General features: G+C 42.2%; 1 protein-coding gene and 2 long non-coding RNA genes across 6 annotated transcripts in view; 1 reads left to right on the forward strand and 2 right to left on the reverse strand.

The window, feature by feature from the left end:
- LOC146438703 (uncharacterized) overlaps window positions 1-1,728 on the forward strand; it is a 3,519-nt gene extending 1,791 nt beyond the window's left edge. Inside the window, exon 3 of the long non-coding RNA XR_014851900.1 lies at window positions 1,595-1,728. This is a non-coding gene — a long non-coding RNA (uncharacterized LOC146438703). The remainder of the gene's footprint in view (window positions 1-1,594) is intronic.
- A 29,010-nt stretch (window positions 1,729-30,738) lies between these two features.
- On the reverse strand, window positions 30,739-101,228 carry FAM53A (family with sequence similarity 53 member A). Of its 4 annotated transcripts, none has more exons than XM_085059597.1 (5): window positions 101,136-101,228; window positions 80,226-80,472; window positions 73,359-73,413; window positions 68,743-69,542; window positions 30,739-31,932 (listed from the first exon to the last, which is right to left on the reverse strand). In XM_085059597.1, exons 2-5 carry the CDS (start codon window positions 80,301-80,303, stop codon window positions 31,609-31,611), a joined length of 1,257 nt encoding a protein of 418 aa, XP_084915723.1. In that variant the 5' UTR covers window positions 80,304-80,472; window positions 101,136-101,228; the 3' UTR covers window positions 30,739-31,608. The 4 variants fall into 4 exon arrangements, with proteins under 4 accessions (XP_084915723.1, XP_084915720.1, XP_084915721.1 ...); XM_085059594.1 differs by having other exon boundaries at window positions 68,743-69,545; XM_085059595.1 differs by lacking the exon at window positions 101,136-101,228 and adding an exon at window positions 101,016-101,116 and having other exon boundaries at window positions 68,743-69,545.
- On the reverse strand, window positions 44,392-52,652 carry LOC146438705 (uncharacterized). Its single transcript, XR_014851901.1, has 2 exons — window positions 49,383-52,652; window positions 44,392-49,340 (listed from the first exon to the last, which is right to left on the reverse strand). It is a non-coding gene; the product is annotated as an uncharacterized LOC146438705 (long non-coding RNA).
- Window positions 101,229-125,848: the final 24,620 nt, after the last annotated feature.

The following is a 125,848-nucleotide window of genomic DNA, read 5'->3' on the forward strand; positions in this document are numbered from 1 at the left end:
CTGCTTTCACTAACTCAGGCCCAGAAGTGGCAGAAACACGAGAGAAAGCAAATACTATTGCAATGTTTGGACACAGTAAAGGAAATGATCAAATAAGTATAAATCTGTCATCCTGGCACTCACTAAGGGTTGCAATAACAGAAAAATTTTACAAGATTTAACTGCTAAAGAATTCAAGGAGGTACTCTAAATATTTTGCAATTTATGGAAAACAGAGCATCTAAAAGTTGCTGATATAATCACTGCCAAAGACAGAGACAGATAAGACCTGTTGCTTTCACTTGTTCTCATCTCCAGAAAAGTTGGCAAATGTTCCTAGTATTCCCCAGGTAAGAAATATTTAGGGTTTATAGAAAAATGTGACACAAAATTCAGATTTACTTTCTTTGAAAAAACATTTGTTATCAAGTTTAGAACCATGAAGGAGGTCCTAATTAGGGCTTGTAAAATTTGACCTAATTTTTAATTTAAAATTACTAGTGTAATCTGTAAAATTTTTATTTAGTTGTGGTGATGAACTAATAGTTTTTTTGTCAGTATTATATTTTAAGAATGGTTTGAAGATTTAAGGCAGTGCAATCCAAAACACCTGTAGACATCCAGCTGATGCAAAATACTCTTTTCCTCTCTATTTTTACATAGCCTTCAGTAATTAACTTCTGATATAAAGAAATAAGGAATTTGTGAAAGAAGTGGAAGAGAAACAGCCAATTCTGTCTCATTTCCACCCAAGTCAGAAACAGGCATGAAGCATGGTCTCCATAAATAACTGAAACACTTCTTCTCCTTTTTTTTTTTTTTTTTTTAATCTGTCATTTCTTTGCTGAAATAAGGCATATCAATTCCTTGAGGTGAAGAGATAAATTCCCTTTTTGTCCTGAACTTTCTGAAATACTCCCCAGTCGCAGATGGAGCGTGCAATGGCAGGTTACCGAGTTCAGGGAATCACTGGAGCTCGTGTTGCTGATAGCTTTCTGCATTTCCCAACAGCCCTTTTACCATATGGAGATGAAACTCACTTTCGATCTCTGAACCATCACACCTGCTTTAAAACTGCCTGTGATTTGAGGGGTGGGGGTGAGATCCAAGATTAGGACACGGGAGCACAGCAAAGTGCCCAAATTCCTGCTGTGGTCAGTGGAAATGGAAGCAACGTGGTCTGAGAGATCTGGGGAACTATTTTCTTGTAGAAGACACTCACTCTTACCAGTAGGTTAAATTCCACACAAGTCCCATTAACATTTAATGTTTTCGGAGAAATTGATCCAATGTTTTGCAGCAGGAAAACAGAGCCCTCTTTTCCAAGGAAATACTTCAGTCTGTGTTTCTCTCTGATAAAATTCCTCACTAGAGCCACAGGGAAGGCATTCTTTGCTGCTTTAAAGCAAATGTTCTTTTAAAGACCACATAGCTCCTCAGCTTCATGTAAACTTCTCTGCTTCACAGCTCTGTCCTCTCAAATCCTGATGTCTGATGGGTGCAGCTACACCAAGAGTTTTGCAAGTGCCATTTGAGAATTAGTAAAACCAAAGTTTTGCATTGATATCTCTCTGCTTTTAGTTCTCTACAATAATTTATTCCTCCTTACTTCTAGATGTGCCTGTTGACTCTTTCGAAGGGAGGCAAAGGACAGCTTTCTGTCTTTCCAAGTGCTGTGTGTGCTCTTCCACCTCCAGCTGGGAAATAACAGCATTCGAGCCAGGCTTGCAGGGGTTGCAAATCCCTTGTACCAAAACTGTCCTCCTCAGACTGACAAACCACAGCCACCTCTGTCCTGCTTGGAAACGACAAGCAGTTTTTGCTCAGGTCACCCTGAGCCATAACCTTGGGTGTGAACTCCCCCACTTTCAGGAACAGGGTGGGAAGTGCACAGCATGAGAATGCCTGAGGGAAGGAGGCACATTTGCACCATATCTCTGATCATCAAGATATGCTGCCAAGAGACTGTTTATGGGTGCTCAGTTATCGCATTATGATTTGCAATACTCCAAAATACAGTATAAAAAAAGACCCCAAACTGAGACAATACCCCGCAGCACCAACTCTGATGGTAGAAACAGGTTTTCCACACCTGTCGACTTCACGCCCAAACCCACAGCTGTTTAATAAACAGTAGCAGGAATAAAAAATACCAACTCTGGAGTTCCATCAACAATTAGAGTAAGCTTGTTATTATGTCAACAATCAGCTATTTCTGCTTGATGACTGTCAGGCACAGTCACAAGAGAATATTTCTGAGTTGTTCTTACTCTGGACAAGGACATGATACAGGTGTATACTAATTTTAAAAGCAATCAGATAACCTGACATAGATTGCTTTGAAAGGACTCTCATGGTGGAACTCAGACACAAAGTTATCTTGTTCATACATGTGGTGTCAGCACATTTTCATCCCTGATTTGGTTTGAATTTTAAAGTTAATTACATTAAGTTAGACAAGATGAGGAGATTTTTAAATGTGCTGACAGTCTTTTTGCTTTGCAAGCCATGCTAAATGCCAGTGATTAGCACCTTACAATCTTCTGATCTTCATCCCTGACATTTTTCTTCAAAGTCTTGTATTTCAGATTCTTTAGGTATTCTACAGAGCCCTACCTAATCTTCCCATTTTAATGTCGTTCACTCACCTTCCACACATGCCAAGCATTACAGTGTTTGTTGTCTTACTTAGCAATACAGTTTTGCAAGATCCCGAGGTTAATAATGAAAATACTCCCTGAAAGAAAAAAGAAAATACTTCTTTTTCTTTTTTTCTTCCACTTCCCTGAAACAATGCATTTTAATTAATTTATTAAAAAATTAATAAACCCAAAATTTTAACAGTTTTTATGGCTCTTACAAGAAGGAAACAAACCCAAACATATTAAAGCGAGACACTGAGCTGGACCGAGAGTGCCACAAATCATTATAGTCCTAATTCCTAAAACCAAGTGAAAATTCAGGATGGTGGCAGAAGTCAAGGTTCCTCCAGCTGACCATTACAGATTTCAGTCATCTGAGAACTTTAATAAACCTGGCCCAAACCCTTCAACTGTTAAATCAGCCTAAAAAAGAGAGCTCTTTTGCTGGAGTCCCCACTGAAGCACCGTCTGCCATCAGCTGAGGCCATGTCCTGCTGGGTCCCAGCACTGCTCCCCTTTCAACGCCAGCCAAATCCATTTGTGTCACACGCACTGCCTGCCCAGGACCATCCCCTTTCTGCCCCTGTGCCCATTTGGCAGCACCCCCAGCCCTTCCTCCAGCCCATGCTCCTGTCACACACACAGATTGCAGCCTGAGCACCGTTTTGGCACCTCAAACGCACAACACCTGTTTTGAAGGTTAACAGATAGTGACAAGTATAATCACAGCTTCTGCTGAAGTTTTAGCCTGCCAGACAGCCAATTATGCTATTATTTTCAATAGTTTTTTCTCCCCACACACATAACCCATCACTTTTGCAAGGAAGCACCACGGGTAGCTGCAACATGCTCTGTTTTTGAAAGGTGGTCACCTTTCCTTACACTCCTTCCTGATGGCCAGAAGCTCTCAATGCCATTCCCCACAATACCCTTGCATTTCTCCGTGATGTTGCTCCTCAAAGGTCATGCTACAAGGATGCTCCAGCAGTTTTTCCCACTTTATGTCCATCAGGAGAGGTTATGTCCGGAGCTCTGTCCTCACATTTCACATTTTGGGGCTCTGGGGTCTGTGGCCAAGAGCACACACGAGCTGCCCCAGCAGTGGTTGTGCTGCAGGGCTGGGATTGGAGCTGGGGTCACTGCCAGGGCAGCAGGGGGAGGCTCATATATCCTTGTCTAAAAGTTCCCACGAGCAGAAAGTTCCTCATAATCTCAGCACAGGGGGCTTTCATTTGTCAGCGAGTGTGCTTTGACAGAGGTCTTCTTCCCAGACAGGCAGCTGGGCTTTTCTCTCGTGCAGGGAGGAAGAGAGGGAAAAGGGACTTAAAAATGGGACTGTAGCAACACCCCTAGCTCCTCCCATCCCCTACAATGCACAGTTTACTGGTGTTCAGTCCTACAGCCTCAGTGGGGACAAAGTTCCTGGCCATGGCAATATGCACAAAAACACTGTCCTAAACCTTCCTATTGGAAGCATTAGGCTTCCAAAAACTTCAGAAGCACTTTTCAATTTTCATTTTTCAGTGTACCATTTTGATTTCACCTTGGCACAGAAAGGAGAGACCGAGCTTTCTCCTCCCATTCCTGGAAGAAGATCTTAAGTTACCTGCAACATATCCAAGGTCCATTTCAAGGTCCATCTGTGTCACAAACCCTGCTGACCTGAGCTGAGCAGTTCAGACACCGAGTGAGGGTTCTTTCTTCAGGGTGCTCAACATACTCTGCAATTTAATCCCAGTGGCAGAAAACAAATATTGGGCCTGGTGGATGTAATCTGGAAGGACAGGGGGAAAAACAGGTTGTTACTTCACAAAACAGGGACACACAACTTTTTGAAAAGACTTTTTATTCCAATTAAACTGAAGAAGAAAGGCAGCTTTAAATACTCATTTGAGGGGTCATTAATTCTGTCACCCAAAATAAAGCAAATATAGCAGCATAGAAAACAACTGTGATGAGATTACAGAGTCTGCAGCACTCCTCTCTGGTGAAATTCACTGCTCTTTTCCCCTGGAGCTGATGTGTTTTCAGTAGGACTACACAAAATACATAGCCCTGTCCCCATCCCATGACTGGGGACAAGTGCCATGTTCAGCAGGTTTGCAGCTGGTGACAGGGACAACACTGGCATTTTTGTTCTGGAAAGTCAGAGCTCAGGATGTAATTACAAAAAAATTACCTTACTAGTGTTTATGATGTGCCAGCATAGGAAAACTCAGAGGACTATTTCTTTTGGGGTGGGAAGGATGGATAAGGAATAAGGTTTTTTCTTTGCTGGCTTTCCAGCTACCTGGGATGCAGATAAGCATGGCATTCTCCAAGTTTTGGAGAAGGTAATATTTCTCCTGTAACATTCTGGCAAAACACCAGTTTGGGGGAATCCACAATTCCCCTGCATACAGGAAGCTGATGGCAGCACAGTTTTCAGTGGCCTCTCTTGCTTGCTCTGAGTTAGGAAAGTTCACAGACCTGCACAGAGGGGGTAATCATGGGGGACCTTAAGTTGTCAGATGCCAAAATCTCATGCCAGCTTTTCCTGACCTAAGGTTGCACTGGGGGTACCTGGAGACACCATATCCCAGAAGAGAGAGGGGCTTGGCATGGCAAGTGGAACTGAGGAGATAAACAGCTGTCAACAACAAGCTCAGATCTCACCTGCCCTGTGCAGTGAGAGGGCTGGAAGAGAGCAAGGAGAACAGGAAGGTGGGATCAGCTCCTGTGCATTCCAGAGTGGCCTCATGGAGCAATTGGCTTCAAGAGATGGGAGATCAGCCTATCCAGATGTATCTCCCACCTGGACCATGGGATAGGAGAGGAGTCACAGGACATACCCAAAAATGCAGATGGTGGTTGCCTGCCAGGGAGGTTCACAGCAGTTTATGGTCCACCTGCTTCTGGTGTGGGACTTGCACCCCTCCACAGGATAAAATGTTGGCCACTGCTGTGGGTGCCAAGAAACCTCAACAGCTCAGCAAAACAGTCTGCAGGAGGAAAGAGGTTATTTAAAGGGTGTTTGCCCAGGCTCTGCACCAGCAATGCTGAGAACCCTACTGGGGGGAGGAGCAGTACGAGGTGAGGAGTTAAGTGCCAAGTTCTCATCAGCCTTTTCCAACCACAACACTGCTGCTAAATTTAAACAAAATCTGTTCCCGTCCATTCTGCCTGCCATGCTCTTCCCTGTCACACACAAGGCGACCTGAACCTGATACATCCCCTCAGGCATTTATTTATTTATTTTCAACCTGTTCACCTGGTGACCACCCAATCCTCCAGAACATCCCGTGACCTCCAGAGCAGATGGTGTGCCAGGGGCACCCAAGCACCACTGCATGGGAAAGGACAGAAAAATGCAATAAATTTGCTGATGAGGTGCACTCACAGTCTCCAGGAATTGTTAAGGTTATCCAGCTCTCAGGTAGGTTAGTCAACCATGGGGGTACCTTCTCCACTAAAAGTAAGTCTTACACTCAAACTGAATCTGTTCCCAAAGAGAGGATAACTTCACAAACTTTTTTTTTTTTTTTTTTTTTTTTTTTGGAGTGCAGATCTCCTTGGCAAATGCTTTTCCTTTTTCTGGGAGAGGAGAGACAGAAGAAATGTCTGTTCATAGCTCCTGTGTCCTCAGCTGCAGGACAGGTCAGTGAAGAGCAATGAAACACCCTATCAGCTGAGCCTGAGATATTAAATTCAAAGCAGCAATGCCACATGAGTTTCCCCCATATCATATAATCAAATAAAACTGAAATTTCCATTCGTGTTCCATCCTACACTAATGCCATTGGAATGACATATAGGATAACACCAGGAAAGTTACTGCTGCACAGTAAGCACCTGGGGTGTCCAGTTTGCACACTGCTTGGGTTGGGGGGTTTTATCCATTTAATGCATTTCTTTTGTCATGTATCAGAAGCAGAGCTTTTGGGACAAAATCTGTTAGCATACTGCCCATAACTAACACTGCCAGTTAAAATACTGTGTGATATATTGCTAATAGAATACCAGAAAAGCCCTAAACAGGAAGAACACCAGTAACAAAAACACAGGGCCTGTCCTCAGCAGAAGGAAGAGACAAAACACACCTATATTCCACAATGGCATCCAAAATTTTCTGGTTTGGCAAAGCCAAAATATTGTCCTGAACACAACATTTTTGAATGAAATCCAAGATGGGTGGTTGGGGAAGGGAAGGGAAGGGAAGGGAAGGGAAGGGAAGGGAAGGGAAGGGAAGGGAAGGGAAGGGAAGGGAAGGGAAGGGAAAGATACTAGATACATATGATCCTGCCACAGCAGTTTTTCTAATTACTAACCAGGGAGAGACCTGGGCTATTAAATTCCCAGTGTTTAATTAATTAAAGTAATACAGAACAACATTAAAGAACTTGTTGGTTTTGTCATGACTTAACATGGGACCTGTGACCAAACTACCAGAACTTTCTTGTGTTTGGTCCTGTTGTGGTGGTATTTGGTTTTTATTAAGTAACTTTACACATTCTGCACGTGATCTCCAAACAAAGCCAAGGCTGTGAGCACCCAATATCCCCCTGACCTGCCCAACAGCTCCCAAACACACAGCTGGCCCAATCCCTTCCCCAAGGATGATGGCATTCCAGGAGTCACCTGTCTTAGCTGGTTATATTTAAAAATAAAGAGGAAATCTCTTTTTCCATAACTTTTCTTTAGAGTCTACCTATCCCCATAAACAAGGTGGGGGGGGGTCTGGCAGGATCTAAAAAATCTCCTCCTGCATGGTATTTAAGATCTGAAAATCAGAAGGTGAGACTCTCTGGCACTACACAGGCAAGTGTGCAGAGAATCACTGTGATAGCTGGGCCAAATGTCTTCTGCACTTCTGCTTAGCTGAAACTAATCAGCTAAATAATTACTGATTAATGCTGGTTAATGCTGAACCACTCTGTGTCAACCTACAAATGATCTACAGGAGCTACACAAGGCACATGACCAAAGCCTTCACCCCAGAATGATCTGGAAGAAGGCTCATATTTCTGATTCAGTATCTGTTTTTGCCACAGAGGACAAATGATTTCTGCAATACAGACTTGGAGACAGCTCTGCTAATGATAACTTGTCAACAGGATAGCAGAAAGGCAAGGGCATTTGCCTTTCAGTCCCTGTGTATGGAAATGTGGATAGATTTCTGGGCTGCTGCTCAAGCCCAAATACCAGCTCTGCACTGTGCTTGCAGCACCAGATAAATAAAGCCACCTGCATCACTTATGAATAACCAAAAATGGTGGACAACAGGGAGCACCTCCTGAGGCCTTCAGGAGAGGGCCATAGGTGAACTGAGAGCAGAGCCTGCTCCCTGGGACACAGCTGAGAGCACTCCCACACCCCTGAGTCATTCCCTATCACCAGCAAAGCTGAATCCATCCCTGGTGACCTCTGAGGACGAGGTGACCCCAGCATGGGAGGTGGCAGAGGGAGAGCATCCACTTTCTTGACTCATCCCTGGGTAGCATTTTGCTCCACAGAGCAACAGTGTGGGAGACACCAGCCTTGTCCTGGAGTGGAGCATCTTCCCCAGTCCCCAGGCATGACTCTGCAGTGCCAGGCCTGCCCACAGCCACTCACCACAAGGACACCACGTAGACATCATTTTAAATATAGAGAGGTGATCCACTCCTCCACCACCGTGCAGCTCAGTGATGCTTAGCCAATTAGATTGATCTGAGCATCCTAAGTGGGATATAGTCAGCATTTAAGTAGATCACTGATAAAAATAGAAAATCAGAAGGACTCAGGAGCTATTTTGGTCTAGCCTTTGACTGTAAATGGTGTGGCTGATAGCTGAGACGACTGGCTCCATTACAAGTAAAAGCCCCATCTAGAGTAAACAGATGAACTGACTCAAATAGACCAGCTTCTGTTTTTACATTTTTAAAAGCCTTTCCCTATGAGAAGTACTCTTAACAAGGTCTGCAATGCCTTGTCCCAATGTCCCTTACAAGTGAAACAATTAACCCCTACTCTCACCAAATACCTTCTCTCTTTCAAGCGTATCCAGTTATTGATGTACACAACTGTTTTCAGATTATGCCTTTTTATTCAGAACAATATCCATATATGAAAATACAGCTCATATCTCCAAGTGAATCAGAAGACTCAGTTTTCAGTAGATAAGATTGCTGCACTAAACCATGTTTGGGAATGCACTATCCAATCTCTGATCTCTGAGTGCCTTAATATTTGCTTCCCACTGTAGCATTTGAGAAATGTTAATGGTCCTTTTTTTGAACAGACAACACCTGTGAGAGGGAGGTATTATCTCTGTTTTACAGAGGATCGCTGTTAACAGAAACAAGCAAAGGTCAAGGTTATCTGCAATGTCTCCAGCCCAGCCAGAAATAGTTCTTCTGGGTTCTTTAAAGGGGTATTAAAAAGGTAAGAAAGCTGGTCAATATATTTCTTGGAAACCAAACTTCCCCTGCCAGTAGAAGAATGCTTAATCCAGAAAAAAAAAATAAAAAAAACCAAAACAAGAACCAGCAAACCAAAACAAACCACCAACACAAATCCCAGAGGGTGGAAGCCAAATTAAAGCACTGAAATAGACAGTATTTTTCCCAGCTGTGAGGATAGCCTTACCATGATCTCCCAAAAACAGGGTCCTTCAGTCCTTCATTCACGAATTTTAGTACAAACTCATTTGGGAACCCTGAGCTTGATACAAAATGTTGTTGCATGGTTGAACCATGTGGGAGGTCAGACTGAAAGAACACCACAATCCCTTCCAGCCTTAAACTCTGTGACAGATCAGTGTCTTTCATATGAATAGTTCTTGCTCCGAGCAGATGCTGAATTATTTCAGCATTTAAGTGTTTGCTGCTGGCTCTGATAGGATTTGCTGCCCCCACCATGATGCTTTCCAGCTTTTTATCTTCAGGAGAATGCCCTGCTGGTAAAAGCTGACATGATCTTTGTCTTCCAGACACCATTTTATTATAAAAAGCACCAGATCCAGTAATGGACTGACAACCCAAGATAAGAGAGTGGCAGAATATCAATTTACAACCTCTTGCTCAAGACAGGCACATCCCAGAAACACTAACAGAACACATGAACAAAATGTTTGTTCACATTGCTCCAAGATGCCAAGGATACTCAAGTCTACCTGCCTGAAAAATTTCCAACAATACCTGGGATGCCAGAATTGTGCTTTAGTAGATGGTACCTCCTAATATGTCACCTTGTGATGACACCTCCTAATATGTCTCTTGTGGAGGAACCTATTAGAGTCCAGCCTAATTGCAAAATCATGGAATAATTTAGGTTGGAAGGCACCTCTGGAGATCCCTACGCCAACCCTTGCCTGAAATAGGGTCACCTTCAGAGCTGTCTGCTCCAATTTTAAGTATCTTCAAGGATGGAGAGCTCCCAAACTGAAACTACTGAAAGAAGAGCCATAAGTAATGGAAACAAACTCTTGTTACTAGTGGTAGAGGGTAGAGAAAGAGGCAGCTATAAAGGGTAGCAGAAGAGGTTCCCAGTTGCAGCTCAGAAGGCTCAGACTGAAAGCTTTGGGATCTGTAACTGGAGAGGGGGTAGAAACTCCACCTTTGGAGGTTTTCAAGAGTAGGTGACACAAAGTCTGTGCTAGCCTCACTTCATATGGCCTGCTTTGAATAGAGGTTGGATTAAAGATTGCCAAAGGTCCCTCTTAAACACTGTGTCTATGATTCTGTAAATAGATTGTTCAATGGATCAATGAATCAATGGAAGCTAACATAGTTTTTATAACGGTAAGTCAGACCTCAAAATCCATCACATACTTTGAAAGGATTGCCAGCCAGGAAGGACAGAGCAGTTGGGTTGACTTCACTACCCTTGGGTTTTGAAAAACATTGACAGCTGGTAAAGCCTCCGAAGAAATTATTGTCATGGACTATCATAAACTCATACCAGAGTATAACATAGGAAGTTAAAAGAAGAATAAATGATTGTATGAATGCACACATACACATATGGCTCCATATTTTCTCATATATATGTACATTCTGACATATGTAACAGAAGAAGAGTTTCTGGCAAGTTCCCCAACAGTGTGTAACTTGGGCTGGAATTTCAGGTATTCGTTTCAATCATAATCATCTAGAAAGGGAAATGACCAATGATCAAAATGAAAAGTTATCCAAGATTTTCAGATCTAAGTCTGAATGTGAGTAATTGTGGGAAGATGACACTGAATAACCAGGCAATGAAGCCACTGTTAAAAGTAAGTATCCAAAAACACAGATTAAGGTATGTGGGAAAAATCATCCTAGCCATACACAGAAAAAGAACGGAGGTCATTGTGAATAATTGTCTGAAAATTCCAGGCCAGTGGCTTTGAAAAAGAGAGTGATAGGATTTATCAGAAAAGGGCAGAGGAGAAAATTGAAAGTCCAATGCACACCCTCAAATTTTGTAGAGGGAAATGCTGATCAGAGACCTTGAGTGGCACTGGTGTGCCAAGTGACTGCATGAACTCTGCAGCTTGCAAAGAGCTGATGGTGGGGTGTGTCCCCACATGCAGTGACACCAGAAACAGGCTGCTCCATCTGTAGGCTAAATTTCTTCTGACCCTGGCAAAGGCTCCTGGCAAAAAGCAGAACTATATACAATTCACACATGTGCACACAGATGCCACCCCTAAAGTGTGCAGGGGACAGGACAATTAGCAGCCTGACACCATATAAATGCATCTTTCTGTGATGACCACACTTCATATATATGACCAGGTCCACCAGAAACCCCCCATTTCAGTCTGCTGAGGGAGAGTGAGAGAAGGGAAGAAAGCAAGAGACAGACCTCTGACTCACAGGTGCTTAAGTGTGATAAGAATAAAAGAGAAATGGCTCAACATAAGCTGCATCTTTCACACCCACAGGCTCCATAATGGGACTGTAACAACCATATAGTCTTCAACTGGCATCAGGAACCGCAGGGATTCCAGTTTAAGGCCACTGCTGTGTACTTATAAATAGTATCAGTGGGTGGAAACTCCTGTTTCCAGTTTTGTAAGAGAAATAATTGCTCTAGAAGTCTCTGCTCTCTGCAGAAATATCAGTGCCGGGGGCTGTGGCAGGTTCAACAGCCTGGAGGACAAGGTCTGGGCACCAAGAGCAGTGGACAGGTCACGATATTGCATGAGCCAAATTTGGGCTGGTGCACAAAAATTGACTCATCTGTAACTGTTTCCAGGTAATGAGTTCAGTGAAAGAAAAGCAGTCTGCCTCTCGGATTAGGAAGAGCTTTCTCCATCTCTGGGCCACATGTTGCCATAACAGGCAGAGACGTGAACTGCCAAGTGTTTTTGTGACAGCTGAACAAATTTGTCTCTGGTGGACAGTCCTTTCTAGAAAGATTTTCATATGAAGTGCTTAAATATACTAGAATATTTACAGTGGAGGTTATTAAGAACCAGAATGTCAAAATGGTCAGGCTTAGACCTCCCACCCAATTCCCAAACCCAGTTTTCCAGACACTACATACAGACCCTTGAGCTCTTGGTATGATAACCATCATCCAAATGGATTTGGGCTTCTACTCCTAGTATAACCAATGTGTTTGTCATGGATTCAGTAGTATTTTTGACAGTAGTAGTTTGAGTTCTACTTCTTACAGAATGTAGTCCTGCTTCTTAGAGAATGTTGTTACAGTGCCCTTCAAAATCAAGCAATGCCACTTTTGCATTTCAGTTGTGCCTGACAGGTTTCAGAAACCAAAACTCAACCCCACAAAGTTTTGCAAGCACAGAGTGTGACAGGAAAGTTGGCCAGCACCCAAGCCCATCCTGACAGGGGAAACTGGCTCAGCTGTTTCTGAAAACACCTACTCAGTTCACCCAAGCACTGAGCAGTTTTACAAGTTAGTCATTAACCACCTCAACCCCACTGAGGCACACAGAGTATAACAACCTCATGATGTGGCTCTCTGCAGCCAAGCGCCTTGCAGATGTGTAATGGATCCAAACCCTCACGCACTCCTTTGGGGTCTTGGGTTGGAGGAAAAGAAAGGAGTCTTGGAAGGAAACTCCCAGAATGGTTTCAATGGGACTCCAGCTGACAAAGAGAAGTCAGGAGTCTCTGTGGGTGCAGACCCAGGTGCTGAAGGTGAGTTACAGAAAGTCGGATGAAGCATCACAGAACCTGAAAACAGCTGCAGAAAGCTGCGGTTTATGACACTGCTTCCTGGCAGGAGCTTACCTAGGGCATGAGGAAAGAGCTCCTCTTCCACCTGGCAAAGATTCAAGGCCCCGTGTTGCTTGGAAGGTGTCTCAAACACGGGATCAGGGCAGGTACCCTCACAGGGAAGAGTTGTGGGGATAGAAGGTGGAGAAAAATGAGAGCTGGTAATTCAGGCATGCAGCAGAGTCCTCACTCCAATTCCTGTTCACAACCTAAGGGTATACAACTTAAGTTGGCTATCCTTTTCTCTATACCATGCCTCCAATCTCCAGGACAAATTCTGTATCAGAGCACTCATTTTCTCATCCATTCATATTTTCAGCGGCCAGTTGAATCTGGAAGGGCTGGGAACTGATCAGAGAGAAGTCCAGCCCTTTTCCAATTCTGAAGAGATCTGCTTTGAGAGAGCTGCTTCCTGCCATGGAGTCCCCAGTTCTTTGTCCTCTCCAAGCAGGACAAGCCTCATTAGCACAGGAGAAGATTTCCTGACCACCTTCTGGCACTCAGGGAGATTACAGTGAAACGCTAGAGAGAATATCTGATAAACAAAAGGCTCCCCTCCCCTTCACAGTAGCGACATCACGGAAGGAAACCAAACAAAAAGTGACAGCGGGCTGAGATAATGCCCTGCACCCAAAACCCCTCACAGGCAGTGGCTGTGGTGACTGTCCTCTCCTCAGTGTGTCACTGTAAGGCCTGGCAGGTGGCATGTCCTCAGCTGGAAATGGGGCCCAGCCATGGCCCTGTGGGGAGCTGAGCCCTCAGGCCTCCCTGCTCGCCTCAAGCCTCACTGAGCCCCGCCAGGCACTCCCAAGGAAAGAGTTCCACTTCCATCTGGCAGCTCCCGGAGCACCAAATCAAGCGACGCCTTGTTAGTTTTAAGACAAAAGGGGAGGGGAAGAACAAAAGGTCAGAGCAGGACTGATTTCTGTCTTGTCGGCCTCCCCGCGGCTCTTTCCTGTTTATTGGAAAGTTTGCTGAGGGCTGTGGATGAGCCTCCAGTGCAACCTCTGCTCCAGACCGCCTCGAGCACTTGGGAGAAGGAAATGACTCCGAACTTGGCAGTGTGAGGTCTTTGCTGGAGTGTCCTGCCACTTTCTGGGGAGCACAAAGCCAAACGCCTCAAGGAGGCTTTCCGAGCAAGGCTTTTTGCCACAGGCCTCTGAGCGAAGTTAAACACACCCTGAAACCGTGGCTCTTAAAAGGATGCTGGCAACCCCCGTGTCCAGCAGAGCCGTGCCTGTCAAGGAATTGAATTTCTGCCTCGAAATGAGGCTGTTTTGCCATGAGATTGCACAGGGTTTCTCATCAAAGTGACTCAAAGGGAATGAAGATCTCACCCCTTGAGGCTGCTGAGTTCGCTTGTCATGGTCACCTGTGAACACTTTTAGCCAACAAACCTCAGGCATGTGGCCAAATAGTTATGGGAAGACTTTGCCCTGCCCAGATTGCATTGGCAAGGAGGCAGCATTTGATGTGGTACTTGCAGAGCCCTTGTTCCTGCAGCAATGCTTATAGGGCTCTGGGTTTAGGTGATTTCTTTTCAAAATAGGAGTTAAACCTCAGTTTGCAAACACAAGAGCCACTTTTCCTTTGAAACAGGCATATTTGTCTGTGAGGCCACAAGTGCAGACTTTGGAGCATGCACGGGAACCTGGTGGTCTGCAAGGACATCCACATGTTAACCAAATCCCTTCCCAGTTCTGTCTTCTCATGTTCATGCCTTCTCTACAGGTGCAGGTCAGGATTTTACCCACCAATGATGCTATAAAGATGATGTACAGACACCTTGAACCTGTCCAGGATGGACCTCAGGGCCGTCAACAAAAGGCCAAATAGCTTGGGTGGGGTGAAAAAAATTTAAAAATTTATTTTACCCAAAGGAAAGAAAAATGGGCCACGGCCCAGATCTTATCTCCCTGCTTACCAGCAAAGCTTTTGCTGCATGACTCTAGAGAGCTGAGACCATTACCAAAGCTTCAGCAACAACCACTGACCACAACAGTAGCAAAGGCTTTTCCCTGGGTGAAGCTGAGGGACCCTCACCCTGCCCACAACCCTTCTGTTCAAAATGAGCAGCTAAAACATGCCCATTGCCATGCCCAGGAAAAGCCCTCCTGAGGCCTCAGGTGTGAAAGGTGAACACACAAACCATCCCTGTGACACAAGACGGAGTGCACAGGTGAGCAAGCACAGCTCAAAGGCACTCTGTCCAGCAGCAAGGCAATGTTTCCCTCCTGCCTGCAGCCCTGAAAATGCAGGCTGTGGTCTGAACTCCCCTGCCAGGTTCAGCATCAGCACATGGTCCCTGTGCAATGTCCCTTGAGCTGTAGCTGTGTCTCAGAAAGGCTGTAGTCCTCCAGCACCCTGCTTCATCTGCTGCCACAGGCATACCCTGGATGCTGGGAAAGAAGGGAGATGGCTCATCTTTCCAATTCCCGGATGAGTGTCCAAGGCAGGCAGTAAACAACCCACAGCAAACAGAGCAAATGGAACTTGAGAGACAAAAAAGCAACCAAGCCGTTTTCAGACGGCTAGAGTATTTTGCAAGCCAGGGATGATTAAAGTGGAGTTGACCCCAGGTTTGCACATAGGCAAGGCACAAACAGATTTGTTAGCCAAGATTCAGTGTATCCTAAAGAGCTGAGAGAAGGGATCAGAGGAGATCCTGCCGGGTGGAAGTGCTGTGTGCCCAAAAGCATCCTGCAAAGGTAGAAGCTCATCCTTTCTGGTATCACTGGTACACAGGTGCCTCTCAAAATGGGACAAAGTTACAGTTGCACTGCATGAAAGATGTCCTTACTCTAATCTGCTTTTCAGGCTGACTAATTCCCCCTTTAATTGAACCTCTACCCCATTCCTGGGCATTCAGGGGCTGTTGCCTTGCAGGGCTCTTCCCTCCCACAGCCTGTCCATGGTCAGGTCCCTCTCTGGCCAGAGGAGCAGCCTCCAGAGCAGCTGTGACCAGGGGACCTCCTGATCCCCCTCAGGGGCAGTGAGGCTCCCCTGGCACAGCCCAACTCATGCCACCAGCCCTGGGGAGGTGACAGCCACAGAAGGGCTGTTGTTCCCCAAGGCAAAGCACAGAAGTGTCCCCCTGAGGGCAGGTCAGTGCCAAGGGACACTCCTGAGCTGGGGTGACATGTCCCACGTGGGCAGTGGCCTCCACCCCTGCCAATGTGCTACAGGTGGCCACAGCAACTGCAAGCTGTCCTGAAACTGGAGCTTTTATAACAAGTTAGATAACAGATATGGTCTATTAGTTTGGCAGGCCGACAGGCCCCCGTGCCAAAAAGCCCATCTCTGCTCAAAAGGGACACTGTTAACAGTAACTCAAGAGGATGCAACAGAAGAAAATAAACAACAGTTGAGGCAGTTGGTGTAATTGGCCAGCAGACGAAAATAAATTTATGCCAGCTTGTGAATACGGCTGCTGAGCATGATTCAGTGAGTAAATCGTGTGGCACAGAGCACAGGGCAGGCAGGAATAAAATTAAGTAAGAGACAAAAGCCAGGCTGCCTCTTGGAGAATATCACCCCTCCAACCACCCAGCTTTTCCCATTTCTGCCCATTTCAGTCTGATGTGTCGCCTCATGTTATTAATGTGTGGGTTTCCCAGCCAGCCATAATGTTTTTCAGGAGGGACATATGCTTGAGCCACTGCTAAAACAAATACCCAAACCCCACAAAACCCAAGCAGAATTAAAAAAAGAAAATGTTCAGCAGAAAATCCCAACCATTTCAAGTGCTCTTTGAGCACCATACATGAATAACAAAGAGTGAGCCTGCCATTTATTCCTTTGCGGATCACTTTTAAGATCAGCTTTTGTTCTGTGCTTTTTAGAGCAGCTCAAATCCAATGGACAAAAATTCCATTCCCAGGAGCACACAAGAAAGAACTGGGAGCCCTGGGCTGCACATTTCACCTTTACTTTTTCATTCTATCCTATAAATGTTCAGCATGGTCTTAACACACTGAGCCAGCGTCTTCCTTTATGCAGTGGGGCCGACTGGAATTGGAAACTGGAATTCTGCAAGCAGGAGAGGAGGATGGAGGCTGTAGATGATGTGAATCACCTAGAGAAAAATAGACCTCAGCCAGAGTGGATGGGACCCTACCAACCATTAACATAACCTTTGCTTTGCAGATGTTGCTTCCTGATCTTACAATCAGCAGAGAAAACAGCTCCCCTTTTCTCATCCTGGCCTGGATACATAGAAGGCATTTTAGACACCTGTTTATCTCCTGGTTTAGCTGCAAACAACTTGCTCTTAGCAGCTCTCTGTGAAACACCAGCCTACCTTTTTTTTTTTTTTTTGCAGAGAAGCTCCAGTGACACAAAGGTGGTTTCAAAACCCCAATGTTCCTGCTGTCTACCACCTTGAAAGGGACGTCCCATCTTGTTGCCAGCTCAAGCCCATCCTTTGCAGAGAGCTGAGTGGTCTTCTTCCTGCAAAAACAAGCTCCTAGCAAGAGTTGGTTTTCTTGCCTTTTTCCTCAAACTGATGGGCTGTTTGTTTCTCCCTGGTTTATTAATTCTTTCTTTTTCAAAACAGTCAGCTAAATCACAGTGCAAAGCAATGAGGTCACTATAAACTCCCCAGAAGATGCTATCACTGCTATCCTATGATTCCCTCAGTCTTTGCTTTGACTGCCTTGTTTTCCTGAGCCATATGGGAAGATAGTGCCTCTCAGCAAAATATAGACGTGAGAAGTCTCAAGGGCTCTGCCTCAGATAACAAAGACACCAGCATTTCCTTGACAATTATAACTGTAAGAAATAGAATTTTCCCTCTTTTTAGTTATAGAAGAAATATTTGGGCCAGATTTTCAAAGTGCATTTCAAGTCCCAGTTTGGCACAGCAAATAAACGGCCTGGATTTTTCCCCAGATCCTAGAGGCTCTTTGAAAAATCAGGTCATAAAAGTGACAGCAGGAGCTGCTGAAGGCAGAGACCTTCTACAAACCTTGGTAAGCTAAACAGCTTCCTCTACCAACAGTCACTTCACTTTTCTGCCTCCCATGGAGCTTGGGAAATAATGTCACACTGGCAGCATCAGGTAGCTGTAGGAAGTTAATGTTGTTAGGTATAGGTGACACATTTAAGCAGATATATTTTCATACTCTGCTAGGATGAAACCAAGGCCAGGAAGATCCACAGCAGGTGCCTAGCCTGGATTTGTATGTCTAGCCTGGGTTTATATGTCCAGTACAAAACCCATTTCCTTCTTTGAATATGGCAAACACATCTGTTGGGTACCCACCACAGATTCCCCGGGCACAAGGCATTGTAGGGTGAGGTTAATTAATTAACAATGGACTGTGTTTCCTGCACGTTTGAAACCACAGCGTTCCTTTGGGGGAGCTGTTGGTGGGCACGTGTGGTTGAGCACAGACACGTGAAGGCACAGGCTGCTGCTCCTTGGTGAGGAGGCTCTAACACCTCTGTGTACCTGAAAAGCCACTCATCCAAAGTCCTCCAACTGCCTTGCAAACATTAATTGTCGACTCATGGGCTGGGGATGCAGGTAAATATCAACTGCCCTGTTTTACGGACAGGTCGACCGTTGCATAATCATCAGCTGATGTCATTCAGAAACTAAAACCAAAAGGTCATTTTCTTTTCTGAGGACTATATCCCTTTCTCTGCATTGGGCAATATCTCTTCATGTTATATAACCATCTTTTCCTGGTATTTTACATGTGTGTCTATCCTAAATTCTGCTGCCTTCCATGATTCTCTGTTCTGCAACCACAGATAAGTGTTCTGTTTATTTATGAGAGATACCACTTATCTGCAGGCTTTCAGCACATGTTGGAGTCCCCAGCAGTTCCCAGCCCTACAGAGCAGCATCAAGCCCCATGTGGAAGTACTCAGGGGGACTGTTTGGACCCAAACCTTGGGCAGATATCACCGAGGCAGGCTGTGAACCAGACACTCATATATCCAATGACTGTCTAGACTCATGTGGAAGCCTGAAATCCTGCATCAAGCCTGGGTGGGAGGCACATCTGCCCAAGTAACAACTGGCAAATCTAAGCTGTCTCTGGAGGCTAATTCTCAGGGTTTGGCACACAAATTCCCCCTTTATTTGGAGAAGTGCCACTGTGATCAGAGGATTTTCAACTCCCCAGGCCTCCCTAGGGTGGTGGGTGTGTTAAACCACACCTCATAAAGGGAAAAGTTGTGATCTCAGGACAGACAACTACTGCAGAGTGACAAAATCATAGGGATGCATATCTCAGTTGGGGGGCAATTTCTGCTCATATTATTGGGACCTTCTGCTGCTGCTTCATTATTGAAGTGTGCAATGACAGCCAGCTTCAGAATAACCTTGTTTGCAGCAGGTGCAGCACCAGATTTCATATCTCTGAGTTCATCTTTTGTTTGCTTTTCCCTTGTTGGCCAAACTTCTGGTAGAGCTCTGCTCAGGGTGACAGCACCAAGTTACAAAAGCTGGGTAGATAAGGAGCAGGAAATGAGTTTCTCTAATGGATATAAAATTCAGAATCGACATATCAAGGTCAAGCAGAAAATGAGACTTTTCCCCTCCATTTTTAAATTTTTTTAAGCAGAGTGAAACAAGAGTGATATTCTTGATGAAATAAGAGTCACAATTGCAATGTAGCTGGTGACAAGAGACATGAGTACTTGACTCTCCAGTGGCCCATGGAGGATGTCTGCTGGAAAAGAACTATCTTAGACAAGACATGCAGCCCAGGATGATCACCATGGGAGCAGCAAGAAGACTGATTTCCCAAGGAAACGCATGGTCTGACATAACTCAACCATTCACCTCCTTCATTGTCTCATTCCCCTTGGACCTGGGGCAGGGCAGACCTTGCATCACCTCTGCCCCCACACTGCACAAGGTGTTACCCTTCAAAATAACTAGGCAAGACTCCATGCAGCCTTTGCATCTTCTCAGTATTCATTGTGGAAGTTCCATGTTAATCACACCACAGTGGTGGATCATGCATTTGGACCCATATCTACCAATTCAGTAGCTAGGCTGGTGCTTGAGGCTGAAACATCATCTCCTTGGCAAGTTCCCTTCAACTTTAAGCTGACTCCTCTTCCATAAGGACAACATGATGCTTCTGCTCCTGATGACAGTGACCTAGGAATGACCACAGGTCAGCTCAGGTTAGAAAGATGAAGAGTTGGTACCACTTAGGAAAGGTGCCCTCCCTGCCCAGCAGCAATTACAGTTATACAACACCTTCCAGGCTTCCCAAAGGGCCATTTTACTCTTAGACAGGCCCTCAAACTTTTTTTTCTTTTTCTTTTACGCAGCACAGAAGGGAAAACACTAGCCTTGGCTGATTGAAAACTGTGTTTCAAGCAGTAAAAGCTGGCAATACTGAGAAGAAACATAAGCTTGAGAAGGAACTGTGCTCCAACGAGTGCCCTATTGTGAGATAAGTTTTTCTTTTAGTGATGAATCAACATAATAATCCATCTGTAACACTAGATGCGTCTGCCTGTACTACAGCAAAGGGCCATCTGCCCATCTGCATATATGTTCAAAATGCTGCTGGGACAACCACGATGGTCTCTTAATGAAATGCACTTGGCAATTAGTACTTCAGTGAAATCGTGCCTGGGTGGCTCTGAACCCTCATTTGTCCTTCCCACTCCAGTGCAACAAGTGTCTGTAACTTTTTCTCTTTGTTTTTGTTCCAGCAATTTCTCTTTAAAGCCCGGTGGGGAGGGGTGGACACGTTCTGGTTCCTGCAACAGCAGGAGCCGAGGCAAGTTGTAATCAACATATGTCCTGCGTGAGCTGCACGGCCGTGAATTAGCGGGACAAACCGCTCCTCGTTTCCAAAATACCCACCTGCTCGGGGGCCAGGCTGCAGCAAAGCCATCCACTACGTGGCTCCATCTGTCTGACAAACAGGCTGCACATTTGCTGAAAGCTGAATCATTTTGCCTCTATTTACTTCCTTTCTTTTCCCCCCTCTTCTCCCCCGCTCTTCTAATTGGGGCTGGTTTGAAAGGTGCAGACACCCACAAAAACAATGCAGCACAATGAGGCCACGGCTGACGTTCGTTAAACTGCTCCAACTGAAATCCGCTGAGGCTGAGCGGGCAGAAAGGAGACAGACCTTGTCACCCTCCAGTCAGAGCGGGAAAATTAAAAAAATTAATTAGTCAGGCTTGCAAAACGGTACAGCAAATCCATTGGGGAAGCTTTGCATTAGAGGAAGTAGCTGCAACCGGGGTGCCAAGGGTGTTGTGGCACATGAGTCCTGCTGGGAAAAGCAGGGCAGAGGAAATGTCAGATGTGAAAAGTCCTCAGGACCACAGCTCTCCAGCTCCACTCAGCAAAGGGGCAGCACAGGGAAGAGTGAATCACTCTTGAGTCCATCCCCACCTCCCTGCACGCTCTCTCATCAGTTTTAATATATAGTCCCAGCAAATAGATCAAGCACAGGACTTGAGCACAGTCCTCAGAGAGTACAAGTATTGAAAACTGTGTGCATTGGCATTGCAGTGTCTAAGCAGCTGTAACCAGGAAAGCACAGCCTCTTGGAGGAGGTCTTCCCTTGGCATCCACAGCCAAGAATCATCCTGACAGTCCTGTTGTGAGTAAAAAAAGGCACATTTCTATCCCTGCTGCAAAAAATTGATGGCCAGGAGGCTGAATTGCTCCCAGTCTGGAAAGCACAGACTGCTGCATGGAGCTTCTAGGCCAGGCCATGCTGTGGTCATGAATTTCCTTCATCTAATCACTTAACCTCATTAGGGATATGACAGATTTCTCCACTAATCAGGCCTTCCATTTCACTTACAAAGGGGAAGCTAAAAGAGGGAACTAATTGTGATTCTAAAAAATATTTTACTAAAAACTTTCAACAATCTACTAGGCAGCAAAGACATTATTTTCCCAGTAGTCTGAACTATCTCCATAGTAATCTGTTGTGTTTTCAGATGGACTAGTCACAAAATGCATTAAAATTAGACTGCAAAAGCTATTTGCAAGGATTATCATTGCTAGAATCACCAATGTTCTGGTGAGAGAGTGAGACATGGAGAATGAGTCAGGTTTCAAACAAGTCAAAAAGGGTCTTTCTGGGGAAAGCACCTCCTCTCTTCAGATGATGGTGAGATTTTTCTTCATTCTTTGCCACCACCTCATTGGGTTTCTCCCCAGCATGGCACAGTGATATCTGAAAGATGCATCAAGTTAATATTTAGGATAGGAAGACTGTGGGAGAACAAGGTTCACTACACATCTGAAAGTGTTGCTACACGCAGCCAATACTGCTGCCAAGTCCTGTAAATTTCTCTGTGGGTTGCACTGCTCAAGCCTGGCTCACTGTCTTTACAGGCAGAACTCTTCCATTCTTTCTGTCTATGATCCACAATTTTCCTTTGCCTTTGGAAACTCATATACTGACCTGCTCATCCAAGACAACCTTCTTTTCCCACAGACATTTCATCACAATGCCCAGCTTCACCCCAGCCCCCCATGGGCTTCCACTGCCTGTCTGTCCCTCCTGACTCCCCCTCTCCAAGCAATGCCCTTCATTGTTCAAGAGCCCAACAATTAACATGCCTAACTGCAGTTCAAAGTTTGCAGGGGTGGATTTCATCACCTGAAACGGTGCTCGGCCTTCAGCCAGATGAATTGCCCATCATATTTTCCCAGTCTTACTCCCAAATGTGGGGTGCTGAATTCCCTGCATCTATGTGTGTGGTGCCCTGGCTACAGAGGGCAGAGCATCCCTGCATCCTCTCCTTGGGCCACCCATTGCACCGTGATGGGGGTTTGATGTCTGTGTGGACACACGGAGTGCTTTCCAGGAACAATTTTACAGGAGTGTGTGTTTTGGAACCACTCACGTGCAATGACAAGGGGAGAGGTGCCAGTGCAGCTCATCCACCCACAGTGGGCAGCTCTAGAGAGTTTTGCTTTTTGGCTTCAGTGGGGAGAGCTCCCAGGCCCTGATGTGTGTTTGTCAAGGGATGAGAAACGTAATGACTGACAGGGAGCCACAAGGCAGGGAGGAAGGAAGTGGCTCAGCCCCTTGTAAAGGACCTTTGTGGCATCTCGACCCTGTTTCAGCCTAGCCCAAGGCCATCACTCCCTGTCCCAGGGATGCTGTAGGGTGTCAGACCACAGCTCCTCACCACGGACACCACAGAGCCATGCAGGCTCATGTCCTACCCTACCCAGCCCTGTGCCTGGGGCTGCACCACTCCCTGGCTGGGGTCACCCAGCCCTTGCTGTCCAACATGCATCTCCCAAGTCTGAGACCCCATTTTATAGCCCAGCAGGGGTGTGCAGCTGCCCCCATGCCAGCATCCCCACATCCTGTGGAAGCTGAGCTCAGCTGGCACAACCCACCCAGCTGTCTCCCAAACCTGGAGCTTTCCACCACGCTGCAGAACAAATCTGACAGCAGGGCAAGGAGGAGAGCTGGGCACAGCACCCCAGGAGCCCCAGCACATAGTCAGAGGGATTAAAACAGGGGTAACAACACAGGACCAGCCAACTCACTGTGGCAGAGCCTGGATGTTTGCTGAAACATCACAATTTTTCATACTCCTGTGCCCAGTTTCAGACAAAACTTTCCTCACTGCACTGAAGAGATGAGGATGGGAGGGAGGAGCAGGGCCACCCTGCCTGCTTTACACAGGCCAGCACACTGACCTTGGGCATCCAGCATTCCTCCCCCACACAACTGGAGTTTTTGGGCATTCCTGGGGCCGAAGGTGAGGTTTCAGCAGGCAAATGGCAAAGCTCATCCCAAAGCACTGCAAGCACACACAACAGCACAGCTAAGGAGCAAGCTCAGGATGCAAAGCCCAGCTTCCAGCTTCAGCCGTGGTCCAGCTGCCTTCCTGTGCCCCTCAATTTGCATAACTATCCATGGGAGGAGAGGGCAGCCCCGCAGCCGAACAGCTGGCCATTGGCAAAATGGATTATATCACCCTTTTGTCCCCATGTCTGGCTCACTCTGTTTGCATATTCAAGCTTTTCTCCCCACCCCAGCATCTCCTGTGCTGGGAACTCGAGGTGCTCCCGGCTCAGCCCCTTGCCAGCAATTCAGTTTGTTTGGGTTTACAAATATTCTGCTGAAGAGAAAGGAACAGATTCACTGGGACAGAGCCCTCAGTGCTGGGAATTTGAGAGAGTGGAAATGAGGTTGGATGTTACTATTTGCAAGTGGATTTAGGAACAGGTATAACTCTCAACGCTGGAGTCACCGAAAATGCAGCACTACACAAATTAGAAAAAAAAATACATTTTGTTCTTTTCCTGTGTGAGAATCACTGCTGCCATTCTGAACACCTCTTGCTGTGCAAGACACACGTGTCTGCAGGAGTTCAAGGTCTAGACAGCTTTGTGTATGCACAAATAAGGCTAACAGTCCCAGTGCTTTCCTGCCTATGGGCTAAATTGACATTCTTTTCCTCAAGGGCAATAGTTTTAGGAAACTTCACTTGGCAAGAACTCAAAGAGATTGGTGCCTAAAGACTATCTCAGCCATTCCCACTATCCCTGAGTGAGACTGACTTATAGAAAGTCCTTCCTTTAGAATGAACGTGTGATTCAGACCAAAAATATACTGGGTAGAACAACTTGCATTTGCCACAGTTCAAACATTGTGCCATACCCCTTTTGGTTTAAATTATGATTGCCTATATTGGACTCTTTTTCCTATTCAAATTTTGCTGTTTCTGTTGATTTCTGCGTGTTCCCCTCTTTGTTTCTGTCACCATTTTCTCATTTGCCTAGACAGACCCCAGTATAATGACATTTGAAATCAGAACATCCACATCAGACAGACAAGTCAGACACACTCACCCTGCCCTTCATGATGGAGAAGAGCTCCAAGATCAGGTCACCCAACATTTTTCATTACAAGATCCTGATTTTAGAGTTGTTTGCAGTGACTTAAAGGTGTTCAGGCTGAAGTTCTCCCATGACAGGTATTTGTTCAGGGTTAGTTCCTTCCATTTGTTAAAAAAAGCCTAAACTGGTTCAACACTAAAATCAAAACAAACCACCAACCATCTAGGCAAGAAGCCTTACCATCTATAGGGACTCACTTTCCTGTGATCATCACAACATTTGTGTCACAAATCAGCATTTGTGATTCCTATAAAGTTTCATCCAATTTTGACCTTTCCTTTAAGGTCTGGAAAAACACACCAGTTTGTAAATTGTTATTTGAGACTGGAAATCTCAGCATCTCCACTCTCTAAACACTTCATATAGGATGAGCACACACCTGCTGTCCCAGTTCTCTCTCACTGCCCAGGTAGCCCACATACCACCCAAATCCTTCCAACCAAACAGCTCTGGACATAATTTTCCAAACTGAGAGAGGATAATGGATGTAACTGAGCAGTATGGAAATAGAATAGAATGATGGGGATGGGAAGACGTTAGGGATGCTTATGAGTCAGAGGGGAAAACCAGAACTAGATCATCTTGTAATAGCCAGACTAAATTCCAGAGTAAATCCTATGCTCCCTAGGCATGGACATTGCTTTCTTGGCAAGTAAAAAGTGATGAAGACATCTGCAAAACATGTATCTTATTTCCTCTCTGGTGGATCCATTCTATCAGACAATAAACAGAGTAAGGCTGTTTGCATAGAGACTGACTCTGCTGTGGGTCACACAGAATGACACAGAGTCATTTGGGTTGGAAAAGACCTCCAAGGTCACTGAATCCAACCTTCTGACCAACCACCACCTTGTCAGCTGGACCATGGCACTGAGTGCCACATTCAGTCATTTCTTGGACACCTCCAGGGACAGTGACTCCACCACCTCCCTGGGCAGTCTGTTCCAAGGCTTAACAACTCTTTTTAGGAAGAAATTCCTCCTGATGTCCAACCTGAACCTCCCCTGGAGCAGCTTGAGGCTCTGTCCTCTCATCCTGTCACTGGGTGTCTGGGAGAAGAGGCTGGGCCCCACCTGGCTCCAACCTCCTTTCAGGGAGTTCTGGAGTGACAAGGTCTCTTTTCAGTCTCTTTTTCTCCAGGCTTCTTCTCTCCACCTCCCCCAGCTACTCCTCAAAGGACTTACGAAGGTCATGACAATGCTGATGACCGAATCTGGACAATTAGCATATTTTCCTCTCTTGTTTCAGCAGAGGATTTATATCATATAATGTTTTTCAAACTGTGCTAGAGGTAGATGAACATTGAAAAGTCCCTCAGAACTAGCAAACAGCAGTGGCAAGGCTTCATGCAGACTCACAGTTTGCTCTTCTGCACTTTTCTGCATTATGCAAGGCTGTCCTTTCTGCTTTATGCAAGGCTGTCCATTCATGTAACAACATGCTCCATTTTCCATAGGAGCACATCTCAGTGCATGGAAAGAGCTTTGAGAGAATAAAGCAGTCATGCAGCTAAATCACAAGCAATGGCTGCAGCACTGACCTTTCCTTTGCTGTACACACAAGGTCATGAGCTCTGACACTTCCAGAAACTTGTTCAGACAGTGTCCCAAACACTCACCTGACACAGAATAGCTGTACGATGAAGCAAGGAAGAGCAAAGAAAATAAATACAGCTGCTGGGGCAGCTGAACATCATCCCAGCCCATACCTGAGTGCTCTGGGAATACATCCTCACTCCACCCTGCTGCAGGGAGGAGTTCAGCCAAGTCTGTTTGGGAAAATAGGACGCAAGTTTGGAGTGCTCTGCAGAATAGCCCTCACTTCCAATTCACATCACTGCTCACATCACACAAGCTCACCTGAATCAGGAGACCACAGCTCTTCATCCAAGCTGAGGCATCATGAAACATTTAAACTTATGGTTTGGGTTTTAAAGAGTTTAAGGAATGAAATGCTGCTCTAAGGAAGTTTTAAACTTGTTTCCATGGAGTTCATGCCATACTTCCCTGGCTCAAAGCACTCATAGCACAGATCTGAAAGGCACTTTGCAATGGCAAAAAACCATAAAAGCAGTACTGCTGATGGGTCCAAGAAGCTGCAGATAGTGAAAGCAGCCTCATTTTTCCTGAGTAAATACCCAGCATTTCAGCATGCCAGTGACTATTGTGATGACCAGATGGTGGTGGGAGCAGTAACTTGGATGATGTTAACTACACACAAACTCCAAAACAACTGATGTCCAAACTCCCTTGGAAAACACACCAGAATGGGCTGCTCAGCATATGGCAGCAACGCTCCACTGAAACTGCATTTTGTCCTTTAAACAACTAACAAGCTCCACCAAGGGGTCCAAGGACAAGCAGACACAGCAAACAGGGCCACAGGTCCTGACTCTTTGATGCTCATCCCTTTAAAATGATGAAAAGGTGCAGAGATGTGGTGGAAGTGTCAGCCTGCAGCTCCTGGACCAGGTCCTTTGTCAGGTGCCACCAGTGCAGCTGTGTCACCTCTTTGAATGACAAGACCTCGAAGGAAACATCCCAGGTGATCTGCTGAGCAGCACTGGATGATTCCTAAGGAAAGGATGAGCCCTGCTGGGAGAGCCCACTGTGCAAGCACACAGATCTAGACCCGGGTACTTTTCACAACAAACAGTGTGGAGTTTGCAAAATAAACACAGTGAACAGATTGAGAAAAATTATTCTGGCATCTGCCAACCTCCACTGAGGGCTTTCCAACAAACCTGTGTGTTTTCAGAGGAACTGCACAGACCATCTTTACACCAACAGGTAAGCAGCAACCTCACCTGTGATTTGAAAGCAAAGATAATTCACTAGGCACCACCCCTCAGAATGGAGCACCAATACATATTTATGTTTTTCTAAAAGGTGATTTAGCCCAAAAGTACACCACAGGGGCCTATATTCTAACAATGCCAGCTCTGAGCAGGATCTACAGGTCCCAGCTGAACCATGCACAGGAGCTCCTTCCTTTCTGCTCCAGAGTGCTCTCCTCAGCACCTTTCACTCAGCTTCTCTTCCTCCAGCAGTTATTTACCTTGAAACATCCAGGCTTGTTTGGAGATGCAAACTGCACAGATCCAAAAGAAAATGGGACAGGAAAGGACTGTGGAAAGTCAGCCAGCCACATCCCTGCCCCAAAGCAAGCTGAAACGCAGCTATTGCTCCTGACAGATGCTTGCTCTTAACAGATCTCCATTTGTGGAACAGCTACTTCAGCTCCCCACACATCTGTTCAGTGACCCCCTTTCCATTCTTTTTTTTATATTTGGCCTTAGAAGAAACAACCAGTCATCTTAGCTAAAATTTAAGCCCCATGTACCATATGATTTCAAGCTCAGTCCTTCCAGCGCATCCTCACAAGTGCCTTTTCCCACATTTTCAAGGTGTCAGTCACACCACTCTCCACTGCACTTTCCTGCCCTACATGCAGTGTCTCGAGTTGCACCTCTAAAGCACTGGATTATCTTCACCAAATGCATCACCATTTGTGAGCCCCAGCCTGAAGCTCTTCTATCACCAGCAGCACCAGCTTTATCTGAAACAGTGCTCACAAGCTGGCACGACTCTGAATTTGTGCAGTTGTTTTACCCTTCCTAAATTTAGTGCCTTGCTAAAAAGGATCTTGTCTTCCCCCACCATCTCCCTGCTGCAACCATTTCTACAAGTTGCCAAGACTATTTTGAATTCTAGCGCTATCTTATCTTTCCCATCTGTCCAGCTTCCTGTTGACTGTAGATTTAACGTGCATACTACTTTGTTATCCAGGTTGCAATAAAAATGAAAGATAAGTGACCTAGAGCAACTCCCTCAGCCCCACACAACACGGCCTTCCGTTCTGACCCTGGGTGCAAGATGGAAGGAAACCACTCCCAGAGCAGAGCTGCCTACAGCCCATCAGCTGCCTCCAAGCACAATTCAGTCTCTGAAACCACATTCCCTTCTTGCAAACCAACCTCTGCCTGCACACTACACCATCCCATATGCAAGTGCAAACGTGCCATGTTCATCATCTGTCAGTTTCTTTTAGAGCGGGACTTCAGATCTCGTGGGGCAGATGCAAAGACCAAGTCAGCCCCATCTGAAGGAAGTTTTAACCAATTCCTTTTGCTGTTGGTTCTCATGGGGGATTACATTGGAATCTGCAGACAAAGTGCAGAGATTCCTTCCAGCAGATTTCTTCATTTGCCAGTGTCACTGCACAGCTGTTCAACTGCTTATTTTCCTGTCACTGACTAATACGAGCCTAAACTAGATAATTACTACTTCCTACTGTCATGAAATTCATTCTTCAGTATCCAAACCCACTCCTTTCTGTTTGTTTCCATGAAAGGGCTATTTAGAGTTTTAACAGCTGGCTTAGCGGGAGACTGAATCCTGTCACCATGAGCAAATGTATCTGTAACTTCCCTGGGGAAACCCCTTCCTTAGGGTAGGAATGCATCTTTGTGTTGATTGAAAACAGCACAACTGAAAGCAATTCATTAACAGCCCAGGTAGGCCATATTTCAGAGCTAGAACAAACATTATCAGTTTGCCTACTCTTGCCTTTGCTTTATCACCATCTTATTAAGAGCTTCAGCTCTTGTTATTTTTTCATTGACAATGCACATCTTAACCTCCTTCTAGTTGTGTCCTCTGAGGCATTTTCTTCTTTTACTTCTTCCAGGAGCTTGTCTTCCTTGGGGGAGGAAGAGCTAAATGGATTGCCACATTAGCTTTCTCATTCCATGCCATTACACTTTTAACTAGCGCTCTCAAATAGGTAAATTAGCTTTTAAGTGATCCCAGTTGTACCATTGGCCTTTGCTGCAATCCTGCATTAAAGCTGATTCACTTTTACTTACCTCTATTGCTCAATTAAGAACACAGAGAGAGGAAATGCAGTTCTGCAGCCAGCAACTGCAGTCCAGGAGGGAGCTGGGTTGTTGCATTACCCACAGCGTCTCACCACCACACTGCAGCACCTTTCCCATCTACCCATCAGGGGAACTCATGAATTCCATGGGTAATACCTCACTATTTCTGGAGGAAGCACCAAGGAAGGTGATCCTCCATCACATGAGATTATTCCAAATGTATGTGCCAGCACCTGCATGCTCTGTGCTGCCTCAGAACAAGCATCTGTGGGGTGAGACACTCAGCAGGAGCTTCTGTAGGAACTCAGGTCTTTGCTCCAACAGCAACTCCTTTATTTACTCATCCAGAAAAAGGAGAATGATTTTTGTTAGCAGGGAGCAGTTTCACTTCTCCCACACAATATGCAGTAACACATCAAGAACCCAGCAAGTCTCTGCAGTGTTCTTGCACCTTACTACGCACACATAGCAGCATCAATAGCACAGATCATTGCCACTTGCAGTGGGAGCTATAAAAATAAGAAAAAAGTTGAAAGCACCTTACTGAATAACACAAACTTTAAAATTTTTAGATTCTGAGTTATGTGCACTTGTTCAGTAATTAAGGGTCAGGTCCCTTTATGATCAAAGGCTGAACCTAACCACATGGCTGGATCCTGTATCATACCTTGCCACAGCCTTTGACACATCCCTCAAGATTTTATTTTTATATTTTAATCATATTCTGTTAGCTGACTTAAAATAGGTTGCTGTATTTTGGTTTTATGGCACAAGTTCCAGTAGGAGTTTGCTCATCTAAGCACACTAACATAATGCACTTAAATGCCATAATCTAAGTTTCCCTTTTCCTGTCCCATTTAACATCATTCTGAGATCAATTTCTCCCTAGTTGAGGAGACTCCTTATTGTAGCTGAATTAAAACAAACTTGTGTTGCAATAGTCTGCAATGAGTACAGTATGACATTTGAGATGATTCCAGGGTATGTAATCATTGAGACACTTTGGGGATCCAGCACGAGTTATTCTGCAGCTCTCCAGACAAACCTGATGTCACTTTTGTTTCAGATAACCAGAAATCTGCCCTTCCCCTCCACCCAATTCTGCACATAAGTACCACATTACAGAATCTGGCACAGACTGCACATTTTTCACCAGTAAAATCCAGAAACAGACACAAGTGCAAAGCAAAATGTCATTTTATTTAATTCAAGGACTATTTTCCTTCTAGTATTGCTGAAGGGATCACCTCCTGGGGAATTGATCATTACAAAGTCCCTGTCTAAAAGTTCAAGTGCTCTTCTTGTACATTCTTTTGAACCACAGAAAACATAATGACCAAGTAGGTGGGCAGCTACTTGCAGTTTTAGCCCACCTAAATTAGCATTGCTTCAGGCTAGAAAACAATTCAAGTAGTAAAATAATGAAAAATGTTAACCTTTAAGGTCTCTACCATATTTTGATCAAAAAGTCCTGAATGTATGAAAAGAACATTTGTACATGTTATGAAGTTGTTTTTTAACCAGAGACTGTCAAAGATGGCAGTTAAGTGTTTTGGACCAGTTGTCAACCAGATATTTAAGAGTTCTATCTGAAGGTTTATTACCAATTTCATTATGCAATTCACTTTTCACATTAAGCTCTTTAACAAAAGCAACATAGACCCGCACCAGAATCACTGTAGACAGATTTAGTTTTATAGAATGCCCTTCTGAAAATTCATTTCAAAATAGAGATGCTTTTTCTCCAGAACTGTAAAAGCCATAAAAATGCAAAATATTTGTTAGGAAATTTTTAATCAAAATTATTCCTTAATGTTCAAAATAACATTTAACCTCCTACTTTTTTTTTGTTGTTGTCATCCACATATTGACGGATAGACTAAACAGGTAACAATGGTTCACGTTTTTCCCCCACCTGAAACATTTCTTCTAACACAGGCCCAAAGATAGGCAATACAGAGATTCAGGGACATGGATTATGCATGGCAAAGGTAATCCTCTATCACTTTAATTTAGAACAATTCTGATTCTAGCACACAACTTGGAGTCTCAGTTGTTTTCGATCTGCTCTAGGTCCAAGTCCCCACAGTCTAGAGGGAAGATTCCTTCTTCAGTGCTCTCACAATCACTCGTGTCCTCGTCGCTTTCACACACTGCGTCTGCTTTCTTATAATCCCTTGTTTTGAAGCTACGCTGGCATGACCCGTGGTGCCTCCCTTCATCCAGCTGCTCTTTCATCGGGCTGGAGCCAGGGGTGATGATGTTCATAAGATCATTTGAGTCACATGGGGATGACACAATTGTCTTCATTTGTGTGTCATCATCGTCATCTTCATAGTCAAGGGAGCAAAGACTTTTGGAATTTTTTAAAGTCTGCAATTAAAAAAAAAGAGAAAACATGACTATATTAACCAGGACTGGACAGGAGAAACAGAATAAATTCCTTAAATTCTTGAATGGTTTGAGTGTATATACTCAAGAGTGCCACGTGTTTAAAGTAATCCTGGAAATGAGAGGCATGAAGAAAGAGGAAGAATGGTATTTACCGGTTTTGCACAGATATTTTGCCTATGTTGATTGCCATTTATGAGAAAAACAGTCCCTCCCCTGTTTTACGCAGGAAGATACAAAAACCTAGCTTTGGTCAACTGCATGAGGAATCAGTGACACCCATCCAGCTCCCTGTATTGGGTTTCTGGCAAATCCAGAGCAGAGCATTTGGTAACACCAGCATTTAGGTCAGACAGCTGCACTGCAGCCTGGTCAACAATTAATTTCCCCTGCAGACAATGAGCCCTCAGGCGTCACCTCAGCGAGATCATCGGGACAACTGGCATTTCTGGGTAATCTCAAACAGAAGAAACCCAAGCCTCTACTGGGAGCATCTTACTCCACAGTCAGCTTAGTTTGTCTTTTAGTAGAACAAGAGCTCAGGATTTGGAGCAATTCTGTTTAAATTCAGAGGATATTAAAAACAGAGGGGCACTTGCCTTTATTTACACAGAGGCAAAAGAAAAGAAACACTCAGTAAATGTGCTACCTCTGTCCCACAGATAAAGGAGAAATGCCTAAGCTTCTCATGGAGCTGTAAGGGATCTTTGGCTAGAATCCAGAGACAGCATTTAAGGGGAAAAAAAAAATATACACAGAGAGCAGAACTTACATTTTAACAAATGAGAAACTTCTAAATTGTGCCTCATGCAAGCATGCAGTGAGAGGAAGGTGAAATAGTCAGAGCTCCTCTCAGAGGTGGTGCAAGACAGAGTTATATCATGCTCATTTTCAGTCTCTCACTGGTTAAGAGACTCCAGTCTCACACAGCAATCATTGTATTACAAGGAGATCCACAGGGAACAAGACCAACTTTCACACCCATTTCCAGCTTCCTCCCCCAATTTGTCATTTCTTAAGTATTTTGTATTTGTTTATTTGAAATGGGAACATTGCAACATTCCTAGTATGCTGTATTCCAGATGCTCTTCCAGAGCACAGGGCAGTGGCTCCTACATCACCAATGCACATCAGCACCCACATAAGGGGCTTACCTGTATCTTTGGGCATTTTCAAACAAAACTTCACACATGTGGAAGAAATTTGAATTAACCTTGTCTGTATACAGCTAGATAGAAGAGGAAATCTCACTAGGGTGAGGGGATTTGCCTGAGCCCTTAGGTTGATGTTACATATGGGCCACCTTGCAGACAATCCCACTGTCCATACAGTTCCTTCAACACATCTACATCAAATCTGCATGGAATGTTCACTGGAGGGAAAGCTCAGGAAAAGGTAAGAAGCAGAGCACTCAGGGTTTGGAGCTCAGTCACAGCACAGTGGGGCTGAGGAGTGAACAGCAGTGATGGGATGGGATGGTGGCCCCATCACTGCTACCCCTCCATAGGGAAGGCACTGCAGCAGCATTTCCTGAGCCTGCACCACATTTAACACATCAATGCAACATGTCTCTGCTGATCTGAAGTTGGTTCTGCTATTCTCCTGCTCAAACAAGCTTTCATATCTTACAACACACGTTAGATGATCAGTTAACAAGTCATACATTTCCGGCCAGAACGATCTATAAGGGATAATCTAGTTTGTTTGAACAGATAAACAAGACCTCATTTAGGAGCTGATTTATGTAACTCCAAGGTCTGCATCCAAAGATCAGCTCTCAGAAAAAATTACCGTTGGTCACAGCTCTGTCAGGAGGAATTCAAAGGCTTTGTTAGCCATGGTTTAAAGCCCATATCCAATTTTGCATGTGACCAACACCAACAGGATAAATAACCCTGCATGATCAAAGAGATTTCTATTTTCAAATTCACTCCCCTATGAAAAGAGCTTTGGTATAACATACATTCCTGTTTTCAAAACACTTCTGCATAGCTCACAACTTATTCAAGTATAAACATCTGAGAACATCTCAGTTTCTTTCTACAACTAATAGGTTGTAGAAATAGGTGAATTTCTCTCGTATTTGCTTAAAAGCAAACCAGTATATTTTTAAAAGGAGAAAAAGTTAAAGTACATTTTAATCCTTAGTCTAACTCACTGCTTTGAAAAACACAACAAGATGTGTTCTACCTCCATATAGGGAACAATATTTTCAGTTCTTTAAACTTATAGTAGGTACTGGGAAGGAAAGGGACCAAATAAAGAAAAGCTTTGAAAGTTCTGCTTTCAGTGTTTTAGAAAGGAATTCCCAAGTCCCCCTTCAAAATATCTTTTATTCAATTTACTGCTAGAAATTAATCCAACCACACAGCTGTCTTTCTAGAAGGTTTGTGTACATAAATGGAAAATTGCCTGTGAGCTGTACTGTGCTGAAACCACTTGAATGGGAACTTTTAGCCGGTTTCAACACAACAGCAAGTGCATTCAACTGGTTCTTTGTTCACCCACTTGTCACAACCTCACCAAACTAAAAATAGGTGGATTTATTATCTCGCAGCACAATCCCGCTCCTTTCACAAAGCAAAAGGTAGAAATTGCAATGCATTCAGGCCCTCTGAACTGCAGCTTTCCCTGTTACACTGGTACAGTACCACACCTTTCAAGCACAATTGTGCACAGTGGGGAGCCTGCGAGTACTTGCTCAATGGTCCTCATTTTATAAAGGATGCTGGACTAGCAAGACAAAAGAGTCCACAGTTGGCAATGGATAGAACTCAATCAGCTAAAAGTATTCTTTTGTGTGATGGAAAAAAAGAAAAAGAACTTTAGAGTTTTAAAAGGAGTGAGGCGATAAAATGTCTGAATATTAAGAAAAAAAAACCCAACTTTTTACCAAAAACAATGGTGGGGAAGGAAATAAAAGAAATCTCTCTAGACCCTTGCCATACAAAGCAAACAAGAAAGGCCCAGAGCAGCTTGAAAGGAAGCTAATGTCTATACTCTTTACTAAACCTTCAGTTCAGAAACCCGTAATACATCACTTTCCAAATATAAGTAGCAATAAAAAGGTTGTTTTTGTTTTACTAACAAAACTAGAGCATTTGCTACAGTAGTCAAGGGAAAAAATAAGACATTTATGTGCATGAAAACCTAGTGTATAATGGGAGCAGCAGTTCTCAAGCTTCTCCCCCAAGCCCCCATCATCCTTCAAGTCCACCCCTCTGCTCTGAGTGGGGGTGAAGATCCAGCTGCTCTGAAAAGGTGCAGATGTAGCAGCTGCACACAGTGAGGAGCAGGGCAAGCCTAAAAGCACCACAAGCCCTGAGCCCATCCTACTGCTTTCCCAGCAGCAGTTACCATCAAGGATTGCTCCCTGAAGTCACAGGTTTAGGAAGAGAGGGAATTCATCACACTAATTAGGCTGGTTATCTGCCTTGTTTCCTGTCCCATCCTGAGACTTTTGCCTCTGATGGCACAAGAGATGCTGCTTTGAGACAAGACTGGCACACAGGATTTCTTGACTGTTAAGGACTCTCTACCAGGGATATGAAAGACGTAATGGTGCAGTGGTCCTCATGATGAGAAGAGTCTGGAATTTCCTGGAGTATCAGCATCTAATCCAAGAGCAAAACACTGAAGTTACAGAGCCCAGCCATGGAGCAACATGTAGCTTTTTCGCTCCTTCCCCGTGTCCAGCCAGTTGATGGAGATGGGGCAAGTTAGATGGGCTGCACTTCTTTCTCCCTCTGAGAGCTTCACAGGTCCTTACTTAACCTCCTTGACTTTTGTTTCCTGTAGGTTAGTGAGACTGCCTCAATAACTAATGCCTTTACTGATGCTAACTCATAGCCAAGCTTCAGATCAGAAGCATCACAAACAATACAATGAGTTTGTGTCTCGGACACCAACCTGTCCCCAAAGAGGTCACAGTTGAGTCTCAGCAACAACAAAATCCAACCGTGGGACAAATTCATCATTTGAAGAGACTCCATGCAGTGAAGCTAACACGGGAGGCTTCAGGAAGGACTTTACAAGAACTGACACCAAAGCCTGGTGCTGAGCAACTCACAATCCCCCTGAGAACTGTCCTTCAACAAACCACCACCTGGCTGGCATCACATCTAACCACACACAGATGTGAAGGGTATCCCTCCATGTAAACTGAATTTTCACTTCATGCACCTCATTACTTGCATTAATACCTTCACCTGTGACAATTCAAGTTGGAGATATGAATAGTATCTACTGTAAATGATTAGAGATGTCAACTGGTTGTACAGATTAAAAAATGTCCCATCGCAGTCCTAATCCCTGCAATCTTCTACTATGCATAAAATGAAAAATAGTGAGAAAAAAATGGTGTGTTTATGTAACAAACTATTAATCTTTCTTCAGAATAAATCTTTTGACATTCGACTCTGGCTTTTCTGTCTTGAATTGTACTGAGAGTTTTGTGAACACTCCACTGTTTGCAGATAACCTTTGCTTTTAAGAAACTTGCAGCTGAGTAGAAATGCTGCTTCGCTGGGACAAAGTGGTGCTGACAGGAGGAAAACAGTATAGTATTCTCCATGATGTTATGTGCTTGAGGCTTGCTAATGCACTAAAAGTTAAAACCCAAAGTTAAGTGGGAAAGAATTCTCAGTGTTCAAACAAGAAATTAAAAGGTGTAGAAATACATTAAATTTTCGAATTCAAGTGCCTAGGAAAATCCTTCAGGTCCAAAACGACTGCAGATTTTTAAGTTATGCATTTGAAGTAAATAAAAAGAGAAGTAATTTTTTTTATTGCACCAAGTTAAAAAACAAGTAGCAAACAAAAACATTTCTACCTATGTATTATGTGTAAACAATCAAATCCCAAGAAAATTCCTGACACCTTTATGGGCAAAATTGGATCTCTGATCAAATTCATTTGGGAATCAAAGATGCTGTTCTCTTATTGTGTCTCTGCAGTTATCCCTCATTTTCCTGGAAATTTGACATGTACTTTTATATATTAAAAAAGGCAATGTTAATGTCATCTATAGCTACGAATCAGAAAATAACCAGAATACTGGTATGAATGAGAGAGAACAAACAACCTCAAACATTCTGCCACGTAATTAGACACTGAACTATAATAACCACTCCTTCCAGCAGAGAAAAAATTACAGCTGCAATTCTTGTAGTCAAATAAGGTAAAACTTGGTAAAGACCCAACTAAAAATCAGTACAAGCTGACACACAGCAATTTAGCTATGACTTGAAATGACAGTTGTTCAGTGCTTTGTCTCTGCTGTATCTTCAAAGTTTACTTCAATTTTTTACATGTAGGTGCCCAGAAAGGGGAGGAAACTGCCAACAACTCATTTCACATCAGATGCTAAACAGCATCATGATGTAACAGGCTTTCATCTCCCACTAGCCAGACTGTTCTAGATTTAAGCATGCAGTTTTCTGGTGTAGTCTACCATGAAAGGTGATCTATTTATTGGCCTAGATATTTATGCTCATATTCTAAATTGTGCCACAGTATCCTTATAAGTTTTGTTTATAAGCTGCAAGAGCCTGTGATTTAATTTGGCCTTTTATTTAGAGCTGTTGAAAAAAAATGACTTAGAGAAATGTTTAAGTGAAATGCTGAATTTGTCTAATTATATTCAGATATGCCAGAATACAAGGCTGCTCATTGTGTGAAGTAACTGAGAGAAACCACTGGAACAGTTAAAGTCTCCAAGTGAGAAAAATAAAATGCCCAAAGACTGGGGGACAGGAAGGGAAATTTGGGTTCAGTTCCCTTGCTGAGCAGCACTGCATCCAGCCAGGGTCTCCAGCACTGGTGAGGGGATTTCAGAACTCAGGCACTGCAGCCTTCAGAGCTGTAAAGAAACCTACTCACCTAGCTAGGAAACTTGCAGGACCCAATTAACTTCACTGCTATCACATTAAAATCCAAACAGCCAAGTTGGAGGCATGGCAGATCCCAAATACATCAGGGATTACAAATACCATGGATTGAGTTCAACCCCAGTGCCTACTCCCCCCCTTGCCCCAAACTCAAGAGTAAAAATTATTCATCATAGGCACTGTGCATTTGGTATTAAATTTCACACCCAAACTAAATATCCCCTCAAAGTTTTTTTTTTCCTTTTAGTGGTTTGCAAAGATCATCTGAGCAAGTGAGAGCATCTCCAGCCCCCTTAAAACTATCAGCTCATCCCTCACATGCTTACAGAGCACATGTGCCCAGTGATATTCCAACATTCAGCAACATAATAAACTAAGGAATTTAGGCAGATTACAGAAAAGTTTGTTAGCCTAGAAGTGTTTAAACTGAATTTAAGCAGCCAAACCACTGCTGTAATTTTGTAGCTATTCCTTCAAAAATTAGATTTTAGTCAGATGGGGCAATTTAGTGCAGGAAACTCAGTGCTGGGGTTTAGCAGCTTCTGCCAAGTTCAAGACCATTTATCTCAGGGGTTAACTTTTGTTTGCTTTTAAAGACATTGAAACCTAAGCAAGTCAATGCAGTACTTAATGTAACACAGTCAAGAAAATGATTCAACACTAGTGCTAACATGAAGAGGGTGAATATACATAGCAATTTTCCCCTTTTATAAAGCCCATGCCAACATTAAACTGCATTTTTGAAAGTTCACAATATGGAATTTTAATCAAGATGTTAGCCTCTTAGATTTTCTAATTCAGTGGATTTGTGAACTGCAACCTTTTACCTTCCCTGCGTAAGTATAAATCATGCCAGCTTTTATTGTAAGACTGTGGAATTACACTCTGCAAACATCAGGCCTACCTATTTCACCTGCATGTAATTAAGCAGAGAAAGTTTCAGCTATTCTTAGGACCAGTCCAGCAAGCACTAATATCTACAGATGCTATGAATTATGCCATTAGCTACACCAGAGAGGGCTCACACAGTGGATTTAACTCTTCTGAATTGGCTGATAATCAATACAGAGTCAAAATGGAACAGAGTGACATTGCTTTGTTCAGCTGCATAATACAGCGCAAGACTTGGGCTAGGGAAAAGGAAGTTTAAGTTAAACAGGACAATTACTAGATACAGCAGCAGTGCTCATCTGAAATGCACTGATACGTTAAAACAGAGGTTTCTTCAAAGGCAAAGAAGCACTACGGAAAAAAAAAATTCAAAAGGGCACTGAAAGAGCAGGGAGAGAGCCTGGATGATGGGATGGGGTTCTTGCTCTGGTCTTGCTTCAGCAACAGCTGCAGTCAGGGGTCTCTGCAGTACCACAGAAACTTTTCTGCCTTAAGGTAAACCACTCTCTTTGCACACCTTCATCTAGAATTGTTTTCCTACTCCCTGCTCGACCCTAAGCACATCTATTACAGATAGGGAGTTTATTCACCTTATGGACACACTGAAGAGCTGGACAATGTGGAATTAGACCTCTGGTGTTGCTTGAGCTGCATAAGCTCGAGAGGCTTCAGTCTGGCAAATCCAATCAGCCAACAGCACTAATGAGCAATGGTGTGATGAACAAACAGCTGCACCACTTGTGTGCACACAGGGATGATAAACACATCTGGTTTTGTAGCAGAAGGACACAGAGGGAAACAATGTAAGCAAATGCTCTCTCCCAGCAGAAGTGATTCATGCTTTGCCAGAGTCATTCCCTCTTTTCCTATTCAAGAACTATTACCTTTCCTTTCAGAAAAGAAACACAGGCTGCGGAAGCAAGAAACTTGAACTGCATATTACCATCTTCATTAGTGATATGACAAAATAATTTGATGAAGACCTTATTGGAATCATACCTAATTAATACAGATGAAAGATGCATGTAGTTTTCCCCATTTTAAACTGGGAAATGAGAAGGCATGCACACATCATTAACATGAGCTACACACACAGCCCTGAACAGAAACACAGGCACAAAAGGAGCAGCACAAGAAGGCTGCTTAACAAGACTATGATTGCTTGCAGTACCATCTCTCAGTGTTCAGCATTCAGGATCCAAAAACAAAGACCACCCTGGGTAGTCAAAGCCTTCTGATGTATTATTCCTCTGACAGAGGAATTAACAGACTACAATCAGCTCTGAAACAACATAAACAAAAGGCACCTCCAACCCCAGGGGTTTTAGTAAGTTTCTCAGTTTCTAACTAGATATATTTAGACAAGATGAAAAAAAGGTGTAGCTGTGCTTCCACAAAACTCTGAACAATCAGTGACATTTCAAATTTTGCTTTTCCATGCCAATCTCTGCTCTCAAGTAACAAGGTTTAAGTGGACTGATTATGCACCAGAGTAACACAGGACAGGATTTGACCCTTGTGGCTTCAAAACATGACCATATTGACTTCATTTCCTGCAATTTATGTGTCATCTATTTTTATAGAGAAGTTCTATCCTGAGCAGTTTAGCCAAAGTCTTATTCCTTCATGACTTTGCTATGAGCTGCAAACAATTACTTTAACAACTGAATCACATATGCACCAATTGCTGCAGCATACATCCATGTACCAGCTTCTCTTAAAACTCCTGCATGTTCTCTTTCCTTTTTTTGTTTTAAATCCTCAAGTCCAATTTAAGTTGATATGATGGGTCAAACTTAGGAGAAATTAGAGAAGTAAACTCCAAATCCTGATTCCAATGCTACCCTCATTAGTTACTGACAGATGTCAGACTCACCTATATTATTGGGTTATGCTGGAACTCCATCATAACTAGCATTTTAAGGGATTCTATAATGGGGCCATAAAGTTCACTTCTGCCAGGGAAGGGAGGGGATGTGAAAAAAAGGGAAAACTACCCCATCAGCTTGGGAACAGTTCCCCCTTCTTCAGACCAATTTTCCACTAGAGAAATACTTGTCCAAAACAAAGCCTTAAGATCTTGCTCTGCAAGTGCACAGACACACACAGACAAAGCACAAGTGAGTGCTGCTAGAAATCTTTTGCTCAGCTCAATGCAAACCCCACCATGTAACAGTAAATTCTTCCAGGAGCACTAATTCAAACTGTAGGTGGACCCTTACCACTAAGTCTTTCCAGGGACAAGTTAAGTTTAACACAATGCATTTGTTTAAAAATAACAGAATTACTACCAGAGACTGAAGGTGAATGGCGCATGGATTGCATTTTTCTAGCTTGGTATCTGATTTTGGACTATTTTGAACAGTTTTGAACAACTGTGGTTCAGGAAGCGTTCCTGACATTAAGTGACAAGATTGCTATATATTTTTGATATCAAGTCAACTCGTACCAAAACTTCTGTTTGATAAATACAGTTCAGACAAGTTTGTTTATTGGTTCAAATACCAAAACTGACAACATGTTAGCAGTTGATGCTCAGAACGTTTTTTTTAAAAAGTCAGGAAACCATATATGTGGTCCTTTATCCCTCAGTTGCACTGAAAATACCTGTTTTAATATACATCATACCAAGTCAGTGGAGAGGCCAAGTATACACAAGTTGTGTAAGGCAGAGTCAACACTCAAATTCCTAAAACATTGAGGTAACACTAAAACTGAGCTCAACCTCTCACTGTACGGCCTCAGTTTTCCTCCATTTGGTAGTAAACCCAGAGTTTGCATGAAAAAGCTGCAACAGTCAAACAACTGAACATTCAAGTATTACATGCTTTGTTTTAAAGGTGAGGACTTGTTTATGCTACCCCAGCTTACAAACTTCCTGGCATACCATAAAGGCCTTTTGAGTTTTAGACACATGGTTACTACTATAATGAAAACTGAAATCAGGAGACTTGTTAGAAGTCTCATTTATTTAAAATTCCTTTTCTGCCAATACTTAAGTTTTATTGCAAAGCACATATCAGCTTAAAAATTAATGAGTACTTTCAAATATAGGAACAGATAAGCTATTTGATTATCTGCAGCTCACCTTAACACTAAACCATCACCTCCCAGATGCAGAAAACATCTTATTAACTACACTCGACTAAAAGTTGCATCTAACAGCAACTTAAGAACAGAACAAACTTATCTTTCATTTGTATGTACTTGAAGAAGCATGTAAACAAGTCAGTATTTCCCATCCTAATGGAAGAACTGATATCACTAAGTGATGCAGACAAATTCCAATCAGTTCATTATCACAGGGTTAAGATGTCTGTCCTGCTTTTATCATACCTATGCATCAGTGCATACCTGCAGCAGGAACTGATCCATGCAATGCAAGACTAACAAAAGACAAAGTCACAGTTACACTTAAGACTTTTCTGAGTGATTTTAATAAACCTCTGTAGAGAAAAGCCTCAGGTTAATCAACCTGGTTTAGGTCTCTTTTAGATGATGATGCATCAAGTCAAAGTGACTGTCAAAAAGCAAGGGAAGTTTCACAACAGATAACAGTATGGAAGAACAAAGCCTAGTTTCAGTGTTAAGTCCTTGCCTTCAGGTACTATAAAAATGCATTAATCTAATTATTTGATTTACATGGTATAACAAAAATACAAAATATTTAAAGATCCCACTCCACAAATTACCCTGAGTTAAATTCAAAGATGCAAAACTTTTTTTCTAATAAATTTTAGAAGATTACACTGGGATTTTATTTTTTGCCAAAAAATCTGGAAAAAGTTCCCATATCAATGATGAAACACTACTCAACACTTCTGCTAGCCATCATCTCTTGCAATTTAGAGCAAGGGAAAAAAATAACTTAATCCCCTGCCACCTGCCAAAACCCAGATGGTAAAACCTGAGAAAAGTGCTCTCACCTCTCTTTAAACCCTCTGGTGCAGCTTAGGCACATTAACTATAAGTACCCTATATTTAACACTGAGCCATAGCTCTTAACTCAGTATTGTATTGTTTTCCAAACAACATCACCAATAATTTTAGCATAATCCAATTTTCTGATGGGATAAGTAATAATTAAAAAAGAAATATCCACAGCTGGCTGAAACCTGGCATGTGAGTCAATAGATGGCCTCTTTCTTTTCTCATAATGTCAAATGCAGCTGGTCTGGTACTCATTAGCTCTTTCAGCAATGAATACTTATTGTACATACAGGAACTTGCCAGAAAGGAAAAGCAACTCTGCAGCAGATATTAAGCTGCCTCCTCTTCTTCTTAGCATGTTGCTTACAAAGACCATAAACATCCACGCAAAGCTGACTGCAGGTATGGCAAAGCAACACAGTGCTGAGCAGCTCAGGGTATCTGCAAGACATTTGTTACAGAATCCATTCACAAAAGAGGGAGAAAACCTCCATCCTTAATGAGATTTCCTTTTCTTCACTCTCCTCAGGGCTTATACTCCCTCACTGTCAGAGCACAGGGAACCTCCAGCACAAGGGCTCACTTCATTAAATGCCATTTCGGGCCTAATTTCACATTGAGACCCACTCTGCCGAGGCAAAGAAAGCAAAACGCCAGATGCTCTCTGTGCCTGCTACCTCAGCAGCGTTTCATTCACTGCTCCAAAAAACTTCCAGGCGTCCATTCAAAACCAAGTACCCCCAGCCTGGTCTGTCCTGTCACAGGACAAAGTGCTGGCTTGTCTTCAGCTCACTTTTGATGCTTGCCTATCATCTCCCAGCCCAGCCTACTCCTATCTCCTTTCCTTCTTCCCAAGCCTGCTGGAATTTGAACTTTAAATGGACGCCCTCCATGGCAACAATAGATAAAAAAGGAGCCTTTGATTGTTCATGCGTTGCAGAAAAGAAAGGAGGAGATTCATCCTGGCTGCGACCTAGCAGGAACTCATCAAGCACGGCTCCCCTTCCATTGCAATGGGATGCCTGAGCCTCTAGCTACTCATTCAAGCTCCCTGCATCTATGTTTCTATTCAAAGAGGATGAATTCTTCAGGTTTCCCCTGTTAAGGAATTAAATGTTGATCCTGTGAATGAGGGGTAACACCAAGCTTGGAAAGCTGCCAAAAGGTTCTGTAACACTCAGCAGTTTGGAGTTAATTCAATACTTATTGATACCTAGCAGGATTTATAGCTTATTGCAGGGCGGGGGAAGAACAAAAAAAAATTAAAAAAAAAATCACAGAGCCATATTTAGAACCTTGGTAATAAACTATTTTTAGCACCATCTGTTTTTCCAGTTTGTTCCCTTGCTTAGGCAAGAGCATACTTTTATCCAGCTCCCTCTTCCTTGCCCATTTAAAAGAATCCACAGAGTCTAAACCGAAGCACAAGTTAGGATCACTAGGATTATTTACTGTGCAGCAATCCTCCTCATCACGTTCTGGAAATCAAACCCATTGACTAAGGACAGTCTTGGGCTGATGTAATGCTACATGTTGTCGTCACAGATATGAGCAAATTTTTTTAATGTAAGGGGCAATGTGTTTCACACAAAGGAGGTTACTATCTGGAAAGAAACAACTGATCATTAACTGCATTAAGCCATCTGAAAAGTGGTTCACAACTCCTGGCAGTGCTTTTCTGGGCCATTTCTGGGCCACAGTTGCCAAGTTTCACCCTCATTAAACTCACAGATTTATTTTTTTTTGTCACAAGTACATTCTGCCAGGCCAGGCTGCTGTTAGAGAGGGAGACACAAATCATAAGCAGCTGCTGCAAGCACCTTGTTTCAGAGATGAGGAGCTGCAAGCTGCAGCTGTTACCCACTCAAAAGCTCCCCTAAACCTCAAATTACCTCTTCAAGTTTACATTGATATTCTGCTTTTTAGTATGTGGCAACACTGGTGGCCTCTGTAGCATGAGAAGAGGGACAGAGTGAAGGGCTTGTGGGTTTCCTTGAACTCAGAGAGAAGCAAGGCTTTGGGTACTTCTGCTGATTAAGTTCTCAGAAATGCACATGATAGCAGCAATATATTCATCTTACCCTCCTGGCCCACATAAGTTTCATTTTCACCCAAACAGTAGCACAAATATTCAAAGGTTTTACTGTTAACTGTGTCAGATGAAGAAATTTTACTGTAGAGCGAGGCAGAAAACTCATGTAAAATATGCTCTCATGGAGTTCTTACTCATTGCAAAGGGCAGCAGAAATAAGGGTTGCAAGCTGATTTCCTTGGCCTTGCAGCACAGGTCAAGCATTCCTGGGAAGCAGACTGCGTGCAGCAGAAAGCCAAAATAACTCCCAGCATGCAGTACATAGGTCAAAATTAAATTCTACAAATGCACAACAGAAACATACAGCCATTATAATGGGTTCCAACAAAGAGTCTTGAGGGTTTTGAAGCTTTAAAGCAATCAATATTATTAATATAACATTCATTTGGCACTGGCGTTATGGAACAATAATTTCAGTGTGAAGGAAATAAAGTGCTGCCCATCCAGCAGCCCTTGGGATGTTTCCTTCCACTTCAGTGGTTTTTTTTCAGTGAGGAAACAGGGCACAGCACTTGTAACAGCAAGTACAGCAAACTGCCAGGTACATGGAAGAGCACTTTGGCAGCACATCACATGGACAGGCCATTCCCAGGACCAGAGCCAGGATGGCTAAGTCTGCTCCTGGTGAGAAGCATCTCTACACGCCCCAGCAGCAACCACTGTGTCCCATCTGCCAAAGCTCCCAACTGATGTGACGAGTGGTCTGTCCCTCTCCAGGGAAAAAAGCTCCAAATCTGTGCTGCTTTGAGAGGACACCTCTCAAAGGACAGCCTGCCTCAACTGGGAGAGCTCAATAAAAGCTGTTCAAAGGACAGAATCAGTCTGCAGTACTTTGAGTGGCCACACAAAGCACATGGACAAAAGCCAGCACATACAGTAACTGTTGCAATAAATTTAAGATTTATTGCCAACTATGTTTAAGAGTAAAAACTAAGATTACAACTTGTAGTTCAATTCCCTAAGGCTGTTGCATAACCTGCAAATATATTACAACATGAGAGCAAACTAATACTGGTGATTAACCAGGAATATAATCAGAGGATCTGGAAATCTTCAAAAATGCAATTTTTTGCAAGCCTTATAGCAAAGCATCCAACTTCCATGGCGTTAAGGATGCTCACTTGTTTGCACACAGTATCAGTCTTGCACACAAACACACTTTTATGAAGATCTGGAAGGTGTAACCTACCTGATTCCTTTTACAAACCTGACACCTTATTAGCTAATGCATATGCATATTTAGTATGATTCTGCATTCAGACAATAGGGACAGAATCAGTCTCAGAAAGCAAATGGAGAAGATGATGGCAAAAAGATCCAGGATCAGGCTTGCTGGGGTCTGCCCATCCACCCTTCCCTTACACACCAGATGGCTGTGGAAAGACAACAGTTATCTGTCCTTAAAAATCAGTGATCACAAAGAAAGGACTTAGTGATTAACTCTCAAGTCCATACCCATTTGAGAGGTGGCTGGGTGCCAGTGAAAGGAACTCTGGCAAGTCAGAGGAGTCTGTACAAACTCCATTTATATCCTAATCCATTCAGGGATCTCTGCCCTCCACCCCACTGACTGTAAGGGGTCTGAGCAATTGTAATTCACAACTCCCAACACTGAACCCCTCTCTCAGTCAATATTCTTACACAGCAAGTCTATGTGAAACTGATCTACAGCTAGTTCTAACTGTACCAAATTACATATTGGCAAAAACCAGGAATCATTAGATTTTGTATTTTATCCTACTTAAGCAGACAATCACAAAGTGAAGTCTGAGCGCATCTTAGTGTATCTATCTTATTTTTTTAAAAAAAATGCTCCAGAAGCATTGAGGTAGTTTGAACAAAATGTGACTCTTCAAAAAAAAGTCATACAATAAATGTATTTTTTAAACCTCAATAAGTTTGTTACCACTACTTAGCATTTTGAACAGTATTACTTCAGTCCTCATGATGATCATTATTCAGCAGCATGTTTCCATGTCAAGGGCTCCAAAAGCAGAGCACAGGGAAAAAGGTATAGAAAAGCCTTTTCATATATAAATATATAAACTGTGTAGGTGCTCTTTAAGCAGACACAAACAAATCCCTGTCTCCTGACACTAGCTAGAATAAACATATCAATACTACAAGGTCGCTAACATTAACTTATTCCTTGTTAACTCCTGCTGCTTTGGAGTGGTATCACCCTTGTTCCTAGCAGAAACATTTTATTGTGACATGTACACCAAATTCCTTGACCACTTCTAGCAGTTCACCATTTTCTACAATTGCTGTATTTTCACAAGCCTATGATGGCTTATGTCCCCTACAAGTATCTGAAGGCCATCTGAACAAGTTTGTATTATACTTGACTCAAGCTAAAGGTGGGAATCCAACTCTTTAAGTTGGATTTAAGTGGATGTATACTTCAGGTATTGCAAGTATGCATTACAAAAGATTCCTCCCAGCCTCATCAAACAGAGAAAAACGCATTTACCAGATTAACCACACCCTAAAGTTTAATTTGTTGTTGAATCAGACTGTATCACTACGAGATCCAACAAAAACATTACACTTGACATGCAGGCATCCCATTGACTTGAGGAAAACATTTCTCTTAAAACTGAATTCTTTCTGATGCCCACACTTCTGGGGAGAGGACACCTGCAGAGCTCAAACACCACAGAACAGAGGTAAGATAAGCTGAATTTAAACCAGGGTTTTTTCCAAGGGATATGAAAACCACCAGACAGGTTGGATCTCAATGAAGAATTTATTAGTGCCTCAAAAGATGGGGATCAATTAAGCTCTTTCCAGTATACTGAAGCCACCTAAGATTATTAATTACTACTGAACTACTCAGGGTCTGTGCTTCCTGCTGTTAAAGGATCTTAGGCTCAGTAACAGAAAGGACAGAAATTCTTATTTCTTCATATGGTTATTCAAACTCTCCAGAAGATGTCCACTCCTGAGAAGATGGGACAGCAGAAAGAATTCAGTTCTTTTAGAACATGAATACCACACAATAGTGTTTTTCAACATGGAGCATATATATTCTTTAGTTCTAAATCTGAGGTGAGTCTGGAAGTTAAACAAACTTCATTGCAAAGTATTTCTGTTCATATTAAATCCCATTACTACATTCCTACTCACCTGACAAAGTACTTATATTTAACAAGTTTAAGGGCCATTTACCAACCCAACTGCACACTTGCATGCCCAGAAAACACACCTTACTGTGCCAACTATGTGAGCTTTGCAGAACTGAAAAAAAGCAAGTTTATTGCTCTGGGACATGCAATTTTAACAAGCCTTGGAAATTCAACTTAAAGTAATTTTTGGTTCTATAGTAACACAGGCTCAAGTTACAAGAGTTACATGACCAAAATAATATTAAACCCTTAACAAAATGGCCTGTGCATTGAGCACTTCATGACCATACAATCACTCAGAAACCTTCAAGTCCATATTTTGATTCAGGAAAATATCCTTAAGCATGTTGAATAACAGTCTCAAAAAAAACCCTGCTAGGCAAGCTATTATGCAAAAGTAAACGCTAATTAAATGCTGGATGAAGGGGAAAAAAAACCCACACAAGTTTATGTTTTTGGGGTTTGGAGCACATCAAGAGCCTCAGCCTCTGGATCAATTTTGGTTTTGTGCACTAATGAAGAATTTCAGTGAGGCTCTATGCTGACTATGCTTCAAGCACATCTGATTTCTGCCACTCTGAGCACACACTATAGCAGTTAACAAGTAACCTTGAAGCTCTACAAAATAGGACATGACAGTTAAGCCACAAGCACCTGTCATATGCGTTTTGAGATCTTATTTAAGATCTTTCATAGTATTTGTACATCATAACACTACTTCATATCACTTATTTGAACCTACTAGTTCAAATCTTAAAACACCCTTATAACATACATCTTTTAAAAGGACAAGTTTTAATACACTAGCTGAAATGGAGCTACCCAGCATTAGTTGAATTTCAGAAAACTTTCAGTCCTGCTAAGTAATTTACATCACAGTGTTCTGCCAAGACCACAAAGTTCTCCTGCTCCTTAATGTAAATGTGAATTACCCTAGAAGACAAAGCACACACTGATCAATGTGAAACAGAACTGAAAACTGAGATAGTTAAAATAAAACTAGACAAAGGAAAAAAGTCTCATACAGGATCAAAACCCACACCTGAAGAGCACTAGGAATATGCAAAACCTTTTCCCAGAAGGACAGTACCTTTGCAGAGCTTAAATTGCTCAGCCTCTGGTCTTAAAGGCTCTTTTAAATGCTGCATTTGGAAAACCTTTAGTGGTCCAAGCAACCATATACAGAATTTTTGAGTTCTGACAAACTAGCCTACCTCTTGCATGAGAAAAAGGACCACATAGGCTACTTGCCTTCTCGTTTTACTACTCAGGCTCGGCTGAGGGAAGGCAGTTTCTTTAGCAGGAAGCTAGAAATGTTAGTAAGTGTGGTATTGCAGCCTCCTGCTACATGCATCCTTCCTGGGTAAGGGCAGGGTGGAAGAATGAGAGACTCTTGACCTACAGCAGGCACAGTGACCCCAGAAGGGAAACACTGAGCCAGGCCTTGGTTCTAATGCACACCTAAAGAGAAACACTGAGCCAGGCCTTGGTTCTAATGCACACCTAAGTATCCCCAAGAGTGAGAGCTACCACTTCTTCCCCTTACACTGACAGGCACAGGATGTTCTTCTCCTATTGCACTAGAACATGATGTCCTTTTGAAAATGAAATAGTTACATTCAAAAAGATTTGCAAGTAGAGTTTCAACACTTTGATATTTCTGATCAAGGCAGGCTGTGCAATGATACCTTGCACACTAGGGTACTGCAAATAGTGAATGCTAAGTATTTTCAATAGCCTCAACTCACTCATACACACATGGGCCTTGCTACAGCTTGTCCCCTCAAAATAATGAGTTGTTCAATTGGTGGTATGATTAGGGAAAAAAAAAAAAAAATTGAAGTCCAGGCTCCCTTTGGTTACACTGCAAAAATAATTCACATTAAAAGTTAGTGCTGCTTTCAAATTAAAACCAGAGGGTGTTTCCCTACTACAGGAATAACATGTTTGACAGACTAAAGATAACCCTTGTCAAATCATCCTGTATACCTTGCAATAAATAACACAATTCAATTAAACACAAGGACAGTTCAGATGAGCTCACTGCATTTCATGCAGCGGGAAGCAATGGTCCTAGGTCAGAGGAAAACAAATCTAAACTTTTTTGCAGATGTTTGAACGAGTTGATCCTCTCTCTCCTTTCCCAGTTTCCAAAGTATTCTTCATTTTTGCTTCCCCTATTATCCTTCTTTATAATGCCCAGAATAAAGGATTTTTGGAGTAAAAAAAAAAAAAATGAACTGCCAAGATTAGCTCCAAAATGTTTCAGTTACACTCGATAAAGTAATTGTTGAAATTGTTTTAGTTTACATCAGTTTATCAGTTTCCATATCCAATTTGAGTACTTGAGTATTTAATAGCTTGGTTTAAGTTTACAGGGTTGCCATGTTAATAAATGAGTTATCAGCACACTGTTGGCTGCTCAGAAGCACTGGGAGCAAGCAGAAACAGTTTCATTTAAGAACTGAGGATGAATTTGCTATTTTCTCAAAAGCATAGGAAGACAGTTAAAATGGAAGTACTGTTAAGCAAACATCCTGATCGATGGAACAGTCATTTCACAGAGCACCGAATGAACCAAGTTATTTTTTAACTACTGCAAGTTCAAGATTCTTAAAAAAGGCTGTTGGGCGGATGAAGTGTGTCATACCAGTATTGCAACAAGAACAACTAATGGAAAACTACCCAGGCTGCTGTTTCACACAGGGTGCTGCAGCTCTGACTCCAAAAGACTTGGGCTAAGACAAGCTCTTCACATTTCTGCCATTTTATTGTCAGAGTACCAGTTTAGCCACTAAAGGTTTATAAAAACCACACTGTCAGCCAGATAGATCTTTTGACAAAGGAAAATTAAGCTTAACACAAAGGGACCTATCTAATACTTATCCTGTTGATGACTTGTACTAGAAGTTGTATTTAATCCCTGATTACCTTCTACTGCACTTCAGAGTTAAGAACTCCTGTTCAGGAGCTGCATTTTGTTCTCTATCACTTCATTATTACAACAGACCTAATCTCCAAGGTACCACCTTATTTCCCAGCTATTGCAAATATTTACTTGAACTATTTAATTGCATTTTTAAACCAGACAGGTGATGCCTGATCAAAGTATTTTCCTGAAAGTCAGATACTCAACACAGCAGATGTGTTCACGTGGCAAAGCAACCTCAAAATCTGCAGTGGGATCTCCAACACTGGGAACAGTGCAGAGAAACTATAACCATGACAACAGCAAATCACCTAGAAAAAAGGGCTGCAACACCTCCTGATATCAAAACAACACGAGTCCTAACTTCATCCTGTGTCACCCAAATACAAGCAGTGCTTCTCACTCCAAACTGACACTTTCGATATTGATCTCAAAAGCAAATTTGAAACAAGCTCCTGATACACATGAGTAATAATGAAACAATTTAGAGAATTATTCAAGAACTAAGAAAACCAAAGACTCCAGGACATGAAGAAAAGCATGTTAAAATAATTCACTTTTTTATCTCTGCTTGCACAGAAAGTTGGACAACTATAAACATCTGGGTATGAAGAAACTACCCAGTTTCTTCATGAATGAAAGAAATTTAGTTTCATTTCCTCCTGATTTTTTACAATAAACTTGCCTGAAAGTAACAATACTAACTTCTGCCATAAATGATTTTTCTTAAATGAAAAAAGTTATTTATGGCAGAATTTAATCCTTGGCCTCAAAATGCACAGTAAAAACCTCATGCATCTGACCACTTGAATCCTGGTAAATCCCCACATCGATTCCAGAAACACTCAAAATCCACACCAGAGGACTGCCCACCAGCATTGGGTGATCTTCCTGTCTCTCTCTCCCTTCAACCATACCAAAAAAGTCCCCAGATTTCAGAGGCTTCTTGGCACTGTCTGTTCCTGGGTAATTCTTCTAAAAGAGAAGACTCCTCTTGCTTTTTGCAAACTTAAACCATTCTCATTTCAAAATGGAAACTCTCCTCTACACATACACACACAAGTCCTCACCCTCATAATTTTCACAACAAAAGCTCATTTCACATCAGGATTGCAGCTGCATTTGTTGTAAGCCAATTTTCCTCCTTCACCCAAACTCCCCAACAGTCATTACACTAAAGTCATCTTACAGATACAAGTCTAAAGCAAGTTATTTTCTTCTAATATGTTTATAGAGCACACTGAATTTAAAAGTCTTTCTGAACATCGAAAGCCCAAACAGAAGATGAGTCTTCTGCACTAATCCAGTTTAAACCTAGTACTTTCTTATCTTCTTGTGTGCATTGATCTCACAGGAAGTTTCTCGGGTGGAGACTTGAGAAAGTTTGCAAAAGCCTCCGAACTGCATCTGAATTACTAGTTTGGTTTTATTGCATATGCCCACTTTCTACCATCCAAACAGACCTAAAGCAGAATATAGTTCCAGAGAAAAACCTCTGCCCTGGCTCACCTTCATCCCCACAGAGCTGAGGAGATCAGACACCCCACTCAGCCCTGCAATTAATGTCATGTTCTATCTACCCTTATTGACATAATTAAAGCAGGTTAAAAGACTTTTCCATAAGTAAGACAAGCAAGGGAGCTAAGTGACTTCAGTCACTCAGACTTCAGTCCAAGGGAGCCCAGAACAGCAGCACGACACAAGTAGTCTTGGAAGTAACACCTTTTCCCAGAAGGAAAAGGGTGAGTTATTCAAAACCATGCTGTGACACAGCACTTGGAATAAAAAGTCAAGTTACAGTCTGTACTAAAAATCCTAACAGAAACAAATTTGCACTGCCTACAAAAAAAAAACAAAACAACAAAACTAAGCATTGAACCTCAATTGCTTACTCCAGGAAAGTATGTAGAAAGACAAACCCAGAAGAGAATAATTGTTTCTCCTTCACCATGATCAGACAGTTTTCTCAGAACTATATCTCTTCTAGTTTCATGTACTTGAGAGCACTGGCATGTTTAACTCAAGTGTGGCAAACCTCCTCCCAACTCTAATGTTGTATCTACCTCCATGACCAGCTAAACCATCATTTATGAGTTCTGCAAGACACAGTGCAGCAATACTGAGACCCTCTATAGAAAAGAAACCTAATCAACACACAAAACAACTGCACAAAGATGAAGGTGGCAATACATCTTTGTGACAATGCACCTGAAGACTGCTTAAAAATGGGGAAAATATGCCCAAAAGAGGACATTGTATTAACACACTTCACAAGTTAAAGCTGAGTGACATCAGCCACATAAGGGAAGGTTGGAATATTCATGAACTTGATTGAAATGATATCATGGGCACATTTATAGAAAAGCACAAGGTCACACTACCAAACTGCATCACGAGGAATTAATCAGTTGGAAGGGTCAGAGCAGGACAAGAAAAACAAGTGACTGCAGTCACCAACACAAAACAGCCGTAAAAGGAGAATAAAAGCAAACAGAAAAAATAGCAGAGGTGGGGATGGTTCACAGTCTGCTTCAGCAGAGCCTGGTTTACTTAGCATGGAGAAAGGAGCAATCAGCAATAACTTTCTCTAAGTTGTGATGAGGATATGTGATATGGTCAGCCATGAGTAAGTTTAAGAAATCACTCACAACCTTTTTCTCCATGGCAGTTTTCTAACATAAACCAACCATGTAGGGAATGAACAATAAAATCCAGTTCCACTTCAAATCCATGCTAGATGGTGCTCACATGCTAATCCTAAAAGAAAAACAAAAAAACCAACAACTTGTGCTATATTCACTTGCTTTCTACAGTATGTTAAAGCCCAGGAACCTGTGCAATCTCTTTCAACAAGAGACTTCAGCTTGGCTATACATCTGACAGTACTTCTTGGAAACTGATGTTTCTACAGTATGTAAGCCTAACCAAGAAGGTTAAGGAAGAGAAACTAGCAGGGTGGGGAGTGTTACACAAGAACAAATTTATCATAAATCTGAGGACATATTTAAATAGATCACACAAAAATATTTTGACCACAAGCTGGCCAGTGAAGGGTGAAAGTAGCCTTACTCTGTGTACACAAGACCTTTTCAGATGGAGAGAAAAAAAGTCAAAGTAGGTATGAGTCACAATAAAGAATTTAAATATGACTGCTCTGGAATTGACATGGTGAAAGGGAAGGAGCTTTAAAGCAGAGTTAACAGCAGCACTCATAGTTCACTAATAGTTCCACCGAGGTTTGTTCTTACAGATTAGAGGTTATTACAAATATGACTGTTCGCTAAAAAACGCATTTCAACATCCTGCCCCTCCTTCATTTCCTCCCTGTAATCCCTTGGTTTACAGTTTCCAAACATGAACTTCAAGGATCAAGTTATTTCTGTTGCAATCCAAAGGTAAAACTACTACTACGCATTACAAACCATATTATCATCACAAAACTGGACTTGACCCTCAGTCTGAATGAATATAGATAAAATGATCCCCCATGGAAGGCACAATAACCTCTTCTTCACAGCAAGGGAAAGACTTCACCACAACAGAAGGGAAAAAACCACCCCAGTATGACAGCAGCTAAAGCAGCCAAGCAGTACTGCTTGCAACATCTCCTGTAAGATATCAAAGCAAAAAAAGGTTGTTTTGTTTTTAGATAAACAGAGGAGAAACTCAAAGTGCCCCAAACCTGTCACTTGTTACACTCTGCAGACAATGTTGTAGCACTGGTTTGAATCTCTTTCCTATTTAGGTCACAGTTCCTGCTACTCCCACAAGTTACTGTAGGACAGTGAAACACCTCACATTGCCACTATTACTTGCAATGAATGTGGCAGTATCTTGATTTTTGCTTTGTATAACTGGCAGTTGGTTTCATTACTACTCAGGAGAACAAGAATCTTAACTGAAGTTATTTCACAGGTGCATGAGGAACTCCCAAAGTAGAAGATCCAGCATGCAACAGTAGACTCTTACCTGAAGAAAAAAAGATAGCATTTATGCTTTAACAGACATTTGAAACCAAAGGCCATCTCAAGAACATCAGCTTTACAAATAGTGGTGCTCAGGGAATTAATAATTGGAAGAGACAGGCATCGAGAGCTATTCATAGACCTAGAGCATACTCTAAAAAGGTTGCAAAGGACATTCCTTCCTTCCCCCTCAAACTCTGGCATCCCTTCCTGAAGTACACTAGCATGCTTTTTTTAACCCATAGCTTTAAGGCACTAACTTCCAGACTATCAAACTACTGACAGTGGCAAAGAAAAAAAAAAAAAGATAACCCAAATTCTGCTTGGGAACAAACCTTTTGTGTAGTTTTTACCCTTTTGCTACCACGCTCCAGCTGCTGACTGCCATACATGCTACTTGTGAGACTCATCTCATGGTTCCCACAAGGTCTTTGTATTTTTCAAAATATGTATTAAGACAGAAAAAGCCAGAACCATGCTAAGTGGATTTCAATTTAATATGGGAATGTTTAAGATTCAAAACCACAGGCATTGACTGCAGAAACCAATTCACTAAAAACACACAAGTACAAGCCATTATCAAATGCTGATCAGTTTGGATAGCAGAAGGATGGTCCTGTGTGTCTGGGAGCAAAGAGTGGACAGGGAGATGTTTGAGTGAGCTCATGTGGCTTCACAGATGCTGGATGCTCTCAGCCCTGGCTCTCACATATGCTATGGCTACAACACCCAGCTAATGGCAGGGTCACTAGATCCCAAGCCTACCTAGTCAGGGAATGTTTTGTGTAAGGCAGCTTCTACAGTAGCCTAAGAATAGCTCAGTGTATTCATGTAGTACTGACTGTGGGTCCTGCCACCACAGAGAAGAGGATCAGAGAACTCAGTTCTACTGGATCTTTCTGGTAGGAGTCATAGAATATTCCTTACTGCCATAATGGAAATGGAGCAGGGCTTAGCAATGCTCAGCACCAGGAAGGACAGCTGGTTTTCTGGCCTGTTATTCTCTACGAGGGAATCCAAACAGGATTTTGACACCAGACCAAAGAACTTGAAAAATCCCTGAACACAAAGCAGCAGAGCTGCAAAGATAACTCAGAGCAAAGCCAAAGAGACTCACAGAACAGCAATATACATGAAGCAGAACCTGAGGAGAGGCAAGCTGTGTAAACTACTTAATTCTGCACATGTCCTGTTCTCACACAGTAATAAAGAATCACTCCTGCTTCCAACATTCAATTCTGCTGTCCTCCCTCCAAAAGAAAGAACTTACAGCAGCAAGTAATAGCCCATAACATCCTAATAAAACATAAGCACATGCAGGAACACACAAATAGAGTAATGGGGAAAGAAGGTGGCAACACTTAGGAGGAAAAAAGTTTTTAGACCATGTGAAATTAGCAAGCAGACATCATGCTGGGTTGCCAATTCCCAGTAAACACAGACATGCATTTTATAAAGATGCTTAAATGCCATCTGACAAAAATGTTGACTCCCAGTAGAACAGTTCCATACTTTAGGGTTTGTACCATGTCAGATTCATCCTCAAGGAAAAAGCCTTAGACAGAAAGGTTTCCTTTCTCAAGGCCTGTTACTAAAGGAGCTTTTCAAGTTCAAGAATCTTTTTTTTTTTTAAAGAACACAGCTGGGCAGAATAGCATCCAAATTCAACAGTATCAGAAGAGGCAGAGACTAGGGGTTCTCCAAACCCTGTGTCAAACCATCAGACTATCCCCTTCAGGCAACAATGTTCAAGGTAAGAAAAACAGTCATTTGTCTTTGAAAAATAACTAGGTCAAGAAAATTCTCTGCTGTGGTTAGAAAAAACCCACAAGGCCGCTTCTTGACAAACTTTATGACCTGTACAACTCTGGTTTGCAATGTAGTTATCAGTTATGTTTTAGCACAGAAAACCTAAATCTGTTCTTGACAGCAAGATCATTAAAGGAGCAAGACTGGGAAAAAATGTTCCTCTCTAACACTGCCCAACCTAAAAAGCTATTTCTAACAAATCAAGGACTCCATTAATTAGCAATTATAGCTATAAGTAGAGGACCTTTTTCATCATAATGAAGGGGGGAATTACACAAGATGTGGATTACCCAAGCTCAGATGCATCTGAAATGGAGCCCTAGATGGACAGCAATTCCCAAGCCCCCTTCCCTCCCCTTTTTTTAAGCTAACTAGACAATTCATCTTGTTCATGGCAGGAAGCAGTAAAACCATCAGATTTAAAATTGGCATTATCTCCAACAACTTGGCAAACTTGCAGATTCATCCTCAGGTACTTACACTGACACCAGAGTAAATCAAGTCTCAGTTAACTGGGCCTGTTTATTAGAACAGGATTGGAAAAATTGAAAGTGTGTGCAAATTCAAGCCTGGTAGAAAAGCTGCAGCTATTGGGACAGGACCTGCTGGTCCTGTCTGACTGACCTGTCATTGATATGAACACTTGCTCCCATAAATCAGACTACACAAGAAGCCTCAGATGTGCACTGGAGCTCTTAGGAAAACTTTCCTGCTCTGAGACACTTTGAAAAGCCTTCCTTCTCAAAGTGGCTGCTCCTTGGACAAGTTATGAAGACTAACAGCTCTGGTCTCAAAAATTCTTCATCAGTAACTGAAGGAATTTCACTGGTTTGATACCAGGCACAGAGCTGTACATGAACACCATCAGATGCACTGAAATAGCAGGGATTTGGAGACCACTCATGTTCAGCAGACACCAAATGCTCTGGGCAGGACTCTCCCACTCAACAGGAAGTGTGAGCTCTGATGATTAAGTGCCCCAGGCTACTCTCACAAGAAGCCAAATACTGGCAACTGGAAACTTCTAGCTCTCTGAGGTAATTATTTGTAGTACTTTGAACTAAGCTAAAGCTACACAGTCTTTGATACATTAAGTATCCTCCTTCTGCTCCTCTAAAGCAGTATGAAGCTGGCACTACATGCACACCAATACAAGCAAAATACATCACTTTTCCCCTTCACTATAACGATAACTACTTTTCGGAGATTACAGTTTAATTTTTAATATATTATAGTTTCATCTGTGATGCCCTAAAATACACTCCCAAGAACTAAGCAAATAAAAAAAGCCCAACAGGTAATCCTGTGAGATCAATTCATACTGTTTTTGTAACACAATTTAAAAAGCTGACATTTAAAGGTTTCATATATTAGACCAAATCATAAACTGGGTAGGGACTGTTTCTCTAAACCACCCCTCTAAGAGTAAAAATACCTGTCAGATGCTAATGCTTAGCAGGACCAGGACACTAATTATCCATGATTCATTAGCCATCCCACAAATCTGTTATTGCTTCCTCATATGGAAAGTTCTTAAGGACTGTCATATTCTGAAGCCTGGCAGTCAGATGACTCACTCGCTTTGAGACAAAACATTATTACCAAAATATAATGCCTGTTTCATACAGACATTGTAATCACCATTGTATTTGAAAGATGAAAACAAGGAAAAGGAATTCAGCTTCCCTTCCTCTGAGTCCTCCTCATACAAAACTCAAACCACAGGGGTGGCAAGGGGAGGGGAGTGAGGAAGGGAAAAACAAATGCTAAAGTGGTTTCTATAACCAAACTCTCCATAATTTCAAAGCGTGTTCAACACTAACATGCTGCAGGGTGACCACAGGAAAGCACAGCTTCAGGGAAGATAAAGCCTTGCACACTGCCATTTGCTTAAGGACATCCTTCAAAAAACAAAAATTCAAGTACTTGCAGAGCCCAAACTTTAAATTACTCAAGAGTGGTTGTGAAAAGAAATATTTCAGTTAGCACATCTTGATCTGTGAAACAAAACAAAACACAAGGAAACTAAAGCAGCAAGTGATGAAGAAGGGCCTGTAATTCAAAACAAAAAAGGATTCAGTTAAACAGTCATTTTCACCTAGAGAACTTACTGGAAAAAATGAATTCAAGTTCCCAATAAACACTTTATTGGATGGGGCAGGGTGAGTCTCAATCTCAATTACATCCCAGATTCCAAAAGAACTGGGAGGAAGTTGACAGGAAACAGTTTCAACATCTCATTTCATCTTTAAGTACAGATGCCCTTTTCTCCAGCTGTATTCAACTGTGGAACTGTACCTAAACTGCAAAGTTCAAGAAATTGATTTAGCAAACATTAATTGTTATCAGAGAGGCTTCTACCTGAGCAAAAAAGATTTTTTTTTTTAAAGGAAAATCAAAAATACTGAAAACCTTGAAATTCAGGCATCTATCTCAGTTTTATTTGTTGGACTTAACATGCACCACCAAGCATGGAGGATCCAAACTCATCAACTCTGCTGCAACAGCATGTCCTGCATCTCCCTCTTGCAGTAACTGCACTCTTCAGCCATCACTGCTCTGCTAGGAAATTCTTACAGCTTACACCATCTCCTGCATGTACTGCAGCCATAAAGGTTCACGCAGACTGTTCAAAGGGAAAGTTAATCCCACAGGGCAGTGTCTCTGACAATTAAATCCATTTTGAGCTGAGTTACATGCTACTTGGATAAAGCCCACAAGTTTTACATGAAAAGCTCAGACAACTCAGTTCAGTAGCTACATACCACTGACACTATCTGGGATCATAAACCCTACAAGATTCATTGCCAAATTAAGTTATGACTTGTCCTGCCTTTCCTATAGGCAGATGTTAGAAGGTTTGAACAACATTTGCCTCCTTCTGAAAAAATGGTATTAGATACCATTCCTTGTTTTAGGCAACTAAACTGTTCTCACTTGCACAAAAATTTGTCACAACACAATAAAGAACTAAAAACCACATTTAAGTCTCTGCACCTCCTTTTCAGCACAGAAAGATAGTAATGTTTGCCCCATAAAGGCTCTTTAAAGTCAGTCACAGCACAACCATCCTTGGGCACTACTAGTACACACATTTTGGTGAAAGACTCAGCCCTCTGTACAAGAGTACTTCTGATTTCACCTGCTACAGTGCCTAAACTTATTTAAAAAATTAAAGCTTCAGTTTGCCATGTCACTTTGCTAGTTATTAAGCATAATACCCAGTTTTAAAAATAAAGATTTTCACACGCTTCACATGAAAAACCATCTGGGAAAGGATGGAAAATGAACATCAGTTTTGCAACACCACAGTGTTAATAGGAACTGTGTAATTATAGATAAGCCTTTTAACTGATGTTAACAAAGTCACTCTTGAAATAGAAAAATTTAGAGACCTCCTACGTTACTTTCACACAACAGATGTGCAGTTCATCTATTTAGGTTTAGAAGGATGAAAGAGCCATACAACTATGCCTGAAATGACAAAATCCAACTCAAAACTGATTGTCAGATAGTAACATAACGCCCAGTGAAAAATACAGATTTCTGACAAGGTTAAAAAGCTGTCTTTAAGCTTAAGTCAACTACTTATGCCACAAATGCATACTCTAAAAATAGTTTCATGCCTCCCTGAAAATACTACAGCTATTTAAGCAAGTTCCTGCTCACACAATGGACAGAGCAAGAGACAAGCACTAGATGCTACACGTGATTAAGATGTTTAGAAGAATGGCATATTGATTTATAATGGCATAAAATAAAGTTGCATAGGGAGGGTTGTTTTGGTCGTTTGGGGTTTTTTAAGATGTTTGGACTTTAGGCCTACTTACAGGCTTTTTTATTCTGATGCAATACATGTTAAAGATATTTTTTTAAGTTTTGAAAACAGCAATTGATTATTTTTAAAATGAAAACTTCAACATAGGAAGTAGCATCTGTATAACACTTTAAAAAGTAGAGTAAATAAAGCTTAACATGACTGAAAAAGGTCCATCACTTTCTACAAAATATTAATTTTATTAACTTATTTTTACCGGAGTACTTTGAAGATGTTTGAATCAAGAGACCTACCTATTAAGAGACCTAAATATCAGAAAGTTATAGTTTGAATGTTTGACTGGAAATGGAGATCTATCTGAACACCTCAGCTGGTCCTACTCAAGTCCTCAAACTCTGTAAGAAGCTCTAAGTCCTTTAATATTTCTTAGAGCAAAAGCTACTGCTCATGCGTAATTCTCTAACACATAAAAAAAATTTCCAGGCCAAAAAAGCACAGTCATTCATAAATTTTTCACAAAACAGGGAGGTGTGGCTGGATAAAGGCTCCCAGCCTTTAGGAACCACATTTAATATCTGCTATTCCCCCTCTCCCTCCTGCAGAAGTTGCTTTCAAATGGAGACTGAGATCTCACATGTTTTTATTAACTAGAGGACCAGGAAGATTAAAGTTCTTATTTCCATGTAATATTATCATGACAGTAGGAGAGAGATACAAAAATATATGACACTATCTTACATGAGTCTGAATGACTTTTATAGCTTAAGCAAAACTGCCTCTGCTTCCCACAAAAGGCTCTTTTATCTGCTAAGGAAACCACATCCCTGGAGGCATTTAAAGACTACAGTGGACCAAATACTAGAAAAATATATATGGTGGGAAACAATCATGCTTTAAGAGAAGAACGAGACAGGATGATTTAAGACATCTTCCCTCAGCCACGATTTCCACAATTGTTTTTTTACAGATTGATAGCCAAACATGAATAACCACTCAGAAAAAAATTGACTCAAACTGCAGCATATTATTTTTAAGAATATGAGGAGGTTAATCACACTACATAGGAGACGCATATTGCTCAACTTCAGAGAGGCAAACTTAGCACACTGTCCAAGTCAAAATACTTGGAAATTAATTAGACTTCTGATCTGCAGAGAGGTGCAGAGCTCAGGAGTACCTGTGCTCTTCCACCAGTGACAGTGCTGCTGGGATTGCCACTGGCCAGCACTGAAGTTTGCTCAAGAAGTAGATGCCACAGGAGGAGGCATCTCAAGAAACTGCTCCAACCTTCCACACACCTGTTCCTCTCCAAAGAGAATTTCTTCCTGATCTTAGCTACTCTCTGGCCTCTTAACTGATTTCCAAAGACAAATACAGCTTGACCAACCACAGCAGATTGAAGCTGACTTGCACTTCATTGTTCAAAATTCTGCAGGCATAGCAGTAGTTTATTTTCAGTGCACTGAAGCTTAGAAAACCTACAACTATCTTACCATATTCATTTTCATTCAGACACTTGTCTTCCAAGACAAGGTTATTCTTAAAGAGAAAACAGTATTTCCAGAGTGTCTTTAGCCTCTTGCACACACAGGCAAAAAGTAGAAAAATTTTCCTTGAGGTCCATTGCTGACAATTTATTTTCAGCTATAAATTATGTTTATGCCTAGAATTACACAAAATGGATTTAAGCCACTGATTTACTTAGCTGGACAATTTGGATACAATCTTTATATTGGAAATACAAATCACATTATCTTTTGCTCTCTTGGTTTATGCTCACTTACAGAAATTACTACCACAGGAAGGGAAAAAAAACCAACCCAACAAGTCCCAGAAGTATTTTTCAAAGCAGAGGTAGGCCAGGACTAGTTCTATTTTTCAAATGTTAAGTTAAAGGCTCCCATGATAATAGCTATTAAATTTTCAAAAAAGAACTAAAATTCTGTTCCTGGCTCAATTGCTTCATTCATAGCTGTACTTTTTGGTCTTATACAAAGGGAAACTACTAGTGTTACATATATATGTTTGCTACCATTTTATTGATCCCAATCAACCCCAGCCCAATCCTTCTCCGCATATTACTCATCTGTATTGTATTTTCCACAAACCATATTCCAAAAGCCAAGGACATCCAGAGTGCCCTGCAGCACAAGATATCCACACACAGTACAAGGACAGCTACCACCTATTTTATCTGAGCACTGCTGCACCATCAATGCACCACTGAACTGCAACACGTCATACACAGGTAGAAAAAAAAAGAAAAAAAAAATCAGACCTATATTCTGACCAAGAGATGCTGTAGTACATTTTGCAAGTGAATCACAACAGCTTAAGTGATTAAGAGCTGCAATGGTATTAAAGACCTTCCCCAAATCACACTGCACTCGTGAGCAGGGCAGAGAACAGCCTTTGCTGACTCCACCTCATCCACAAGCAGGAATTACATCTACCCCAAATAACCTGTTTGTTCCCATTTAGACAGGAGGCTACGAGAGACAGGCTTTACATAAGCATCTCAAGCTATTTAAAGCAACATGTTTACTATTTACAGAACACAATCTGAATGAACTTCGTGAGCCAGTACTTAACCTACTTTAGCCAGCACAGCCCTGACTCACAGGGCAGGCACCCTGTGAGCTTAGTGAGGGACTTGATAGCACTTCTTTATCTTGCACATGCTAAAACAGCAACCTGGGAGACAGCCTAACACAAGGGAGCAGCTACTTCACTACACTACTCACATAGATCATAATACTGTCTTTTTTTTCATGTCCATTCTTGGGTTCTAGTTAGAGCAGTGCAGCTTGGGAACATTAATGCATTTTGCTGTAGCATAATCTAAGTGAACAAGTTCACTGTAACTGTGCCCAACAGGGCATAACTTGAAATCTTCTGGACAACAAGAATTCAAAGAATCAAGAAGAATGCTTCCATGCTTATTTTGCTTTAAGTTAAGGAGGTCACAGTATGGCTAATTCATAAACCTGTCCACGTACTGACCATCACAGTAACCTCAAAGGGCAAAAACTAGCCATTGCCTGGTAGTTCTCAGACTGCAACCACACATTTTGTTACCCTGATTTACATATTTAATAAAATATTTAGTATTACAGCTCACCCTTGTATCTATCCACTCTGGCTTCTACAAAGTGGCTCACACAAAGGGAAACTCAAGTATGTGGATGCAGAGATTGCAGAAGAGAGATCAGGAGCTACCAGGAAAGTCTCTGCAATAAAAGCAGCAGTCACCTGACCCAAGTTCAGTTGCAACACTGCTGATGTGTTCTGCTCTTTATAAAGTATTGCCTCCTCATCCCACCCTTCAGGGACACAAATCCATCCCCAACATTCACCTCTACTTTGTGTATATTTTTAAACTGCCGTGGAAATCACTACCAACTAATCACTCTGCTTATTCTCCCATCTAAGTGATACTAATTTTGCTCTTTTGGTCAAAGGTGACATCTTTGTCTCATATGTTCACACTCACCCTGTGAGAAGCCCTCCTTACTACATAGAGCCACTACATCACTGTGACCTGCAGCATAAAGGCAACAGTCAAACAATTTCAGCTCAATTTACTTCAAGGATCAAAGTTATCCAAGTGTTTTGCCTGTTGAAGAGCTTAAACTTCAAGCAAGACTAGATCAAGCATTCAGGTCTTGCAGGTGATAAAGAACAGTTTACAAAATTTAAACTGTTGTGTAACACTGTGAAGGCCCATGATATGGGGTTAAAAAGGCAGATTATCAACAGAAAACAGCTCTATCAGTAGTTGTCAGGGTTTGAACCACTGATGCACACTCCAAGGCCCCAAGATGCACACTGACAGGAGCCAGGCCGAGCTGCAGGAAGTATCACATTGCACATTCATTGTTCCTGCATCCCTCAAAGCAGCTGTTCTGGTCGGGCATGGTGCCAGCTACAGCTTTGGCCTGACCTGGGGTGGCACTTAGGATCTCTCTCAGTACCAAGAAAATCCACTGGTATAAAATCCAGATGACTTTGAAGTATTTCTAAGAACTAGGAAAGTACAAATTCAGTCCCTGAGGTATTTGGCTGTTCATAGACCCTTAAAACTCATCATTGTGTTGTCTTATCAGTCTAATGTTAATTAATATATGAGATGCCATAGCATTGAATAGCTGAATCTACTGTTTATGTGGATAAAGCCAGGTATTTTACATTAACTACTTAAACAGACCAAGGACCACTTCAGAGACAACACTGAAATAGTTTGATACTTTTAAGTAGGATAGCAGGATTGTTATTTTTCAGAGCCTCATGCCGCCACACTGGGGGAGGAGTAACACAAGAATGCTGAACACCAGAAAGACTTCAAGCTACAGGGTGTTGTTTGATCTGAAACAGAATTAAATCTCACTGTCACAGTTAAACCTGCTTACACACCAAAAAACATGTGCAACCTCTTGGCTGCTCTTTCCTTGTTACACCTCAGGATCGACTGACATAATTCATGAAGCAGAACATTGGAAAAAAAACTCAGCAGTTTCCACTTCAGTAAAGAAACATTTCTCTCCTCATGCTGCAGTTAGCAGTCTAAACACCACCTTGACTCATTCTGTGGCAGCCTCTGAGACAGAGTGGATTTGCTGCAGGAAAGCACAAGCCCAGAGAGGCTCTTTGCCACACTCAGGCATCTCCAAACACCAGGGTGACAGGATGTCTGTGCCACCAAGGAAGGCTGACTCTGCTCCTGGAGCCAGCTTCTGATTTGGGTGGTTGTGAACAAATGCTCAGCAGGCACAGACACCGCATTCAGCTGTTCTACAACTCCTACAGCTCTTCTCGCACACAAAACTGAATGGAGAAAGTAATTCTGAGCCTTCAGGGGTTGAAAACAGCTATCATATTTTGTTGTCTTTTCCTGGTCTTTTCCACTTGTTTTTACAGCTGACTTCATGTCCTAGAAGGCCTGATGTTTCACTAATTTGTATTTTCAGCTTCTAGTCTAGAAACAGATCCTTCCAGAATTTAGCACTGTGCGAGAGCTAAGCAGTGGTGTACAGCAATCTGCCTGAACACTTCAATCTCTTTCCACATACATGAGTCACTCACTTTACTGGATATTAATGCAGCATTTTCCATGAGAATTGAAGATAAGGCATATTCTTTCCCAAGAGGGCATGAAACCCTAAAACAGAGGGGCAGTGCAGTGAAGTGTGAAGGTCTGTGGAAGAACAAAACAAAGTCAAAGTACATAGAAATAAACACTTGATGGTATGAAGAGCTGCCCAATTTCTTTACCTCTTTTAAACAAAGCACAAATCAGAATATTAAAGATGCAACAGTGGAAGGAGCAAGCCATGACCAAGTACAGAAATTAAGAACAGCACGGATAGATTAATCACCTGAATTTTCTCATTGATGAATTCTGAACTTAAAAAGCAATGACAATTGAAACTTCAAGTTCAGAATTAACACTTTTGATTTTCTAGCACCAATGTCTTTTAAGTTATTAGGGACTGGAGCAACAACCAACAAGTATGTTTTCACAACTCAACTAGCAAAAACACCAGTTTAGTAAAGAAAAAAACCTCCAAAACAAACAATAACCAACACCAAAACAAAACCAAAAAAATAAAACACATCAAACTAAAATACTTTTCATCCCCTTCTGCCTCTAAAGCTTCACCCAACCACAGCTATTCAAGATATTCATTCAGATGTAACAGCCCTTGCTTCAAGCTAAAGTAAATAAATCATTTAGTGCTGATAAATATTGATTTTGAGAGAATTCCTTGCTGCAAAGCCTTGAGCAACTTTAGCAGGTGTTTCAGTGTCAGCCTCCCAGGACACCAGAGCATTGGCAGAAATGTCTGCAGCCCCAAAACCTTCATCTTCAGGCAGCTGTGGCTCCAACCTTCAGATCTATCATAAATCATATTTGACCCATGTTAAGTTCTCCACAAGCATTATTATCTAACTGCTGACCTGGTTTCGAGCAGCTACTTGGTAAGTTGAGCTTTTAAGGAAGATTTTAGAACATCAAAATATTTGCAGTAAAGCTTAGAACAAAAATCCTTAAAAGCACTTGTTTTCAACAGAGGTCTTTCATAAACTGACTTGGAAGTGAATTTGAAATCACAGCAAAAGTATTTTTGGAAACAATAAGGAGCCATCAAGGTACATGAAAAGAAGGTCTTACTGAACTTTCCCTAATGGTAGCCCTGATCTTCACTGAGCCATATGCAGATATAGGACACCTTGTGTGACACTTCAAAACAAGCCTTCTCTAGTATTATCTCATGATATTTTGCACAGCAGTAATTTTGTTTAAGACCACAACGTAAGTTTCACAGCATATACATCTGCCAGGTTTTGGGGCATGGAGAAAAGGTAAAATATGAACACTTCTAACAATATAATGGGTAAGTAAGGCATCATTCTAAAAAACACCCAGTATGTCTTGGAAACTTAACTCAATTTTTACTTCTAATGTTTCCAGTACTTGCCTAGTTTTCAAACGGATGTTTTGATTAAAATTTAGCATGTTTGGAAATTGATGTATTTTCAAGCTATACTTTGTGCCTTTAATTAAATACACAGTAGTATCTTAATAGGAAAAATCTACTGAAACAGGTGGAAAAAAACCCCATCAAGCCTTGACACTGCAGAATGAACTTTGTTGCATTAACTACTCAGTTTATCATGAAATCATAATTTCAAAATAGGTCTTACAGGAAGAAGTAGTGAAGATTGGCTGAATATTAATCTCATGCACAATTCTGTGGCAAATCTGAAGAGTCAAAAAACTTCCTACAGACATGGGCTGTAACAGGCTTCCTCCATACACACTGCTGTATGGATTATTTAAAAGGCATGAGATCTGAGCAACTGAAGCTGTTCTGCAGCCTGAAATATTGCATCTCACCTCCAGAGCTTGAAGAATGCAAGCATCAAGTCTAGCCAAAAAAGGGGCAGGTTTTAAATTTTACATAAAGAAACCTGCATTAGACCACACAGGCAGTTGAAAGGCAAATCCAATAATACTTCTGGTCTAGATTAGCAAACTAATCCCAGCAGTGATTAACACAGAGAAACAGGTAAGATCTGATTAGCTAACTAGTAAACTTGCATCTTAGCTAAAACTCAGAACAGTGTCTAGTCATACCTAGAACAGAACTGATTACCAACCCTGTCACTAAGTAAACGGATTGTTTTACCCCCACAGCTTCATCAAAAAAAAAAAGGCCGTATTTTTAAAGAGGAAAATCCTTTAGGATATAGTGAAGTTGTTTCACAAAAGTACAAGAGAAGGGCAGATGGCATCATACAGACTTTCAGCCCAGTGGATATAAATTAGTTAACATCAGAAGTTCAGTTCCAATACCCTACTAGTTTTTTCCCTGTGCATTTCTACATAAAGCCTCCTGATACCAGGGTACCATGAACTGGATGTATTAGCCAACCACCCCACTCTATTCAGCTTTTCTTTTGCACAGTGCATCACACACAGGGACAATGATGCAAACTATCTCCTTTCCTTCCACTTTTATTGCTGCTTTTGCAAACTGCCTCTTCCCCATTACTCATAACAGATCCATCACACAAACCTCCCAAATCTGGTATCTACTAAAGGCAGTAGGGTTGTAAGCACAAGCACAAAGTGTTCTCTGACCATGTTAGATTCAGTTTTACATTTTGAACTGCAGCACTCAACTCTGTGGACACAGAAGCTCTGAAAAATGAGCTGTGTACATGCATTTGTGTTACATGCAAAGTGTAGGCATGAACTGAAGTTTTCTAGTCTTTCAATTAGCACCTCTATGCTCATGAGGAGGGAAGTAGAATTCTGAGTAAAATTCTGGAGTAAAACACCTCTCCATTGAGCTGGAGCACCTGCAGTTGCCATATTAGAATACTATCTCTCTTTCCAACTGCTTATTAGCAGCTTCTTCAGTTAATCCATTAATACAGGGGTTTGCTTGCTCTTATTTAGCTTTATGGAATTACTCAAACTAAGGAGAGGCTTCCTCAAACAGACTTGCACTAAGATTACTGAGAAACCATTGCATTTGGGAACACAGTGGTAGGAATTTTTTCTACCCTGTCTACTCCACTTCCCATGGCTTCCTGGCATTTCAACAAGCAAGCCATTTTTCTGTGGCCTCTGCCTCAAGCATCTTTTCAGAGCTCTCAGCATTCTGTATCAAGTAGAATGGATTTCAAGAACTGGGTTTCACAAGCAAAATGTAAGTTGCTTTAGGGTATAGTACAAGCTGCCTGCTCTCCTGCTGAAGGTGACAGACACAGGGCACAAGGCAAATCTGCAACAACTACAAATTAGCGCAGCTGATCTAGAAACAGCCTTCCTGCAAGAGCTCCCTTCCCACAGCGAGGAAAGTAAAATCTCACCCGTGTCATTTTAAAAAAGTCTAACGATGGCCTGTTCCATCGTACATCCTCCTCCCGTCTGCGCTTCAGCCGGCTTTTCTTTTCGTTCAGCACGCAGGGCTGCGAGCGGCACCTGAGCAGGCCCTGCCGCCGGCTGAGCTCGGGTGTGGAGGTGGGAGTGCTGTTGGCTGAAGGCAAGAGATTTCCCGTCTCGGTGATGTGCTCCTGGGACAGGGAGAGGCGGCGCCTTGGGTTAAAGTCACAAGGGCCTCCGGAATTCCAGCGGGTGCTGGAGCTCGTGCTGCCCTCGCTGCTGTCCACAAACCCGCTGCTGGCAGAGGAAGGTCTGGGTACCGGAGAGGTGTTGAAGCTGGTGATGGTGAAGACGTTGTTTAGGGACAGGATGTTTTGTGGCAGGCTGATGCTTGTGCTTCTCTGCAAGGTGGCACTTCCGTGGCTGTTGCAGCGCTGCAAGGTAGCGCTGCCGCCGCTGTTACAGCGTCTCTTTGACACAGGAGTCCAGACCTTGGAGCTGCCGGGCTTCCAGGGGGAGCGGCAGCGAGCCAGCTCGTCCGGCTCTGACAGGGACCTGCAGTGGCGCTTGGTGGGAGGTGCCAAGGGCTGACCCGAGTTTTCGTTCAGGTTTAACTCGCTGATCCATCCTGACACCATGGACGTGTTGGAAGGTTCCTGCTGCCACTGCAGGCTGCCATTGCTGGCAGCGCTGCTGCTGAACGGGCACACCGGGAAAGGGTAGGCTGAATTCCTGGTTGTGTCAGGCTGGATTGGGTAACCCCCATTTAAAGCTTTCCAAGGACTGTCTTCTGGAAGTTAAAAAAAAAGAAATATATATAGGTGAAAGATGAAGAGGGAAAGAACAATTTGTTTTAAACCTAATTTAATGTAAAGCCATCAAAGTTAAGTACAGAAGGATGAGCCACAAGTACCCAGGTCTCAATCAAAATTTTGCACTATAGTTAAGTGTTCACTTAAAAAAAAAAAAAAGGTAGAAAATTCAAAAAACACAAAGACCAAAGTATTTCAGGAACCAATCCAGGCATTCCAGTGTGTATATACCCTATTAAAACTTTTTCCTTTATACTGAATAATTACAGTATGTCTTTTTCAGCGAGCAACAGGGACAGTTTCCTAGTGCACAGCACACACCACAATTAAAACAAGTAACAGTGAACAACCTCAAGTACAGATTAACAAGTAATGTGAGAAGCCATCAGGGAATTTTAATTTTTTTTTATGCAAGAGCATGATAATCTCTTCAGACTGCTGTTCTTCATCTAGCTTTTATGCTTTTCTATTAAAAACACCTTACTAAAGAAAGCTTGCAAAGGGTGTTCACATTCTCTGGTCTGAAAGGCTTTACTTTAAATTAGAAACAGCATAAAGTTAAATCAGACTGCAGATTGTTGCCTTCCCCCTTAAACTCTGAATATAAGAAAAAAAACCCAAATCTTAATTCAATGCATAAAATAAAGTATCCCTTAAGAACCTCCTGCAAGTTTTACTGTGAATGCAGACATAGTGCAAAACTTCTCATCTGAAGTGGCAACGCTGGGTTAAAAGCAGTCTGCCAGTGCAGCCTCTCACTCTTTTGTGAAGCGTTTCTTTGAGAACATTCTGCACATTTTACAGCTGTTCCTCCACATTATACAATGAAGTGTAAGGAGAACTACAGCAGACTTTGGATTTGCAAACTGAAAAGCAGCAAAACTGTTGGCCAGCTAACAGTGCTTCATGCTTGGTTAGAAAATTTGCTAATTTAAACCAATTAGCCAAATAAGTTTCACTTATCCTGGCTTTAAAGAAAGAATATTTAAAATACCCATTTTTTCCCATACACCTATTTTAAGAACTTAGATACAGCCTAAACACTAAATACTAGTATATTCTTATGTTTGACTTTCTAAACTAAGTTTTACAGTAATCAACAGCTAAAAGATTTGCTGAGTAGCTTTAAAAGTTGCAAACCCAAATAGTTGTACATGTTCCATGCCCAAAGTATGTCATGGATTATCCTGTTTATTTGGATCTTATTTAAAGAACACCCTATTGTCTCAAAATCATTTAACTGTGCAGACAGCTGGCCTATTCAAACATGTTTTATTAGAATTCCTCTGTCCTTCCTCCTCCATTCTTTCAGATGGGTACAACCACATACTGTGCTTTGCCTTAAGCATGCAAGCTCTTCAAGGCAGGGACCATCCATAATTCAATGCAAGTAAAAGAGCCAACACAATGGGATCCAGCTAATGTCTGAAACTCCTAGCATCTACTATAGGACAATTTCCTAGCTTGGACTTGCCTGATTTTTAAAAATCCTTAGGAAGCTTTCTTCCAAGCAGGGAGGCTTATTTAGATGTTTAATGTAGAGAAAAAAAAAAGTCAAGAGTTGAACTTGTATTTGAATTGTTTGCATGGTAGAAGCACCTAATCGTTTAGGCTGGAAAAGAGTCTAAGATTAGAGTCCAACCATAAACTGAACTCTGCCAAGTCCACCACTAAACCATGCCACATCCACATGTCTTTTAAACACATGCAGGGATGGTGACTCCACCACTGCCCTGGGCACCCAGTTTCAATGCTTGACAACCCTTCTGGTGAAGAAAACTTTCCTAACATCCAATCTAAGCCTCTCCTGGCGCAATTTGGAGCCATTTTCTCTACTCCTGTCACTTGCTATTTGGGAGAAGCCTTTCCCTCATGCACTACACAGGTCACCTTGTTAGAGAAGGAGACCTTGCTGGTTAAGCAGGACCCATCTTTTACAAAGCCCAGACTGACAGGCCTGTAGTTCCCCAAATCCTCCTTCAGGCCCTTCCGGTAGATGGGTGACATATGTGCAAGCCTCCAGTCACCTGGGACCTGCCCAGTGAGCCAGGACTGCTGGGAAATGACAAAAAGTAGCTCAGTGAGCCCTTCTGTGAACTCTGTCAACCCTCTTGGGTGGATCCCATCCAGCCCCATAAGACCTGGTACATGTCTAAGTGATGTAGCAGATCTCTGAGCATTTTCCCTTAGATTATGGAGCTTCTTTCTGCTCCCCATCCCTGTTTTCCAGCTCAGGGGGCTGGGTACTCAGAGAACAACTGTCTTACTATTAACAACTGAGGCAAAGAAGGCATTAAGCACCTCAGCTTTTCCTCATCCTCTGTCCCTATATTCCCTTCCCTGCAGCCAGTAAAGGAAGGAGATTCTCCTTAGCCCTGCTTTTGTTGCTGATGCATTTATGTAAACATTTTTATTGTGTTTTATGGCAGTAGCCACACAAAGTTCTTGTGGACTCTGGCCCTTCTAACTTTCTCCCTGCATAACCTCACAACATCCTTGTAGTCCTCCTGAGTTGCCTTCCCATCTCTCCTAAAGGTCAACTCTCCTGCTTTTTTTTTTTTTAGCCTTGAGCTTCAGCCAAAGCTCCCTGCTCAGCCAGGCCAATCTTCTTCCCCACTGGCTCATCTTTCAGCACATGGGACAGCCCACTCCTCCACCTTTAGCATTTCCTTCTTAAAGCACACCCAGCCTTCCCAGACTCCTCTGTCTTTCAGGACTGCCTCCCAGGGGACTCTGTCAACCAGACTCCTACACAGGCTGAAGTCTGCCCTCCAGAAGTTCAAGGTGGCAGTTCTAATCCCTGCCTCCTTATTTCTCCAAAAATCACAAACTCCAGTCACTGTGCCCACCAAGGCCTCTGATCACCACATCACTCACCAGACCTTCCCTGCTCAATCCCAGCAGGGTATCTCCCCTGGTTGAGCTCACTCAGCTGCATCAAGAAGTTTTCTTCCACTCAGTCCAGGAACCTCCTAGACTGTCTCCTCTCTGCTGAACTGTATTTCCAGCAGACATCTGGTAAACTGAAGTCCCCCATGACAAGGACTAGTGATTGAGAGACTTCTCCCAGCTGCTTACAGAATATTTCTCTGCCCCTCCATGCTGGCTGGGTGCTCTAAAACAGACTCCCACCAGGATACCTGCCTGGTTGGTAATGCTATTTAAGATAAAGCACTATTTGCCTTCAAAATACCTCACAAACCAAGATTCACTTTTTATGAGGAAGCCCACTGAGCAAATAAAAATCCTCCATGCTTAGAGAAAACATAACATGCAAAATTTCAAATCCACCCCTTAATAAAGCAGTACAAAGTTTACACATCAGTAAGTGGAATTTTTGTTTTTGCTAGATAAAACTTCCTCTTATTCTAATAGGACTGAGGGGAAATAAAAACATGTAACACTTCTGTGAGGGCACTGGACTTCACCTTATGGTTTGCATCATGCTGGATGTTCTATGTGGCAAAGAATATAATAAAAGTGTACAAAGATTTCTACCAGCTGAGGAATCTGAAGATGTAGAACATGAAAAACAGCATCACTGTGCTTCTGTACACCAAGGCAGATATGGAAGAACAACAAAAAAGTGTTACAAGGGCTTTTTACTATGCAAAGCAGATCACAAGTACAAAACTAACAACCAGCTATTCCCAGTATTGTTCAAAGACCAGCTTAAACCAGCAGGCTCTACAGCAGCATGCTCCATCCCCCTCACCTTATTTACAAAAGAAAGGCTGCTTGCTATACCAATTACCTCAGTAAAACACAGCTAAGGTTTCTGAAGAACTTACCATTGATTTCGAAAGGGAACAAGCTGCCACTTTTGTTCAGCTTCTCAGATGAGTACTGAAATCAATCAGAAAAAAAAAGTTTTAACTGTGGAAAGAGACAGCATTCACTGCAAGGAAACTGCATGCAGTTTTTAGTTTTCCTACATGTGTACTTAACAATGCCTTTAAAAAGATTGGGTTTTCCAATATATCTTGATGAAATTCCTGAACAGCTGATCTTTATAAACAAAGCCTCTGGCATCTGATTATTTGTAATGTTTTCTGACATATTGCTAAGCATCAAACTGTTTCAAGAGTTGCAACATTAGCCCATGTGAATAAACTAGAAAATTAAGAGCGATAATTCATCCTTAATGAAAAAGCTTTGATCCAATTCTCATTTCAGTGGAAAGGAAATTACAATCTGGCAGTCGGGTTTCCATTTTCAATCTTAAGGCTAGAAGGCAAAGCACTTCATCTTCAACTAAGAGACAGGAATAGCTTTATCTAAATTAAATATACAAGCTCTTGAGGTTCACCACCATGAACACTGCTCCAGACTGTATTAGTATTTTACATTTTCTTATAATCAATGCAATGTTTTTTATTTCTTCAAAGTCAAAAAGCCATTGAAAAAATCTTTCCTATCCTCAAAATATATCTTTCAGATTGACTGCTTTTTAAATCTCAGCTTATTGGTGGTGGTTCACCACTCAAAAAAACATAAACAAGGTTTGCATGTAAAGGCCTTCAATTCAAGCCTCATCAGTAGCATCTGCAAAGTAAGACAAGTTCGTAACTAATTTTACCTAAAAAAATATTACTACAAAGGCATTCTTAGTGGTCTAGATTTCTCAGACAAAGCATACAGCTTGCAATCCAGCCTCCTATAAAGGAGCTATAAATAAGTGGCCCATAGCTGCATCAGCCCAAGGGTCATTATTCACTCCCCCACCACCACCTCAGGATGGAGAGGAAGATTGCTTTAAAAAAGAGCAACACACTTTATGTGAACATTGTTCTTTGTGTATAGCCAAAGAAGATAGCATTGTACATACACTTCCTTTCCAGATACAAAGTCAATTTTTAAACAAACATCCTTGGGCTACCATGCTTTTTTCTTTTTTTTTTTCCGTACAGCAGCACATAGTGCTAGTGACAACTTTATATCCTTGAGCCCCACAGAGACAAACACTGAGCTGTGATAATATTCCCTTGGTGTTATTGTTTTAGAGGTAGGAAATAACAGAATAGATGAAAGGATAGGACAGCAATGAGATTTTTAATCTTAGCATCTGCATATGTGACAATCCATTTCATTTTTACTTCGAATTTGCATCAGTAGATGCATTTATAACCTCCTTTTAAAGAAGCTACTTTAGGTAAACAGCAGAACTCCAAGTGTAAAGCTCCACTGGATTTGCTGCTGATAGTCCAATTCAAACCATCTGAAGTCTGCAACTTGCCAGTTACATAGAATTCACATTTAAAAAGCAGGTATCCATCATTTACTCTAATCAGGTACCAGCTTCATGTGAAACACAGGAGCACACTAAGGTAACAGTAGTTACATTTCAACTGTCCCTGAAGGAGAAGTGGACAAATTAGAGACTTAAAGATAAGGTCTTCCAATAAACTCTCCCTTTCCAGCTTTCCCCAAATGAAAGGCAACACCAACCTATTCAGCTATCAGATAGTAACTAAGGAAAACATGTTTTTGGAACTAAGCTCTCTGTCAAAAAGTCTTATAGCTAATTGATCCTGAACCAGATGGAAAAGGGCAGCAAGATGAGTTAATATGAGCATAATGTTTAAAAGACTATTTATTCACACAGGCCAATATATTCAATGCTCAGAAGGAACAGAAGCTCAAGGACAATCCCATGTGGCAGTTGATACTTCATTTTTGCAAACAATTTTCTGCCAAATGCATCTTTAACAAGGTTCTCTTCATGAATGTTCATGTTATTTGATCACCTGCACTTCTACCACTTTAAAAAGCCTTGTCCACCAGGTAGAGACTAAACTACTTTACCTCTGACAGCTGCAGAGCACTGAAAGCATTTTTCAGGGGGAACACAGAAAAAGTGGGATCACATACAGACTATGCCAGAGAACTTTAACGTTCTCTCAGACAGCAACCTCATCCTTACAGATATTTTTGCCCAGCTTCTGGAGAAGTAAGTCAGTGCTCAGTTCTGTGACAAAGCACACATATTTCCTCTGCAACTTGGGATCATTTATACAGAATACTGCTAAGTCACAATAAAAATTTTTTTTAATTCTTTGGAGATTCAGACCAAAAACCTTAAGAACATCACACATGACATCACATGCTGAAAGGGAGAGTAAGCTGCACTATTTCCAGCCAAAGCTGAAGGCAACTGAAATAAGAGCCGAGTGACTAAGAGGACAGTAAGTAACAAATCTCCTTTACAATATATGCTTGGCTTCCTATAACTGAAACTAAAATACTTGGAAGCAGTGTCTGCTGGTACATTTTAACGATGTCTGGAAGTCCAAACTTGAGTAGACTCTGTCAGGCTGTAAATACTTTATAGGAAGGAGGATTTTTTTTTATCTATACAGCACATGGCACAAGTCCCACTAGATATGACTGCAACAGGGCACTGAACCAGTTTATCAGTTTTCCTGGGCTGGCCACACTCTGCCCTCCCCCATTCATTCCCTTTGTGCTATGATCTACCTGAAGCTTCCTCAATGAAGACTTTCTTTTATGATTATGCTTGAAAAGAGATTGCAATTGCTAAGAACCTTGATGGGAAAGTCTGCTACCCCCTGAGTGAAGGAAATCTTCCTTAGAATAAGGACAAATTATTCAACAAGGTCACTTTCCTGAAGAGGAAACACATCCATCTTGCCAACTACTGCTCTTTGAATAGATGTTAAAACATTCACCAAGGTCTCATGCCTCTGGAGAATTCATTAGGGAAATAATGGCATATTTTAAGGGAGACACACAACACAATGAAACTACAAGTTTCACCTGAGGTTAGAATTGTTTGCTTCATGCCAAGAAGTGGATCTACTTTAAAATGCTTGTTCACAAATAGAACCTCTTTTGTGCAGTTGGAGAGACTATGCTCAAAAGGAAAGGAAATGTGGTACAACATTTAGGACAGTGCCACAAGTTTCAGTTGGTTTTCTGAGTCTTAACAGCTCTTCTTTCATTAAAATATTCACTTGAAAAGACACCTAGTCCTGAGTAAAGGGAAGAGCTGTGCAAGTGAAGCTGACAACGAATTATAATTTACATCACTAATTTTAAGTGTTCTTTGCAAGCAGAAGCCAACTGTAACAAAAATAATTCTGGCTATTCTTCTACACTACAATGTACTGCATTAAGAGCTTCACAGCCTGTGCTATCCCTCCTCATTATTCTCAGAATGAAGACTTCATACTTCTAAAATTCATGGCTTTAATTTCAAGGCATTTTTTCCAGTTTCCAAGTATATTTGAGTTCCTCCAATTTATCAGCATCCTTTCCAAACCACAAGGAAGCCACTGTTTATCATTCAAGTACTAATTTAACCACCACCACATAGATGTGACTTGGTTTGAACAGGCCATGCCAGACCTCCCCCTCTCTACCAAATATCCTCCAAATATGACTGGATATGAAACAGTGTGGAGGAACATTTTAACCTTTTCTCAGGATGTAAAAAAGTGATGAAGGCAAGTCTTCAGACCAGTGGCTTTTCCTCTGGGAAATCGGTCTAATTCTAAATCTTTCAACACAAATAAGCCTCAAAAATTAAAAATAATGAAATCCCATATGCCTGTAATGGGTTTTATGGTAAAACTTGTTCCTTTCACAAATCCTTGTCTGGCAGTGCTCATGTCTCCTTTGCAATACCACACCTTGAACTCTTACAGCTCACACACTGTTACTTCACAAACCAACATGAGATTCTATACAGGAATATGAAAAAGGTCCAAGTTTAGTCAGAATACACAAAAAATCCAAGACTTTTGAGCTCTATGAAAGTTCTGAGAGTTCAAGGGAATAGAGACCAAGTGTTGGATTTAATGCTGCTGTCAACCAATGAAAGCCACAATGTGCTCACAGAACTTCTCACCTCTGTTGTGAGGTAGAGTTGAGCAACCAGAGACACTACCCTGTGAGCTACACTAGCCAAAATGAGAAAAAAAAAAAGGCTTTGGACAACCTTCCTGCTTCTACAGCAGGTCACTCAGTCATTTTGCTGAAGGCAGGTGCAGAACAAGGCTGTACAACATAACTGAGCATTCACTGGCTGAATTACACCAGCTTGGAAAATTAGCATGTCATTTAACAGAGCAGTAAAAAGCTGCAGCCAGTATTTTACAACATAAAAGAGAGGTACTTGGTCACCACACAGCTTACACAAATGAAAAAGTGTACTATGTCCTATACATGTTGTCTTTATGCCCAGTTCAGCTGCACAGTAAATAGCTTTGAAAGAGCTATTCTTTTTTTCTTTTATAACCCTCATTCATGAGCTGTATTACAGAATAGCTTTCCCCCAGCTATTTTATTTACCAACTGCCAAGACATTTGTGCAGATGCACTGCAAAAGGTATCACAAAACTGATAAGGTTTAACTACATTAACCCAGGCAAGAAAAGTTGGTCTTAATCCTCAATCAGCTCACGATGTGGTTCACCACATGGTGTCACAGAACTTTGTGCCAGCACAAGTTACAAAAGGTGCAGGCAAGATCACTTCAGAATTGCTCTGAATTGCTGCTGCTATTAGAAGAAATGACAGCATTAACCTGAACTTCTTGCCAAAAAGCCTAAATGTGCTAGCACTGATACCAGACCCCCACCAGCAGTCTTTTTCTCTCTCAGTGAAATTTAGCAATTGTCTTCACCAGTGGAAAAAGCATACTTTTCATCATCTTAGGTTCACATTGTAGCCAGGGATCCATCATTTTATTCCATGAATCCTTTTTAGTAGGGAGCAACCTACTTGCACACTTTGATTCACACTTGCTTCTCTATTTCCACACCTCGCTACGCAATTTCCACACTTTTTCAGGGTGCCATTGTGTACAAACAGAACCTGTTCCTGGCCTCAGAACCCATTTTCTATAAGCACTAAAGCACTTACAAAACCAATTACTTGACAGATAAAAGGAGGAGAGGAACAGGAAAAGGGCGAGGACGAAACAACTGATGAGACATCATATGCCATTTTCCGCTCCACTTGTTCTTTTTCATGCTTTATTGTAAGTCCAGATAAGGACAGGAATAAAAAGAAAAACAACCTACAACACATTACAGCATGCCAGTACACTCCTGTACAGACTCCACACAAAGTACAAGCAGTAATATGTCCTTCTCTGCTATTAGAGGTCTGGGATCTAAAACCTATAGTGACTACCAGGAAAAAGACAGTTCAGTTTCCAAATTCATGCAAACTTTAGGACCTCAAAAACTAGAAATTACAAAGTGCCACTACACATTTAGTTACAAACACTGCTACTGGTTATAGGTCATCATTGCCTCACATGTAGGCCCCAGAGTTTAGTTACAAATGATGATTTTGCCAGTTCAGAGATATAGCAGATTCTCTCCTGCATGCCCCAAGTGCTTCATCAAATCAGACAAAATAAATGCAAGCTAAGTAAGCACTTCTGACAGTTGACATAATTTCAAGACCTTAAATCTGCCTTTCAAGAAAAGCACATATGTAAGGGGAAGGTAAAATGAAAGTTAAAATTATTGGAAGAACTCTAAATGGATCTGCTAGAGTTTTGAAAATAAAACTGCTTGATTAATGTCTACTGTTAGATATCCTCACTGGACAAGGAACTGGATACATGAGAATTGCAGGTGCTTGTGCACAAACTCCAAATTCAAGATATGCTTCACCTGCTTTGGGCTTGTGAAATAAATAAGGAAGCAGTTCAGCTGTTTAAGTTACAACAGAGGCAGAAACTTACAGTAAATTACATACTTCAGGTCCAATATTTACATTATTTTAAAAAGTAACAGAACAAGGAACAGCACCTTGACATTCAGTCAATTTTTCTGTGTCCTACTGGAACCTTAAAGTTTGGTGTACAGAAGAGTGCCAATGTAATTAGAAGTCAGTAAAACAAAATTAGTGCATTCCATACAGAATACGGTCTCAGGGTTCTCAGGTAAGCACCTAAAATTGACAAGAGACTGTTCTGCATTACTCACTCTGCAGTAGACATTTCATTCACAAGTGAGATGGGATGAGACTAGATTCCTTCATGCCTGAATTGCATGCAGTTTGCACTATGGTCCCAGAGATTAAACCAGCAAGAGTAACACCACAAATACTACAAAGTTTTTCAGAGCATCAGGTATGTGAGACACTGAAAAAGCAAGGATCCACTCTACCAGCATCAACAGCAGTCTGGTAGTAACCTGACTTTTAGTTTAATTGTATTTACCTGATGACCTACTCTCCTCCTGCCCAGTACTGATAGTTACCTACATGGCAGCCAGGGATTTTTAAAATTACTCTTGTCAGATATAAAGATATCAAGGGCATGGTTATGTGAAGAAAACTTCAACCCATACAAATACTTGTGGGTTTTGTTAGCAAAAAGAGTTCTGAGAAGCTTTGATAATTCTTTTCAGTCATTAGAACATGATTTCATGAAAGCTTTTTGCTATTTAAAATGAAGTAGCAAGGTTAAAAAAAATTATTAGAGCAAGAAAGCATCACTGCAAAAAGGGACTAAACACTGAGGTTTCACTTTTTCCTCCCCTTATAACTTTCACCCAACCGTGCAGACCAGTCCTAACTTAAACAGCTGAAGTCTGGCTTATCTACATTCTTGAATTTGTTATGCAGTTCTGAGTTACTTGGCATTTCACATTTATGTTTTTTTGGTAGATCCTTACCAGATTAATATTGTACGTTTTACAGGTCAGATCATCCAAGCTCTGGTTCTGCAGCTTTTCTGTTATTAGTGTTACCATGGTAGTTGTTCCTTTTCCACTGCTCACACAGAAGTGTTGGAGGCTTTTCAGTCTCTTCTTTTAATACTCATGAGCCATTTCTGTTTTGGTCTAGAATCTTGAGAGTTATGCTTCCATCTTATTGCCACAGTTAATTTCCAAATGCTGTCAGTGTATCATGTCTGGTTTCCTGTAAAATTGCATTGAAAAAAGAAAAAAAGTCAGAAAAGTTCTTGGGTACAAGATAGTATTGTAATAACACAACTCCTATTTGGATAATTCCTTCATCATGCAGATATATCACTCTGTGACCAATGCTGATGGCCTGGCATTTCAGATTACACATCTCTACTCAAGAAAGAATACTCCTTTTTGAGGTTTCACTGATTAAAACTCCAGGAAGGAGATAACACTCATTAATGAGACTCATTAATGGTAAAGATCAGAGTATTTGGCTATTTCCTACTATTGAACTGATTCTACACAGAAGTTTGATCCAAGGGAGAATGAAAGACTTAAGCTTTCCCTCACTTAAACAACTGGAGTTTATTAGATATAACCAGGTATATTAGAACACAGGCAGATATCCACCCCACTCTTCTGCATGTTTAGCATCATTTGGCATTGTAAGGCATGCTACCATACTGTTTCATCACTTACCCCTTCTATATAAGAAAAGTGGAACAGTGGGTAACTTAAACCCTATACCCACTTCCCAAACCCTCAGGTACTTTTAGTATCTTGCCCTGAGGTTTTTTTAATTTGTTTTTTCTTTAAGGTTACATAATCTTTACCTGTCAGCTAACAGCAGATCTCATAACCAGGACAGATTCTAATACACATGTAAGTATCACAGACAACAGCTTTGATATTTTTATTCTGTGAGCAGTCATCTAAATCAAAAGCACTACATTCATCAGCTACCTCTTTTTATCCTAAACATCCTCCACGTATTTGTTTTTCCCTCCCTCTAATGACCTGCATTAACCATTCTTGATTATTTAAGTTGGTCAAGCATATTCAGGGATCACTCATGGAATACAAAGCGGGAAGAGATCCTCATAGAGGTATTTCCAAATTTAAACATGAGGCTATGGGAAGGAACATTGATGCTGCTAGGACTGTAAGTTTACTTCCATTTCCTTGTTTTAACATCTACAGTTTAAAAAAAAAGCAGAAAATTTTCAAATAATGTTTCCATAAAATATTGCCTCTTCCATGCTACTAATTAGTTGTTTAAATAACCAGCAGAAGCAACGAAAAAAAGCCACTTGAGGCTATGAGTCAAGTTAAACCCACTTAAAACAATGATATTAATAGAAGTAATAGTGATGTTAGACTACATTTTAAACCTGCTGCCTTTAAGTACATCCTCAAATATGATTTTCCTATGCTAACCATGCACTGTTTCACCTTCACAGCAATCTCCCTCAGCCTGAGAGCTGCCCCACAAATACAACTTCTGCCCAACTTTTGGCCTTGTTCTTATATTTACTTTTTTTTTTTCCTCTAAGATAGGATACTTCGAAATGCTCTTCCATCACACATAATGCTACCCAGATAGCTGGAAAATTCAACTGCTCTGTTTTTACTACATGTGTCCTGTCTTTCAGAAAAGCACAAGGTCTTGAAGTATTTACATCTTATTCTTAAATTCCACCAGGTGAAATATTAAAAACCCCTCAAGTTCATACACTCACTGGTAAAAGCTGCACACACACTTCAATGTGAGTAGTGAAAGCAAAGTGTGGTTCATGAAATACTGAAGCCAAGTTTGAGGGCAAGCATGTGAACACAGCAGTATCTAGAGCAGCACAATCAAACACTGCTGTGCTCCTTTTAAACCTGGTGGAGTTAAAGGTAAATCTAGAGATCTGGAATAGAAGTCACAAGAAAGGCTGACTGGAGGTCAGAGTTGTTCCTAGATGTACTGAAAACATACTGAAGGTGAAGGGTTTTGTAACTAGAGCAAAGACTTTTACATCTATGTTAAGGATGAACATTTCCACAAGTGTAAGAGGCTAGTATTCAGAACCAGCTGAAAAGTTCAGCAATGTTTAATTACTTCTATTTGAAAAGGCCATCAAAGAATTTGTGGCGTTTTTTCCTCAAGGGGAAAAAAAAAAAAAAAATCAAAATCTAATAAATCTGCCAAAGATGGGAGAAAAACTGATCTGTAATCAGTTAACTATAATGTAGCTATATTTTTCTTAGTACTTCTAATCTTCAAATGTTTCACTGCACTTTTAAGTCTGCTTAATACAAGCTAAAATAACGAAAGACTAGACAGAATGATATTAAGACTTTAGTTAATGAACCAATTGACTCGAAGGATAAAGAGAAAGCAAATGAAATCACGGAAGCATGGCACTTTCAGAATAGTGCTGAATTGTAGCTGTTCACATTCATAAATCCTACCAGCTACTGAAAGTAACACTTGGGCAGTGCAACCACTCAGGCCTTTTCTGACAGCATGGAGCCCAACCAGCTCTGAAATACAGGCAATGTGGAAATCCCTCCCAAAAAGTTATACTTTATTTTTTAGGAACTCACACCAATGATAATTTTTCAAATGGAGACATGCTGCATTGACAAAGATTCTATTTCAAGTATGGGCAGGGATGAAAACGTGCCCTTAGCCAGAAAAGCCTTCATCTATCTGCTCCTGCTTTCTACTGCTCCCCTCCATGAGTAAATTCCATTTCCCAATATGAAGCACAACCCTAAGAGCAGGGGCTGTAGCTCAGACCAGAAGCATGCTTTGCAAGTGAATTCCCTTCTCATATTAAATGTGCTTTATCAGTACATTGGTATTAAATGTTTTACACTAGAAATCTCTTCTTAGTGCGCAGGCCTTGTTAAGGATGACACAATGAATGTTTCAGTGGTCAAAATGTCACCAACACACTCCTATCACATTTCTAGGTTGCAGTTTGATGTACCTCAGCTGCCATCACAACTGCCAACACATCCTCTTCCCTGGCTATTTGTGGCCCACAGCAGTGTGCCAGCACAAGCGTTTCTGCTCATCACAGAGAACTAGATCAAGGAATTTTTATAGCTGGATAAAACAAAAACACTTCCTTTTGTTTCTGGGAAATGTTTTCCAGCTGGATCAGCACCCAAACCTCGTTTGCCATGAATTGGACACAAATGATTGTGTGGGCGCATTGTGGATGCTGACACTGCTTGTCCAAGTACCTGTCCAACTATAGTGTCAGAAAAAGTAAAAGGAATACACCCCACAAGAAAGCCAATTGACATCAGCATTTCCTACGGTGAGCCAGGCAGATTCTTCTTTAATTAGAAATTAGGCATCTCCTTCTCAAGCATGGTTTGAACATGTTTCTCTCCCATCTTCCTTTTCCAATTTGTACTCCTTTGACTGGTCAAGCTTACCAGCTCAAAGTGACCTGAAACCACCCCTGCAGCCTTAGCACCTTAACTCAGTGACCAACATCCTGGTTCACTCTAGTTGAGCTATTTATACTCTACAAGGAATTGCTTCCCTCCTCTGCTAATTAACACTGGCTGCCAGGATACAAGAGATTCTTCAGAGTGACTCCAGCTTCACTTAGTTGTTGTCATTTTAAAACTTTGTTAATATGTATTTATAAGCTCTTTGTCCCTCAGTACCTCCTAGAGGGAAGCTCCTCACTTTATTTTCCTATTTTTAAGGGTTTAGTTTATTCAAGAGTCTCTGCTATGGTATGTATTTAATGGATCCACAGAGAGTAAGCTGTTTACTTTATGTACTTTTTCCACCATGCTATTTTTCTAGAGCTGGTTAAAGGCAGCCAACTTTATTTTTCAGTCTCTCCTTATCATAGTCTTTATGCTGATCAGGCTGAATCCCTCTCAAACTGCTCAGCACTTCACACTAATTGGATTTTCAGTAATATGAACTATTTGACCATCCTTGTTAGGGCAACGTGGGTGCTGCTGAATTTGCACATTTTCAGCTGCCTCACGGCAGAGATCTTGGCACAATGCAGCCCTGCCCTACTCTCCCCAGAGCCTGGAAGCACAGCCCACAGGTAACACACCTCTGCTGTCACCAAGTCTCCACAGGCAGCAGCAGAGCCAGGCACTGCCAGTTCAAACAGGAATATCTTCCAAGCCTCAAGCTAGTAACAATAGCCCTTGGAGCTCCAAGTTGGATGAAGTCCTACAAGATTATGGCCATCTTTCCCTTAGCACACCATCCTTTGTGGAGCCTGATTAGGTAGGATAGCAAGAAAGCTGAGAGCTCCAAGATAAACACACACAACAAAAGATGTTACTCAGTTTCTGTCCTGGGAGAGACTTAATCTTCCTATGATCTCCTTTGAGCTGGGGGGCAGAGGTGAGGAGGAGAAGAGAAGCTATTTTTATTGTTGAAAGGTAGACTTATCAAAAGAAATAAATGGAATATAAAAAAAATCTAAGTCCAAATACAAGCCAAAGCTAACATTCCTCACAGCTGGAGAATGAGATGTGATGGAATCAGTATCACCATTGTCTCTGATTTAAAGTTCTTTTCTATTCATTCTGAAGGCTAAGAAAAGTAAAGATTCATTATTATATCTCCATAGTACTACTAAACGAGAAAGGGTTTATTTCTTTAAAAGTTTAGCTACAACTAGTAATGACTTGTAGAATCTCTGCCAAAATTAACAGTGCAGATAGAACAGAAGTGCTCATGTCATGAATTCTGTATCTTCTCTGTGACATCACTGGTGTCTTTTTTTGGGAAGACTACTAAAAATACAGATTATCCAACATCCCAGTCAATTAAAGGATGTCAGAGGCTCATTCAATTTGACAAGCTACTTTCAAAGAGATGAAGAGTCCTGATGAAGAACACAAAGCCCATACAGAAAAAAATCTCTCCTTGGCTCTAAGAAAGTAAGGCAGCCAGACTCATTTCCAACCCACTCCTCCTCCTCCTCTGCATCCTGCAGGACAAAATGTTCCAGCAACAGCTCATCTCGATGGGAAAATTTACATTTGTTTGAAACACTTCTAACAATTTCTTCTCTGTTTCTGGAAGTTCTATCTTGGATAAAAAAGAAGAGATCACAAGATTTTTTAATTATTTCCCCATAAGACAAATGTAGGTGTTTCTTGGTGATCACAATTCCATTTTTTTCTGCCTATAGCACTAAAATGACCTGTGAGAACACAGAGGGTTGTTTCCTCTGTTACTTCACATTTTTTCCTACTCTTTGCTCAAAGTGCTGCATGAAACCCTTATTACCAACAATCCCATACATGCACTTAGCCTGCTCCCAGCAGAAGGAAAGGATTAGCTGGAGTCAAAATTCCAATTCGGATAAGCAGGTCCTTTACAATATTATCTCTGCTTCAGCAAGCCAAAGTAGCTAATCATTCCAGCAGTACTAACTCCAGATCTAGATGATTTTGCTACTCAACTCTAGATGAAAGGTGATGTGATTTTTTGCCTCCTGGCACTTTCTGCAGCATCCAAGAAACATTTCAAAATTGAAACATCACACAAAACTGATCAAGTTTTAACAGAGCATTTTCTGACCCATCCCAGTTATGCTTGAAGCAACACTAAGCTGGAAGACCAGCTTTTCAGAAACTGCTAACTTAATACCTTATGCCATCTGACAAAAAGCTACAAAATGTCTAGTTTCTTGCACTGCAAAATTCCAACTTCCAAAAGGGAAGAGAACATTCTATTTCTAAAAATACATATTTACTACAGTGCTAAGAAGTTCACAGGGAGGCTAAGCATTCCTTACAACCGAAGTCTATTATTAATAACTTCTAGCCCAGAAAAGTTCTTGATAGCAGGCACTTAAAAGAGAATTATTTGGACTCTATCCTTTCCAGCGCTAATCTGCAGTGTGGCTACTCTGCAAACCTTTCAAAACACCACATCAATTAAAAAAATTAAATCTGTTTTAATTAGAAAGTTTCCTGCAGCTATAAAGTTATCAATCTATGTTTTGGGGGATTGGTACTAAAATGGGACACCTCCATTTTATTTCCATCTTATTTCCAACATATTGTACTTCAGGACTCCTCTCAACGCCATTAACTAGCTCTCCTCTGTTTCCTGAGGTTCTTTACAAGAAGTTTTTACATAGTGCATTAAAATAAGTTTCTGACCCAAAGGGACAAAGAAGAGTTTACAACCCTAGTTTGTATTCTGTAGAAACTGTTTCACAACCATGTAGAAAATTCTGTTTAAATTGTAGTTGTTCTCCATGAAGAGTTCAGATGGGACAAAATAAAGCCTTAACATCGCACTACACACATTCTAGAACTCTGAACAAACAAACCAAAGAAGCCAGTTCCAACATTTGCAACTCAAAGCTTCTTTAAAAGGACTGAAGAGAGATTTCATATACTACAGAACCTCTTCACTTTCTCCATGCACTGTTGTCATAAGCCAGTTTTTATCAGAAGGAAACATTAATATGTGTTCAAGTTGGGATTCAAGTTGACAAAAGCCCAGCACAAAATTGCAAAAAGGGACAAAAAAAAAAAAAAAAAACAGGCTAGAAGGCATCCTTTACATCAACTGATGGCCACTGGAAACAAGTTTTTCAGATATTCCACAGGCTCTGGAAGCACAAGGAATATCAAGAGCTCAAAACTGTCTGTCGAAGAACATACAACACTTAATATGCAAGGCAGGACTATAGATCGTCATTCTAAGGTTAAAAACTAGGATTTGGGGTTGTTAATGCCTCTAGAGATAGATGAGAATAAATATTAGGTCCACTTACCTCAAATGTGGAATATTACTACTGATTTCTGCCCAGAATTTCACTGCTTTGACCCTAAAAGCATCACCACTAACACCAACTGGTCACTGAGGCAGCTGAAACAAAATACAAACTGCTACTAAAATAAGGCTGCATTCTAACACACTTCTACTCCATCCTCCATGCTTCAGAGCAAGAGCTCCTATGAGAAGGAAGGGAAGCCTCATCCCTCACACACAGTCTTTGGAACTCACTTAGGTGATATGCTGGAAAGAAGTTAATGGTAATACTTTGGTATTACCTTTAACTGTATGGTTTCTCATACTTGAGATGCAGAATTCCCCCAGCTTGGCAGAGAAACACGTGCAAAACAAAGACCTAAAATAATTTAACACATTTTGAATTAGAAACAAAATATTTTACAGGATGAACTGCTGTCTGTAATAAATATATCACCCTTTACTTCTCAAGATACTGTCACTGGTTTTTGGTTTGGTTTTAAACCCAGATGAAAGTCTCCTTCCAGAAAGGAGAAAGAAGGGTGGAGATCAGCAATGTTAAACCTTTGTCACAGTTTATAAAGTGCATTTCTCAAAGCAACAGAAGTGGTGAAGTAAGCTCAAGAGACTTTTTCCAGGTCATACCTAATTAAAGCAGGGAATATATCACTACAGAAAACTAGGGCTAAGAGCTCAACTCAGCCAAAGGTTAAAGCATTTTTATTGCCAATTCGTATCAGTAAGCAGTCAGTCTCTCCGGTTTAAACCTGTCTTTCAGACCTGAAGACCACCTAATACATCATAGACAAGTCCTCCTGCATCTTTTAAAGTATCTTTGTCAGGACAGCAGATTGAGCTGTGCCTTGTGTCTGATGTTGTATAAAGATGCTGTTCCAAGATGCTCATGTTACTTACACACTTTCCTAAAATAATCCACCACAATGACAGGGAAGGATTTATTAATTTTGCTGAAAAATATTTACATCAACTCTGTTTGGAGTTCCATTTGAATGAGCCATCAGTGCTGGCCCATAACCAGTCATCTCCCTGCAATGTGAGACTTGGACTCTTTCTCTTCCTCAGCACTACTGCAGAAAGCCCAAGGCTATGATGAGAAGTTGAGGAACAGAAGTCTGATCTACTGAGGCTTGAAAACATGAACACCAAGCCTTGGCTTTAGCTCATTTAGTTAATAATCATGGCAAACAGCCATTATTGCAAGACTACACTACTCAAACCAAGAGTTATTGACTCTTTAAGCAATTCAGAACAAAACCTAGTGGGCAATCACCATTTTTTTACTGTAACCTTCAGTCTGTATTACTAAAAGCTCAAAGCTCAGGTCCTACACAAACTACTTTCACCTCCACATACTACTCTTATAAATATGCTACTTAAAACCAGGGGAAGTATTTACTTAGTATACAAAGCCTCCAGTAAGATACAACTCAGACTCAAATAGTAATTTATACTGATAATATTAGTGTTTGGAGAAATCTACCTACCTAGCACACTTTCACTAAAGCAAGTGATCCAGACTGCACAAGACCCAGGAGAATTTTTCTTTAAGGCGTGAATAAAAAAAAAATTAAAATAGAACACGATTAACTGGCCCTACTACTGAGATATTTGCTTCATTCAACCTGTGAGAAGAGCCAGAGGAAAAGAATAAAAATAATGTGTAGTATCACCTACTTTCTCTTTGTGTTTGCCCTGAAAACAGAGAAATAAAACAGGCACACATGTATGCATGCTGTAAAAATACCCATGGCTGAAAAAAAATTAGCACTGACCCTTAACTCATATGGCAGCAACAACGACTACCCCACGCACATCCTGCTTGCCTGTGATAGAATAGAACAATATCAGCACTGAAGTACTGTTCTATTACCAAAGCCTATGTGCTTGGAGCTGAGGGATTATACAAATCTCTTCCATACATCCTGCTCCCAAAACACACACAGCTAATAAACCTCCTCCTGTTTGCCTTCAGGTTCATTCTGAGGAGTTTCAGACATCTGGTTGGCTTGTTTAAAATTAAAAGCCCAACTAGTAGGTTTGTTTTTATGATCCCAAGTGTGAAATGTTCTTGCTGGAGGCCTCAGGCCAGGTGAAAAACACTTATGTTAAGATGCTACTTCATGGTATTTCAGGGATCTAATGAGCTGTATAATCTTCACACAGGGAAGTCTCCCTTCATTAGCTTGCATACAACTATGGAAATTAAAAATGAGGAACCTATGGTAGTCCAAATAATTTTCAGTAAATAGTACAGCTGGTGAACAGCAGATAGAACTAAATTTAGGACTCAAGTTCTAAGCAATATTCTGTAAACATCCATACATCTCAATGCTTACAATAACATGAAGCACACTTCTCCAAGTTTTACTGTCCTAATTTTTCATACCATGAGTAATATTTCCTTCTCATGACAAAGTCTTATGCCCAATTTAGCAGTTAAAGAAAACTGTGTCTTTGTCTCAAAACTGTATCTCTCCAGAAGAACACTGTGCAACTATACAGAATGAGCTTATGTATGTGTGTATCCTTATTTTAGCAGTTCACAAGTACACTGTTTATATCTTTTCATATAAAACCCTGCAGTATAAAGACAGCAAATTAGAGGAAGAGTTTACACAACAGCAAAATTCTATGCAGGCTTACATGAAGTAGTTAAAGCTCACTGCTGCATTATCTGTGTTGAAAGAGCATGGAAATGCATTGAACAGATATGAAATATGGTGTGTAGCTGACAACCAAGTTCCATCTCATGGCCCAAACTTGTTCTCTATCATGGCTCACCACCCGTAATTTGCTCCTGAAGAAACCTGAATTCATCTGGCAGGAGATACCACCTCAAGAGGTGGCACACTAAGATTTCAAGTTCTACAACACCCATCTAGTTACCAGATCCATTAGAATTCAGAAAATAAAACTCAAGTACCACACAGCTTTCAAATAGCAAAAATTTTCTTTGAAATACAGAGGTCTTGGTATTATACTACAAATACCAAAACTGAATGGTAGTTTGAAGAATTTCTTGTTGCTCTTTACTTTGCTAAACTACAGTTCCTATCAACTTATTCGCTGGTTACCAACTTCTCTTTTGCACATACCATGAGCTTTTGAATGGTCAAGTTTCTGAAGGGATCTACACATAATCTGCTCTTAATGTGAGCTCTCAGATGACAAATGCTCCAAGTAAGAGCAGACCACGAATTGAAGTCCATTAAAATAATAGAATGAAATACAAAGACAAAAGCAGTACACATCAATACTGTGTGTGCTTTCAGCATTCAAGTCAGACATTACTTCAAGTGTCACCAGGGACATCCCTCTTGCCAGACCTATTAAAGGTACTTCAATAAGAATTAGTTCAGTTGAGCAATGCAGCTCTTACTAGTTCACTGGACTATTTCAAAAGCAAGATAACTACTTTGTCTCTATGCATTCAGCCCACAGCAGCACACTGAACAGCTGGATTCAGGAAACCCTGTGTTAGAGGTCAAGACACAAACCAAGGGGTACACATTGCAGTAGGTATTTAGAAAAAGCATTTGTAACGATTTCATCAACTGAAAGAAATCTCATGAGACAAAGTTAAACCATGTAAGAGAAGGAAAATAAAAAGTGAATTATTTTAGCTACGTTAGTATGATTGTTTTTTCTTTAACTACTGGAAGATCACCTTTGCTTGATGGAAAAGCTCAGTATTTTCTGTGTACTACTTCAACACTACCTGATGTTCAACAAACAACTCATTACTTGTACAAGCAACTTCTGTGAAAAGATTTATTTGCCAAAGGGGATTCATGGAAGTCGCAAGAACTCCAAGTCACAAACTTTACTCACAGAGGACAGGCTATGAAGCCTTAATGCAAAACCATGCCCCTGTATGGGAAGCAAACAGGCACAAAGTGCCAATTATTACACAAGAACTATGGACCATACTTCAGTCAGTATAAGCCAAAACAACTACTTTACTTGAACACAAAAATGCCAGGTGAAAAATGAGCACTGAGGAAAGCCTTCACTTTTAATCTTCCCTGACCGGGATGGAAATTTAGCATCTTTGAATGGCAGCAGGTAGATCTCTTGGCAAGTTCAGCACATAACATCCCCAGACAGCAACTGTGCAAGGGAGGACAGAACCAATAGTGTTTGGAAGGGCAATGGGACCTGCCACTTGGGCAGTTACCTTTACACATGACAGCACTCTGACAAGATCAACTTCGGTAACCAAGCTGATGGACAAGACAGCAAAGATTTATCTGATGAAGTCAACAGTAAAAGAGATATAACTGTGTCCTTTTAGCTCTTCACCTGAAAACTCAGTCTTTCAATGCTGACAAACTGTACTTCATTTAAACTTCCTCTAAAATAAGCCTCTGAAATGACATCTTGGTTCCTGGAATCTTCACACATGTAAAGGTTAAGCACACTGTAGTCTGCATAAAGCAGTAACATTTTCTGCTGAAGATCTGAAACAAACCACTGCATTAGGGGAAGTCGCTGGCTGAGCACCTGGACCCAAGTAGTACTCAAGTGATAAACAAGCATTTGACAGCTGCAGCCTTTTCTGCAGGTGCAACAGGCATTTACTTCATTGCAGTTTGGCTCAGTTCAACAGCTAGTTTAGAACTCAGAAATAGGGTTGGTTTTATTTGATCAGCTTGTGCTCCAGTTAGAAAAGGGCAAAGGGAAGGTCCCTCCAAACTAGTTCCAAAGTTTAAGACTATATATAAACAGTCTATATAAAGTTTAATCTCAAGGATACATGGCATTTTGCAATCAACTATGTTACTAAAATTTGACTATCACAGTTAATACAGAAAAACCTGCCACGACTATGAACACATCTCAAAGGGGCTTTTCTGAACACAGCTTCCCCCGTAATCCTGTTTAATGTTTATAATACTTACAAACAACTATTAATATCCTAAATGTTTCACCATCCACATTAACTTCCCAACACCAGGTGATGCTATCTTACTGTTCTGGTAACATTTTGTGGGTTCAGACTGGTCACTGAAGTAATCCCAGCTAACAAACATTCAGTATCTTTAGCAAAGGATTATCAGACTTTCTAAACTTCTGCTCAATTTAACATTTCAGCATGATTTCAAAGGATATCTGTCCATCTCCTTAGAGCATCCAGTGAAAAGAATGGTCAGAAGATTAATTATTCCAGCTTGTAGCCAGGCACAATAAGACTTTTAACTACACTCAAATACGTCTGTGTGATGAGAATAAACTGCTACACATGCAGGGACTGTAAATAAGGCAATGATAAGAGTAAGTCTAAGGGAATTACTGAATGGTAGAGATGTAAAGAAAGTTTACAGGGAGAGGTGCTAGAGAAGCAATAACAAATAGCACTTACAGAACCATGTCAAACAGCCCCAACAGAGACAAGGCTCAGAGAAATCCATTTCTATGCAGCACAAGATTCATTATGTGCATTGAGTTCAACAGGGGAGATGATATGAGAACTAAGATTTCAAAGAGAGAAAATTGCACCTATGGAGATGTCAACAAATACATACAAATCCAAAAAATACTCTGAAGAAAAGAGCTTTTCCAAGTAGTGGAGCTTATCCTTCAACACACTGCTTGCAATGCAAGAGCAATTTCATGTCAAGAATGGACAGCTTCAAAGAACCCTAACCACATAACTACAGTCACTCTGCAACACCTGGAATTATTTGCAAGGTACTAGATTTAGGCTGTTATGTGATATATTTAAATATAGACAGAAACAGGACATGGGTTTGTTTTTTGGTTTTTTGGTTTTTTTTAATGGTTTGGACATCAGTTTGAGGTTAGGGCTGTCTTCATTCCATGCCTGCCTCCATAAAAAAGTCACAATTCATGCAACTGATCTCCAATTCCCTCAAATTCAAGAAGCACCTCTGGGGAAGAGTGGGTGAGCACTAAACAGCTCCAAGGAGGTGTGCAGCACCCACCTGGTTCACTGCAGCATCTGTGTAACAGGGTTAAGGACAGAAATGATCCTGTGAGGTCACACAACTAAATTTTACAGACTTGTGCTGCTGGGAGGTAAGCAAAGGCTCTGCAGCAAGTGCAATCCTTGGGGAACAACCACAGCCTGAGAGCAGTTTCCAGTGGTGCGTGGGAGAACACAGAGCAGGAACCCAGCTCAGCTCCATTTCTGTGCTTCCCGTGATCTGCTGCTGGCAGAGGAGGCTGGTTACAAGTAGAACAGCAGGAAGGACGGCAAGACAGCCTTAAAATTCTGCATGACTTTGACAAGTTGGAAAACTGTTCTGCAAGTAACAGGATACAACTGAGTTCTGAAAGGCATGCTCAGGCAGGATTAAATGGACACTCAAGAAGGCAAGTTCTTCAGAAGAAAGCTGTGAGCTAGATGGGATCAACAGGCTGACCTTGAAATGAGTGTTAAGCTGGTGTAAAAAAGTCAAATGTATGGGGATGCATAAACAGGAATATCAGCTCCAGGGCACATGAAGCCATTTTTTCACTCCACTCAGCACAGAAAAGTCTCAGCTGCAGTACAGACTTGGGCTTTGAGCACCAAACTTGAAACCCAATGTGAACTAACTTGAGAGACCAACAAGAATGATAAGAGCTGAAAAAAACATGACTCCTCAGGAAGACCTGAATACACTAGTTTTATTTAGGACAAAAGTATCACAAGGGTGGAAGGCAAGACACAGGGAAACAGGAACATGGCAAAGAACAGTTCAAATAGTTTTAAAAGATTACTTACTACAGGGGAAGGAATAGCTGTCCCTTATGTCCAGGGAATTAGGCAGTAAGCTTGACCTGTAGTAAGGAAGATGTCTGGTTCCATATTCAGAGCAAGTTTTAATGCTGAGGACAGCAAAGCTCTGGACTAAGTAGAAAGAAGAGCTGCTCAGGCTTCTGTTGTGAATCACATTGGATGTGCAATACCAGTATGGGGCAGGAGACTCACAACCAGCCTACACCTTTCACAGCCCTACTTTTGTTTTTTTAAGTGACAAACTCAGTTTCAAGCCCATGCAACGTTTTTGCTTATCCTCCCACAGTGCATTTAGTTTCAATGAACTAAAAGTTACTTTCCTCATTTTTCAAATTAAAACTTCAGGATTTGCATAATCAGGTTGTTTTATTATTACAAAAAAAGTCACACCTACCCCATACTTTCTTCACACAGAAATAAATCCCCTCCCGTGGCAGTATGCAAGTTTCAGCAATATTGCAGTATCCTGCTGCATCTTTCTTCTGACCAAGAGAAGCCAGAAGCCTATTACTTCAGAAAGCCAAGCGTGCCTTGCCTTCTAACAACCCAGCAGGGTGATGTAATGGCTTTCACTGATGTGGTGTCAAGGCACTGTCACACAAACATGTGCGTGCACCTTTTACACCCACTGCCTCAGGCTGGGTTAGGACTTCCTGAGGATGGAAAATGCTGCACACAGGCCAAATGCTCCAAAATAAAAACTAAGATACGCAGGATTTTACAGATGGGGATTGAAGCAAAGAGCATTAGTTACAGCCAGTCAGAGTTCATATTCAAACTCCAAAATCTAAAGTCACAAAAGCACAGAAAAATTAACTCCTAAGAGCTCAAGCATTAATAGGCCACCTAAAAAGCATAAAACAAAGTACTATCCTTTTTCATCCTCTGTAATAGTTTGGTACCACAAGTATTTATCCAGGTAATTTTCTGCTTTATTAAATGACATTCTTATGATTTGTGAAGCATGAAAACAGCAGAGCAGCGGCAGTCCCCCTCCAGCAGTTCAGCAATTTCTTATCCAAATATTGAACCTGAAAGGTCTGGTCAGGATGGGGTGCTAATGGAAGGAAAGGATGAAGTCAGCAGGCACAAATGTAGCCAAGCTCGAGGGGACTACTAGGCATAATGAGAAGGGAACAGGCCAAGTACCAGGCTGGCACTGGAACACACTGGGTCATGTTCCCATGCCAGCAGAATCTCCAAACCAGCAACACCACTGTTGTGTCTTAACCTCTGGTAGCCCCTTCCAACAGGCAGCAGCACTTCAGTTCAGCCTCCAAGTTACTCACACTTCTCAAATTCATCAAAGTTCAACTTTGCTGCTTCATTTCATCACTTTTAAGAAATGAAAAGATGAAGTGCTGGGTACTTGTTCCTTCCCCCTTCCCACTATAAGAAACACATGCTGTATTTTAGCCAATTCATGTGAGTAGTTCTTGAATACTGTTTTCATTACCCCTCTCTCCTCTCATTTACTAAGTACTGCATCAAATTACACTCTGAAGCACAGCAGTAGTCTTAAGGCATGCTCACACACCAGTACCCTCCATTCCAACAGATAATAATGAATTATTATTTGCCATTACTATCACACTGGGATAACTGGACAGATTTTTTTACTTGGATTGTAATTTTAACTATCAGTTCATCAAAAACACTATACAGACATACAAATAGATCCTAGGTATCTAAACAGAGGCCAGCACTTAAAATCAATAAATCACACCCTCAAGCAGTCCACAGAAATTTCCTACATTATGAAAACATAACATGATACAAAAACCACCTGCAACTTCAATGGCCATTTACATATTGACTAAGAAATGCTGAGCTGCAAAAGGCAGAATCCCACAGATCCAGACCCATCCAGCCTCAACTGTGTTCCCACAATTCTGCTTCATAATCTACATCACACCTGAGACTCCAAACTTTAACCTCTTCCATATCCTGCATACTACTTTTGGACAGGGGAAGTTTGACAGATCCAAATGACACACAGCTTTTGTCACCTGCACCATTCTTTAAAGACAATAAACTTTCACCCCTCTAAAACCAAAGGAGGGCAGATCAACAGAAACCCTGAAGAAGACAGAAAAGTGCATTTTTCATTGGGCAAGTACAGGGTGTTAAAAGAAAAAGAACCTGTAAAACAAGAGTTTTCATTCTAAACAAACTTTTGAGGGTAGAATAAAGAAAAAAATACCATACAGTATCCAGTAGAAACTGTATGAGATGGACAAATACCTTACCAAGACAAAATCTAAAGCCACAATTAAAAAGGTGAGACATAACACATGTGCACAGCACTGAAGGAATGATTTAAGGCCACTCACATCAACACAAGCTGTGCAGAGCAAAAATTAAACATGCTGCAATAATAATGTGAACTGCCCAATTAGGTTAAAAAATACATTTACCCTACAAATTAAAAAACCTCCCAAACCCCTCGAAGGCATTAATGCTGTTCGCAGTGTTATTTGAGATGCAAATTAGGGACCTAAAGTTAATATAACACCAACAGAAGTTTCTATTATTCCCATTCATGGCTCAAGGGGAGGTGACAGTAGTAGAGAAGCCATAGCCCTGTTGTATAAAGTCTTACTAGGACAGCAAGAGTTTTCCTTCATTTTTAATACCTTCACTTTAATGTAGAAATGGGCCAAGTTAAAATGTGATAACACAAGAAAACTGAAGTGAATTAACAAATAAACAGCAAGTTAGTTGTCAAGGCTGGCTGAGGGGAATCCTGAAGAGAAACATTCCTTTAAAAAAAAGAAATTCAAATCCTGTCTTCCAGCATCACATATCTCAGGCTAAAGCACAGAATTAAAGGTATAGGCAGCAGTGGTGCAGTTCTTTCTTCAACTATTTCCTGTACCAGCTGGGTTCCAATTCTGAAGCTCAGCAAATGCAGAAACAGCTTTCTTCCATGTCAAATGCTCTCTCCACAATGACGTGAATGAGGTCTTAGTACACACAGTCAGTTTTGCAAATGACACTTCTAATGACAGCTCTAGGCAAAATACTGCTTGATTTCACACCCTTGGCTCTATCTACACAGCCAGACCCACACACACTGAAGAGCAGCTGCCATCACTGGCACTGGATGTCCTAAGCTCCAGGCCTGATACATCACTGACAGAATTCTCCCCAGTGCTTTCCTACAGTTGAATTTTCACAGGAACTTCAAGCAATGTTGTCATATCAGGTTCAGAGCAATGATGCGAACATCAGGTGATCAGAACCCTTGATCTTACTGTTCACACCCAACATGCAAAACGTGGGCAGCTGCACTTCACCAAAATACACTCAAGTTCAAACAGCAGAAAGCCAATTATACTAGTTTTGTTTTAATAACTCAGAAAATATCCTAACTGAAGCACTCTGTATTACCTTAAAGCATGATATTCAGCTACTTGCTTGAAAAAACAGTGCTGTCAGTAAACTGAGAGCCATAACCCAGATAATGTATTTAGTAACAACCCTGCCTACTTCCTCCCCTCAACCTAAAAATTAGCAGAAACATGGCCTTCAGAAGTTATTTACGCCCACTGCAAAGCATTAGCAGTTAGCTGAGCAGCTCCTTGCCAGCTTGCTAATGATATTATTCCCCAAAACTACAAAAAAAGCACCAAATGTAGAAAAGCACGTTAAGAGTTGACAGTTACCTTGATTTCAGGTTTCTCTGTACTCAGCAGTACCAAAATATCTAGTTGGATCATCAGAAAAAAAATTGTAGAGCAGCCTAGAAAGGAGTTAAAAATATGCCACTCCCCCCTTTTTTATAACCGGCCTCCTCTTGAGTGAGAAGAAAATCCTTAAAGAAAACCATGTTCTGAAAATATGACTGTCTCAATCCCCCTGTCAGAGTGTTTACAGTTAAGAGAAACCAACAAAGTGAAGGTTCTGGTGATTTTTTGTTGTTTTTTTTTTAAACAGACTCATCACTGAATTGCAGTACTTCAGTGCTAAGGTCTCATTAAGGACACAAACTTTATGACAATCAAAAAGCACATTGTCAATGTAAATGACTCCCTCACAGCTGCAGAGTCAAGAGATTAAAACTTATCAAGAAAGTATCAGACACTGCTGACTTCAAGTACCTGTATTTCTAGCCATGAATGTCTTCTCCAGCATTGAACAGGGCTTTCTTCTGCTGATTAACCCTTCCTGCAGAAATGCTCAGAAAGCCCTCCACAGGTTTTTGTGTGTAGTTTCACCCCCGCAGGAAGATTATGTTACTTACAATATCCAAAGTAAAAGCTGCAGCTACTCCCACAATGGACAGAAATATCTTGCATTTTGAAATAGAGTAGGCCATGTAATTTATATGTGAATTGTGGGAGACTACAGACAAAATCCTGTGAGCATTTACCTGCAAGCTCATTCTTACATGAGTGTCAGATCTCAAGAATGTAGTAATCTAAAAACAGTCCAAGAAGTTTATTTCATAAAATGAAAGTTTAAAGCAAGCAAAGTTTTGTCTAAAAAGAAAGCACAAAACTTGAGAGCTTGCAGGGGAGAAAGAAACCCCCTGCTGCCAAAATACAAAATTTCTGTTTATATTACGACCATCAACATACACAAAAAGAAATTTAAATCATAACACAAATACTAATATTTTCCACTAAAGGCTTAATGAGACTTGTTACTACTATTTAAGACAACTCAAAGCAGAACCAGAAAGGACAAATTCTTAGAAAAAAAACCTCAAAGCCAGCATCAAAAAAGTGGAGGAGTAAGGAAAGAATTGTGTTTGGAAAGTTTTAAGTACACCATGATTCTAAAGGGAATAATCTATCAAACCACAGGAGGTGACTAGAACTGCCATCATCACTGCTAACACAAAGGAATGTAGATTGGGGGGAGGCAACAGAGGAAGGGGGAGAAAGCACGGAGAAGGGAAAAGGAGAAGGAACTAAAAAAGGGAGCCACAGTAATGGCTACCAGACTCTCAAGGAATTCCTATAGGAAAGAATAAATCCTTCAAGGTTTTGTTTTAAATAAAGCAATCCACACAATAAATTGCAGTCTTCTCAGTACAGTCAGGCGTTCAGTTTATCTGCCCAACACATTTTCATAAACGTAGTTTTATACCGCTAGTAAACTTCCAAAGCTTAACAAAGTGATTGCAAATATAACTATTTCTTCTTTCAGCCTCCTTATTCTTCTGAATCATAGTACCCTGCAGAAAAACAGCTTTTCAAAAGGAAGTAGGAAAGTTTAACCATCCTGAACTTAAAATACCCCTTCACAATTATTTAACCAACTTTTAATTCCCCAGTTAAAGAGACAATAACTACGACTTATGCACTGGCAGGTAAAGGCCGCTAGAGGACTGCCAGATAACCACAAGAACATCCCAAAAGGGCATCATATTAGAGGACTGATCTTGCAGATCAGTATTTTGATCAGATCTTTGTGTCTCATAGGCAGCACTTACTACCAAATGACAAAGAGCAGCATCTTGCTAGTGATGAAAAAAACAGCGCTTAGTAAAAATAGCAGACGTTAATATGAACAATATTTCACAGAAATTCAAAATGAGTGAGTAGTAAACCCATATTGTACTTAGGAATTCCACCAGCTTATGCAGAACTACTTGAAATGTATGTTTTAGTCTCCTGCCTCTGAGTGCAATTGTTCCAGGCATTTTTGGAAGCTCAATAACTGTAAGAATACAAGCTCTCTGGGCCTGAACAAGTACACTGCACCTCCAGTAAAACCAGATCAAGTAACATGCTTCATCAGGAAACTTTTTGCTATTCAGCAAACATTGTGCTCCACATTTCATAAGCCCGACTCGAAGCAAGCAGACCATTCACAATTAAAACACACCCAGAAACATTTCACCTTGCCACAAGCGATACAAACTTACTGATTCTTGCCAAAAATGGCAAATTTTTCTGACTAAAATATTTTCTATCAGTCAGGCAAATGAACGGGAGGCAACGCAACAGTAAAGGCTGTAATAACTTCTCAGGAGCCAATTTTAATGTAACCACAGCGAAGCAGAAAATGGATTTGACCAGCTGGCTCAACTCACACCCAGGCCTAGGACTTAGCACTTATGGGGAGTGACTTAATGGGTCAGAAGCACCCAGCCCCTCTCAACTCTGCAACCCCAAAGCTGAGATGCTGCTGGGATGGGGATGTCATTCCCTAAAGGGACACACCGCTGAACTTTCCCAAGCCAACCCCCGGAGTTCAGATCCCTGAACGCCAATCCCAAGGAGCCTCCACAGCGGGTGGCTGCTCTGCCACACAGCACCTAAGGCGACCTCCTGGAAGAGCACCCAGAATTTCAGCCACACATTTCTATCCAGCCTTCCAGCAGGCCAGAAGACATTTGATAAGCCAAATAACCAGAACAAAGCCACGTTACTGCCCCTAGAAAAGCTGGGATAACACAAAGAGCCCATTCACTCGCCCACCGAGCCCAACTGGTCCTTACACTTCGGGGCCATAAACTCAACTTTCCTATTGCTGAGAGGAGGGAAGAAAATCACTACCATTTCCACCCAGGAATCACTATGGAAGGCAGCTATTGTGCAAAAACACGCAGCTCCTCAGAGGTAACTTTATCCCTGAGCCAGAGAGAGGGGGAATCGCCTCAAAATCGGCGGGGTACGTGCCTGCAGACATGTGTTAGCCGGGCAGCGGCACAAAGGAATGTCCGAGTCCCGCCGGGCCGGGCACCTTCCCTTCCCTTCCTTCCCCGCACGGCCGGGCCAGGCCAGGGCCCTGGGAGACACGGCAGCGCCGCGCCGCCGGCCCGGATCCCGCCCGAGCAGCGCCTGTTAGCGCTGATAACTCCATTCCGGGGGTGACGGGCGCTCTGCCTGCCGGCGGGGCCGCCAGCTCCCAGCGGGCGCACGGCAGCAGCCCGGCTGTGCGGGGGGAGTGCGGCCCGGCCGAGCACCGACACTAACAGCGAAACGCACAATATCCACGCCGCTCTACCTATCTGCCGGGGTAACGGGAGGGATGAGCAGCCCGCGGCCCTGCGGCAGCAGGAGGTGCCGCTGCGGGGAAGCGCACCCTCGGGGTGACACCCCCGCCCCGCAGGGTCCCCCGGGCCGCGCTCGCTGCCCCGCCCGCCCGGAGCTGCGCCGTGCCCGCGGCCTCCTGGGCTCCGCCAAGGGCTCCGAGGATGGCCGGGCCGCCTCCCCTCTGCCCCGCACTGCCTGCGGGCCGCCTGCGGGGCTGTTGCCTGTCCGGCTGCTGCCTGCAGGGCTGCTATTACCTGCCCGGCTGTTATCTACACGGCTGTTACTTGTTACCCGCCCGACTGTTGTTACCTGCCGGCCGCGCTCGTCGACCCCCCCCACCCCCGCCCCGTGCCCCCCAGAGCAGCCGCCGGTACCTGCGCGGCCGCGCCGCCTCCCCCGCGCGTATGGACCGGGCTGCTCAATGGCAACCGAACAAAACACCGCCGGCCACGCCCCCTCCACCGCCCGCCCGCGCCCATTGGCCGCGCCGCCCGCCCGCCGAACCTTGACCCGCTCTGCCATTGGCCAGCAAGGCTCCCGGCCCCGCCCACAAAGGGGCGGGGGGCGGGCGCTATCCCGGTCGCGTCAGGGACGCGCAGCTGTGGTGCCGGGTGGGGCGGGCAGCGCGCGCCGGACTACAGCCCCCAGGAGGCTTTGCGGCGGCGCGCCGCTCTCATTGGCTGGGCAGCGCGCGTGCGGAGGGGCGCGGGGCGCGCGGCGGGGAAGATGCGCTTCGCGCGCGGGGGTGATGACGTCATCGCGTGCCCGGATAGAAGCGCGCGGGGGATGCGCACCCTCATCCTCCTCCTCCTCTTCCTCTTCTTCCTCTCTTCTTCCTCCTCCTCCTCCTGCTGGCTGTTGGAACCCCTTCTGCCTGTGCTCATTCTGCCCCCGGCCTCCCTGTGCATTCTGGCGCATGGGAAGTCGCAGTTCATCTGCTTCCACGCTCCTTGCCGCTATCCTTGGCAGGGCTTTGCCTGCATCCTTGTCATCAGCTCTCATTCAGCACAACTCCCCATTGAAAACAAGCTATCCCCGGAGCATTTCATTGCCGAATCCTACCCCAGCTTACAATTCACACTTTATTTGTTTATTTTGAAGAATGCAGCCAGGATACAGTTTGCGTTTCCCAAGCAGGCCGAGGTGTGAGGGACACGGGGTGACAGCAGGCTGCCCTCAGAGCCCCCCAGCCCGAGCCGCTGCCGCTCCTTCCCAGCGCCGTGTCCGTGTGCTCACACTGCCCTCTGCTTGCCCGCTCCCATCACACCCGCCGGCAGCTCCTATCGCCCCCAAAACCGAGGGCACAGAGCCACCCAGCATGTGCTGCTCGGCGAACAGGAATCGTTCCGATGGGAGTTTCTCCGAGGCGGCCGTGAGTCAGCCGCGGTGAGGAAGTGGGATGTGTTTGGACAGCAATTACACCGTGCACTTGTCGGGGCAGAGGCTGCTTTATGTGGGTGCATAATCCTTCACGTCATGAGAAACCAAGCCCTGATTTACTGTTGCCCACGGGCCTAACATTACTGCGGTGCAGGTATTTCTTATGCATGGTAACTGTTAGCGAGCTCTTCTTGTCCCTGTGACAACCATCTGTTGTTCCAGCCTCCTGCAACCTGTTCTTCTGTGTTTGCGCATGGAGTTGTATTTCACTCACCTTTCCTCCGAACCACGAGCTTTTCAGCTGAATTTACCTTATTGCCCTGTGAGATTCTGCTGATTTACAGGACAACGCTGCAATAGATAACCTGAGTTAACATTGCAATGCAGAGTCCAAACCAGAATTGCCTTCCTGGGAAATGCTTAGTTTGGCTAGGTTACTTTCAAATTTTAACCTTAGGAGACCAATAAATTAAACCGAATTTTATTTTAAACAACATTACCAGGTTTTGCTGCTGGTCTTCATCACTGTCCTCCCATCTTTTGCACTCTGTACAACCCCACAGTACTTTTTTCACATAGTTTTCCAAGATTCCTTCCCCTGATTATACAATTAATATTTAAATCAGTGTTCTAGTTCTCTGTAAGATCTACACATACCTCTCTTCAGAAAGATCTTGCAAGTGATTACAGGTACACAGAAGAAAGCACACAGCTTTCTCCCATCCCTCAGTCCTGGCTCTTGAAATGCTTTGTGATTGTGCTCATTTTGCTCCTGGCCTTTTTGTGGATTCTGGTGCATGGGAAATTGTAGTTCATCTGCTTCCATGATCCTCTCTGTATCCTTGGCAGGGATTTGGCTCCATCCTGCAATCAGTTTTTGTTCGCAGAATTCCCTATTGAAAACAAGTTATCCCTGAAGCATTTTGTTGCTAAATCCTTGTCCAAATTTAGAATTAATAATTTTTTTTAAATGAAGTCATGATATAATTTGCCTTTCACAACCATTGTAAGTATTCCACTGGAGTAGGGCAGCTCAGGTGTGAGATTTTGACGTAAAACTGGTTTTCCTTTACCTATGACTTCAACCATTTCCTCAGTTTTCAAACAGTGGTGTTTCCATGACACGTTCCTCCAGCCTCCTGTACTATTTCTGTTCCAAGCTGGGTAAAACGAGCAGGAACTTTGTTTATCTGAATTTGAAGTTTCTTGATTGCAACTGTTCAGTGACAGCCGTGGCTGCAGCATGGATGAGGCACATGAAAGGGGTGCAGCTGCAGCTCCCCAGCAGCCAGCACTGCTGCTCTCAGCTTCCTCAGGCTGGGTAGTTCCATCTAGGGCAAAACTTTGCAGGAATTAAACCATCTTATGTATTAAATAACTCTCTGAACTTCTTTATCTTCTTCTGTAATGCTTCCCTGTAATTTCTCCCATGATTTATCACTTTCCATTCTCCTCTCCAACTTTATCTGCTTTTTTCCCGATGTGACAATGGCTCTATACTGGCTTATTTTGGGGTGGAACTGCTTTTACCTCTCTATAGTTGAAAACCAGGCGGGAAGATGAGACTTTAACTAGAGATTTTACAGAGGTGGTACCTCCTATGATCCCAAAACTTACCACACGGGCAAATCACAAGCAATGGTCAACAAAACTACAGGACAGGGTAGGAGACAGGAGTGAGTGATCATGTCTGAGATAGGGCAGGTGGTAGCTCTAATCAATGTCACTCACTATTCAACCAGAGTCTTTTTTCATTTTATTCCCAAGAGTAAAGCCCTGGAAGGGATCCAGTTTATAATTCAGATCTTGGTAAACACAGACCTAAGTTTCCCTCACGACAAGGTTCGATAGTAATTGTCTAGCACTTTAAATATCTAATTACAAACATTCTACCACATGGTAAAGTGGTCTGTGTCTGTTCACTCAACTGTGTGTCTTCAGGAAGGGCCATCTGTTTCCAACAAAACAGTGAGACATGAATGTAGGCAGGTTTCTAAATTAAAAAGAAAAAAAAAAGAGAGAGGAAGAAAACAAACTCAAAAGAGACACAAAGCTGTCTTTACAGTAAAACACAGGCTGAAATAGGTGCAATCAGAATGAGCCTCAGGAGACAGTTTTCACCCAGGGAACCAATGGCTTGGCATTGGGGAACAGGCATGGCTTCTCTAAGATGTCCTTCTGAGCATTATTTTATGCACCTAAACTACTGCATTAAGAATAGAGAAATCTTTGCTACAGGATGAGTTTGGTCCATCTTCACCCCTATGTTCCATAAAGAAATAGCAGCTCCTCTAACCTCCTGTCTCCACACCTATCCAGCTATTCCAGAAAGGGAATGTTTTCCCCTCCTTAGAACATGGCAGATAGACATGAGTGACATTCTGACATTGCCTCTCAGGCAAAAACAACAGACAGACCTTAATGCTATGGGTGTGTGTTACAACTAAGCTGCTGCCTATCTAGGCAAATTACCACCTAAGATCAAGAAGGGAAGCACAGGAGACTATGCAACTCAGTACTTTTTTTGTTATTATTTTCATACTGTTTGTAGATAAGGAGCCCAGCAGCTATTTGATGTAAGGTCATGAAGTGCAAAAATAGTTCAGACACCCTGCAACGTGCACAACTGCTCGTAAGGGTCAGATGAGCATTGCCAACACCATTTCAAACTGATTGCAAAGCGTTTTGCTGTGTACACTGATTAGGTCAACATTATAGAGGCAAAAGTTTGTGTGTTTACTGCATGCAGTGTTCTTCTTACAATCAGTTGTAGAAGAAAGACAAGCAGGTAGGGATAGCAGGTCTCAGTTGGGATAGCAAGTCTCGGGTAAATTTACCCCAAATCATGGTATTTCCTTTCTTGTAGCAATCACTGTTGGCCATTCATCTGCTTCCCCATGAAATATGTATAGTGGGAAAGGGGCCTCTGTTTTAAAAGACAAATTTATGAAGGCTTGTCAGAAAGAGTCCAGATCCAATAAAATCCTTCACTGATCCTGTTTCCCGCATTGTCACTTTGCATCTCCCAGCCCACGGAGTCCCCACGCAAGGGAGTGAAGAAAAACTCTGGACTGACTCTGGAGTCTGACATAGAGCAGATACAGGAGACTCTGCTTGGGTATTGAGGGGTGCTGTGATGTTCTTCCTGTTTTGAGGGGATGTTTGAGCATGGCTGAGCCTCATCAAAGCTGTTTTTCACACTTCTCCATTCTCTCTGTAGAGCAGTTTCACAGGTTCTGGGCACAAGAGGAAGTTCTGCCTCTAATTATATGTATCAGTTGGTGGGTTTGATGTAAACCTTGCTCAGACTGCTCAAACAGATGAATTTGTTGTATGATGTGCTTTTCCTTACTTACATTCACAAGCTTGCTATAAATGAGATAAAGCAACAAGAATGCTAAATAAATAAGCTGGAACTGAGAAGTAGAGCAGTGTTCAGCATCAAAATCTGAAACAAGCAGAGGGCTGACATCTCGGGATTTTAGAGTCAGGGGTCTCTCACATACCACTGCAAGCTGGCTAGACATTATGTTCCTTGTGAACTCTTAAAACGATTTTGAAACTGTTGAGTTAATCATGACCAGATCAGTTTTTATTGGATTTCATGGAAGGGTGACTCCATCCCGTGCCCCCTGCACACAGCTGAGTTTCCCTACACCAAGCCTTTCACCTCCATTACCTGCTATTCCAGCTACACAGTTGCCTGTTTCTTCTTAAATTGAGCCAACTGGCCAGGATATACTTCCTTTTTCAGGGTATGAATTAGCCACCGGCTTTCACATAGGGCAAATCAAGCTCCATGTGCTGAGCCAATTCAGCATTGTTCAGCTTTTCACTGCAGTCCCTGAGGAACAGCCCCACTCCTGAGAACTCTAAACCACTAAGAGTTCAGCCAAAGCATCTTCTGCCTACTCAAGTTTCTAGTCCTTCCTACATACGTTTCCAAGCGCCTTGTTCTTTTTGCAGTATGCAGCACTTCCTTCCTAGATCTTTCCAACACTTCTCTGCTTTTCCAAATGGCTTGTTCATCTCCTGACTGAGCTTTTTCTCAGCTGAGAAATCTCCCCAGTTTGTGTCTCCTTGAAAAAGCCAGGGGCAGCACAGGTGCTTCAGGTACTTGCATCCTGCTGCTGGAGTTCTCAGATTTGCAGATTTTCTGCCAGGACAGGGCTTGCAGGTCTCCTGCAAACTCCTCTTGTGATTTCCAATACAAGGCATAGGAAAGGCACATTATTAACAAATAAATTTGATTGATAAGTCCTGTTACTTAAAGCACACTCTGCATAACATATCACTATCCTTAATATAGAAATGTTATGGTTCACCGTCCTTAATATAGCATCTCTGTATGAGCCATTCCATGTGCTTCTCATTTTTTATGTGTTGAGGTTTTTTTTGTTTCGGTTGGTTTTGCTTCATTTTCATTTTTGTTGTTGTGCAGTTTTTTGTTTGTTTTGTTTCACTTTGGTTTTTATTTCAAGGAGATAGTAGTTAGCACTGTTCTGGTACTTTTCTGCTTTTACTTAACCAGGGATCTGAGACAGCGATCAGCAAATTAAATTTTCCTGTGGAAACACACTGAATAAATACTTTGTTAGTGTTAGAATTGTTTATACCTGCAGAGGTATTATTTTCTTTTATTCTGCCTTTAAACTCTGCTGTGAAGTGGTGGAAGATGTGTAGTGGCAGTGTCATGGTGTCAGGCCTTAGTAACTTTTACCATTCCTCAGGAAACAAAGATCTTTCAAACATGACATTTTCCTGGAAAACAAAGTGATTGCAAGCCAATAATATCTTTATGTCACTTCATCTCATTCCTAAATTGACTGTGGTTAGATAAAGCAGGAATTATTTTAATCCTCAAATCAAAACAGGGATTTAGAGATGAATTTTCCTTATTTCAGCCAAGTAGAGTGATATGTACCCAAGATTTTATCCATTAATTCTTCACATATATTTGTGCATACTAATCATTGGGGATATTAAGGTATTGAAGGGTTTTCTCTCACATCTTAGATTTCTGGATAATTTCCCCTGCAGAAGGCAGTTGAAATGCCACATTTCTACTCATGCTCATAGATCTGCCTACTCTGCTCCAACTGAAATCACAGCCTGTCAGAATTCCTGTCCCAGACATGGAAGTTCAGGTTGAGCCCACTGTGAATCAAACAGAACTTTTCATTTTCTCTGTTTTCCCCTCAACTAACCCAATCTCATCCCATCCAGACCCCCTCACTGCTGCTGCAGTGGCTGTCTAGCCATGTCCTTTAGCCACACAAGCCTCCTTCTCCTAAATCTGCTGGCTCTATTTTTGTGTTCTATTTTTGTTGTATCAACCACACACTCCCCATCTTTCCATTCAAAGCTCTTCACAGCCTGTTCTGCCTCCATCTACCTTTCACTAAAGCAAAGGCTGTTCTGCCTCTTGAGCCCCCCAGACACTCTGAACTCCACCATAAGATCATCCAGTGTGACCTCTACTTTCCTCAGGCCTTTACATTTAACAAAGGTACTCATATATTAAGCCCAAAGGTTTCAATTAAACTAAAGCATTTTAATTCTCAGGAGAGTAACCTGTGTTTCACAAGCAGAAAACAAGAGTGATCACCATGGCCTGAGGCTTTTTTTATGATGACCTGAATGATTCAGGAGGTCAGCCAGGCTGCTGGCTGTAGAGGAAGAGGATAAAAAAAAGACAAATGAATCTTCATGTCCATGCTTCCCTGACTGGGAGGGAAATGTCTTCCTGACCCCCAATCAACCCTGTGCAAGGGAGCAAGAGACATCCATCAGTCCTGTAGAAAGAGGGGTTTCCTCATGAATTCAAAGCACCAACATAAAATGTTCTGCATTTTGAACTACAAGACATCGAGGATGTTTCTGAAGAAGGGAGGAGATAATATTGGAGCTACTACATTTTAAAATCTGTTTTAATGGAACTTGGTGTCTTTTGAATGTGTTTCAAGGCTGACTGACTAAGATGCAAGTCCTGGCTGAAACTTTCTCTGCGACTGGGGTCGGAGAAAGCCTCACAAGTTTGGTTTGGTTTTTTGGTTTTTTTTTTCTATGTTCTCTGTTGTCTGAGACCACAGGAGCTGATTAAGAGGCCTGGTCTTTTATGGAAACACTTGTGGGGTGTTTTCTTTTCAGTTGGCTACTTCCATGAATTGTGTGCAATCTCCAAAAGGTCTCTAAACCTCTACCAAATTCAACTGAAGTTGCCCAACTGGTTTCAGATCTGTTACATCGTGTACAGATATGCACAGACAGGCACAGATGACATGCAACAGTGGCTGTGTGTTATCACAGAAGCACCAAATGGCTTGGGTTGGAAGGAACCTCCAAAGGTCATCTAGTTCAACTCCCCTGAAAAGATCATCTTCAGCTTCATCAGGTTGAGCCCCATCCCACTTGGCCTTGAATGTGTCCAGGGATGGGGCATCCACCCTGTGAAAACACTGTGCCAGTGCTTTACCAGCCTCATCATAAATTTTTTTTCCTTACATCTAGTCTAAATCTGTGCTTTTCTCCTCCCTCATCTCTGATACTGTTGGTTAAAGGCAGAAGATTTAATTATAGCTGTTATTTGAATGCTGAACTGGGGTTGTCACAAGTCCATCAAAGCTGTCCAGTCCACAAAGCCTTATTCCCAGAAAGAAGGAACTGAGCAGGAAGAGTGTGATTTGGGTACTGGGCTCAGAAAGCAGCCCTGAAACCCTTCAGCTCCAAACGTGTTACCCACAGGGTGAGGCTCCATGGTTTCCTCTTGGAGCTAATGAAGCATCTCATGGCTTATTTTAAATCAAAGGCAAGTGCAGTGCATTGCTGTGTAAGCAGCAATGCTTATTTAAAATCACAAAAAAATGTCTGATTTCAAATTGCAATAGATCAACACAATGAAGACCACCAGAATCATAATAAAGATCAGCCATGGAACTTCTGCCTTCTTTTTAAACTACAGAAAGATACCTCTTGACTTTTGTGTGCCTCTTGGCAAGGATTGTACACTTATTCTGTATTGGTGCACTGCCCAACACAACAGGGACCTGGACCATCACAGGAGTTCCTATGTACTTTGGGTAGATAAATAATAATGGCATTCTGCAAGCAAGAAATTGTTTTGAGAGTTCAAGGCAGTGGAGTGTTTTCTATGAAGCAAAAAATGTCGCTTGTCCTCCCAGAAAAATCACTTAAAATACTCTGCATACAGATCTGTAGATCCCAAATGCAGGGAGGCCACTGTAAACAGCTAAAAGAATTCCTCTCTCCCCACCCCAAGAGCTGTGATCAAATATGTGTTTTGAGGAACAAGTGCAATCTTTGAGTGTATTCTGTTTCAGCTATTTTTTCATGTTCTAAAGACAGCGGGTACTTATTTAAAACAAGCATCTCAAACTTTGTCATTAAAATAGCTGTTCTAATTTTTTTACATTTTTAAACTCATTATGTATGTCTGTATGCTGAGGCCTTCTGTGAAAAAAATTAAAGGCAAGCTTCATGAGAGCAATGTATTTTTTTCCTGGTTACCAACCTTGTACAAATTAAAAGCACATTAGCCACTTTGAAAATAAATCCAACTGCAGTTCAACCTCTTTGGAGTTTCAGTTTGAAGATAGCAGTGGCATTCCACTGACTAAGCCACTTGAGTGAATTTCCTGATTTTGCTTAGTTGCTTAATTTCCTGTTGGGCTCACATTTTGCCTAATTCAAGACCAAAAGACCCCTATAAATGGGATAAATGATTGAAATTGCAGAGCTGGACATAATAATTTGATTGCAGTTCAGCATGTGCCTCTCTGAACAGAGGTAGAATTTCTGAGACATGCATGTAAGTGACTCTAAAAATGTCTTTAATTCAGCATTTTCTCCCCTTATTGAATTACCCATCCATGTATCTGAATATCTGTTATCAAAGGTCTTCTCCTTGTGTCCAGGGTTTAATGTGTGTCCATGACAAGTTTCCCCCTGTTATGACATCACTCCTGAGACTCTAAAACAGGACAAAATGTAAAACAATAGGAAGTGCTCTGGTCTGTTATTCATAAAAGCTCTCTAGCAGTAATTAGGAGCACATTCAAAGCAGATCTCCTTCTCTGCCTCATTTTTGCAGTGATAGGCTTAAACTTTTAAATACTCAGGATGGTGAATGGGACTAAATAATGCTGTAGCCATAGCTTATAAATCATGGCTATATAATACATAGAATTTAAGTCCCTAACCTGATGGTTTCCACACATCTTTCCTTTATGTGTTGCCTACCACACTGTACAAAATTACTGGGCTATAAAAACTTAAACTGTTTCCTTCCTTCCTTCCTTCCTTCCTTCCTTCCTTCCTTCCTTCCTTCCTTCCTTCCTTCCTTCCTTCCTTCCTTCCTTCCTTCCTTCCTTCCTTCCTTCCTTCCTTCCTTCCTCAGTGAAGAGCACTGCCAGTGTGGGTTTATGTATCACTTAGATCAGGGGAAGACTTCATGACTTTAAAAATGGTCTTTGCAGCTTTCTCTGAACACCATCAGCCTGGGCTAAGCTGGATTTTTTCTGGGAAGGTTTTCCAGGCAGCTCTGCCTGAGAACACAGACTTTCCACAGCACTAGCCATGGTCCAGGAACTCCCAGCATGTCACCTGTATGGGGCTGCAAGCTTTAGGGATTTGAACTCTGTGTAGACCAAGGCTCAACTAAAATCATTGCAACACCCTTTTTTACAAGGTCAGTTTCTGTAATATCTGTTCTTCAAGTATCTTTTCTGTCAAGAACTGGGTGGTGGACTGAGTACCAAATTAATAATATTGTGAAACTGAACTCCCATATTTGTTAAACTAAAATGTTAACTTGGCTTTGGATGCTTGAGCGTGAGCATTCTGAAAGGGCTCTTGTGAACCAGATTTCCAGCAGCCTGATTTGCTTCAAATGTGACAGATGGATCCTTCAGGAAATGAAAATACTGTGTCTGCTTTCCTGAAGAATATTATTATTATTATTATTAAGCATTGCTCTTGTACGTGTCTTATTTATCAGATGGTCTGTTAGTGGCAGGGATCTTCTCACTGTGCTGTACATCTGCTTTATGGCCTAGGACTTCATCACTGTTTGCAAATATTTCCAACAGGTACTGAGATCAAAGATCACATTAATGGAAGAAAGAACAAGGAAAGATGAGAGCCAGTCCTCTTTTAGGAGGAACCAGATTCTGTCCTAGTAGAGCTTTGTCTGAGAGGTATTTTTCCATCTTTGATGACTGTAAGCCAGATCCTGTGATCTTTATGTTGACCATCTTTGTATTTAAAACTACATCAATAAGACTGCATTTAATTTGGGCACATTTTTGATGCACCTTTTGCTTCTTGAAAAATCCATTTTACCTAGGAAGAGCTAAGTTATACTGCCTCTGAAAACACTGTGCCTGGGCACCTTTATGGTCATGAACTAAGGACACTGGCTTTTTCATGGTTGTGGAATTGGTCTGAAAGTTGCACCACCTTCTGAGTTCTTGCAAATAGAAGAATGTAGGCTGAGACAGGGAAAGTAATTTTTCAGAAGAGCCAACTACACATGGATCCAACAGCCTCTTGAAACTTTACAAACTAGGTAGCTCTGGGAGTGGGATTCAGGTTTCCATCTATATGGCAGCAAACTTAACAATATATATGTAACATAAACATGACCAAGATACTATGAATGATTTGGGTGGTTCCATTTTTAAGTTATTTTATTTTTAAGCTAGGTGGGAACAGCGATGGTTTAAATCAAACCCAACACTTCCACATAATCAAAGAGGGATTTACAGAAGATGCAGACACTTTTCATGCCAAATGTTGTGCATGTACAGAATGAGAACCAACAGTTACAGTTAATTTCTGAGCCCATATTTTGTACCCAAGATGCAGCAATGTGCTTCCTTAGCACAAGAAACGCATGGGGGAAGGGGTTTTATAGGGGGGTTTTGCATTTTTCTCAATGCTGTCAGAACCTGGAAGTTGTGAAATGCCTCAGATTTCTTTTGCATGCGTTTGTCCAGGCTGGCAAGAAGGTGCTCTGTCTGGCAAGGGGTGCAGGCTGGGACAGCAAAGGGCCCGGCAGCATCTGAGAGCTTTAATACAAGTTATGGCAGACAAAAGCAGCGCCTGTTGCATTCCACCTGTTATCTCTGGGAGTCAGCAGCGCTGCCTTCCCCCTGCAGCTGCCTGCAAGTCCTGGCAGAGCCGAGATAACATTTGGTTCAAGATCTGCTCCTGCCAGGTTATCGATAAAGTGAGGAAAACGAATACCTGGAGGGAGCAAGGCTGGATTTTCCGTTTGCTTAATTTATGGGGCCAAGTCTCGCCTGGTACAGTGTAAGTCCAGCTGTCAGTGCTTTCACCCAGCTTTTACAGGAAGTCATTTTGGGACATGAAAAGAGGTTTGAAGAACACCTTGCAGTGATGGTAACTGACCTACTGCATTTCTGGCTACAATCAACAGCACATTCTCACCCACTCTCTCTGATTCTGCTTGTTCACAGGCCCGGGGGCAACCGGAATATCTTTCTTTTGTCCCACAGTCCTTCATCACCATGGCAACAAATGGGTAAATATTATAGTGTTTTCGGTTTTTTTAATTTGCAAGTAGACTGGTGAGTTTTCAAGACCACACACACAGACACGCAGTACATGTAGTTCAAACTCGGGGATTAGCACATTAAAACCATGGGTTTAACCAGTAACTTGGGCTGTGGTCTGGCTCCAGGCCAATGCCCACTGGAAAATGTCCTCACAAAGTCACACAGCACAGTGGTGACAACACAAGAATGTGGGCCATGTCCAATGCTGGCCTGTGGTTGCTGTCACCAGCAATTAAAGGGAGGTTGAGGTCCTCCCCAGGACCACCCTGAGTCCATCCTAATTGTGCCACTGGTGGAAACAAAGGTCAGCTCCTGTGCAGGGGTTTAAAATTTGAACTTGCACCCCCAAGGGGACACTGCAGCCCAGAGCCCGCTGGGACACAACAGTCACTAATCACTGTGGCCTAGCAATCAAAGACACCATCTGCTTTAATAAGTGCTGTCCCCAAATGGAGGGGCAAAAGGAGTAACACCATCCAAGGAGTTCATTGACCACTGGGGATGGAGGGAGGGGATTCACCTCTGCCTCTGCACACTGAAACCCCTGTGTCACCAAGAACCCACCAGGCAATACTCGTCCTTGCAGCAGTTAATGACAGCACGGGGGCTATAGGCTCACATGGAGCTCCAGTTTCTGGTTGGGAGTCTGGGAAGAGATCCTTGCCAGCTATAGCTGCTAGAAGGTACGGTGGCTTGGCATGGTCATTAGGCTGATGGATCATCTGGCATCAGCCCCAAGGGAGCTTGAAGGCTCTCATCTGCAGCCTCTGGATCCAAAAGCTCTGAGTCTTTCCCTAACCTGCGGTTCCTTAAACACCCTGCAACATCTGTATCACTTGGGTATTTCATGGGAAAGTTTTCTTTTTGTTGGTTACGTGTTGCTGCTTGTACAAGTTTTTTTTCCCCTTGTATCTAGACCATCTATTCTTTTCAAGTGACAGATACTAAAAGTAGTAAGCTGTAAAAACATGTACCACCAGAGTTATAAAGAAAATCTCTTGGGAGATGGTAAAACAAACCCGGTCCCAAACACCCTCCCCTTGCCCACGTTGCCAAACCACCTCCTTCTCTACCGCCCTGCCAACAACTCAATTCTTCCACAATACCTACAGGGAGGGAGGTGGTAGCAGATTAAAAAGCCAGGTTCCTCCCTCGCTGAGGTTTCCCAGCACGTATTGCCGGCCTGGGGAATACGGGGGAAGGGCAGAGGAAAGGCTGGCTCTGCCCCGCGTAGGGCCGAGCAAGTTTTCAGCTATATAAAATATATTAAGTCCCAATCACGCTGGAGCCGGTGTTGAAAGATTTCAGCAAGGCCAGCACTTGACCTTTCGCAGACAATAGCCTCGGCCCTAATTGGCAAGTGCTCATTGTGTGGCTTCAGCTGTGCTGAACAGGCGGGTTTCATGCTCATTCCCCCGTGGGCTCAGGTCTGGGGCTGCGGGCGGGAAGCGGCCAAGGTTTGGGGATTCCTGATTGTTCTATAATGCCACCTGCTGACTCGAGGGCGACGGCAGCCAGTGTATCAAAAGTCCTTTCACGGAGCCCTGCTTTTAACTTTAGTGCTATTTATATTAATGGGATCATTCAATGCGCTTCACTCATGTCCTGATTTAGAGTCCAAGGACAGCCCCGAGTTACAAATCCTGAGTGAGCACCGTAAGATATATTGGACACTAACTCTACTGGCTTTTTGTGCTTCAGCTGGGCTGCGGCTACGAAATATAATGAGGAGGTGATTGAAAGGGTCTTGAAACTCAAAATATTAACATGTCCGTTTATACCACACGATGCCTGTTTGTGACCGAAGCCAGCACAAGCATCTGCGTGCCAGCACTACAATGTGTCTTCACCAAGTGGCCAAGGTGGTAGGAGGGGCAGACTTGAGGGGAGACTTTGTCTGGGAGGCACAGATCTTACTCCAGCCACAACAGCAATTCATGCAAGGATGCTTAGAGTAGTAAGGAGGCTCCCATCCAGAAAAAGGCTCTGTACCATCTACTTTGAAAAGCCTGGGAAAGTACAAACACGGAGCTGGAGTGGATGATACGCTGCTAATTTAATCTTGTAGCAAATTGAAAAATAGTGGCCTTTTTATCCAACAAAATTTGCACTTCCTGAACCCACCCAATTATGCCAATGAGTCCTTGCTCTTCACCACTTCCATGTCTTGACCAAAATTCAGTTTTCACCTCCATCTCTGCTGAACCCTTTTACTGAGGTATAATCTCCACTGCAGGGCATATGTGCTGCCAGCACACTTCAGCTGCTCATACTGCTCTGCCTGTGCTCTGCCTGTCCCCTCACATCCATTCAGGTTCAGGTTCTCTTTCCCTAAGATCTGGCTGTGTTTTTGCTCCTGGCACCAACTTTATTTATCTGCTCCATAAATAACTGTTCATCCAGGTCTCTACCAGCACCCACAGCAAATCTTTGCATTTTCTTAAGAGCTCCAAGCTGATGCTCAGGGTACAATTTTCAGAGGGCTTCTGACGTGGGCAGCTTGGTGCTCTCCAGCACAGCAGAGACAGGCACTGCACGCCTTTGCACTGCTCTCCTCCTTCTGGCACCTTTATGGGGTCTAATTTTTTGTGCTGGCCTCCCACACACTTCATAAAAGACGCACATTGAAGCAGGCTTTGTGCCCGGAACGCAATTAAGCATCCAACTGTCCGATCTGTGTGGCCAAATCCTCAGCGTTCCCGGGGCTTCTCAGGTGCAGGTTCACACTGGTTCATCAGGTTTCCATAGAGGGGAGGAAATGTAATTTAGCTCTTTCAGTCTTAGTCATTGAAAATAAAAGGGGAATAAGCGAAGCTTGTCTTTGGCTATAGGAATGGCAAACAAACCAGCCATGATTCTTTATCTTAAAGTGAAATTTGCAAGTGAACAAGGCATTATAATTGATGCAGATTTAAAGATTTAAGGTGAGGCTATTCTGTGTTTCGTTTGAATGACAAACCTTATCTCGCTTTTCCCATCCCCTCCCTTTTTCTTCCCTTGCAAAATGCTTAACAATCATTTCTTCAGGCCCAGTCCTCAGAACTGCCATTCTCTACAACCCCAGCAGCGTTTTTGAGCAGCTGGAGGTGTTTAGCAAGCCTGAAAAAATCCCTTCATCAAACCTCTCTTTCATCACAAGCTGACCACAGAAATGCCACAATACCTGTGATGAGCAGTTTTGCTGTGTGCTCTGGGTCACTCTGTGCCACTAAGAAAACACTTACATGTGATGAAAACCACTCAAAATCACAACACAGTAAATAACTATCTTCTCTATTGAAGATAGATCTGGTGTGTTTAATTCTAGAACAGAATCAAGCTTAAGCTCTGAGCACCCTGCTAAACTGGCAATGCCTTTCATCATAAAGCTGTGGCCTGTGGCCATCAGTACCTCCCCAGGTTCCATTCCTGGCATGGTTTGGGGAATAGCAGGCATTCCTAGAAGGCAGTATGGATAGTCTAGAGCCAACTCTGGCTCCCTCCATGATCCTCCAGCACTGTTTGAGCAGGCTTTGCATCCTCAGGGATGTCTGGCCCCTCCTCATGCTGCACACCAGGGCTCACCAAACATGCACACCGCAGTTTCATACTATGGAAAACCATCTGGATGGATCACAGCAGAGCAAAAAGTGTCCAAAAATCACAGGCAATGATTTTTGCACACTTTGTGTCTTAGGCCTAAAGGCCACACATAGGCCCAGAGGAAGCCACAGCACCATAGACCTTCTGTACCTAGCTGGCTGTGCCACTTCTCTTTGGGGCTGAAAACAGTATCTGCTCTGTTGTATTTAGCAACACAGATGTGACCATGGAAAGAACATTTTCACCTCCTAGGACTTACCAGGGGGCAAAGTCTTAAACTCTAGATTCTGTTATAATTCTGAATCTGAAACACTAAAAAACATAATGTAAAACTTGGTCTCTTCTGTTTCTTAAGGAAGCGAGAACAGATGGGTTAGAAGATGGATAGGAATGGCTGACCGCAGAAAAGTACTCTAGGATGAACAGAAAAGCAAGAAAAATTATTTTATAATGCTGCTACTAAATGACAAAGAGCCATTAGCATACTAATGCATTGTGTGAGTACTGTGTGAGGGAGGTTCCTCTTCCATCCAGAGATGGATCCATCTAGACATGCATTGTAACCTTTATCTCTCTCACACCAGCTCCTTTGCATGTAGTTGGGCACTACATTGCATCTGCCCCTCTGCTGTAACTAGGCAAGGAAAAATAAAGTGTGTAAAGGAAAAAAAGCTGCAAAGACACTCAGACTTCAATCAAAGCAAGAGACCGCAGGAGCTCTAGGTCCTCCTGTTTTGATTTGCATTTTCCAACTACTGCAGAGGAAAATGAGATTTCATCTAACTGAAGGCAACACTGTCCACTGGAATGTTTGACTGCACAGAGAGACAGATGAGCTTTTGATGGATTAGCTCAGGTTTGAAAGAGGTGCACAAAAGGGGAAAGAACACATTGGAGAACAAGTGGGAGCTAAGCACACCTTGGCAAACCGAGCTCTAGGGCTTTTTCTTATAACTAGGAATTGTTGAAATTGCTCTGAAAATGGTCTGTTGTGCATAATAAAAGGACTATTTCACTAACTGAGTAGGTCAGCCTTACTAGGTTACATACCTTAAGAGTAAGAAGAGCCAAGATCATGCTGGGATAACAAGATTTAAAACAGTCTATCTAGGAAAAGTGCTTACTTTTGGTCAGCACATTCAGTGAAAATTCCTATTGCACAAGAGCGGGAGGAGGTGGAAGTGAAAGGCAGTCAATGAGGAAAGCATGTTTCCCATTTTTTAAAAAGCTGGCAGCCCCTCAAGGATGCCCAGGAGCTGCATCCAGCGCCTCACTGTTTCTCCAGCTTGCAGTTTTCCAAACTACTGTCATCTACTTCCTTGCTCTGCCCTCCATGGCTGTTGGAAACCCATTCTGTCTCATTTTTCTACCCTCTCAAATATCCCTACTGCTCTGCCCTCTCATTTATGCAGAAATATCTTCATCAGGTCTTTTCTCCACTCCTCTACATCCTTAATACTGCCAAGTAAACCAAACAAACCAAGTGCAGCATCCTCACTGTCAGAAGCTCTGAAACACCAGGCCTGGGAGTCTGAAGTGTTATAGGACAGTTACACCACAGAAACAGAGAAAATAAATATCAGACTGTAAAGATTTTAAGTAATTCCTAAGTAAAAACTTGTAATTTTAAACTCTGGCACACTTCTGTATAGCTGTTTCGTATAAATTGTTAATGTGTGTGATACAAAATACAAAGGTAAATTTGCTTTAGAGGGCAGATCTCTTTGGAGCAAATCAGAATGTTGTACATTTAATAAAGAGTGATTTTTATTTAGATTTTCTATTTTATTTGTAATCTATTAATTATGTTTTCAAAGCTTGAAATGAGAGTGAGAGAGTACATGAGAAAAACTTTGAGTATTTATCTGAAGAACCAGAAGTCTGAAAACACACTTTGAACTAACATTTGCAGAAGTTCTGCCCAATCTTTCAGCTGCTAAGATTAATTATTAATTCAAATTAAAGCAATACTGATATTTTCATTCCAGATTGAAAATAAATGCTGGATGAGGAGTCCCATTAGACACCAAAACTAGCTACCTACTGTTCGCAGGAAACACTAGATGAGATATTTTTCTGAGAAAAGGGGAAGCACCAGTACAGGACAGCCTGCTGACTTGTCTGGTTTAGAGCAATCTCAAGCCTTTGCACGCTGCTAATCTTCCCAACTCAGCTCCAGATGTTAAGGCTGGCTGGAGGGAGGAAGGGAAGATATGGAGAAGAAAATGCACCAGATATCCAAGATTAGACGTTATGCAGTCTCAGGCATTCATAAAAGATGGGAGCTTGCCAGCTCCTCCACATATGGGATGGAGATTTGAAAGTGGAAAACAGCTGCTGTTGTCCTGTGCTGCCTCCCAGGCCATGGAGGTTGTGCCAGTGGCCCACCACAGCCAGAGATGGACAAAGACCCTCAATGCAGAAACCCAGCTAGATTATAGAGCTAGAGCTGACAGAAGACAGTCTCATCCAGAAGAATCATCCCTGACCACCAGACTACAGCTGACTCCTGACAATGCCAGCTGGGCTCCTGTTACACCCACTGGGATGATGATGTCAACCACCTTTTTTGGGGAAGCACTGATATGTAAAACCCATGTGTGACTGTCACACTGTCACATGCATTACAGCAAGAGTTTCCTGAATCCCCTTGTATGACTGATGAGTTTTTACATTTCCCCAGACACCTCCAGAAGGAACGTGAGCCTTTGTCCAGCTGCAGTTTCATATCCCAGCTCATTTCACAGGCATCTCAGGCTGTTCCTGTCTGCTACCCCGGGATGCTGAAATCTTGCACCACACACTGCACTTTGATGTGGCATTGGCACAAGGAGGATGCTCCCCTCCAGCAATGCACAGAGTGAAACCATGCTGTGAAATGCCGAGTCCAGGCAGGGTCAGGATGGATTCCACGGCTTTTGTACTGCCTCCACTTTTCCCTTCCTGTGGCAATTATTGCTCATCAGCACAGATTAACAATTGCACAAGCAAACCCTCAGAACAAATGAAATCAGGGCTGAGGGCCAATCTTAGTCAGTGGAGCTTTGCCACTGACTTTAAATGGGATTGGGATTTAGCCCTGCAGCCTTTCCCTGTGTTTCCTCTTTTTACCCATTCATGTGCTGCACATGTGTTGCTCTCTGGCAGCTCCTCTGGCTTTGGGATGAGGCACTCACAGGTACAAGCTCCAAAGGTTGCACCCATAACCTTCTGGCATTCTTCTCCACCCACTTCCTGGCCCTGGCTTTCTGCTAAGAGTTGTTCCAGCCATTCTATGCTATCTTTTAAACGGTAGGAGAATAAAGACAAAAATAGCTCTCAATCCATTCATACAGGTTTCTGTTGGGCTGTGAATAATTTAAAGGTCTTCTCACCTCATCTCTTGTTTATCTCATAGCCTCAGGCCTCATCTACATGAAAGAGTTGCACCCATTCAAGTAGATGTTAATTTAAACCAATTCATTAAACTAACACAAACCCCGGAGCAAGCAGAGGGAGGGATGCTCCCCTGTTAAACCCAGGCTCCTATCGGTTTGCTTTAATCTGGTGAGAAACTAAACCAAAGTTAGGAGTGCCCATGGACAGGTTTGCTCTGGTTTTACTGAACACATGGAACAGAGCGATGCAAATCATGCCAGGGAGCTCTCACTGGCAGAGCTCTGCTGCTCACTCCCTGCAGGGACAAGCTCAGACATTCAGCAGAGATGGGAACCACCAAAAAAAAAAGGTTATGAGTCTTCAACATACATGCAGGGCTGTGAGCCTTGAGCTGGGCTGTGTTGTGGGGCTCTCACACCTCTCACCCAAGCCAGGGGCTCTGCTGCACGTCTGCACTTTGTGGCCAGTGTCCCTGCAGGTAATAAAGCCATACTAGTGTTTTCATACCATGGTTAACAGAGGTGAATGTAAGAAGCCAGGTAAGGTATAGGTCACCTGAAAAATTGGAATGTCAGTAGCAGCCAAAAGAACCAAAATAATTGCAAGGAACACCACCCCACAGTCACACAGAAAATCACTGTTCAATGAAAACAAACCCAAAAAGGAAAGAGGGGAGTGATGGGACTAGAACATTTCTGCTTGTCAACCTCTGCCCTCTTTTCAGGGAGTGAAAAGGACTAAATCACCTGTTGTTAATACTGAATGAGGATTACTTAGAACATGAAGCCAGACTCCTCTCTCATGTGCCTAGTGGGAGGATGAGAGGCAATAGATCCAAGCTGCATCAGTGAAACTCCAATGAATATTAAGAAGTTACTTCATGATGAGAGTGGTTAAACAGGGGGTCAGAGAGATGGTGGTATCTTCATCCATGGAGATAATCAAAACTAAACTATACAAGACTCTGAGCAACCTGCTCTAATGTAGAAACTATCTGTCTTCTGAGTAGGGTGGAGGTTTGATCTGGTGGTTTTAAGTCCCTGTAAATTTAAATTATTCTGTTTTATCCCAGTAAAATATGGTAGAAATTTCTTTTCTGAAGCCAGCTTCTCTCATGTTCCAAAGTCACACAGCTGGTAAATTCACCTGGCTATTACTGAGTTGTTCACTTTTCCTGAAGAGAGAAGGCAAAAAGAAAATATTAAGAGACCCGGGTGTCTGCAAAATGGTGCCAATTGCTGCAGCACAATTCCATGGGGCAACACAGAAGATTTTCCATCAGGAAAGTGCAAGTGGGAAACTGGAAGCCTACAGGAAGTTTCATAGCATCCACCTCCCTGTGGAATGGGTCACACCGAGATGTCTTTGCTCCGGGGGCACATCTAGGCTTGGGAAGCTACTAAAATTTTTGCTGGTGGTGATAATATCATTTGGCTTTTTTCTGCATTAAGCACTGGGAGTTGGAGTGTAGATGGCTGCTGGCTGGTTCTGGCACTTCAAAGCTACACCAGGAGCACCACACCATGGTACCTACAGCTCTAGCAGCAGCCACAGCTCCTAAATTTCCATCACTGCGAGTGCTCAAGACAGGAAGAGAGAGACAGAGGCACTGTTCATATGGGCAAAACCCCTTAGACTGTGTAGAGGCAGCATAAATAGAACAAGATCCTCATCATTAAAGTTTAAGAAAAACAGAGGAATGGTTTTGCAAAAGATATATAGATTTTACCGATATCTGAATATTTTTGGATTTTTTTTATTTTTATATATATACATATTCTAGGAAAAACATTTGTGTTGTTTACATGAATTTTTCATCATACTGGAGAAATCCTGCAGGATCTGTTTTTATATCACTATGGTTCTTTTCATCCAAGGATCTTTTATCAATTATCATGCCGAAGCTTTCATGGGTTCAAAGACATGAAAAATAAATTTCCAGGAGGAAGGCATGCCAAGGGCCACGAAACACAAAAGCATGATGTCTAACTCAGGAAGCCTTTAACCCATGGATAGCTGGAAAGTGGGATAGTGTGCCAGAGAAATCTCAGCATGTACTGCTGTCCTTGTCTTCTGTTCCAGCACCCAGCACAACCAGGACACTGGCAATGTGCTGTCTTCATGTTCTCAGCCTGATCCTCACATCTCTGCTCAGTGATGGTGGATGCTCCTTTGGTTTCACCCATCTGCTCTGTTGAATTTGACTCACCTCTTCCACCCCACTCCCCAAAACTGATGTGGTTGTAAATTATAGCCAGATTAGGAGGATCAGTGAAGACCATAAGAATGCAAGAGCAACTAAGAGGTTGTAAATTCTGTTGGGTTGTGACTTAGGTAAACAGGTTTCAACAGTTTTCAACTCTGACCTACAGCACAGCACAGTCCTGAGTGTCTGTGCAACATGGACAGAGGAGGAGTCTGCTCTGCTGCACTTCTTTGACAATCCAAGATAACTGGGAAGGATGAAGGAGCCCAAAGATCTCACAGAGCTTCCCAGAAGTGTGCTGATGATTGCTGTGAGATGCCTCACAGCCATCCTCACCTTGTCCCCAGATGTTCATGGGATATGTCAAACAAACCAAAACTGTAGATGCAGGAATTCAAATCTCAGCACCCAGATGAGCCAGGGGGGTGCCTGGTGAAACTCTGTGTTCAGAAACCACATTCAGTAAATCAACCAGAAAAGCAGCCTAGCTTTAACACACTGCTATAGCCTAGAATGACAAATCAGAGGCAGAAAACCTGGTCTAACATCACTTCAAATACTTCTGTGTTACAGGTGGTGTTTGTGTCCTTCCCAAACACTTGATTTGGGAGCCATCTGAAGTCAGTGGGAGGTTTCAATTTACTGCAGGTCTCATATCAGACAAGTTATCTATAAAGCATTGAAGTCTAAAGAACTTGCTACCTTGGTCAAATTTGTAGAGATGCTGAAGTTGACTTCTAGTATGATATCTAGGCACAGCTGAGGGGAGAGGGTGCTTAGAAAAGGAATCTTAACAAAATTACTTTTAAAACTATAAAAGTGATCTTCCTATTGCCAGGGAATCTTCATAGTTTTTCATACTCCATTGGTCTGAAGACCAGTTTTTATTTTCTGAGAAAGTATTGCAGAAAGCTGACAGAGGTTTTAAGAAGTTATACTGAAACAGGTAGTGTAGCTGTCACTGGGCTTATCTTTTGTTTGGTTGAAGAGATTAGAACTCAGGCAGTGGTAAGGTTTGTGTGGCAAAGAGACATTTCAGATTTCTATTTACAAGAGTCCCCTCTGTATTTCATGTCTGCTCCATTAAATAGGCTCATCCCAATACAAGAGATTAAATCCTTGGACACAGAAGATAAAATACATTTCATTTGTATTTAACATATGGTGCAGCTATTGCATACTCACAGCTGTAAAATAAAGAAAATAAGTGAGAATATAAAAAGTTTCTTCCAGTCACGTGCAGACAGAACAAGAACCTGTGTCTCATCTTGTTTGGACAGCAGGGGAAAGATGAGAGGGGGCAGCCAGAGCAGCTGCAAATAACTATGTCTGGTTCAAATTCAGAACAAATAATCTTCTTGGTGTAATTCCTGACAAATAATTTTCTTGTCCAACAATTTTTAGGTTGATCCTGCAGGACTGCTGGGATAATCATCCTGACACTGCAGATAACAGGATTGTGATCATAAATCTTGAGATTCAAGTGCATTCACCATGGTTGAGTGACCACCAGCATTCTGAGGGAATGAGAATATTTTTCCCCTGAAAAGATGATGGCACGAAGGGCACATATGCAGAAAGTGAAGCCTCGGAAATACAGAACAATGCATCATCTTTATTTTCAATTTGCCATGCACTCCTTATCATTTCACCCACATTCTGCCCACTAATCAAGGGGAAGAGGCTTGGCTGGTGCAACTGGTTCTGGATAGATCTATTTGTGGTGGTTGCTATTGCAGCGACAGCAAAAGTGCCTTTTTTATAGAAGAAACTAGGCTCTATCACAGAGCCTAGATTGTTACTCTGTGAACAATTATTTTTATCCACAGAGTAAAAGAACCTTTACTCCAGACTGGTCTTGTGTGGGGCTATTCCAGTCGTGTACATGTAAGTGATGAAGGGAAATACACTTTGGTTTTTCATTATTTGGCCCAGCTTAGTATAATTCTGCCTTTTTCCCCAGAGAAAGGAAGGAATCAGTTATTTAAAATATGGAGCTGGGTTTTTCGCCTTTTGAAGGTAGCTTGTCTTCTGCAAGCAAAACGAGAAAAAAGTACAAAATAGCACCGTGGTTTTTACCAACATAAAATACTCAGCTGATGAGATGCACTAATCCACAGCCAAACCCTGATAAAAGGCCCAGCTGACTCCTATTTAAGCCACCACCTTACTCCACAGCTTATATATGTGAATGCACTCAAATCCCTGACAATACCTATAATTTGAGCCAATTCCACAGTTAACCATAGCCCTACATATCCATGGTGATCAAAGAAATGATCACCTTCCAAAATGTGAGGAATCTGCCATTAATAAAGGCCTGCTGCTCCCTGCTAGGCAATGCATGAGCTGACCAGACGTGCCACATTATATCACTTGCAAAGTGGCAGCATCACAGGGCAAGTGTGCTAACTGGGATACTGCTGTGAGAAGGAGATGTCTGGATTTACTTTCTTCCCCAAGGACCTCTCCAGCAACCAGCATCTCCTCCATTGCACATAATTCTCTTTTACTAGAAACACCTGGTAGGTCTTGTAATTGCTGTCCTGATGTTGCAGGGTGCTCTCCCCTCTCACATCACTGTCCTCAGGCCACACAAGACACCCTCTTTAAAAGAACACTGAGCTAAAAACTAGAAGAGGTGGAAGCAAGTGACTCCCCAAAAACCAGAGCAAGGCTCTAAGTTGTGCTGCAGCCTCAGCCAACTGGGTCTAACAAGGAATCCCCTTGCTCCCATTTCCCCTGGACTGCAGGCTGCTGGTAAAGCAAACAGACCTCTACAAACAAAGCACTGCTGCTGCACAGGATGCCCGAGTTTTTCTGGGAAAAGTTGTTTAAGCCAATGAGTTAACAGTTTGTTCCAATTCCAACGACAGTGACTTGGAGCACAGCAAAAGCTTCTTACCTTCCTCTCTTTGCAATTGCAAAGCTCACACGCCAGGACCCTCATACCCTTGCTGCATGGTTTATATATTCTGTGTGCGTGGGAGTGAGTGCTCAGGGATTTGGAAAGGGAGGGGGAAAGGGGGAAGAGTCCAAACAAAACATTTAAATGTAATTCCTTTGATGGTGCAGCTGTGAGAGGGCAACTGAGATGATTTTGCTTTATTTCAGAAGCTGCATCGTTTTCCTGTCCTTTATTAAATAGAAATCATGTTTCCATGGCCAGGCTCTTCTCAAGTCAATCTTTCCTGCCTGCAGAGCAGACCATGGTTCTAAATTCCCACACAACAACTGATGCTTCATTTTTCCCTCTTCTTCTGAGCCCCTGTCTCCCATCTTCTCTCCCAAACATGGCATACAAGAAGCTTTTCCTAACCAGTGCAAACAGAACAGTATAAATTAATCCTATTTGCTTTGTGAGAAAACTGCACAACAGCCCCCAAATGATCATGATGAGTTGGGGCATTATCCCTTGGAATCAGGCAAGTGTTTCCCTGTTCCATTCCCAACTCCTTTATGTGCTTGTACACTCCTTTACGTGGTGCCATGAATCCTGGTCTCCCCAGTGCAAGGAGCACAGAGCACACACCCCAGCTCAGGGGGATCCAGCAGCATCAGGAGCTGTGGCAGTGCAGGTGGGTAACACAGCTGTGCTGCTCCCAACTCCTCCCAGAGTGCAGATCCCTGTTGACTTCAACATCTCCAGGCTTCTGCATGGAGCAGGGACCTCCCCACCTGCTCTGTCACACACCTGCCCTGTCAGACAGGAGCTATGGCACTAAGTGGCTTCACAGGGGATGTTTTCAGAACGAAACACACTGCAAGGCAGTTCCTGCGCTCCAGGATTCCCTTCCATGAACCAGCAGCCCCCCGCTCACAAACCATCCATTTCCTCTAACCTCGGTCAAATCAGGAGCTAAGGTGATACAGTGCTCCAGCACCAGGCTAGTGTCACTGGACTGCAGACAAATGACCCCAGGCAAGGCAAGAGGTCAGCACC

This window comes from Lichenostomus cassidix, chromosome 4 (genome assembly GCF_008360975.1).
Source record: "Lichenostomus cassidix isolate B80296 chromosome 4, HeHo_3.0, whole genome shotgun sequence".
NCBI lineage: Eukaryota > Metazoa > Chordata > Aves > Passeriformes > Meliphagidae > Lichenostomus > Lichenostomus cassidix.

Excerpts from the sequence above, each read along its gene's own strand:
- FAM53A (XM_085059594.1), bottom strand. The coding sequence starts at position 80,303 with ATGGTAACACTAATAACAGAAAAGCTGCAGAACCAGAGCTTGGATGAT. Across the intron at positions 69,546-73,358 it reads GTTCCCTTTCGAAATCAATG|AAGACAGTCCTTGGAAAGCT; the intron begins GTAAGTTCTTCA and ends TTTAACTTCCAG. Across the intron at positions 31,933-68,742 it reads ACTTTTTTAAAATGACACGG|ACTTTAAAAAATTCCAAAAG; the intron begins GTGAGATTTTAC and ends TTTTAATTGCAG.